Genomic DNA, 121,896 nt, shown 5'->3' with positions numbered 1-121,896 from the left:
TTTGTATGCAGACATGCAATAGTCAATTGAATAATAATGAAAAAATTAGACGCCAACAAAATTATGTTTTAAAAACCCGACATTGCAAACGTGTAGCAAATAGGAGCAAAGTATTTTACAACTTTATTGCAAGAAGAGCTCTCTGCTCATATAGTCATTATATTCTGTTCAAGTTTTTCTAGTATTCATTTTAGAGCTTTATAATGTGCCTGATTGTAGACCTTATTAGTTGATGTAAAGGATATACTTTACCAAATAGTTACCAAATGTTTGTCAGAGTAACTCTATAATCAATTTCAGCTAATTATCGAAAGTCCGCGATGTCTCGGACCTGTATTGGCGCATGGTTCTTCTCTTTTCTGCTATTTGCAGAGTCATTGGAACCAAACATATTAACAGGTATGCTTTATCAGGTACCCTTTAGCAGGTGGACCTTAGCAGGTAAACTTTAGCAGGTAGACTTATCTTATCTTATATAATACTTTAAAAAGATGATGATTACGTCCTACGCGTCATGAATTTAGTCATGCATAAATGGTCTACCAGACTTTAGCAGGTAAACTTTAGCAGGTAAAATTTAGTAGGTAAACTTTAGCAGGTAGACTTTAACGAAAGAAGATGATACCTTGTAAAGACAAGTGAGTTGTTCTGAAGCTATTAAAAAGCTTACATTAACTGACTCTATTAATTTTCCCACACTCATTCTTGAATCAAGTTAAAACTTGGCACAATTGCTCATTGGCCAAGTCAAGACGCAAATCAATATAAATATTATTATTATTATTATTATGTTAGAAACGAACGAGGATTCATTCTCTGGTGCTGCCAGGGCCGAGTTTCGTTAAAGGGAAACAACATTCAACGTAGTCCCTTTATCAGTTTCTGGCGGAGAATTTTCTGGTGATGTGGCAGGTCTGCAGCAGTACCGCCCTCTGACAGGCAACGGGGATGTTCCTAGGAATGTTAAGGGCCTTGAAGGTTTATGTGAGGTCCGTTGTTATTGCTATCCCCTCGGCTGATATAACAATGGGGTATATTGTTGTTTTAGATAACTTCCATGAACGCTTAATCTCCAAGCCTAGGTTCCCATATTTTAGTTGTTTTTCCAACTCAGTTTTTTCTTAAATTATGAGATAGTTGTAATAGTTGTATTATTATTATTATTATTATTATTACTTAAATTTTATTTTATTTTATAAATCGATTATACCTTTGAACTACACAAGTTATCTGATCTAATTTAATATTTGTGGTCAAGCTGGATATAGATCTGAATTAGTTGAACTTATACCTTACATCTTAGAATTGTTATATGTATATATCATCACTGTGGTATTAAGAAGTATTACGAAGGAGTCTGGTGTTCTGAGATATGATGGCTGACAAAATGTAAAGCGTTGTTTCTTGGTGTTCTCTTGCAGTTCTGATTGTCAGAAATTCTCCACTTTTTCCATGGCCCGAGTCTACGGCCGCACGTGAACAATTTTCTGATTCTGTTTTGGTCTTGCCAGAGAATGACCTGTGGACGTTTTATGATGGTTTGTATTCTTAAAAGAACTTAAATCTAGTCACTCTGTCTGTCTGGGTCCAAATAGTTGACATGTTTTGTCTAGCACTTCTCATTCTCCGATCAAGTTTTGACAATACGCCAATCAATACAAAATTTAGCCAGCGTATTGGTTAGTAGTTATTAATTAATTTTGTTTTGTATTGGACAACGTACTAAATCGCTAAGACTGACCATTGAGAATACTCCAAAGAAATAAAGATTAAAAGATTCATTAAACTTATTCCTGTACGTTTTATTGAAGAGCTTAGCTGAAATAGTGGCTCAACAGGTCGGCCCTCCATCATGGAGGCTCCAGTTTGAATTCAGACTCGAACACCTTTTGTTTTAATTTAACCCTCTTTATATCCAAACGGCAATGGCAGTCCTGTCAACATGCAAGATAACAGATGTGTAAACTAGCAAGACCAGGAGAGTAACTTAAGCAATAGTGAACAGTTTTCAGCATACTTATGTCTAAAGTAAAAGTCAACCAAAATTACAAATTAGATTGCTTGATATACATTGACTTGACAAATGGTCACAGAGCCTACAAGTCACACCCTAAATGGTTAATGTCCACTGATAGACCAAACGTTTTTTTCTTATTCGACAACAAATCTAAAGGATAGTTGCAAGTTTTTGGTTACATTTTGAGTTACCAAAGAGGAATGCCTTGATCGATTCAAAATAATTGATACAATTTGAATTACATCAAAATTAGCGATTTTTTATTTGTCTCGGATCAAAATGAAACAATAAACAATAATTGATTATACCTACATGAATCAATGAAAAAATTGACCAATTAGTCATCTAATTATTGGTAATTAATTATTTGTTTTATATTGAATAAAGTAAATAACTTATACATTATTGAGAAATATAGTTGTAAGTGCGGAGTTCTTCCCTTTAGATACGTTTTTTTTTTTAAAAGGATTTTTAAAAATATTTTTGTTTATTTTATTATTCAACACGCTTTCGAAAAATTCCACATTCAAGCCCCCCATTCACTCCGAAAAAAACAAACATCAACAACTAAGATGACATTCTAATCCAACGTGACATTCTATTCCAAAGTGACATTCTAATCCAAAGTGACATTCTAATCCAAAGTGACATTCTAATTCAAAGTGATATTATAATCCAAAGGCACATTTGTTCATTTCTATTTGGCAATCTAGAGAGAAACAAATTTCCTTCAGTTTAAATCAGTGTACTTTATCCAAGTAGCAATGTTTATAAGTGTGTTGTGTGGGAGAGGCCATTTCAGTATAACATCTGGTTTAATTAATACATCTGTTCATTTTAAATCGCTAATTAACTCCTGTCCACTGTATCCCCTACTTAGTGTACAATCAAACTGAGTCTCTGGTAGTCTACGTTGACCTGCGTTTTGAAACATGTCCACTCCAACTTTATGAACGCAACCTCCTGGCTTACGTCACATTGTCCACACGACCCTGTCCAGACTTTAACGACGATGAGTTGGATTCAGCCTTGGTCAGGCTGCACACAGGCCACCTTGACCTAATGATGTTTGCTTCGGATTTTTTAAATTCCTGGGAGGCGCCCCCCAATGTCACGGCGTCCTTCGCATTGCTGTTTGATGAATCAGGAGAAGGTAAGCAATCATCAGAGAAGCTAGAAATGTATATCATAGAATTTTAGACATGTAATAGTTAGATGTTTGAAGTTGAAAACATAAAATGTACAAGTTCACAATTTTAAATCTAAACGCTTAGAGGATGTTTAGATCTTTAGAGGTTTAGAAAATTTAGAAGCTCGAAATTTGACGTTTAGAAGTTTGGAAGCTCAATATTTAGAGAGTTCCTAGTTTTTTGAAGCCTAGGAAATTAAAAGTTAAAAAGTTTTTAGAAGTTTAAAGAATAGACTTCTATATTATATCTAGACTGGAAACCGGAAATAAATTCTTATCCGCGACTGATCGATTCACAGACCTATACAGATATAGATTTTTATGTACGTAAACTCTTTTTTCAAGCTCTAAGGGGAGTCGCCCCAATCAATCTTTTCTGTCTTAGAAAAAGTAATGATCTTTAGTTTTTAAAGTTTAGAAATAATGCAAAATCATTTCTCGGATATTCAGGTAAATATATGAAACAAAGCCATTTCCTGTTTGTTTCCATTGAGATAATGTTTCGAAAATCCTATGGAAATAATTCATGTTGATTTAAATCATCTTATGAACGTTTAAATAGATTGGTTACCTAGATCTTTCTAGATTATGTATCTAAAAATTGCAAAATAATAATTATGAGACGAGAGTACTCTTATTTTTGTCGTTCAATAGGGTTTGTTGGACTAGTCCGTTTCGTTTCTTTGATTAAAAAGTATTGGGCCGGAAGTCGCTTTTTTCCCTACATATCTTTGTATTTTTCAGTTCTCTTTTTAAATTAAACTGACATTATTATGCTATAATTTTAAGTGTACCTGATAGAGAAAAAAATTCTGCACAAAAATACGGGTAGTTGGGATATAACCCGATAGAGGCTATAAAAAGAAAAGACCTGAAACTAGCGCGTGAAACTACACATTTACAGTACTTTATTTGATGAGTATTTTACCCAAAATCTGTGTTGTTTTTTTTAGGACTAGCTTATTTCATGTACCCGGCATTTTCCGATACACAATTTCATACACAAAATAATTGTTGAAAAAAATTGTAGTGATTTTAAACTTTATATGATTACTTAAAAAGGTGTTACTCTAAACAATTTTGAATATTATTTTGTTTTGAATGTCACTGTTTATTTTGTGTCTGTTCTAGTTTCATAAATTTTTCTTGAGTAAAGGGGTCGTGTTTTCTCCTAATGGGTATACCTGATTTCTCCAAGCAGCCTTTGTAAAATATTGGTCCTAAATAGTGCTATGTTTATAAACGAAAAATCGCATGGCTGCATTATGATGAATGTACGTGTTAGTTCAATATATTTTATATTACTAGGTAACTATAAAAAACCGCATAAATAGACGTAAGTTTATTTTTTTTTCTATTAACTAAAGTCATATGGCAAATTTTTGTTTATATCCTAATTCTAAAAAGGAATAATAATAGAATTATACAGTAAAAATAATCACTAAGTTTTTCTTTTAATAGCTTTGAAAGTCTAAATGAGTTTGTGTTTTTGCAGATGTACACAAGCTACACTATGAGTCAGTCCATCTCTTCTAATTTTTAAGAAATGAGTGTAAAAATGTAGGCTTCGATATTTTTAGCCTGAATTTAAGAAGTTAAAAACTTCAAACAACTCTTCCATAAAACTTTGTACTTATAAAATAAATTTATCCAATGCTCGAAATCCTGCTTGTATACTTAGGCCCTATTTAAATCAATCCGGTATCAATGTATTAAGTAGCAATAACCCCGCAAAAAAAAATTAAATGAAAGAAGATTGAGATATACATATATTTTTGAGACGGTACGCACCGGTAGGGGTACCGGCACCTTTTTTCAATGTCGGGAAAAATGATTACTTTTCTTGTAATTCAACGTTAATTGTTAATTTATTATTAGTTGAAAGTTAGGCAATCTACCACTGGGTACCAGAGCCACTTTTTTATTTTTTACCAAAGAAAAAAATCACTTTATTTACTTTCAGCCGACATGCCGTATTATTAAAAACACATCTATGTGAACTTCTCAATCATCTAGAATCTTAGACAGTCATTATTTTAGACTAGATTTAATTGAGTCTAGACCTAGATTTAGTAGGCCTAATAAAAATTTAAAAAAAATCAGTCATTATAGACATCATTCGCAATTTTATTATTAGGTCTAGGCATTGAAAAGTAAATCTATTAATAAACTATAATAGATCTAAGTCTAAGTACTAACTTATTAAATAAGTCATTATAAGTAGAAGTATTATATTGAATATTGTATAGATCTAGATTGACTAGATTATAGATAGATCTATAGATAGATCTCTAGTTTAGTAGATTAAGTATAGAGTATATTAAACGTATTACAGTATTATTAGATCTATGTCTTATGTCTATATCTAATTATCTAATAATTAAAAAGCTTTAGTCTTTATTAATATCTAGACTTTTTTCTAATAAAAACTGACTATAGGCATAGCATAGGCTAGACTCGGAAATCTAGTCTCAAGATAGAATCTATACTATTACTAGATCTATTCGATTTATATATATAGATCTAGACTAGAATTAGATTATAGATCCAAATATACTAATGGAGATATGATATGAGGTGTTAGCTAATAGCGTTGCACAAAAACAAACCTGGGTTTTTCTAAACTCTAATACTTGGTATGTAATAGTAAAACAGCAACTACCTAAATAAATCGTAACTAGCGATCAAAAACCTATATTTATTGTAGTATATATAGGTCTGTGGTTGAATTTTATATAGCCTTCGTAACTTCTTCTATAGAGAAATGACTTTTGTAATTTCTTTTACTGAAAATTGGGCCATTCGCGTCTGACACATATATAATTTTTATGTTCAGCAACAAACCCTATTACTAGATCTAGATCTAAAAATTAAATTATATGTTATATAGGTTAGAGTTGAAAAAAAGAAATCATTACTTCTTTTAACTACTTTACAAAACAATGCCTTGATCCAACTTTCAAAAACTTTGTATACGACATTTTTTGTAGTGTTAAAGAGTCTCCATTTCCAGTCTAGATATAGTATATATGTCTATGGTTTAAAGGTTCCACATCTACATTTTTAGCGGCCCCCGAAAGGGGAAAAGACGCTATTAGTTTTGTGTGGCCTGTCTGTCAGTCCGTCCGTCCCGTTTAGATCTCAGAAACTAGAAGAGAAAATAAAAATCGGACATCATGATATTTTCGATCATTCAAACTTCTGATGCAACGGCTACTTTTTTATTTTCCGAAAGTAAACCATCTAATTTGTTAAATTATATAGCAGATTTTTCAAAAATTACACAACTTTTCAATGAAAAACTTCAGGGGAGGTAAATATTTTTAAAAGGTCATGGACTTCTTCATTTATAAATCAAGTTCATTCATAGATTCGCGCATTGGTACAAAACATTTGCATCTAAGGTCACAATGGTAAAAGTGTCAATGGATCATTATAAAATATATTTTCCATTTATTAATTAACTCATTGAATAGAATACTGATTTAAATGATGTTTTAAAAAAAGAATTTTGATACGAACTTTGTTTTAGTTATAAGTTTAAAAAATAACGAACTACTTTTTATAGCACGCATTTTTGACATATCCTCATTATAGGGGCGGGCTAAACATATAAATGAAATCATTTGTATCATCTTTCACTTTGTAACCTGAAGTTACATTTTACTTGCTAAAAAAAGTTATAATGAACTTGTAATCTTTATAGTAACGCATGGTTAATATATGATTCGTGCCTACAATAGTTTTAATTCAGACAGAGTCGGTCTTACTATTCGTTGGAGCCCAAATCTCTTGTGATGAAATCCTAACTGATTACTCTAAGAATCTACACCATAATGTGTGTGTGTGTGTTTGTGACAGGTTAGCGAAAGTGATGTGTGTTTGGCTGGTTTAATGTCTAGGGGACGATTATTTTTGAAAGTATCACACACCAACCTATCAGCATATAAATCGGGAGCAGGCAAGCAACGAAACAAGCAATGAAAGAGAGATACAACGTTAAAAATTGAAGAATATTTATTTACATAAATATTTACATAGAAGAATAAAAAGGGGGAGGGTTTGCATCTACCTCCAATCAATACTATATTTAATCATCACTCTTGCACTTAATAAGAGAGTATGTCACTTTGTCTTCTGAACTTAGCTGGTTGTCCTGCTTGGATCGCAGCTGGCTGTGTCCTGGCTTGAGGTTCTGCAGCTGGAGGTGGCGCTCTAGCGGGTAGAGGGACGCCGGTGATACAGTTCTTGTGGAATCTCAATCCAAAGTTCTGATATCTGTAGTGGGCACAGTAGGGCGGGTGGCCAGCTACCTTCGGAACAAGGTTACTGCGGGCAGAGCTGATCTGCCGTGGGCAGCGTCGTTAGCAGGATAAGTCCGGTGATTTGCAGAGGGTTTGGCGTAGCTATGACATCTCGCACAGACTCTGGGTCTATAGGGACGTCGTACCTAATACGTTGACAGGTGGGCTGTCGAATAGGCAGGCAAGTAGAGCCGATAGCGCCAAGTAGTAGAGTTGAGTAGATCCAAGTAGGCAGGAGATGATACTCAATAGCAAATAGGCCAGTGTGCAGTGCTGAATAGCACTAAGTACAAAGGCAATAGGCAATGGCAAATAGTTGAGTAGTGTCGAGTAGACACTGAACAGCAAATAGGCAGTTGACTAGACAGACAATGCCAAATAAATAGTTGAGTATTGTCGAGTAGACACTGAACAGCAAATAGACAGACACCTAAGGGAGGCTGCGGATAAATAAAGACTAGTTAGGACATGTCTCTCATGCATCTTATCGATGCCCTCGACTGAGGTGCATTCGTCAGATTGGTAAAATTGCTTTAGAGCACAATGGGGAGATGATGACAAATGGGATTTGGAAAATAGATGGCTGATAGTAGCAATATAAAAATGTACATAAAAGGGGAAGTAATAAACTCAACGAACAACACAAGTTGGAAGAGAAAAAAAGGGGGGGGGGCGGAGAAATGGGCGGTGTCAGCGACCATGACGGTTTGTTTACATACGCCAATGGAGTGCGCTTGAAAGGAGAGTGTCCGTTCAAGGGGCGCAACTCTCGTCACATTAGAATGACTACAGGGGAGATAACTCATATCTCTTTTCTAAGCGCAGTATTAGTGCGATAGTAAAATTATCAAGGCGGTCAGCCGAGATAAAGGACATAAAATAAGATGTACAAATATATACACGGTTGCATCAACGATCAATTGAGCAACGTAGCATTAATAGATTAATGCAATACATAAATATATACATATGCCGTGTTTATGTTTTCTGCTTACGACAGTGAGAAATACACAGTGCACTAATTAAATATAAATGAAATAAGCGAAATACACATGATAAAATCCAGTGAGAAATATGCACAAAGTAATTAAGATGGAACTTGTGTTTAAGTTCGGCTTACCACCAGGTATTTCTCTAAGAGTAAGAATAAATGAAATAGTCCAAACTCGATTGCTCAGCTAGAATGAGAAATATGAGAGAGTCTGGCTTGATTTAATCTATTTAATAAAGGCCTGGGAGAGACGGGCGGAAACAGAAAATGTCATAGGCTAAGAATTATCTTACACGTGGGTGAATCCGACAAGAGTCGCACCTTGAAGTGTCACGAGGCGTGTTGACCCAAGTAATCTCTTTGATCAAAGAGAGACGTGGGAGAGAGGGGGGAGGGAAGAAGAATTGGTTTGCATTCCACCCAAGGTGGTGTCAACTGCGGCCGTCAGACATCCGGCGGGTAAGATCAAAGAGACCGTGTGTTTATCTTTACCCCGGTCAAGGGAAGATAAGTGAAAAGGAGCCAAGGTGGTGGACTCAGTCTAGTGAAACGAGGAAAAGATGGGGTGGGTGAAGAAATTAGGGATAGGACGGGGAAATAACTAAAATAAAATAAATAAATAATTATAAATCATAATTAATGCTGTGATAAGTTTGAGTGACTCTGACAGCAAGCTTTTGACTTGTCACAGTGTTTCTAGTTAATTCTTTGATGATTAACGAGGAACCCTGAAGCTAACACATCTTCCTTGTTTCCAGAGTTTGTCTACATGTCCAACCTGCAATATGATAAGGACCTGGTCTACCACATCTCTGTGCCTCTGGTCAGTTGCAACTCTTCCCTGAACGTAACCTCTCTAGCGGCCAACACCAACATCCAAGACATATTTGTCATCGCCAGCAGCCAATGCATTACGTCTCTGCTTATTGCGGTCAGTGCATGGCGTCTAATTAGTTTGATTCGATTGGTCTAGAAAGATAAACTCGTGTTTTTTTTTCTTAATTTGTTTGGGTGTCAGATCCAATTACACTTACAATTTAATCATGTGTTTTGTTAACAGCTAAAAAGTTGGACTACGCAGAGTGTGTCTCTTATTAAAATAAAAGTAGAGCCAATTTAAAGGTTTGAAAAGTAAAGTAAAGAAACTATTATAATAATATTTCATACTTTTAAAAAAAGGAAACAGCTCCCAAATAAATTCAAAAAAATGAACTTCAATTTTTACAAAGCTTTAAATCAACTCACCCCGTCTGGCAGGAATAGTTTACATGGTTTTCCTCCCATTCCCCATTCTCATATCAAGTTTAAACTTTACAAAATTATTCATTATCGATGACAACATTAGAAACAATGAAAACGTGTACCAATTAATTAATTAATTTTGGTTTATACAGAAAAAGAGAAATAAATGTTGCAGTTTTGACAGAAATGACAGTAATTGGGCGGTCCTTCCTCTTATATAAGTTTTGTTTAAAAAAGAATTGCATATTTAAAGTCACGTAATGTTTTGAATAAAGTCCCTACGTTTGATGAAAGTTGTTTTTGTCAAGATTTTGATGAGTGTATAAGACTGGTGCAAAATGGCCGAGGTCGGTAAAACAGTAGATGACATTAAGATCTTTTTATTAAAGATAAGGTCCTAGAAAGCGTGTTAAGTGACGTATACAGGCAGTTGGTGTTAAACAAACTCAGCACAGTAGAAAATATGTTGGAGGTGATTGAAGGTTTCAAGGTTGCTGGTTCTGATGTGTCGATTAGTAAGGAAGATAGTGTGTATGTGGCACAGCATGTTGTGAGCCTGTGTTAAAAAGTCCAGTGGTTAAAGGAAGGTAATTGTTTGTTTTCATTGTGGCGAGCGAGGTCATAAAGCAGCTGAGTGCCCTAATGAACTCAGTTCTACAAATAATGAGAGTGATGTTTGGAATGTGAATCCCAATATTATCAATGACCAAGACCAGCGATCTAGACATAGATGACTAGAGGGTCGTCGCGATTCGGTAGGTCGCCGTGGGTATAAGCTGATGCCGGATCGCTAAACTGTTTGTCATGGTTGGGATGGTTGCCTGGACCTTTGGTTTGCGCTCTGGACTGTCATCCTGCCCGCAGCCATCTGCCATCCGCTTCCTTCCGGCTGAAGGTTTGGCAGGATGTAATACTTTTTAACAGGACCATCCCGAACAATGTCAAAGTAAATAGATAAGAGTGATGAGCTTGTAACATTGTGTTCAAAGTGCTAGATCCAGATTGTACATATATATATCAGTGAAAACAAATCGCTTCCCAGTTTAGAAGACATGAAATGGGGATCTATGTCATCAGACGCTCTGATTCTGTGTGCGTCTTCTGCAAAGACAAGTAGATTTACCCACCGGCCAGGCCCGCTGAAATATTCCCTGATTTATCACAATATTCTTTTGTTTGAAAATCACAAGTTGTAAAAAAAATGTCTTTTAAAATTGTAACCTGAACCCACCTCTCTCAAGGTCGGTCTAATTAAAGCCTCGTTTTCATCACTTGCCTATACATACTTTTGTAAATGTTTCGTATTTTACGAAGACTTTGATACACTTTTTATTATAACCCATTTTCATTGTTTTATTTTTAGTTTTCCAAACTTGACCTACCGAGCAGCAGGTTTCGTTGGCTCGTCTACCCAACCAGCATGGATCAAATCCATAACCTTTGTGTCCTGTACCCTGACATCTGCGACAAGATTCAACCGGTGTTGATGTTTCAGAAGAACCCAACGAAAGTAGGCTAAATCCCTGCAGAGTAGTTTAAAACAGTTGAAATACATTAAACACAAATACATTTAGAAATTATTAGATACCACTAGGAACACACGGTGTTTACAGTAGACAATGAAACAAAAAGTAAGTGATGAGTATTTCAAAATTTTAAGAAAAAGCAGAAGTAGCCTAAATTGCACACATATTATTCTATCCTCGCCATAGCAATTTTAAATTACGTTTTGTCAAATAGCATTTATCTCTATAAGGATCTGCAGCAAAAGTATACAGTGAACTCAGGAGAATAAATATAGTTAAATATACCTCTATCTTTACGTGCTATATACTCTTTAAGAGCTACCTCTAGTTTTACATGCTGCATACTCTACAACAGATTCCATTTCGTTCCATGCGAGAGAAGATCTCAGGTTTTGTCACCAATGCTGTCATGTACTTTACATCTTTCTATGAAAATGATGACATAAAACGGTCACGTGATACCAACACCACCACATCTGAACCAGACGTTATGACATGTTCACAAAATTGTTCCTATCTCTGCAAGGCTTGTCAGGACTTGTTTCAAATGGCCATAAGAAAGGTAAGAAATTTGTTTGGTTACCAGAAAAGTGTTTAAGTTTAGACCAGTGGTCTTCAACAGGGGGGCGCTATCGCCCCTTAGGGGAGGCGTTTTCGAGATTTTGGGGGGGGGGAGGCTGGGCACAATTTAACATTTTTTAAAACAAAAAACATTGATAAAATGTTGCTAAGAAATCTCACGAGTATGTTATGGAATATTACTAAGAGTTTTAGTGAATTGCCACTAGATAAAAAGTATGTTCTACTTTAAATGATAGCATTTTCAGATGAGGTTATGAAACCAAGTCGGCTTTACGAACATATAGCAATATCCAAAAATAATTTTAAAATATTCACAAACAATCATAGTGATCTCCTATTAAAACAATATTAAAGAAAAACAAGATTACAAAGAGAGTTTGTGTTACACAAACTCAGAGGCGGCCCCCGTCGAAGTCGGATCCCTGTCGGATCTGCATATTCGCAAATAATATTCAAGAGGTGATTTAATTTTGATGTAAAATGTTTTACACGTTTCGAATGTTCCTTCAGAGTTGAAGATAATTACTTCCTAGTCCAAACCTCCCGCAGGACGACGGGGGATGGGAGCGGGCAGGGTTTGAACCCTGGGCCATCCATAAATCTGAACGACAGTCCAGCGCGCAAACCGCACGACCAGGCAGCCATCCGATGGTCAAAAGTAATAATGTTTCAAAGATTCATTTGCCGTAAATTTAAATTTAAATTTAATAAAAAAATAGTAGATTAGTTTTAGTATATTAAAACATTACAATATTGATCAAAACGTTTGGAAATGAAAATCTACACTTTTTTTTTACACTTTAAGTTTAGAAATTGAAATTCTACATCTTAATCTAGTCTATTTTAGTCTAAACTAGATCTAGAAATTCTAGATCTAGACTCTAAAATAATTTTAATTAGAATATAAATCCAGATCTAGATATACTGTAATAAAAATCTAGATCTAGTTTAAAAAATCTAGATTAGATCTAAATCAAGATATCATTCCTTTTTTAAACGCGAGTCACATAACGAGGCTTAATAAACATTACTATACCGAGTTCTTTTTTTTCATTTCATTTGAAGAATTAATTCCATATAACGTCAGAGGGAAAAAAAAAACACTACGTCACACGGCCTAGCTAGACTAAAAATCGCCTTCATCTATAAGAGCCATTTATCGAGTGTTCATAGACTTTGGTGCACCGAGTGCGTTCTTTAAGCATTTCATTTAAAGAATTCATTCCATATGACGTCAAAGGAAAAAAAAACACTACGTCACACGGCCTAGCTAGAATAAAAATCGCCTTCATCATTACGAGCCTTTTATCGAGTGTTCATAGACATTGGTGCACCGAGTGCGTTCTTTTAGCATTTCATTTAAAGAATTCATTCCATATGACGTCAAAGGAAAAAAAACACTACGTCACAAGGCCTAGCTAGACTAAAGATCACCTTTATCAACACGAGCCATTTCTCGAGTGTTCATAGACATTGGTGCACCGAGTGCGTTCTTTTAGCATTTCACTTAAAGAATTCATTCCATGTGACGTCAAAGGGAAAAAAAACACTACGTCACACGGCTTAGTTAGACTAAAATATGTTTTCATTAATACAAGCAATTTTTTCGAGGGTTAATAGACATTGGTGCACCGAGTGCGTTCTTTTAACATTACATTTAAAGAGTCCATTCATATGACGTCAAAGAAAAAAAATTCCATTACCTCACAATAGGCTAGTACCGGTACCATAAAAAAAAATGTCTTTATTTACACGAGATATTTAACGAGGGTTCATAGACATTGGTGCACTGAGTTCTAATAGATATTATTTAATAAAAAGGATCAAAGCCACATTGTTTTTGCGTTTTGTCTGTCAGTCGGTCTGTCCGTTATCTTGATATAAAAAAAACAACTAAAAGTTATTAAAAATTGATTAACCTTTATTTTACGTTTCAAAACATCGCAATAATTTTTAGGTATGAACACAATTGAAAAGTTTATATAATAGATTGTTCCGGATGTTTGTATAAATAGTAAAAGAAAAAGAGAATTTCAGATAAATGTAATACCGTTAATTAAATTTTTTGGATGGTTTCGTATAAAAATTAGATGTACTACAGCCACGTGGAGAGATTTTCATACCTTACTTTGGTGTTTGGATTCTGTTTTCCTTAAAAATCGGAACATAATATTAACGATAATTAGATTTTTTAATGTTTTAGGTAGAAAGTTAAATGTACTGTAAGAGAGTAGTGAGTTAAAATATTTTTCATAAAAATCAGTAAAAACATTATTTTGTAAATGAGAAGATTATTTGTTTATTAATTAGAAGAGGGAGTTCAAACAATTATTTGGCGTTAGTAGATTTTTAAATAAATTCGGAACTTTCTGGCGACGATTTGTAAGAAACAAAATCCGGAACTTTCTTTATCGATTACAAAACTTCTATGTTATGTTTTACAAGAAAATTAAATGTCTAAAAAGTAATTTTCAGTAATCAATTCTAGTAAATTACTTTTTTTTAAAGCTGTCAAGAGCGTGGGCGTGTAAGATGTGAGATTGTGTGTGTGTTTGTTTATTTTATTAGTTGGTGTGTGAATTGTTTTTATCACGGGATTTTCAAGGGGGGACAATTAGGTTTCTAGCGGTCAGTCTAGCAGTTGGAGAGCTGACCTGGTCTGAGTAGGGTGCTGGTGTTTTGTGTATTTCATAAGAGTGATATAATTGTGTGCCTTATTAAGTATTAAAGTATTATCGATATTCATGAATACAAGGAGTTAGAGTTGATGTATACTAAGTGTTCGTATTTGAGTTAAGCAAGTATTGACAAGTGTAATTGAGAATCATACCCTAGATTATCGAGCCATATGTAAGTGGTAAAGATCTCACCCGAGTTCCCTTACAGTTGGGGGCTCTTGTGAAAGAAAACCAGGACCTCTCGTCGCAGAAATTGTATAAGTATAGCAGTTATAAATTGTTATTGATGTACTTAAACTTCAAATATTGTTCTTCATGTTATATTGTTGTTAACTTGACACTCATTCTATTTTAAAACATTTTCCTCATGTAATTGATGTTCTTAAACTTACAAATATTGTTCTACATGTTATATTATTGTTAATTTGACACTCATTCTATTTTAAAACATTTTTCCTCATGTGTTATGCCCCTTGATTTGGCCTGAGGAACGGCGGTGGTTTGAAGTACCAGTACAGAGAGGACAGCGACAGCCCGAAGTTGCATCACGAGGACAGGTTGGATCACGTGCAGGGAGTGGAAGTTAAGTGATTTGTGTTACCTCTCGTGTAGCTGAACCCTCTACTCTCTAGCCTCTATTTTCTTGCCTCTATTATAATTTGTTTCAATTTGACTATCATATATTTTCCTTTTTTTTTCTGTGCTGTCATACTAGCCTCTCAATTTAAGGCTTCAGTAATTTCATTCTGATTTTATTGTTGCCAATTTAAAAAAAGGCAAGAGTCTTTAAATCAACGTATTCTAACTTCCTATCTGAATCTAATAATCTGATCATTATTTCAATTTGTATTTTTCTGTCTTGATCATTTACTTGCCTAATCTATTGTATAACTAAAAATATTCTTCAAAATTAGGATTGATTTTATTTTCTTATTGTATAGTATAGAGCACTATAATTATTCTTGAGGTAGTAATTTAAGGTAAAAGAAATACTAGGACTGTTATTTTAAAATTTTCTGTAAAACTTAGTGTAGCAAACGTACTGAGTGCTGTGTATTATAAGGAATAGAAAGTAAAACATGGAAAAGGAGAGTGAGGCAGAGAAACAGAGAAGAGAAAGATCTGAGAGGGTGGAGGAAAGAGAAATGTCCAAGCTGCAACAGATGATAAGATTAAAGGAACTGGAATTGGAGGAAAAAGAGAAAGATAGACAGGAGAAAGAGAAAGAAAGACAGGAGAAAGAGAAAGAAAGGGAACACGAAAGAGAAATGAAGAAACTTGATTTACTAATTGCCCAGGAAAAAAATAAAACACAATCAAGCGCGACAACCGGAGTCACGGCCCAGAGACCAAGACTGAGTAAAGGTTTCCCTGCCATGACAACCGAAGATCTACCCTGTTACCTCGACATGTTCGAGATGGCAGCTAGGAGAGACAAGGTTCTAGAAGAAGACTGGGTGGCACAGCTGCAGGAGAAAATAACACCTAAACTAAGGCAATTCCTAACACAGAGAAGATTAGTGGACTGCACTAACTACGAGAAGATAAAAAAAGAGCTCTTAGACTATGTGGGAATGACGGAGGAAGCCTGCAGGAAAAGATGGCATGAGACTGTCCCAATTGAAGATGGCCCAAGAGAATTTTTTGTGGCATTACAAAAGAACTTCCGACAATGGTGCGAGGCGGCGAAAATAGAACGAAACTTTGAACAGCTGGAGGAGTTAATATTGAAAGACTCTATACTCAGTGCCCTAAACGAGGAGGTAAGAGAAGAGATCCTAGATAAAGAACCTGAGTCGTTGGAAAAGCTAGTTGATTTGTTGGAGAACAGAAAGATAATCTTCGCCAGTAAAAGCATTTTCAAGAAATCGAGAATTTATCAGGCCAACGCAGTGAGTGACAGAAGAGATTTGAATAGGCAAAATTACCGCTACCAAACCAGCCCTAGCAGCGCAAACTACATCAGGCCAAACATTGAATACCATGAGCCCAGAAGAAATTTCGTCAGACCCCGCTATAGCAATTCTTACAACAGAGCAAGAGGGCGAGGGAATAGGCCAAATTACACATTCAGCAACCAAGTTAACAACAGAAGAAACAACTATGGAAATGGAATGTACCAGAATAACCAAGGAAGGTATAGGAATGAGACTAGAAGGAACTACTCCAATCAAGCCGAATGTGCCGTGGTGCAATTGCCTGATAGACAAGGGACTTGCAATCTGATCTACCATAATCCAGAAAGTGTGGCTAACTTCATTATAAACGACAAGTCTATTGGATCACTAAACATAGAAGAAGGAAAGCTGAATGGAAGAAAGGCGTCGATCCTGAGAGACAGCGGCTGTAGCGTTATCGCCGTAAGAGAGACACTTGTCAATGAAAAAGATATTTTGCCAGAGAAATGCTCCTTGTGCTTAGCAGACGGACAAGTATTTATATACAAAACCGCAAAGGCAATGCTTGACACACCTTACCTGAAAGGAGAATTCATCGTCGTGCTATTTCCGGAGCCGGTCGCTGATGTGTTAATAGGCAATGTGAAAGGTCTGTTTGTGTCAGCCGTAGAGACGAGAGGAATGAAGGACAAAGAAAGGGAAGAAACTCAAGTAAAGACGCCAATCATAGGAACAAGTATAGAAGGGAGTCTAGAGAAGGAACAACAAGAAGATGAAACTCTGGCACCACTATGGAGAAAATGCAACCTGCAAACAACACAAGTGACTAAAGAAGCAAGTATTATGTTTGTCAGAAAGAAGAGCTTGCTTTACAAGAGAGTTACGTCCCTTACAGAACCTCAAGTAGTTAAAGATCTTTTAGTTGTTCCTAAGTGCAGACGTAAATTAATACTGGAAAACGCCCACAGCTCACCACTGGCAGGGCATATGTCTGTAAAGAAAACAAAACTTCGTATCTACTCTGAATTTTATTGGCCAGGGGTCGACAAAGATGTAAAGCAGTTGGTAAGGTGCTGCGACCCATGTCAGAGAGCAAAAGTTCCAGGGAGAGCTGGTAAAGCAGTGCTGGGGAAGATGGACAGACAAGGTGTACCCTTTAAGAAAATCGCAATAGACCTGGTTGGACCTCTTCCTATGACAGAAAGTAAACATAGATACATCCTAACTATAATAGACACATTCTCCAGATGGCCTGAAGCTGTACCGTTGAGAAACATAGAGACAACTACTGTGATAGAAGCTTTATATTCGGTCTGCACTAGGATTGGTTTTCCAGAGGCCATTCTCTCTGACAATGGTTCTCAATATGGTTCAGATTTATACACAGAAGTCTGCAAATTCTTCAATGTGAAGATAATCAAGTCCTCGCTATACCACCCGGCCTCGAATGGATGCGTAGAACGCCTACATGGTTCACTTAAGAGCATATTAAGAAAGCTGTGTTCTGAACGATCTAAAGATTGGGACAAATACTTAGCCTCGGCATTATTCGCTATAAGAGAATTGCCCAACGATACAACAGGATTTGCACCCTACGAACTTGTATTTGGAAGAAAAATTAGAGGGCCGATGGCAATTTTGAAGAAACTTATGACCAAAGAAAAAGAAGTTGACACTAATTATACTAACTTGTTTGAATATCTTGAGGAATTAAAAGAAAGACTACAAAGTACAGCTAAGATTGCATGTGATAATGAAGACACAGCGAGGCAAGAACAAAAACGACTATATGATAGAAACACTGTAAAAAAAAGTTTTGATACAGGAGAAATGGTATTAGTGTTGAAACCAAAAAAGGGAGATAAGCTCAAATTATATTGGGAAGGCCCGTACAAGATAGAAAAGAGGTTATCAGACTTAAATTACATAGTAAAGAAAGGAAACAAATCAAAGATATTTCATGTAAACAGATTAATCAAATATTACACCCCAGTTGAAGTAACAAGTACTGTTGCCAACAGTAGCTGTAAGAGTAACATTTTGTCTGCTGCATTTATTGGAGTCGTGGATGAATATGACCATGATGAAACAGGGCAAATCATTGATAATGAAATAGAAGAATTAAAACTACCGGAAATGATCCATGGAAATGGAGAAATAAACCAAAGGGCAATAACCATTAATAAAGACTTAAACCAAACTCAGAAAAATGAAGTTGAAAAACTCCTTGAAGACTTTGCACACGTAATATCAGATGTACCAGGAAAAGCGAAAGTGGAGCCCTTTAAAATAACTCTAACATCGGATAAGCCTGTCAATTTAAAACCTTATAATGTACCAATGGCATTGAGACAAAGGCTACAAGAAGAAATTGAGTCGATGATTAACATGAATATTATTGAAGAGAGTGAATCGCCTTATGCATCTCCTATGATCTTAATCAAAAAGAAAGATGGAACCTTGAGACCAGTTGTTGATTATAGGCAAGTAAATTCCATAACAAAATTTGATGCAGAAGTCATACCAGATCAAGAAGAACTATTTATCACACTAAGGAAAGCTAAATATTTTAGTAAATTAGACCTAACAAAAGGTTACTGGCAGGTGCCATTAGAAGAGAGTAGTAAGCAGTACACAGCGTTCAAAGTACCCAATGCACACTATCAATTCAAATATCTCCCATTTGGTTTAAAAAACAGTCCTAGTTTCTTTAACAGAACAATGCGTAGAGTGCTAAAAGGTTTAGAACAAGTAGTTTGTTATTTTGATGATCTTTGTGTGTACAACACTGATTGGCAGAGTCACATGCTCTCGTTGAGACAGGTGCTTGAGAGGTTAGGAGAATTCAATCTTACTGTTAAGCCTAACAAGTTACTCATTGGGTTCCAAACTATTACATTCCTAGGCCATAAGATTGGCCAAGGCTTTCTTCAGCCTGAAAATTCCAATGTCAATAAGATGCTGCAGCTACGGTACCCTAAAACAAAGAAGGAAACCCGATCATTATTAGGTCTGCTCAATTATTATCGCTCCTTCATTCCAAACTTTTCAAGCTTGTTGTCTCCCTTTACTGAAATTCTTAAAAAAGGGCACCCTTCTAAAGTTGCTAAGACTGTGGAGGGGGAGGTTGCATTGGAGCGTATACAAAGATACTTGACTTCTCACCCCATTTTAATGTTGCCTGATCCGGATAAATGTTTTTATCTACAGTGTGATGCTTCGGACAAGGCTGTTGCAGTTGCTGCTCTACAGTACGTGGGAAACAAATTGCATCCTGTCAGTTTCCTCAGCAGAAAATTACTCCCTCGTGAATGTAAATACAGCATAATGGAGCGTGAGTTGTTAGCATTAACATGGGGAATTAAGAAGTTGGAACACTTCTTGTATTCACGTAAGTTCATTGTTTGGACTGATCACCTGAATCTCAAGTATCTCAAGTCTGCAACCACCAATGCTCGCATTGCTAGATGGATATTATACCTTATGGACTTTGACTTTGAAATTCAGCACATTAAAGGTACAGACAACTTTTGGGCTGACCCATTGTCTAGGCTGACAGTTTGAACTCACATTATTGTCTCTGTCAGAAGCATACCTGGTATTGTAACGCTTTCAGACTGTGCACGTCTCAGCAATCCAGTATGTACGTTGAACTTTTTCAACTATGATCGTCTCGTCAGAGAAGTTACTACTATTACTACTACTACTATTATTATTATTGCTCAATTAAATTGACTGAACTGTTCATCTCTTTGTGTTTTAATTGTACTTTGCACAACACGCGTCGTCTCATCCAGTATTGAGAAGCATCGGAAGTCAAGTCTTAAGCTCTATATTCATAAACAATAAACAGTAGCCTACATTGTAACCTGACGTCACAAGAGAAGGAACGGGACAAGTGGAACAGATGAAGATTAGTTTAGTTATATTATTAGTTTTATTATTACATATGCATTATTATTGATGAACTTGTTTTGTTTGGAAATGGAAAGATAATTCATGTATTTTATTAATGTTGATGCTTAGAAACAAAGTATTCATTATTTCATAATTAAACTCATGGGTGTAGTTTGTTGAATTGAAACAAATTACTTGTGTAAACATAGTAAGATGTACTGTGTATTTTTGAGTAGTATTTCTTTTAACCATGTTGTACTTCAACAATGTCATTAATAATTTTTTTTAGTGTACATAATATAGACTTAGATTTTCAGGGAAAATCTAGGGGAAGTAAGGGGGAGATGTCAAGAGCGTGGGCGTGTAAGATGTGAGATTGTGTGTGTGTTTGTTTATTTTATTAGTTGGTGTGTGAATTGTTTTTATCACGGGATTTTCAAGGGGGGACAATTAGGTTTCTAGCGGTCAGTCTAGCAGTTGGAGAGCTGACCTGGTCTGAGTAGGGTGCTGGTGTTTTGTGTATTTCATAAGAGTGATATAATTGTGTGCCTTATTAAGTATTAAAGTATTATCGATATTCATGAATACAAGGAGTTAGAGTTGATGTATACTAAGTGTTCGTATTTGAGTTAAGCAAGTATTGACAAGTGTAATTGAGAATCATACCCTAGATTATCGAGCCATATGTAAGTGGTAAAGATCTCACCCGAGTTCCCTTACAAAAGCCTTATGCGATTTCAAACAATCATTAGGCATAATTCATGTTTTATAAAACAATATCCGGAACATTTTTACACTTAATGAAATATAAGTCAGTATAGAGATTTTGATTTAGCATTAATATGCTATTTACATAAAAAACGGAACAACATATTATTGATAATGTGTTTTTGCAACGTTTAAGCATGGAAATTGAATGTAATATAAGTTAGAAGAGCAAACAAACATTTGTTGGCGTTGATTAGTTTTGCACAAAAAAATCCGGAACAATCAATTTTAGATACTTAAAACTATTGAGATGTTATGGGAGGAACATTAAAGGGTAAATCAGATTTTCAATAGCTTTTAGAGTTCTAGTTTTTTAAATCTAATCGTGACGGACAGACCGACCAACAGACAAAACGCACAAAAATAAGCTTCTTTTATTCGGATGGGGGCACTAAACAAAAAATAAATAAAATCTGATTTTTAAAAAAAGTTTAAGGAATTGGTTTAGCACCTGATCATGTTGCGACGTTACGCTACTGCACGAAAATCGCTGCATAAAAAGTCCATTTAAAAAAATGTGCGTGATATTTACATACAAAGTGCATTATTAGCCTTTATAAACAAACAGAAATGTTTTCTTTTAATTTTAGCAGCTAGTTGACCAGAAAAAACGTCTTTAACTATTATTTGTATTTGTTGTAAACATTTCCTGTACATTTTAAAAATATATTTGACTTAGTGATACTGAAAATACACAAAAATTGTCCATCTTTGTTAGCATATTGTAACATTGCCTCCCTTACATTTACGTAATTGTTTTAGAATTGGTGTATTTTTATGAAAAAATCGCTTGCATAATTAATTTTATAAATTAAACGGTTTGCTTTTAGAAAACCAAAAGTAGCCGTTGCACCTAAACTTTTCAAGCCGGATTTAATGATGAAATAATATTTTTCATATCTCTTCTAGTTTTCGATATCTGAGTGTGACAGACGGACAGACGGACAGACGGACAGACGGACAGACGGACAGACGGACATTTTGCACAAACCTAATAGCGGCTTTTTCCCCTTACGGGGGCCGCTAAAAACGACAAAGCAGGTTATATTTTAGTGGCCTCTTAGAAAAATGCATAGCTTTTTTAAAAAAAGTCTTATGATATTGTTTCAAAATTGATTAAAACTACATTATTTTTTTTTAAACAAATGTTAAACAAAAAGACTTTTTTTCTGTTAGGGATAAAATATGATTTCAAAATGGTTTAGTTGTGTAGCTTATGACGACATATATGGTACCATCAGTGGTTGGACGCTACAATGGCTTCATGAGTAATATAGAATAAAGAACAGATCTATTCACTATTCACCTTGTGAGTTATGATACACAAGAAAAGTTTAGCACGCAATTTCATTTCTATTTGAATCTTTATATAAAAATTGTAAATAAAATACAAACCCATACAGAAAATAATCTCATCTTTTAACATTTTTCTGAAACAAATGCTGAAAAAGAGATTAGACTATTAGACTCTTGTTGTAAACTGAAGGTCGCTGGATGGGATTTGGTATTGCTCGTTTTGTTACGCTCTTAAATACAATTTTGATTTTTATTATTCAACGGTTGGCGATGACTTAAAGCAGGCTAAAAAAATGTTTTACATGGAGGCATCTAACGCAAACGAATGAAACAAACCTCCAACTGCTAGGAAAGAAATATACTTTTATTGATTACATCATTTTTTTAATCGAGATATTAAATCTATTTTAAAGAGTACAATCTCACATAACTTGTTTGTTGACAAATGAATTACTGCCTAAGGACACCGATATCTATGCAATTCACATAACAATGCTCTATAAAGAAAATACGATTCGCTTCTAAAATAAAATAAAAAAATATAAATGACAATTATTAAACATCTGTTACTGATGTTCAAATTGAGTTGCAGAAAAAAAAATAGATTTATAAAAATGTATATGTCTTCAATAAAAAGAATGTAAACATAGGAGGCACACAGTGGCGTAGCTAGAATGAGGTAAGGAGGGGGGGAGAATTTGAACACCCCCGGGCCCCCACTCGAGAGGGGGCCCAAATGAGTTTTTTTAATTAATTAAATTAAATATTACGCAAAATGCAGAATACCCCCAAGAGATCAAGCAACCCTGGACCGCAATCGATGAAAAATTCCTAGCAACGCCCCTAGAGACACAACAGAGATGTGGCTGCATTTAAATGTTTCTGTAAAATTCCAACACTGTGGACGAAAATGGAATTCTGTTTTAGCGTTTCCATCAACTTACACGGTTAACCTTAGATTTAGTGCGTAACAAACTGAATAGCCAAAGAAATAGACTGGATGTAGCCACTAGAGGAGACCTTCGCCTTGCTTTGGCTAATTTAGACGCTTGAAATTTCTAATATTGTCAGACTGCAGGATGCACAATGTTCCCATTAGCTTAATATATTTTAGTAGCGAATTCAGCAATAATTATGTTTATATTAAAAATAAAACTAAATTTACAATTAAACTTAAAAACAGTAGGCACTAATATTCAAAAAATGTAAAAGAGGACTATTCTTAGGATTTGAAAGAAAGTTATGACAATGATATTAATTTTTGTGTGTAAGCACTGCAAATTATTTGAATTTTTGTATAATGATAATATGATTCCGAAGATTACGGCTGATTGCAGTGTTTCACATAACTCGCAAACCTAGTTGCGACCGGCATATATTCCCAAAATAGTATGCAGACAAAGCCGTTATGTGCTGGCGGTCTATTTAAGTTTTCTTTCCGTCTTTTGCGCATGTCTTCAATAAAGTTTTTCTTTGAGTCTCAAATGTTTGTCCCGCAGCTTTTGTGAGAGCTCTTCAACTGTCTCTCTCAGAGGCCATCTGCTGCCAGAGAATGGTGCAAGGTACTTTCCTCTATGCCAGTGAGGGCGAAATGGCGCCTGAATGGATCTTTATAGCGCTTACGGGGGGGGGGGGGGCACCTCTAACTCCGTCCTACTCTAAGCTCACCAAAGAAGATCGCATTTGGCATGCTGTCGTCTCCCATGCGGGATAAAAATTAATAAATAGATGATATTTTGTTCCAATTCGCTTTCTCACGCTTCTTTATAAGTGTTTTTCTTAGTGCGCTGGCAGATTTTTTTAAAGAAAAAATACGAGAAAGGGGGGTAGGCCAAAAAAGGTTGAAGACCACTGGTATATTATGGCCATATTACAAGGTCCTCGGGGTTCGCAAAGAGCTTCCTTCAGGGAACAGTACCAGGAAAAAGAAGAAGAGGCAGACAGAGAAAGCAATGGAAAGACAACATAAAAGAATGGACGGGCCTGCCATTAAAAGAGGTTCTAATTAAGTCAAAAGGCAGAGAAGAATGGAGAAAGACGGTCGACAAATCTTGCTTGGTGCCCCAACGGTCCAACATACTAAGGGATAGGTAAAGGTAAAGTCATTAAGACAAAGTAGGAAATTATCATACAGTATGTCATAACAAATTCTGTTTCCTACATAGATCACGCTCAACAGCAAGAATTACCAAATGTTTCAATTTATCTACGAGAATTTTTGACCTCAAGTAATTCTTTATTAGTTTGAAGCGCGAGAAGCTTCTTTCACCAGATTCCACAATTACGAGTAATGACCGTGACGGCGTTTCCGGGAGATAGACACCGATAATGTAACACATGACTAGGGCTGTGTGCCATATTATTTTTGAGTATCTTTTGTTTACTTTTTGTTGTGTCGGCCTGTGAGTTGATGGCCATTTATTTCTCTCATGTAAATAAACTTTGTAAATATGTTTACCTGCGACTTTGTAAAGTCTTTTGTTGCATACATTAGTTGAATTGTATACCTGGAGGTTATACTTAATAACCTAGGCAGTACAAGAAGGGACAAGCGCACCTCTGGTCGAACGTGCCAGCACACTTAACACTGACCTTTTGATCTAAATACCTAAATCTACCTATAATTCTAATTGAATATTTTTAGCTATACCCGCTACTAGGTAATGTGAACTCATATTGGTTCATGAATCCTCTTTAGGTCACATGGGGGCCCGTCACTTTTCAACATGAATCCTCATTAGGTCACATGGGGGCTCGTCCGGGATACAATAGTTATTTCCCCATTATGTCACACAGAGCTAAGCTGCGTCTACCAATCAGTTAAGCCAGTGACGAGTCTGTGGCTAGCGTTGTTACTTGGACTCTTGAAGGATGAGTAGGACTGATGTCTTCAGATCTGGTGCCAACAAATCTGGTATCAGCTTTAGGTTGCTAAGATTTCAGGCGGATGTTGCCTTTAGATAAAAGCTGCAATGATATGATGTATGCGTTGGTTTAGCCATAATGACAACACTGGGAGATAGATGTCCGTGGAGGACATTTTCAGACTGATGTAGAGAAACTATAAGCTAGTTTCATAAATATCAAAGGGAACTAACAAATGAATATAGTGTCCCATCAAGGGAAATAACAGTAATAATGGGGACTCCCATAAAGGGAAATAACAAGCAGTAATAAGTGATACATGATAAGTAATACAAGTGCTGTTCACCAATCACGGTGAATAGCAAGTAGATACACCGCTTAGATAAATGAGATGAAAAGGGGAAGGGGAGATCAACGACTGATACTCGCCCATGCTCTCAAATAAGTAAACACAGAGCATAAGTAAATACATACATAAGACATGTTTACAGAAATGTTTTGATAATTCCCTGCCAATGAATTAAACAATGATAATATATTGAAGGCTCGTGCTGAGTTAAATTAATAATAGTTAAAGAGCTAAATACATCTGGTATGAATTGTTAATAAATTCTAGTCCAGATGGCTTGAACATTTAGCGACATAGTCATGATATAAAATATAAGTATACAGTAATCTACTTACATTATCCATGACAGGAATGCACAAATATGTACACAAATAATGTAGTAATAAATGCACAAATATATATATATATACATTACTAAGTAAAATGATTCTGAAGCACTTTAGTAAGTTACATACCACCAATCCAAAGTGAAATAAGGGAATGAAAATAGTCTAGAGCTCAAGCAAGAGATAGATGTGCTCCCTGTCAGCTCTCCAGCGAGAATGAGATCGGACGATGAAGTTCTGTCCATATACACATGGAGAGTGGGGTGGGTGGCGGGAGATAAGTGCAAAGGTGGTCTAGACTATCCGGCGTCTTTGACAGAGAGATCCTCGCTTGACCGTGACGGCGTTTCCGGGAGATAGACACCGCGCGAAGGCGCGAGTTGAAAGTCCAGGGAGTTCGCCCAGGTGGTCAGAGGATAGACAAGAGAATATCAGAGCTCGGCCGGATCAAAGGAGATTATACCTTGATAATGTCTAGTGCTAGACGAACAGCGTTGCCCTAGGCGTTGAGTTGAATGGGCACTTTGAAGTGACCAGCCGCTCTCGGAAGAGGGAGGGGGTCAGCGGATGTTTGCCACGATAGATGGAGAGAGTGTACTCTTGTCAAGAGTCTAGTGTGGCACGTGTCAAGGTGGGGATAGCAAAATGTGACATCGATTCCAGAGGAGGTGGGGTTGGATTGGAGGGGTGGTGGCTGTGTTTTAGCTCTAGATCGCTAAAATTAGTAAAATAGCGTGTGAATAAATTAATTAAATGCTTAGACTTGATTGATACCTTGAGTGAGCTAAAACGGTTCGTCACAGAGATTTCCAGGACTTTTTTGTATATTTTGCAATTACAAGAGATTTCCAGGAGCTCATGGTAAATAGGAAATCTGTTATAAGTTATAAAATGGTTTAATTTAATAATTTACATCTAGAATTAGCGCGGGTCCTATGAAAGTGCGGGGCCCACTGCGGTCGCGTAGGTTGCAGTGGCATAACGCCGGCCCTGCAAAATAGCAGCGTATGCTACGCCGAGGGTCGACGTTTCAAATATTTATGAAACAAAATGAACGTTTGTTCAACTCAAATGCCCTGTATCCTGAACGTCAATATCAATCCCATCTTAGTCACACTAATTAAAAAACACTTTCTAGAAATGTTCATTAAGTTTAACGCATTTGTAAGTCTGCCTAAGATTCTTATATTTTACAGGTAGATGCAAAATAAAAATGACGCACAAACTATAAAACTAACAGACGTGAGGAAATTACACATTTATAACCTTTTTTTTTAATTCTACCTTTACAATTTATTGATTCCTTGATATTAACTTTCTAAATGAGATGAAGTATACTCTTTCATTGATCAGGGATGCATATATATTACAAATATTACCATTGTCTATTTAGGTTTTGGACTTTTATATTTGTTATTAGTAAAATACATTTAAAAAAACGAGCTCTTAACTATAAATGGGAATAACTGAATACCAAAGTCCTGCATAAATATTGTATTCACTATATGCAAATACAATACTTCCTTTACAACTAGACTATCGGGAATAGTATAATGAAATAATGTAAACTATTTTTATCAACAAAATATTATAACGCTTCCAGACTCGCATGAATTTCAATAACTTTATTTGGTGAACACCTTTTCTCATGTCCTATGTTGTTTACACCCGGGTGGTGAGCATTTGATAATTGTAATTTCCCTTTAATTAAAGAAAAATCGAAATTGAGACCAATAGATTGGCTAATTATAGGATCGTTTCAATTCATATCTTACACATATCCACATGTGGATCAATGAAGGATTTCAAATGGTTAAATGTCCTCAGGTTCAAACTCAAAGATTCCAGGTCTATCCGTCACGTCACGTGACTCACACTGAAGACACCCACTTTGAACTGTACAGGTTGAATCGTCTTGCCAACACCTTTGTAAGTCTCTCTCTGCACTAGGATACATTTGAGTGGACCGGCGCTAAGAAAGTATTTAGTTCATGTTTTAAAAATAGTCCTCAATGAACAATTATAATATAACCTTAACATTATGTATTAATTATAATAATAATTATTTATTTTTAAAAAAAATATCATAACTCTGTGCTCAGAGTAAGGTCAGCCATTCAAAACATTCGCTTTGTCGACTTTATCCGAGAAAAATCGTTAGAACACTGACCATCAACGTCGCAACGTGTGGGTAGTTTAGACTTTCGACCAATAGCGCGTTGTAACGTCACTGGCCCAACATCAACAGGTTGCGACGTCGCAGGTCAGTGGTCAAGCCTTCTTGAACGATTGGTCTCGCTTGATCTACTTTGGGGATTTTCATATTGGTTTTAACCAGAAATCTGCACTTTCTTTCACTTCTATTTTAAGATCCGGGTTGCGTTTTTGAAACAATAAAAATAACAGAATCATAGAAAAAGAAGAAAAAAAAAAGGAGAAATGTGGTGGCAGCATAAGGTAACAAAAAGAAGCGTAAGAAAATGAAACGATTAAGATTTGGAAAGATTAAGATATAGACAAAATCTAAGCACTATCAAGAACCACACATTGATACATCACTGTTGCCAACTCATAAAATAACATTCAGTCAAGCGAAAACGCTTAGGAATGGGAATTAATCGTGTTTGTTGTTTGTGTTCTAGTTTGTTCCAACAAAGTTTGTAATATAAAACAAAGAAACAAAAGTCTGTCACGTGATGTAGTTTTTTTTTTTTGTTATATTTTTTTCTCCAACTTGTAGCTTGGCAATTGGTCAGAAAGTTTTGGATTGACTTTGACCCAGCAAACTTTTCCAGCGACCTTCACAGACACACATCTTACAGTAACCGTTAATGTTGTAAGTGAGTGTGTGTGTGTGTGTGTGTGTAAAATAGATTACTTAGGAATAAAGTTTGAATTAGATCCATACTAGTTATCGATGTGCCCGGCTTTATCTAGGTTACTTTGGCATTTATAACTAAATGAATAATAACTGCAGAAACTCATAAACAAACATGCTTTAATAAGTTATTCATCGAGACCTGCACGTTATTTAGGCCATTAATATTTTTTAAAATTAATTTATTAACCAAAATATATATTTAAAAAATTATTAAAGATAAAACATTAAATATTTTTTTAGTTCAGAGCTTTTTTTATGAGATCTTTTTTTAATGAACAACACATTTAAAAGATTTCTTCATCGTTTGAGGGAAGGAGGATGATTTCAATGAAAAGAAATAGTAATAGAGCAATTACGACATTGTGACTGAACTGTGAAAGTAGTAATTGATCCTCCCGATGCACGGATTTTTACACCGAAAAGCAACATTTTAAATAAACTGAGTATACTGTCCTACCTTGGACACTTATCATGTGACTAAGGATGCCAATCCTTAGTACACAACAGCGGTCGCGGGTTGGACATCTGTAATCATCAGACGTTGTTGCACCTTTGCCCTTCTTTCTACTTCTGGTGTGTATGCCATCTGCTGTCCAGGACCCTTCCATTAGCCTTGTTCTCCATGTGGATCTATCCAGTGCTTCTCCTAACTGTTAGTGTCAATTTTGAGGAGCTTCATGTTTCGTTTGCATTTATCTGCGACTACAGTTGGCCATCCAATGCCTTCTGCTAAATCACGATACAATATATTTAAAGAACATTCATAACAAATTTGGTCAAACGGTTTTGATTTCTATACATAACTTGTTTACAAAAAGGAACAAAAAACAAACTCCTTGCATTGTGGCTTCTCATGTGTACATATGTACCGTTCATGTTGTTAAAGGTTAATTTAAAAGAAAATATGTTTCATAGTGAGAAGAATGATTTGAAACACATTGAATTTTGTGGCCTCTTTACCGTAAAGAAAGAAATTATTATTGGAAGTAAGGTAAACAATCATGAAATAATAATTTAACCATTAATAATTAATGTTGTTATTCCCCTTACATGATGTTAATAACTGGGTTTTTACTTTTTTTGAAAAATTCAAGCTATACTAACAGAATCCATCTTTGATCTCATTGATGCCCTGAAGCAGAGTATACTACCCTTGTCTTAGATCCATCCATCATGAAATAATAGTCACGTGATAGCAGTGGACAACATAAGCGTTGCTCTAACTAGGGTACGCGATCTTGCTGTGGGACAGTTGGGGGATATCCATGAGCTGGTAGGTTACAAATAAAGAACAAACGAATAAAACAACAACAAGGGACAAAGCTCATTTCCTGGAACGATTAACGTTTACAGTCACGTTGATACCAAGAGTCTTAGCATCGACTATTAAAAAAAAAATTACCCCTTTCAAAGCTGCTGATGTAAAGGTCATCTGTTTCTATGGGCGACGGTTAACGACGGTGTCTTAGCGTTCCCCAACTAATGTCAGGCACCGATTATAGGTGAGTCGACTTAGTAAAGTGTTCCCTTTTCAGACCTTACAATCTTTAGGGCAGATGATGTTAATGTCATCTGTTTCTTTGGCCAGGGTTAGGGTCGACTTAGAAATGTCCTAAAAATTCTGAAATTCAAAATCCCAGGCGCTTGACCACTCAGCCACCAATCAAGGAGTAAGTTAAAACACTGAAGCACTAGAAACACTGAAATAGAGATGCACTCCAAGCAGAGTTTCTGATTGATACTTCTGCCAGAGTTGAGCTAGTTTATGGAACAAGATCCCATTAACGATATGTTTTAATTAACAAGACAGTCTCGTCTAGCTGTTTCATAGATAGATTACAAATTAACCTGTTTAACTTTTTTTGTTTTCTAGTTCAGTGTTTTGCTACTCTGAGTAATGTATTTACCATCACAATCATTTGATCATTACATGTACTTCTAAAGAGTGAGACATTTAATAATAGTTTCAGTGTGTGTGTGTGTGGGGGGGGGGGATAACCCGATTTTTAGCACTGTATTTGTAGTTATTGACCCTTAAAAGACTTCATATCACGCAAACACAATCACTTTCGTAAGCAAATACAAACACACACACACACTTGTATGTATTATAATGATACTGGTCCAATCTTCCATCGTATGTTAAGTGATGACATCATGCAGGGTTCAAACCCACGACTACCACTTCAACCACACCGCAAGACTGTTACACATCCAGACAAGTACAACTCTCATATTAACCTAGGTTTACATGTATTCTACATATACATATATATACAGCTCCACCACATCCAATTATCAAAAAGAAAATTGAGCACAAGGTGGACAAAGAAAGTTTGTCAGGTCCACCCTCAAAGCGACTCTGAAAGTCTTCAACATTGACCCTGCCACCTGGGAGACGAATGCACATGATAGGTCAGGGATTCTCAACGTGTGGGTCGCGACCCCTTTGGGGGTCGATTGACGATTTGCCAGGGGTTGCCTAAGACCATCGAAAAAAAGGAATTGTTTTTATCCATTCTTTTATTGTTGTGTGTGTATGCGGAGTTGGGGGGGGGGTCGCGGCAGAGTGGATTGTTGTAAAAAGGGGTCGCCGAGCCTAAAAGGTTGAGAACCGCTGTAATAGATCATTGAGTTCTGGAAACTGGCAGAAAACAGCGCTGGCAGAAGGAGAAAAAACATCAAGGCAGCTGACACAAGCTCCAGCTGGAATAACCTGCCTAGTGTGCAGCCGAACATTCGGGACTCACCAGCCACACAAGAAGACTCAAAACCACAGTGCAAGGACCATAGCCCCGTGGGTGAAAAGGGTCGTCATGGTTTCTTGATATTTAAAAAAGTACTGATTTATAAGGAGATGTGTAACAAGGACTTCGTTTAAAGAAATTAACGGGCAGATACATGTGCCATGTAACGAAATGTGAGCTTCTATGAATTATAAGTGTTTCTAATAACGTTATACACTTTGTTTTTGGCCGGATTTTTGTAATCCAGAATTATTTTTCATTAATAATTCATGTAAATTAAAGTTCTCAAAAGTCTATGTTCTTAGAATATAAAAAACAAAAACTCTAATAAACTATAAAAATGCAACTGCAACACATGACTCAAAATTTAGCAACATATCATCATATGTTATACTAAAGTATAATAGTATTACGTCCCTTATTTAAAAAAAGAATTTTTTTTTAACAAATACATTTCTTATTGCTTCAGGAGCCTCCGTTTATTTTTCGCAATACCAGTGAGCCTGGCTCCTACTACGGCTACAGTATGGATGTACTCACGGAGATTGCCAGGACAGTTGGATTCACATTTACCGTCAGGGAGTGTGATGAAGGCGGCTATGGGATGCCTGAGAACGGAATCTGGAATGGATGTATTGGAAATATCGTTAACGGGGTAAGGTATGCCATTGTACCGTACAAGTTAGCTATTAATTCCATGTTCCGTGTACGCTATTCAAAGTGGCACTCGGGTGGAAACGATCGCTAGAGGAAGTAAATAGGCTAAATGAATAGCAAAACAAAACTCCTGTGGGAGTGTCCAAGGGAATGTGAGAGCTTTCCCATTGCACGGAGCGGAGTTGAATGAGAGCTTCCACGTCCCTGTCGATAATCCATGCGCCGTTCCTCAAGGGACCGTTACAATAATGGCGAATCCTGCACGGTTAGCTTGGTACAACAAAGGAAAATGGCGGGGGTTCCAGGTGTACTCGGCCTTCGGCCATACCAGAGCCCGGAGTGCCAGATGTATCGGAAATTGCTTTACATAGGCATTGACTTGGATCTCTTCCAGACAGAACGGTTTGTTCAATCAGGCTTACATAGGCATTGACTTGGATCTCTTCTAGACAGTTATGTTCAAGCAGGCTTACACGCCTAGAGCTCAAAGAGCCTTCGGCTCAGCTCTTTTGACAATCACACGGTAATTCCATGTCAATGGTGGCTTGTTATGGATTGTGTGTGTGTGTCTAGTTTCTGACATAATTACTCACTTTTATGGGGGGGGGGGGGAGAGAAAGGAAAAGGGGTTAACTGGAAGAAGATTTTATGGCTGCTTTTTCAAAAGCTATTGAAAATAATAAAAAGTTGCTCTAAGTCTGAATTCGAACTCGGGGTCACGAGAGTCTCGAGTTTGAATTGATTCAAGTGTTGCCACCAACAATGAAGAGTTGTTCAATCCTTTACAAAAGTGGATATAAGGTTCTAGAAAGTCAAGTTGAGTCAAAGTTGAAAACTAAGTAATTCTCCTACAAGAGTTGGTCAGCCGTCTGGAGCAACGAGGCAACGCAAAGCACTATCAACATGGAAGCAGAGTCTATCGTGAAGAAGCTAATTAAAATGTAGCATATTGAGATATTGTTGTTTTTTTTTAAGTCATGGGTTTTAGCCCAATTAGACTAGTTTAGTCTTTCCCTTAATTTAGCCATATTACTTTTCCTTTGTTAGTATGTGCATTAATTTTGTGGTTTCAGTTTCAATATCATCTTCACGCTCAAAATGGGTTCAAAAATATTTATGATCCTCCAAGTAAACGTTGTTTTTTTTTTTTTCGTTTTAATTTTAGGATGTAATATTTTTTTTTATACAATTTGCAAAAGACATCCTGTTACAGCTTTACAAAACTCTAAGCACATACATGAAAACGCTAGAGTATAAAGACTCTATAGTCTATACCATTATTTTCACGACCATTATGTCATTGATAAAAAGTAATTTCTTGAAAGGTTGATTTGTAGTCAGTTTTGTGAATGATATGAGACAAACCAGGATATAAAATAAGTTATTCAGCGAATGAAAAAGAATTATGTACAATAAGTATAGGGAGAGTTTATAATAATGTGATGTTTGTAGAATATGTACAGTGGACTACAGCGTCCCTACTTAATGAAGACATAGGTATCGCCGTTGGGACTAGAGAGTCCCTGTTTAAGATATCACAAAAGTACAAGTCAACAAGAAAATCTGCTTTCTTCGACAAAGCCTGCAAATGATAATGACTATTTATTGATGGTCAAGTCGTGGCCACGTTTGGGTGTGACGTAATGCATAAGTTCATCTGACCTTGATTTGTTTGAAAGCAGCCTTACAATGTAATTATTTTAAGTTCTATCCCACGTGTGGCAGCATATGAAGCAATACAGTTTTGATGAGGTCATAGCCCACAAAGTACTCCAAGCCCTTGTATCGGTTTATAGCTTACGACCACGGTGTAATTAGCATCTATCACCCTGTGTTTTACCTGTCACTCTATCGATCTACAGGAGGCCGACGTGATCCTCGGAGCCCTGACGGTGACAGCCGAACGCGACAGCGTCATAGACTTCACGCTGCCCTATTACGACTTCGCTGGGATCCAGATAATTACACGGCGACAACTGTCCAACATTAATCTCTTCTATTACATCGATGTCTTCTCAACTCAGGTATTCTCACAATGTTAACTGGGTACATATAAGTTCTGCATGAGTGCACAAGTAATGGGGAACAAAACTGTTGGTTGTCAGTGGAGATGGTTCTCAAACACTGGCAGAATGACACTATAATGACGTAGAAAATGAAGAAACAAAATGGAGTACGATGGTTGTGAAATAAATAATTGTCTAGACTTGATTGACTTCTTTTGAGAACACTCTCCCCTAGTGATGTCAAGTGCACCCACTGACGTCATAGGGTGTAAATAATCTACCACTTTGTCATTACACAGGAGTACATTAACCCGAATTGTATTACCACTTCTTAGATGTTTATGAAGTTGTTTTTTTTAAAGAGGTCAAGGAGTTTGTTTTTATTGCTAAGAGTAGAAATTATTTCAATAAATTTGTCATAAATAACTCATACACATACACACACAAACTATAAAAAAGTCTTTAAAAAAACGTTTCGAGAAGTTTAAGTTGGTGCGGCTTTTATATATTACTTAATTAGGCAAAGCAATTACTTTATTCAGGCAAAACATCTATATTACTTTATCAGGTGAAACATCTATATTACTTTATCAGGTGAAACATCTATATTACTTTATCAGGTGAAACATCTATATTACTTTATCAGGAAAAACATCTATATTACTGTCACGTACACTGTATCAGCCAAGGTCTGCCGGCAAGGTCAACTACCTCGGGAAAAACCAGCCTTGTATTAGTTTCATTTTCGAAATGAATTTCATTGGTTTCAAAATATTAATTATTATGTAGATGTTGCATTTATTGGTCAGATCTCAACCAAGCGGCAATGAGATATGAGTCACATGGCAATTCGCCCAAAGCTTTGTATTTTCTTTATATTTTCTAGGCAGTCTTGTACGGAATGTGTTAGTGTAAAGATGTACTAAAGTCGGTTGTATAGATTTGTAGAGATAAGATCTAACTTGTATGTAGTTAAGAATATATATATTTTATTCGTATCAAGACTCAGATATATTATTGAATAGATCAGTTATTCAAGTACATTTGAGCATTGTAACTATTTGTGTATAGTGTTTTCAAGTTATTAATTAAAGTAATTGTTTTTGAACGAAGAGAAGTTTCTTCATTGAATTTAGAACGTACTTAGATCATATTTGTCAAGTAGTAACTCCTAGACCTAGATGATCCTCTTATCAATTGGCAACATTCTGTATGATCGTATTATCAACATAGATCTGTCTACTTCTATACGATCATCTTATCGAAAGATCATTTCAAGATCCTCGGCAATCACGACCATTGATGGTGCAATATAGTTCAAGTCTGATCGTGACAGTAGCACCATCTTAGAGTGTGACATCAACACCATTGATGATCGTGACGATTACTTTATCAGGAAAAACATCTACATTACTTTATAAGGCCAAAAGTTTTTATTCTTTATCAGGAAAAAGTCTATATTACTTATATTAGGCAAAAAGTCTAAATTACTTTATTAGTGAAAAAAAAAACAACAACACAAAAAAAACCCCTATATTACTGGTATTAGTATAAAAGTTCTCTCTTATCTATTTTAATAAAAAAAATGTATATATTACCTGCGTCAATTTAAATGTCATTACTAACTGTATCGATTTCAATATTTATATTACCTGTAATAATTGAACTGTTTATATTAACTTTATCAATTTAAATGCTTACATGAACTGTATCAAGTAAAATGTATCATTGTTTAACAGGCCTGGCTGAGTCTAATCTCTGTCGTACTACTTACAAGTCTTCTGCTCTGGGTTTACGAGAAAGCGTCTTTCCACTGCCTGAAGTCATGCACCAAAAGTGCAGGGGACGTCAAGGCCGATAACTTAGGTCAAACTTTCTACCTTGGCAAGAGCCCCGCCCTGGCCTTCAACAACAACACATTTGTCTCCAAGAAACCAATGCCCCAGGAGAGGGCGCCGGGTGAAGAACATCCGGGCGCGAGGAAATGTCTGGGAGATAATATGTGGTTTGTGGTGGGCGCCGTAACCATGGCAGGTAGGATAACCTTCACATTTATCCTACTAACATAAAGTCATTTTTACTCTCTAAAGCAGTGCGTAGTGCTGATAGCGGACCACATCCGGTGCCTGACTCTATATTTATCGGACCAATACTTGGCTCTAGAAAATCCTTCCTTTCGGGAATAATTATGTTTTTTTCGGTGTCGGAAATGTAGATGTGGATTGAACTTTGTTAATTATATAGTATGTGACTCAACCCTTGTGCAGGAAGACCTTGTGCTGGAAGACCTTGTGCTGGAAGACCTTGTGCTGGAAGACCTTGTGCAGGAAGACCTTGTGCTGGAAGACCTTGTGCTGGAAGACCTTGTGCTGGAAGACCTTGTGCAGGAAGACCTTGTGCTGGAAGACCTTGGGCTAAAGACGAAGTTGAGCCGGTGCTCCCTGAAAGACTTTTAAAAATCATTTTAAAACATTGGGCACCAGATTGCTTTAGAGGAAAACGCCTGGAGGAAAGTGATTTCAAAAAGAGACACTTGGAGATTCTCTTGAAAGGATTGTGGGATACACATTTGAAAGCGGAGAAATACAAATTTGAGATGGGCGAAAAGGGGGTAGAGGCTGTAGTCAGTAAAAGCAGAGTGACAAGCTACAGTTCGAAATCTTTGAGGTTCTGAGTTAGGCGTCGTTTCATTATTGATGGCTTTCATTGCGAACGGCTTCATCCTGCGTACTTTTTAAAAAAAATTAATGTATTTTTTCCCCATGTATATTTTGAATGGAACAAAAAATTATTTAGAAGTTCTGGAGAAAGTTATTTATGAAGAATTGTCTCCACTTGTTTCCGACATTTTTTCGCCACTGTAATCTCCTGAGGGCAATACAATACAAGTCACCTGACGTCTGGAGAACATTGTCAACAGCTAGATCATTGCTAGTCTGACTAGAGGACAACTCTTTCTAGCATGAGATACATCGATTATTTCCCCTTGTCTTGAATTAAATGACTTGTGAGTTTGATAATGACGTCATTGGAGAAAATGTATCGGAACGGAAGTAGTTTGAGTAAGAAGTACACAAGCAAGAAGTACTCCATCGTCTGTTCTGTTCAGTTCAACTCGGAGATTCAAATCATATTTTCTTTTTAAATCTTTCTGAAAAATAAATGTAAAGGAGCTGGGGTCATTTTGGCTGTTGTTTAGTTGTGTTTTCTTTACAATTTAAACTTCCTTTGTTGTAAAGAAAACAAAAGTTCGTTAGAGCAGCACAGTTTGTTGCTACAAGGACAATGCTTATTCCTTGTGCTAGGACTCATTCATACAAGTGCTCCTTCTTCCCTAGTGAAGTTAGAACATGGAATGGGTTGCCTAATTCAGCCAGAAAAACCAACGACGTAATTGAGCTTAAGTCACTGATAAAAAATGCATGACATGTGGACGGTCGTTGACTTGTAGCACCAAACTGCTGGTAGACAACTAAACCGCTGTAGGAGTATTATAGCTTAACTAATAAAACTTGAAATAACTGAAAATAAATTCTTTTATTACACTAAGACTTGAGATGAAATACAATAAAGTAGACTTATATGTAGATATCGATGTTTTATTGCATAAAAGAGCATCCGCTTCTGTGGCCCACGGTTAACTAGGGTGTCATGTGGCTAGCATAACGACCAACTTCCTTTATTTTTCCCTAACTAATGTCAGGTACCCATTAGAGCTGAGTGGACTAGGAGGTCCCCTATGAATACCAAAACTAAAAATCTCAGTCTTCACGAGGACTCGAACCCGCCCCCCCCCCCCCCCCGGTATGGAAGCCAAGCGCTTTTTTACCACTCAGCCTCAGCGCCTGTTAGAAGATGACTGTGATTAACATAATTATGAAATTCCCCCAAAACACGAACAACAAAGTTACAAAGAGTTTGTGTGGAAACACAAACTCAAAATCGGACCCCGAAGTGGTCAACCCAGGCAGGCTTCAATATTTTCAGAAAGAACATCCGAATGAAATAATATCAAAGACAAATGAGAGCTAAGAATGGAGAAAGAAGGTTGACAGATCTTGTGTAGTGCCCCAACGGTCCAGCATATCAAAGGATAGGTGCAAGTGAATGCAAAGCTAGATGTGAACCTGGCCTAACTAGTTCCCCTTTCAGACCTTGTGGCCTATAGGGCAGATGATGTAAAGTTCACTTGTTTTTGTAGCCTACGGTTAACGAGGGTGTCATGTAGCCAGCACAATGACCAACCGCCTTTACTTTTCCCCAACTAATGTCAGGTACTCATTAGAGCTGGGTGGACTCAGAGGCGCCCAAGGATTCCGAAGTTGAAAATCCCAGTCTTCACCAGGATTCGAACTCGGGACCCCCGGTTCGTTAGCTAAGCGCTTTACCTATCAGCTACCGCGCCTCCCCTGGCCTAACTGAAGTGCTATAACTGATGTAATTGTTTTGTTGTTTTGAAAAGGCTTAATCTCTTTGGTGTCATGGATAAGTTTCATTAACAAAATTGCCGCATGCAGCTTACAGGGTTGCTATCCATTTTTAATTAGGTCTAACTTATAATACATACTGAATAGCTTTTTCTCTTTAAAAAACTGCATGCATAAGTGATTTTAAAAATTAGATTTTTCGCTTTCAGAAAAAAAAAAGTAGCCGTTGCGTCAGAACATTGAATGGTCTAAAATATTGTGATGTCGGATTTTCACTATCTTTTATAGTTTACGAGATCTAAACGGGACGGACGGACAGTCGGACAGACATTTCAAACAAAACTAATAGCGTCTTTTCCCCTTTATGGGCCGCTAAAAATGTGATTTACAATCTAATGATTATCGTGAGAACTTTTAATTCAAATTTCGTCAAACAATTTGGTACAATAAAAGGGGGGGGGGATGAGGAAGTAGCTCCTGGTATTTGTATCTTCGATTATAGTATCATTGGATACAAAATGAAACCTATCATTGAATTGTTAGTGTAATAGTTTACAATGTAAATTCCGTTCCTCTTTTCAATGCTGACTTCTGTCCAGGGGGAGGCGATGCTCCACGCTCTGTCGCTGGCAGGGTTCTCGTGGCTGGATTTTGGTTCTTTGCGATCATTATTATGTCCACATTTACAGCCAATTTGGCCGCCTTCTTGACAGTGTCCAGGATGGGAGCGGTCATCTCAAGCCTGGACGACCTGCTGGACCAAACGGATATGAAGTACTCAGTGGTCAACAGGGTAGGCACATTGCTGGATTTTATTTGTTGATTAGTTTATATTTGTAGCACAACAGAGATGTTGTCGTATTCATGCAAGGCTGACAGTTACAAATTGTGAAACCCTCAGCTTAGAGAAACGTAAAAACTGTTTCTTTATATAATGTATATTTGTATTCTATCAATCGTCTGTTATAAAAGGTCACTAGTCACCTATCGTCTGCTATAAAAGGTCACTAGTCACCTATCGTCTGCTATAAAAGGTCACTAGTCACCTATTGTCTGCAAAACTAAACAAGAAAAAAACAAAAAATATTTAAACAAAGTTTATATTAAGTGTAATTGTATCAATGAATTTGGATCAGTTTTTTGTATTGTCCTCCTCAATTGCAGTAGAGATAATAAATCTGTGCGATTAGAAATATTTTTACTAATTATTTTTGCTTAGCTTTTAGCTTTCTCAAATGTGCTGTGATCCTATCACTTTCTAAATGCGCTGTGATCCTATCACTTTCTCAATGCGCTGTGATCCTATCACTTTCTCAATGCGCTGTGATCCTATCACTTTCTCAATTGCGCTGTGATCCTATCACTTTCTCAATGCGCTGTGATCCTATCACTTTCTCAATGCGCTGTGATCCTATCACTTTCTCAAATGTGCTGTGATCCTATCACTTTCTAAATGCGCTGTGATCCTATCACTTTCTCAATGCGCTGTGATCCTATCACTTTCTCAAATGCGCTGTGATCCTATCACTTTCTCAATGCGCTGTGATCCTATCACTTTCTCAAATGTGCTGTGATCCTATCACTTTCTAAATGCGCTGTGATCCTATCACTTTCTCAATGCGCTGTGATCCTATCACTTTCTCAATGCGCTGTGATCCTATCACTTTCTCAAATGTGCTGTGATCCTATCACTTTCTAAATGCGCTGTGATCCTATCACTTTCTCAATGCGCTGTGATCCTATCACTTTCTCAAATGCGCTGTGATCCTATCACTTTCTCAATTGCGCTGTGATCCTATCACTTTCTCAATGCGCTGTGATCCTATCACTTTCTCAAATGTGCTGTTATCCTATCACTTTCTCAATGCGCTGTAATCCTATCACTTGTCTTTGATCGTTTCTTAATGCATAAAAAATTTTCACTAAGGGCTCAAGAGTCCTCAAGGGGACTAATTCAACTTATACCACCACAACTGTCAAGTACAATTTCTTTCCCTTGTTCAAGATACCAAACAAAAAAATTAATTCCAAATAGTAAATCAATTTATTGATTAATTTCTTTTATTGATTCTTGTGTTGTCAGGTAAAAGAAATAATTGTTCAAAATTTCAGCTTGATCCGAGATTAGATGTGGGAGAAATACCGTGTGCAAACCTTTTAAAATACAGACAGACAAGCAGACAGAGTGAGTTGGTATAAGCTTTGTAATACACAAATAAAGCGCTTGTGGTTTCTAATTTCATCCGTATGTTCTACCTGCTCAAATATCAAAATATCAAAATATATCTTACTACCTGCATTGGCCCACAGGGGCTGCTTACGAGTTTATGTGACAACTCTAACTTCATTACTAACTTCATTATCTTGTTTACCAAAGGAATTTTTTTTTAAACTGATAAATCATAATAGATAAAACAAAAAAACTAAACAAACTAATTGACCGTGTTTCTTTGCTTTTGTCCCTATCCTAAGTCTAGCGTCATGGACTACTTCAAAAGAATGGCTCGTATTGAAACTGACTTTTATGAGCGATGGAAGAACATGACTTTAGATAAATCTGACAGCACTAACCAAGACAGTCTGGCTGTGTGGGAATACCCGCTGGGTAAGGCAGGAAGTAGTCAGTAAACGTTCTCACCTAGTGCTCAATACCAATCTCTTATTGACCATTACTATAGGACTTTGTAGACATCCTATACGAGTTAGACATTCAAGAAAGATCCATGTACCAACATTGTAATAGTGTGACCGAAATTGTGACCAAGACTCTGTCAATGAAACATTTTTGGTTTTAAATCATTCAATAATTTATTTATTATTTAAAATAAGATTTGTATGAAATCAGAAAACAAAAAAGAGTTAAATTTGTTAATTATGAAATTTCTTAGTTTGACTGTAAAATAAAATTTCTTGTCATCGGTCACACTAATTAATTTTGTTCAATGGCGCTTTTTTTCTAAATTTAATTCCCAGGGCTAAATTCAAATAAATATTGTTGTTTAATTAAATATTTTTTAAAGTCCCACGAGTATTAAGTAAAGTTAAATTGTGTTCTTGTAAAATACAGCTTCTATAAACGTGACTTGTTAAAAAAAAGGGAGATATTTCCACTAAGTCCAAAAGACCACCAGGTCATGGTCATGGAATGAGTTGCCTGACACAGCCAGGAAAACCAAAGACTCGGCAGAGTTTACGTCATTGATTAACGCGTCTTGCGCTATTTGGTCGGGAAATTTCGCGCTATTTTGTTCGCTCTATTTCGTCGGCGCTTTTTTGTACGCGCTATTTTGTCTGGTACCCTGTAATATATAAGATAAAATAAGATAAGTCTCTCTTGAATGAGAAAATTTAATATGCCTAAATATTTCCTTAAAAACAAAAACTGGAACAAAAAATCAGGCTGTTAAATATAGCATTAGTCTCAATCCAATTGTTTCCCTGACCTGTAGAATAGAAACACTGTCTGACCTTGACCTTGCCAGCGTCAGCTTAAGGAATTCTCATTTAACTCCAACTCATTGGCTTGAGGCAGTACTGCATTTTGAAGCCCTAACGCCCAACTGTTAGTTTATTTTTTCTTAAGGAAGCCTCTTTGTGAAATCATTTCAAGCTCCATTTCACGTTGTTGTATTGACTTGTTTTCTTCTCAGGTAACAAGTACGGAACTATCTGGGCTACTATTCAAGACAATGGACTGGTCAATTCAATAGAGGACGGCTTAGAAAAAGTGCTGAATGAAAATTTTGCCCTCATCACGGAGTCCCCTCTGATACAGTACTACACTGGGCAGAACTGTCTCCTCACCGCCATAGGTGATCAATTCAGTGTTCGGCCCTACGCCATCGGACTCAAGGAGAAGTCGCTTTACACTGCCAAGTTTTCAGAGGCGTAAGTGGTTGGGGGGGGGGTAGAGTTTGAATTCCGTAGTAGACTACACACATTTTTTTTTCCAGATTTGACTTGAGTTGTGCTAACTGGGCTGCCGAAAGGCAGATGTAAAATTCTTCAGACACCTCTCCCCCCCCCCACCCCCCAAAACCTGTCCACAAAAGAGATTACATACAATGAGCATGTTAGAGTAGTGTCTTAGTAAGGACCAGTAAACTAAAGAAACAATTAGTGAGAACTAATAAACTAAAGTACTATTTAGTAAGGACCAGTAAACTAAAGTACCACTTAGAGAGTAAACTAAAGTACCACTTAGTGAGTAAACTAAAGTACCACTTAGTGAGTAAACTAAAGTATCACTTAGAGAGTAAACTAAAGTATCACTTAGTGAGTAAACTAAAGTACCACTTAGTGAGTAAACTAAAGTACCACTTAGTGAGTAAACTAAAGTATCACTTAGAGAGTAAACTAAAGTATCACTTAGTGAGTAAACTAAAGTATCACTTAGAGAGTAAACTAAAGTATCACTTAGTGAGTAAACTAAAGTACCACTTAGTGAGTAAACTAAAGTACCACTTAGTGAGTAGACTAAAGTATCACTTAGAGAGTAAACTAAAGTACCGCTCAGTGAGGACCAGTAAACTGAAGGAGTACTTAGTGAGGACCAATAATCTAAAGTACCTCTTAGTGAGTAAACTAAAGAACAACTGCCAGTGAATCTTTCATTTTCGCCTTTCACCTTGAGAAAACAAAAAATAACGTATTCGAATGATTTAAATAAAGACGTACGCTAGAGCGAATCATGTATCACGGTAGATCCGGCGTTCAAAACTCTGCTCCGTGAGTCTTGTATCTGCGTTGTCACTTTCCAGTTGACAAGCATGTCTTTCTTTAAGGGATTGCAAGCGGTAAAAACGGTTCAAACTCCAGGAAACTTACTAGCTCTTTGAGAGAAACCATGACTTAAATTGAAGAAAGGACTGCCGAGAAGCCTTGTGTGCCACGCCAAACTGTCAAGTGACCGGAAGTACATCAATTCTCGAAATAACTAAAGGGTACAATTAAAAAGTAATAATTAATTATCCAATAAAAAGTAACGTTGATGGGAAAATATAAAAGATTAAGAAAAACAAAACGAGAAAGATAACAACATAGATCCGAATCACAAGAAAGACAAACGTCTATCATAAGCTATATCAACAAGGACCAGCAGAATGAGACAACATAGATCCGAATCACAAGAAAGACAAACGTCTATTATAAGCTATATCAACAAGGACCAGCAGAATGAGACAACATAGATCCGAATCACAAGAAAGACAAACGTCTATTATAAGCTATATCAACAAGGACCAGCAGAATGAGACAACATAGATCCGAATCACAAGAAAGACAAACGTCTATTATAAGCCATATCAACAAGGACCAGCAGAATGAGACAACATAGATCCGAATCACAAGAAAGACAAACGTCTATTATAAGCTATATCAACAAGGACCAGCAGAATGAGACAACATAGATCCGAATCACAAGAAAGACAAACGTCTATTATAAGCTATATCAACAAGGACCAGCAGAATGAGACAACATAGATCCGAATCACAAGAAAGACAAACGTCTATTATAAGCCATATCAACAAGGACCAGCAGAATGAGACAACATAGATCCGAATCACAAGAAAGACAAACGTCTATTATAAGCTATATCAACAAGGACCAGCACATAGATTCCGGCAGCTAAACATTGGAAGTAGCGAAATGTGCTCTTGTGGAGAGTCACCAGAGACTTCAAAACTGCATGAAGAAGCCTAAACAAGACACTGGCTCCATAACGCCCCTTTAGAAAGAAGGCCATATTGAGAGCTTCCTTATTTGATCTGAACGCACCAACATAATGATAAAGATGTAGAATGATAATCCGATGTTACCACTGCTCAATGGGTTATATGGATACCTTATAACTATGTGTTACAATGACTTCAAGCATTATCGGTTGCATGCGTTCCACAGTTCGAGATACACTGCTATAGGAGCGTGCAAGATGTGCTATATAAAGTAAGGATAAAAGATTGTGGAAATCTTGAATGCAAAAAAAAAAATTGCAACATGACAAGATTTTTTGTTTTATTTCCCAAGTCAAACTAAACCTAAACAAAAGCGAGAACATTCTCGTTTCTCTCCCCTGTCTCTATGTAGCAATTAACCAAATGGTCTCCCGTGACAAAGAGCCAATAAGAAAAAAGCTTTAGTAATATGAGCGCCAGCTTTCATTTTTTTAACGACCAGTGCTGAATATTATAACCACAATGATATCCAATAACCCTAGGGGGAAACGGGAGAGCTGATCATAAACCCAGAAACTCCTTTGAATAGTTCTAAAGCAATGATTTTGTTGTATAGATAAGTGCTACATATTTTTGTTTCCCTACACCTCAATGTTCTGCCTACTTTCATTGGACAGAATTCTAAAATTACAGAAGGAAAGGCTTCTAGGGTCAATCCGTTTAAAGTGGTGGTCAACCAATGGAATTACTTGTAACAAGGACACGGGGGACACAGGCCTTGATCTTTATTCACTATCTGGGACATTCTTCGTGGCTGGCGTTGGAGTTGTGTCTGGATCTCTCTGGCTTCTGATCGAGTGCGTGCTGGCCAATCGCTTTCAAGTTGGAGTAAGTCTTTTAGTACAAGTTCTTTGATACCAGACTGCGTTTCGTCCATGTCGAGTAAGTTGTTTTATGTTATTGTCTGATGGTCAGTGACCCTAGTTACGTGTTGGTCAAGAGCCATAAAACAATCAGGTGTTTTGAGAATGTTTTCTAGTCTATTCAATTCGACCTCCTACACATTTATCTGTAACGGTAAGTGTAGCTGATCGTTGTGCTGGCCACACGACACCCTTATTAACATTTGGCTAAAAACAAATGCAATAACTAGCATCTGAGTATGATGAGCTTGCTGCTGATTGTTTCATCTCCTAGGCTATGGAAAAGCGAAAAAAAAAAGGTAAATGTCAAAATTATGAAATTACATTAGCTGACACATTCTTTAGATTCTCTTAAAAGCAGAGTGCAATGTGCATTGAACGATTAAGTCATGTCCACTGAAAGATCTAGTTAATCTGCAGAGAAATATTGAACCAACGTTCAATGAAGAATTTATTTAATATGCACTGAAAGCTCGAGTTAGCCTAATGCGTACTTAAAGATCTAGACAGTGCATAAACTCCTTCTATACAGTGACTTTCAAATCATTTGATCTCTCGACCACTGAAAGCCACTGACACGCTATCAAAAAAGTAACCCGAGATTTCACCTTCACAAAATGTTGGACAAAACATTTCTCGTGTGTCGCGTTGTGTCTAAAGTGGAATTAGATCCTCATAACGAGGTCTCATTTAGTTTCAGCAATCGACGGATGTATCATTAGTGTTCTTGGTGCCTTGCTGGTGTCACTGGCATGCGATTCTATTGGCTAGCATGTCTCACGTGGGCTAAACACGTGACTCGTTTCTGTTGTTTTTTTTTTGTCTTCTTTTCTTTCTCTGAATCTCTAATGCGCGCTAACTCTTATTCTTTCTTTCGACTCCATATTCTCTCTCGCTCTTTAAAACTCTCTCCTCTTCTTCCATTGAAGTTGCTCTAGTTTTGAAACTCGATCTTTCATGACAGCAAATCTTATATGTCCGTAACAGCCAGTCGGAAGTCTGAATGTTAAGGACACGGCGTCAACATGAGAAAATAAAACACTTCTGTTTAGAGAGAAACAAGGAAGTTAGAGCACACAGAGGTTACAGAGAACTTCTAGTTAGTGGGATCGTGGGCTCGAACAATGCATATTTATTATCTGGGATCATGGTGTACAATTTATAGCGACTGTCTATTCTGAAAATATAGGTTTATAATGGACTAATTATAATCCATGCGCAAGTTTTCAAGTATAAAAATTTGGTTTTAAAAGATCACCCTCCTATTCGGGTTGTTATTATTTCGACTGTTTGTGCTAAGTACTTTTATTTTTATGAAATGCATGTTACTATGCTTTAAACAAAGATGTTTGTAAATGAACTCTTTATTTGAACATGAAATGGAAACAAAGAACGATAATTAGAAGATCAATTTCAATTCACGACTTTTAACTTCTAAGCTTTGTAAATTCAATGACAATTATAAAAAGATTGTTTAAAAATATATTTTGCTTTGAGAACATAGCAGACATAAAAATGGAGATAAAACAAGAAAAAGAAAAATATTTAAAAAATGTTTATATTAAGTATACTTTCCTTATTAGTTTGAATCAGTCATGCAATTAAACATTTATTTTAAATCTATGCAATTTTATAATGGTAGCACTACTCACTAGTGTTTATGTAGCACATTTTCTTGCTTTTAATATTATCAATGCTCTACCACTAGTCTGGACCAGTTTGGAAAGGTAGAAAGAATGGGCTATCTGGGTTAATGTTGCCGTGATCACTTTGTAAATGCATTTTATTTAAACAAAAAAAAGGTTCTACGCCTTGAATTGGAAGTTCTTGTCTCCTCAAGCCATTACACTAACCACTTTCAAACTTTAAGCAACGACCTAATTCTCTTCACAAGGTATAAAGGGAACTAATTCAACTAATACCACCACATCTGTCGAGTATAATTACTTTATCTTGCTCAAAAGCCAACAAACTAATTAAATACCAAATAACTAATTGGTTATATTTTTAAAAAAATTTTGTCTTGTCAGGTGCAAGAAATAATTTCGCGAAATTTCAACTTGATCCGAGATTGGGGGTAGGAGAAATAACGTGTACAACAATTATACCAGACAGACAAACAGACAGAGTGACTTGATATACGCTTTGTAGAGACTAATGAACTTAGTCTAAATAATTTTGGAACAAGTAGATCTAAATATTCGCACTTAGTAAACCGGAGTCTTAAAGCTCTCTCTCTCTCTCTCTCTCTCTGTGTCTCTCTCTCTTTCTCTCTCTCTCTCTTTCTCTCTCTGTCTCTGTCTCTCTCTCTCTCTCGTACGCTCATGTTCTCGGTAGTTTATCTTTGTGTCTCTAATGATTGTGCTGAATGTAAGATTGTATGATTTTAAGAAATTAGCATCTAGATCTATTTCGATAAAAACCTTGTTCATGTGACAGTAAATTAACATTTGTCCCTGTGACAGTAAGTTGACATTTGTTCCAGTAAGAGTAAATTGATATTTGTTCCTGTGATAGTAAATTCACATTTGTTCGTGTGATAGTAAATTGACATTTGTTCCTGTGACAGTAAATCGACATTTATTCCTGTGATAATAAATTGACATTTATTCCTGTGACAGTAAATTGACATTTGTTCCTGTGACAGTAAATTGACATTTGTTCCTGTGACAGTAAATCGACATTTATTCCTGTGATAATAAATTGACATTTATTCCTGTGACAGTAAATTGACATTTGTTCCTGTGATAATAAATTGACATTTATTCCTGTGACAGTAAATTGATATTTGTTCCTGTGACAGTAAATTGACATTTGTTCCTGTGACAGTAAATCGACATTTATTCCTGTGATAATAAATTGACATTTATTCCTGTGACAGTAAATTGACATTTGTTCCTGTGACAGTAAATTGACATTTGTTCCTGTGACAGTAAATCGACATTTATTCCTGTGATAATAAATTGACATTTATTCCTGTGACAGTAAATTGACATTTGTTCCTGTGATAATAAATTGACATTTATTCCTGTGACAGTAAATTGACATTTGTTCCTGTGACAGTAAATTGACATTTGTTCCTGTGACAGTAAATCGACATTTATTCCTGTGACAGTAAATTGACATTTGTTCCTGTGACAGTAAATCGACATTTATTCTTGTGACAGTAAATTGACATTTGTTCATGTGACAGTAAATCGACATTTGTTCCTGTGATAATAAATCGACATTTATTCCTGTGATAATAAATGGACATTTGTTCCTGTGACAGTAAATCGACATTTATTCCTGTGATAATAAATTGACATTTATTCCTGTGACAGTAAATTGACAATATTTCCTGTGACAGTAAATTGACATTTCTTCCGGTCTTTCAAACATTAAATTAAGAGCCTTTTTTTACACATACCAACCCCCCCCCCCCCCCCAAAAAAAAAAAACAAAAAAAAACTTTCCGTTGACATACTTTCGTCCTTTAAACAGGCAAAGTCTCCCACCCATCTGTCCAACACATGTCTCTTTATAGCTCATTATGGCATTCAAAGAGCATCGAAGTTGTTTGTTTAGGCGAGAGTTAGAGCAGCAACAGTTTTAGTCGTTTTAGAATATTTTAGAAGCTTTGTAGACCTGTATTAGACCAAGGTCTAAGAGCGAAACAGAAGAGGTTGTGACATACCAGTGCGATAGATAAGCACAAACTGGACAATTCTTGGTTGCAATCTCAATCACAGAAAGTTGTCAAAGAATAGATGAATAAATAAAAGAAAAATGGTTTGGTGCACTTCCAGGTGCCACTACTAGGTCAATCCAATCAATGTATACTATACACTTGAGTATGTTCCGAGTTTTAAACTTCCAGGTGCAACTACTAGGTCAATCCAATCAATGTATACTATACACTTGAGTATGTTCCGTGTTTGAAACTTCCAGGTGCCACTACTAGGTCAATCCAATCAATGTATACTATACACTTGAGTATGTTCCGTGTTTTAAAGTCATTATCGACTTTGTCTTTAACTGGTCATTGCCTGTCGAGTGTATTACATTTCATACTGTCTTAGACTAAATATGTAATAACAATCTTATGATGTAACATTATAGTAACTAAATTAATTTTAATGTACTTTGTTCAGGCGCGTCAATTATGTAACTAGGCCTAACGCTTTTTTTTCGCCTCTGCTTTGCATTTCCAATTCAACCTTTATTTACATTTGACAAACAGAGTAGGTGACATTGACTCCGCAGTCCACTAGGAGGTAACAATCTTAAACAGAACAAATAACGTTTTACGAAAATAAGGGAAGATCTCAATCAAATTATTACTTGGGACAAAAATCGTGTTCAATGTGCATTTTGTGGATGGATTAGCCTCGTTTTCATTTAACACATTTAATGACTTGACCATTACAGGCTCTAAGTGTGAAAACTGATTTGGTAAGTTTAAATCATTCGGAGATTTTCCAAAACTTAAAGCTCTGTTGTTATTTTCAGACTTGATGCCACACCCAAATGTAGTACTCCATTCCAATGGTAGACGAGATCAACACACACACACACACACTATATTTTAACATTGAAACACGTTCGTTAAAATGTGACCTAATATCTGCTAGCATGTCAGTCTTTGCATTAGAATAAATTGAAACCTATTTTTATGTATTGATTGAATGTCATCGAACAAAAAGATTCAATACTTCCTGAGTAGAGAAAAAACATCTCTTATTCTTTGATCGACATTTTAATACACATTTAAATCTAGGCCTTAACTAGAATATTTTAAAAAGTCTTTATGTGTAAAACAAAATAGTTTTTTTTAAAATTAAGATTTTATTGTTATCATACTTATATCCCTCGGCTGATTGTGAACTTATACATTTGACTAGACTTAGTTGAAGACGTGTCTTGCTATACCAATGAGCCGTCTTGTAATGTGTGACAGGAAAGAAATGAAATCGTTTTAAATCGTTAATCTAGCCAATATTTTTCTCTTCATCTCGTCCTCTTAAGAAACATTATCCTAAGATGATAACATTTTTTTAGTCTTGTGCAAGATTCATTCATTTATTATATTTATTTTCCTACAGAAGTCCTGAGCCAGATGTCTGCCTGGCTAGAGATATTGGCTCAACCTGCTGACTGCAGAAGAAATCAATGCTGATATTCTTTGGCCGACATTTCGTCACACGTACAGATCATTGTTGGCGTTCCTGAAAAACTATCTGTTAGCCCAACAGTCTAGAGCTAGATGATCTCATATGCTATTAGCTGTTTCAATAGTTTCAATGAACAAGTTTGAGGCTGTTTAGATTTCGGTTCAAGAGAAGGCAAAACAAAAAGGCAAGAGCGTGACCTAATAAGTGAGATACTAAGATGAGGTAGGAGGATGGTGAGGTAGATAACGAGGCCTTAAATGAAAAGAGAAAGAAAAATCAATGAGATGATTATCACAGAGACACATAGTGATAATCACATTGTAGCAGTCTAATCCATAAGTGAGATTTAAAGCCACAGCTGAGCATTAGTTGTTTCGTTCATAAGCGTCATCATTTTTATCCAACCTAATCCTAATAAAGCCATTTGACCGGAAGACAAAGCATAGTCATTTATAATTAAAGTAAGCAACCAGTTATCAACAGTATGAAATATACTATCAACAGTATGAAATATACTATCAACAGTATGAAATATACTATCAACAGTATGAAATATAATATCAACAGTATGAAATATACGTATTTTAAGTTTTTTTTTAAAGCTGTCCCGAGCGTCTCATTTCAATTGAGACTAATCCAATCATTTCAATTGAGACTAATCCAATCATTTCGAATGAGACTAATCCAATCATATGATGTTTGTTTTTTTAACTCTAGCTAGCTCGTGTCCATTTCTTTACGATTTTTTGTATCTTTCCTGATATGAACGAACTACATTGTACATCAACAATCGTGCACATGATAAGACATGTACAAATATATTTGAATAAACTTCTACTCATGGTCAACCTTGACGTGTTTACTTTAGCCTTCACTTTTTTTTAAACCAGTCGCCAAAATGGACATATAGACGTTGTTGATGTGAAATAAATGACCGAATATTTTTATTGACATTCTTTCTCTCAAAATATCAGGGTGCTAGAGGGAAATGTGTGAACGCTCAATATTTGTTTCCCTAGAAGTTCATTCTTACAAAGCTTAAATCAACACATGTCTGTCTGGTCAAAAGTTTGTACACGTTATTTCTCTGACACCCTATCTCGGATCTACCTAAATTTTGCACAATTATTTCTTTTACCTGAGAACATAAGAATCATTGAAAAAAAGTAACCAATTAGTTCATTAACTATAGGTAATAAATTATTTTATTTGGTATCTCGAATAAGGGAAAGGTATTGTACTTGACTGAAGTGATGGTATAAACTGAATTAGTCGCCTTTATAGGTCGCCGCTTTAAAGTAAGTTTGAAACAAACAATAGATAACTTAACAATCTTCTATTTTCATATTTACTTCACTAGCGGAGTGGTTAGATTGTCGGTTTTGAGGAGGCGTGAGCCACGAGTTCGAATTCTTGTCGTCCCCCCACCCCTACTGTAACATTCACCCAGATATCTCTTTCTTTGTACCCCCCCCCCCCCCTCATTTCCCCAACTGGTCCAGACAAGTGATAGATTCATAGCATATTGAGAAAGCTAAAAGCATGAAATTGCACTAAACAAAAACAATTTTTAAAAATAATGTTTCTAATCTCACAGATTTATTATTGTTTGTCTAGATCTATTACAAATTTAATTACATAACTAATCCAAACTAATTGATACAATTAGGCCTACTTCGTATAAACATTTTAAAAAAATTATTTCTCATGTTTTACATGTTTCCCTGTAATGTCTCACACAGAAGAGAAAGGGTTCAAATCTTGACCATTTGAACTTTGTTTCACGCCCTCTGATAGTAATGCTCTGACATTCTCAGTCACTTGTTGACCAAGTTACCAGTTGTCCTATATCTCAACAACCTCATCAACCCTGGCATAGTAATACATCTTAAGATCTTCGATCAATCGTATACAATAACCATCGCATTGTATTGACCTATATGTTCAGACTTGACCATCTGCTGCTGCCCCCAGACCGTTGACACCCACGTCATATTCTCAACGACAATAACTCATTTGTCACTTGTACCGTTCAGGTCAGCGTGCCATACAAACCACAAACTGACTCAATGTATACTTTACATTAGCCCATAAACAACATAACTGACACCATTTGTGCTTTTCAGTAGCAAGTTTATTTTTTTTAAACTATTTCTTTTTTATTTTTGTAAAAAAATGGTATAAAATATACATGTGGACAGATTGGTTGCGTCTTGTATCTTTCTTTGGTGGACGAATACCACAAATTAGATATGACGTCTCTAGATGTAACATTTCAATGACTATAAAACATATCAACTCTATGGCCGATATGCTATTTAAGAACCTGAAAGGAAAACAATCACAAGATATAGAAAAAAAAATTGTTAACAGTAAATGTCCATAAAGTTCTTTAGAACTACTTTCTAGTAATCAATGTAGCTCCATAATCTCGCCTGCGTGGAAAATTCCATACTTGCATGCGTTATAAACATACGCAATACATATTTCAGTTTTAGTGTCAATGTCAGTAAACAAAAGGAAGTTGAAAACAGTATCAGCACCACACGTGAGGTGTGAAGAAATCTTACAGATCTGACTGATGACAGTGTGTGGGATGTAATAAAACTGTCCTATAAAAACGAATCATATTTCCCTCTTGTGACGTCATAAATGGTGGCATTCTCGAGATATCTTTGTCTTAACGCATACAAACACATTGGACAGAAAATAAAAGACGTGTTAACTTTCAAAGCAAATATTTCACTAACATTAGAAAGCACTCGACATAATTCTCACTCACATGTGCAGCTTCCACAAGCTAGGGGGGGGGGAAGCAGGAGTTCGAATCCGGGGCCCATAGAGACGCTAGTCCAGAGCGCATGCCACACAATCGGACAACCTTTATGGTTTCAATTTGAAATAGCGATGAATAAAAAAAAATACTCGTGTTGTTCTTAGGTCATGTTGACAAATTATAAACATGATTTTATTTACAAATATATTCAAATTTAGAACCCCAAAATGAAATAAAAAAACACACATGTACAAAACATTAGTATTGAACTATTTAGGGTAACCGCAACAATACAGACACATATCGCTTGAATGAAAACGCTTGAACTGCATAGCTTTCAAGTCACGATTGTTTACATTTAATATTGTAATTTCTTTTTTAACAAACTTTTTCCGTGTTACTATATATTTTTTTATAAACTTAAACTAGATTAAGTTATCACTATTGATACATCAAAATTCTAAATAGAAAGTTATGTTAGAGAGAAACTTTAAATTTGGTCAACGATGGATGTTTTTATAGCATGGACAAAATTTAAATTCTTGCGGTGAATGTTTAGTTTTCAGAGTTCGTCTTACACTAAACAAAAAGTAAACACAATTTGATAGAATAAGTTCGAGAATGTCAAATTGATCAACAAACTATAAAATGATCAACACTCCATCCCAAAAACAAAAAGTTTTCTCATGACATTAAATACAAACACATAGAACCGGAGTCAAGTAGTTTCACACTCTACTCGTAGTTGGCACTGTTTTCAAAGTTTGAATGGATTGCAAAACAAAATGAGTTTGTTTTTTTAAGGAACCACAGCACTCCTAGTGGCTGTTACAGTCAAGAAGTGTTAACGCCAAGATGTGAGATGTTTGCACCTGTCAAGAAGTGTTAACGCCAAGATGTGAGATGTTTGCACCTGTCAAGAAGTGTTAACGCCAAGATGTGAGATGTTTGCACCTGAAGCATGATAAGAAGGTTGGTCGGGCGCCCAGGGATTCTGTTCTCGGCTTGTCCTCACACAAACACGGGCACTGGTTCTCTAGAGGCCATTCTCGCAAGCTGTTGTGTCAGGCTGTTGCTTCCCTTTACGTGTTGACGCTCTGTGTCCTCCGTTTGGCGAGCTTTCCTTTCTTCTTGTTGTCTGTAGAAGACGGCATTGACTCTCTCCTCCTTCGTACTGCCGGGCTCAGCTCGTAGCGCACCTTTGACTGCTTCAGGATCTCCTTGAAGATGCCCACGATGTTGACATTGTCTTTGGCGGAGGCCTCCACATAGCCATTGCCCCAGTCCAGGCAGACCAGGCTCTCGGCAGTCTCGGGCAGGATGGCCCTGCGGGACTCCCCGATATCAGTCTTGTTGGCCACAATGACGATAGGAACGTCGTTGTCGGGTCTTTCATCCAGAATCTGTTGTCTGAGGTTGGAGATTTCCTGCCGGAAAATAAAAACAATATCAACACACACAATACTATATGTAAGATTCTATATCATAGTATGCACAAGAGCCGAACCTTTTGTTAGCTCAATTATAAAGCTGCTCTTAAGATTTATTTCAAGGATAAGTCTATTGGTGCTGTCTCACTGTACATTTTTCCCCTCAGTGCAAGACACAACAGAATGAGTCTAAACATGTTCTGAAAAATAAACTAGCGCGACAGGCCCATGTGGAGTGCCTCCAAAGAATGATGGCTCTGTCATTAACAGCTGCTTACTTTTTCAAGAGGTCTACACTGACATCTGGCCTAAGAATACCCATTTCGACTACAAATTGTATTAAGTATGAACATCTTTCTGACCTGGAAACCACTGGTAGTTACAGGACTTCTGTCTAACCCTCCACCCCTTATACCTTCATTAAGAGAATGAAGAAGTAGCTGATGCACCCCAACTCCCATCATTTGAAGTTGCACTTTTTTTTATCACCAATGTCTGTAATGCATGTGTTTTTATCAACTGTTTATTCCTATTAATCTTAGAGCTATTTACTAGAATACATTTCTTCATTGTGCAAGCATACTAAGTGAAAGGACGCGAACTAGTTTGGACGTAATGTACCACCAAGTCCAGTGTTTTCCAGTATTCAATAATATAACGTCTATCGAGGCGTATCGCCTAGCGAGGCTTATCGTCAAGCGAGGCTCCTTACCTGGAATGAGGCCTCGTCATCCACCGAGTACACCAGAACAAAGGCGTCGCCTGTGTCGATGGCTAGCTTTCTCATGGCAGGGAACGAATGAGAGCCAGCCGTGTCCAGAATGTCGAGCGTCAGGTGGACTCCGTTCATGTCATACTCTCCCCTATGGAGCTCCTCAATGGTTGCCCTGGAGATGAAAATAAACAATGCTATACATTAGACGTGTTAGTGTAAGTCCTTAGTTTTAGTCATTAACTCTATCAGTAGTCTGATTTCGACTTACAGAAATTTTTTTATTGTGTTTTAGAATTTTAATTTGATAAAGACAATAGAAAAGAATGATGTGGCTAACCCGACGTCCAGATTATTTCAACAAATATACAACTCGTTTCCATGGGTTGGTTGGTTAGAACGAATATAAGAATAAAATCGTCCGTGACGAGTTCAATGTCTTCAATTTGAAAGCGCAGACGTTTGTAGACGTTACCAGTTCACCCCGAGAATTTGCTATCATTGTAAATTAATAAGTGGATTTTTTCCTTTATTTGTTAAGAAATAGATAAGTATATTAATAATAGTTTTTGTTTGTTTTTTTGGATAGAAAAAGTTTGTATTGCTTAGTTGTAAATGTTTTCTTTTTCTTTTTATCAAGTGGTAAACAAAACACAATTTATAATCTTGAAGTCAACATTTATGATTAGAAATGAGTACAACAATATCAGTTCATACTAGCAGTGTACTAAACTTGTGTACTTTCTCTACACAAACATCTTGTTGACATATGTCTAGTTGTTGACAGTCTAAGAGTTCACAAACAAACTTAGTCATATTGTGTGTGTGTGTGTGTTTAAAGACTAAATCAGGTCAAAAACTCATGACATTATGTAAGAAAGTCGGTTTGAGAAACACAAATGACATAAAGATGACAATAAAAGAAGAAAGAAAGAGCCTTCGGCAATGTCTGGTAGAGAAGAAGTTCAATTATATTCTCACATGTGTTCTTGTGTAGTAACTCTCCAGAGAAAACCAAATAGACAAAATGTCATACAAATTAAAAGTTTTAAGTTTTCTCAGTTTTTTTACTTTGTTTTTTTTTTAAGATTTAGCGTTTGAAATAAATCTTATTGCTCCGACATGCCTTTAGGTGTTTCAACAGACATCAGAAGACAAATCATTTCTGAATCTGTTGCCTCGTGGCCTATTCACAGGCTGCTCAGGTTGTTACACGTAGGCAACGCTCTTTCATAACCATGTTATAAGTAGGCAGCATAGTTCTAGAACTAGGCAACGCTATTGAAGAAGCATATTGCATGTAGTATACACAGCTAGATAATAGCCACTACTACTGTTCCCATGTCTGCCAATGTGAGACTCTCTGACAGTCGGCACATGTTTAGGATGTAACTCCTACTTGCATATGTATATGATCTGTATGAGCTGGTCGCAGGTGTATCAGACACATACACAAACTCACTGACAGTTTGCGGAAGTCGTTAAAACCTTAATAACATTTCTTCACGTTGTTCATGTATGCCTGCAGCAGCTGCCACCCTTAGGCCTAGACAGAAGAGGTGGGTGGAGTCATTTTATTTTCTAACACAACGACTTAACGTTTCACACCACGCTAACTCGAAACTGCGACATGCAACAAAAAGAGAAAGAAATATAAACAAAAAAAGATTACAAAGAGAGTTTGTGTTACACAAACTCAGAGGCGGCCCCCGTCGAAGTCGGATCCCTGTCGGATCTGCATATTCGCAAATAATATTCAAGAGGTGATTTAATTTTGATGTAAAATGTTTTACACGTTTCGGATGTTCCTTCAGAGTTGAAGATAATTACTTCCTAGTCCAAACCTCCCGCAGGACGACGGGGGATGGGAGCGGGCAGGGTTTGAACCCTGGGCCATCCATAAATCTGAACGACAGTCCAGCGCGCAAACCGCACGACCAGGCAGCCATCCGATGGTCAAAAGTAATAATGTTTCAAAGATTCATTTGCCGTAAATTTAAATTTAAATTTAATAAAAAAATAGTAGATTAGTTTTAGTATATTAAAACATTACAATATTGATCAAAACGTTTGGAAATGAAAATCTACACTTTTTTTTTACACTTTAAGTTTAGAAATTGAAATTCTACATCTTAATCTAGTCTATTTTAGTCTAAACTAGATCTAGAAATTCTAGATCTAGACTCTAAAATAATTTTAATTAGAATATAAATCCAGATCTAGATATACTGTAATAAAAATCTAAATCTAGATCTAGTTTAAAAAATCTAGATTAGATCTAAATCAAGATATCATTCCTTTTTTAAACGCGAGTCACATAACGAGGCTTAATAAACATTACTATACCGAGTTCTTTTTTCATTTCATTTGAAGAATTAATTCCATATAACGTCAGAGGGAAAAAAAAACACTACGTCACACGGCCTAGCTAGACTAAAAATCGCCTTCATCTATAAGAGCCATTTATCGAGTTTTCATAGACTTTGGTGCACCGAGTGCGTTCTTGAAGCATTTCATTTAAAGAATTCATTCCATATGACGTCAAAGGAAAAAAAACACTACGTCACACGGCCTAGCTAGAATAAAAATCGCCTTCATCATTACGAGCCTTTTATCGAGTGTTTATAGACATTGGTGCACCGAGTGCGTTCTTTTAGCATTTCATTTAAATAATTCATTCCATATGACGTCAAAGGAAAAAAAAAACACTACGTCACTAGGCCTAGCTAGACTAAAAATCACCTTTATCAACACGAACCATTTCTCGAGTGTTCATAGACATTGGTGCACCGAGTGCGTTCTTTTAGCATTTCATTTAAAGAATTCATTCCATGTGACGTCAAAGGAAAAAAAACACTACGTCACACGGCTTAGTTAGACTAAAATATGTCTTCATTAATACAAGCAATTTTTTCGAGGGTTAATAGACATTGGTGCACCGAGTGCGTTCTTTTAACATTACATTTAAAGAGTCCATTCATATGACGTCAAAGAAAAAAAAATTCCATTACCTCACAATAGGCTAGTACCGGCACCATAAAAAAAAATGTCTTTATTTACACGAGATATTTAACGAGGGTTCATAGACATTGGTGCACTGAGTTCTAATAGATATTATTTAAAAAGGATCAAAGCCACATTGTTTTTGCGTTTTGTCTGTCAGTCGGTCTGTCCGTTATCTTGATATAAAAAAAAACAACTAAAAGTTATTAAAAATTGATTAACCTTTATTTTACGTTTCAAAACATCGCAATAATTTTTAGGTATGAACACAATTGAAAAGTTTATATAATAGATTGTTCCGGATGTTTGTATAAATAGTAAAAGAAAAAGAGAATTTCAGATAAATGTAATACCGTTAATTAAATTTTTTGGATGGTCTCGTATAAAAATTAGATGTACTACAGCCAAGTGGAGAGATTTTCATACCTTACTTTGGTGTTTGGATTCTGTTTTCCTTAAAAATCGGAACATAATATTAACGATAATTAGATTTTTTAATGTTTTAGGTAGAAAGTTAAATGTACTGTAAGAGAGTAGTGAGTTAAAATATTTTTCATAAAAATCCGTAAAAACATTATTTCGTAAATGAGAAGATTATTTGTTTATTAATTAGAAGAGGGAGTTCAAACAATTATTTGGCGTTAGTAGATTTTTAAATAAATTCGGAAATTTCTGGCGACGACTTGTAAGAAACAAAATCCGGAACTTTCTTTATCGATTACAAAACTTCTATGTTATGTTTTACAAGAAAATTAAATGTCTAAAAAGTAATCAATTCTAGTAAATTACCTTTTTTAAAAGCCTTATGCGATTTCAAACAATCATTATTCATAATTCATGTTTTATAAAACAATATCCGGAACATTTTTACACTTAATGAAATATAAGTCAGTATAGAGATTATGATTTAGCATTAATATGTTATTTACATAAAAAACGGAACAACATATTATTGATAATGTGTTTTTGCAACGTTTAAGCATGGAAATTGAATGTAATATAAGTTAGAAGAGCAAACAAACATTTGTTGGCGTTGATTAGTTTTGCACAAAAAAATCCGGAACAATCAATTTTAGATACTTAAAACTATTGAGATGTTATGGGAGGAACATTAAAGGGTAAATCAGATTTTCAATAGCTTTTAGAGTTCTAGTTTTTTAAATCTAATCGTGACGGACAGACCGACCAACAGACAAAACGCACAAAAATAAGCTTCTTTTATTCGGATGGGGGCACTAAACAAAAAATAAATAAAATCTGATTTTTAAAAAAAGTTTAAGGAATTGGTTTAGCACCTGATCATGTTGCGACGTTACGCTACTGCACGAAAATCGCTGCATAAAAAGTCCATTTAAAAAAATGTGCGTGATATTTACATACAAAGTGCATTATTAGCCTTTATAAACAAACAGAAATGTTTTCTTTTAATTTTAGCAGCTAGTTGACCAGAAAAAACGTCTTTAACTATTATTTGTATTTGTTGTAAACATTTCCTGTACATTTTAAAAATATATTTGACTTAGTGATACTGAAAATACACAATTAATTTTATAAATTAAACGGTTTGCTTTTAGAAAACCAAAAGTAGCCGTTGCACCTAAACTTTTCAAGCCGGATTTAATGATGAAATAATATTTTTCATATCTCTTCTAGTTTTCGAGATCTGAGTGTGACAGACGGACAGACGGACATTTTGCACAAACCTAATAGCGGCTTTTTCCCCTTACGGGGGCCGCTAAAAAGATTCAAAAAGAGAAAGGTGGGAAATATAATTTCCGTGACCTTTGAACTTTGAAATCGATTACACATTCATTTTTCTGATTGATGCATTAGACAAAAATTTGAAGACACAGTCATACGAAACAAAACCAAATTTAAAGCAGACGACCCATTGGACAGACCTGTTTATTTTCCAAAAGTTTTAGGACACAAACAAAAAGATTTGAACCTGATTGACCGCTACACTTGGCCATAACTTACTTGTATTCCGTCACAAACTGATCGTATAAGAACTGAGAGATGATGGCAGTCTTGCCAACCTGGGCCGCCCCCATCACCACGAGTCTGACAAAAATAGAATGTGTCGTAGTTGTTAAACAAAGTGATTTATTCAAAACAAATTGAACATCAAGAAAACAAATTGAACATCAAGAAAACAAATTGAACATCAAGAAAACAAATTGAACATCAAGAAAACAAATTGAACATCAAGAAAACAAATTGAACATCAAGAAAACAAATTGAACATCAAGAAAACAAATTGAACATCAAGAAAACAAAATGAACATCAAGAAAACAAAATGAACATCAAGAAAACAAATTGAACATCAAGAAAACAAAATGAACATCAAGAAAACAAAATGAACATCAAGAAAACAAAATGAACATCAAGAAAACAAAATGAACATCAAGAAAACAAATTGAACATCAAGAAAACAAAATGAACATCAAGAAAACAAAATGAACATCAAGAAAACAAAATGAACATCAAGAAAACAAATTGAACATCAAGAAAACAAAATGAACATCAAGAAAACAAATTGAACATCAAGAAAACAAATTGAACATCAAGAAAACAAAATGAACATCAAGAAAACAAAATGAACATCAAGAAAACAAAATGAACATCAAGAAAACAAAATGAACATCAAGAAAACAAATTGAACATCAAGAAAACAAATTGAACATCAAGAAAACAAAATGAACATCAAGAAAACAAAATGAACATCAAGAAAACAAAATGAACATCAAGAAAACAAATTGAACATCAAGAAAACAAATTGAACATCAAGAAAACAAATTGAACATCAAGAAAACAAATTGAACATCAAGAAAACAAATTGAACATCAAGAAAACAAAATGAACATCAAGAAAACAAATTGAACATCAAGAAAACAAAATGAACATCAAGAAAACAAATTGAACATCAAGAAAACAAATTGAACATCAAGAAAACAAATTGAACATCAAGAAAACAAATTGAACATCAAGAAAACAAAATGAACATCAAGAAAACAAAATGAACATCAAGAAAACAAATTGAACATCAAGAAAACAAAATGAACATCAAGAAAACAAATTGAACATCAAGAAAACAAATTGAACATCAAGAAAACAAAATGAACATCAAGAAAACAAAATGAACATCAAGAAAACAAAATGAACATCAAGAAAACAAATTGAACATCAAGAAAACAAAATGAACATCAAGAAAACAAAATGAACATCAAGAAAACAAAATGAACATCAAGAAAACAAAATGAACATCAAGAAAACAAATTGAACATCAAGAAAACAAATTGAACATCAAGAAAACAAATTGAACATCAAGAAAACAAATTGAACATCAAGAAAACAAATTGAACATCAAGAAAACAAATTGAACATCAAGAAAACAAAATGAACATCAAGAAAACAAAATGAGAGTTAAAGAAATGCTGTAGCTAAGAGAGATGACATGAATAGTTCAAAACGTTGTCTGGTAGTCTAGTCTACTCTAGTTTCTGACACACACACACACAGTCTTTCTTAACATTGTATTCAATATATAATATGTCACAGCATTTGAGTATTGTTTTCAAGTTGTTCTTTTTGCCATGTCAATTGCCTTCTTTATTCTAGTTCTATAAGATGAATCAAAATTGTGATCACGTGATCTCCATGTTCTTATGTCTGACATTGAAAAAAAAAAAAAGATCCACGTACTTTGCGTACCTATGGTTTAATCTAATTCATGCTAATAAAAGATGTATTCTCTACAAGGCCTGACTAAACTAACAAGCAGAACTTTACCTGAAGTGACTAGACTAACAGGCAGAACTTTACCTGAAGTGACTAGACTAACAGGCAGAGGTAGATATGAACTTTACCTGAAGTGACTAGACTAACAGGCAGAGGTAGATATGAACTTTACCTGAAGTGACTATACTAACAGGCAGAGGTAGATATGAACTTTACCTGAAGTGACTAGACTAACAGGCAGAGGTAGAAATGAACTTTACCTGAAGTGACTAGACTAACAGGCAGAGGTAGAAATGAACTTTACCTGAAGTGACTAGACTAACAGGCAGAGGTAGATATGAACTTTACCTGAAGTGACTAGACTAACAGGCAGAGGTAGAAATGAACTTTACCTGAAGTGACTAGACTAACAGGCAGAGGTAGAAATGAACTTTACCTGAAGTGAGATTTGGAAATGTTGGAGACAGAAAGTTGGTTTTTATTTGGGCTGGAGGTCATGGTAACTCTGGGCAGAGCTGAAACAAAACAAAGTTTGAAATGATTCATTAGATAGTTATTGATTTGATGACAAAAACTGGTATTTGTTAAGTTTGAACAGAAATAAACACTGCAATCAAATTCCATCATCACCGTGGGGAGGTCAAAGAAAAAAAAAACTAACAACAACGAAAACTTCAAATACAAGTTCAGGGGCGTAGTGAGCAAAACGTGCGACAGGGGCAAGGTATATTATTGGTGCCCCCCCCCCCCATTTCCCATAAACATCACAGAGAAATATAGGCTGCGTGGGGCACCGTGCCCCCCTCACTACTCCTCTGTATAAGTATGAATGCCCATGAGTGGCATAGAGATGACTAGATCTAGTAGCTACTTAATGCTCCAGGAGGAGTGACCAAGTATTAGCTAGCTGTTCAAACCTTCACACAGAGCACTAAAATCGAAGCCTCAAGTGGAACTACCAAAATGTATACGCCGATGCTAGTGTCTTCTGGTGGTGGTGGCTGTGAGAGCACATGATTAACATCAACAACTTTCCCTTCCTTGTTCTCTCGAAGGACAAAGAAACAAGCATGCAGATGTACTGACCGACCAGACATAAGATAAACATAAACATCAAGTATGCAATCAAGCCAGCAAAGAGAAAGACAGAGAGACAGATAGCAAGGTAGAAAACATATATGAAGCTTGAAATAAGAAAGACCAAAAGTTTTTTTTTTATTTCAATCAAGCACTAATCCAATTTTATTTTGTCACTTAATGAAAAACAAATTATAAACGAACCGTAGTCTTATTTTTCTCTATCAGAAAAAAAAAGTCTCAAGAAACAATATTGATAGTCAATGCCAGAAATGACCTTGAAGCCTAACAACGAAGTTTCGGGAGATAACAAAGATTATTAGTTGAGGCTTTGAGACAAGATTTAATGAAATCTAAAAATAGCCAGGAACAGTCGAAACAATCCGAATTCAATGAGCGCATTTTTTTTTTCTTAAATCTCATTAAAAGCTTGGAATCAATTCCTAGTTGAAAATCAAAAGATTTTTTTCAAGTCCTTATAAGGTAACACGGAGAGCGTATTGGAAGTCTGACTCCAGGAGTTCACACTAAAAACTTTGACTCCACTAAGACTCCAGGAGTCCACATGAAAAACTTGGACTCCACTAAGACTCCGGGAATCCACAAGAGAAACTTGGACTCCACTTAAACTCGTGGAGTTTTCAATTCAAATTTTTATAGAAAATCTTATCATCAACCTACGAATAGAAACTATTTCTTAAACTCAAACTGTAAATTATTATTTTTACTCTTGATTTGGTCCGTACAGCATCAGGACTAAAGTATTTCCTAACTCTCACATTTCTTTCTGTTCAGGCCTTCAATATGAATGCACACAATGAGTTAAACATCTGTGTGGTCATTGCTCAATCTACTGCGTCACTAGAAGCCCAATACGCAATCAAGACATAAGCCTTTCTGCTGTCCATAAATTGATTTTGTTTGTTTGTGGGTTTGTCATTAATATCTCGTCACTCATAACAATGAATGTTCTTTTGTCACGTGTTCGTCGTAGATTGTTTATGAAATACTGTTTTAAAAATAGTTTCTCTATAAATAGTCGGATATATTTAGAACTAATCCTTTTCTTTGGAAACAAATATCTGTTTACTTCTCACATACCATGTGGATATAAAACAATGATTTTTAAATATGATATTAATTAATTTAATTAATTTTTTTTAGGTTTCCTTAATTTGATTATACTTAATATTTTGATGGCGACAGATTCAAATATGAATAAGTAAAAAGAACATCTTTTTATTCTGTTTCCTTGACAAGGTAAAAGCGTCATTTCATTATAACAACTAGAAACTATTTCGACTTTCTGTAACACTATTTCACTTCAATGAAATTTAGTCCCTTCAATTAGGACTAGGTAATTGGGTCACAAATATAGGTTTAAGCCAAATTGATAAATACTTTTTTCAGTAATTGAAATAAACGACTATTTAATGCGCTTTTGTTACGTGTATAAAAAACATCCTATAGTCAATGGGGGCCTGTGTCGAAATATGCTCTGACATTATCAAACAATTTGGCTCATAAATTACTGTATGACGAATATTCTGTCTGATGTATATTGGCTAATACCTATCGTCCGAATTTTAATTGGCGGTGGCCTCACCGGCCCAACGGGTGCCTGTCCATTGCGCTTCTTGTCTGTAACAACTTACAATGGGAAAAGGATTCGGTAATTGACGTGCGTCCAAGATTTGAATCCTCGCGTGTGTTGCGCGTGCTTTGTATTGACTCTAGGTCGCTCCTTGTATTGTCACCAAGACAACAAACATTTCACTAAGAAAACATTTGACTGTCAAGACTGGAATATGATTGAACAAGGGGAGATAGCCGTCTGCAATCATAAAAGGGAAGCTACCCAATAGCAATTTATAGTCCACGGGACGTCGAAATGTCCCGGATGTGATACTCGAGAACGGCATCTGCTTTCACTCACCCTAATCTTCAATTAAGGAGAGCTTCACTGAGGAGCGGCCATCGATGTAGAAATGTGGGTCTGGAATTTAGAGGATTTGTGTGGCAGAATATGTGTGTGTGTGTGTGTTGGAGGCGATAGTGGTCTTTAGAAATAAAATCACGTAGAGTTTTTGTTAAGCGCCCCTTCTTGCCAAATCTCTAACCGGAAGACGAATTACTTTGACCAGTTTGTACTGCGGTACTGTTAAAAAGAACTTGATCTATTACATGGCCAAGTGGCTCTCAAATTGTTGAGAATAAATTCCCGCTTGGACATTTTTTGATGGACAGTCACTGTCATTAATGCCATTGGGAGCAGAGGTATGTATTTGAGTAAAGAGAGTAGATGGTTAAATGGTCAGAGACACAGATTGATCATATATGGTGTTATTTTTAGATTGTTGTTAAGATAAGATAATTTTTATTGGTCCAATCAAATGGAAATCTGTTCCTTATCTGATTCTTGGTTCTTTATTCCTCTCTTCTCTCTCTTTACCTCTCTCTTTTTGTCTCTATTATTCTATAGCGTTCTTTTTCTCTTTCTTTTTCACTCCCTCTTTCGTGTCTTTCTCTCAACCCTTGACTTTCTCTTCCCTTCTCCCACACCTATCACACTCAAACTCTACTCGTCCTCTCTCTCCCTTCCTCTGTTTCCCTCTACCTCCCTTTCTGTCTCAATCTCTACTTCCCTCTCTGTCCCTCTCCCTCTTTCCTGCCTCTCTCTATCATTCTCTCTTTCCTCCTATCTCTCTACCTCTCTATCTCCCTCCCCCTCTCTCTCGGAAAATTAATTTCTAAATGCGATACAAAGTCAAGAAACAGATACCTCATTCTGTTTATTACATTAGAATTGTGAATTTCTGAGGTGAAGAATCAGTGTCGTCACACTCAACAATTGTTTTACTTAGCAGAAGTGAGTCTTGCTCCAAGGAATTTATTCTATGCTCGTGTCACTAGGACCTCCTTGGTTTTCTATCAGTTCCCAGTCTAACCAAATATAGTCCAGTCACAAGAAGGAAAGGAGCTGGGGTGGAGGCAGTACAGACAAGAAGAAAAAAAAAAGGGGGGGGTATTAAGAACTAAAGTGCCGCCATGAATATCTGATCAGAGACTAGCCACTCACCATCTGGTGTTTCCACTCTAGGCCGGACCCGAGGTTGGACGATTGGGTCTTTGATTGCTGTTGACATTTCACTTGTTCAGTCCAGTCCGCGGGCCGATGACTTGTTAGTGGTATCGCTCGTCGTGCACAACAATCAAACGCATACCATTGCGGTCACGTGATTGCTAGGTCTAGATTAGTTTCTCGTGGCTCGGAGAACTAAGTTAGACTGACTTTGTTTTGTTGCATAGGTTTCAGATGTCCCTTCCGATTATTGCATCCAAGCCCAAACACCCCGCAGGAAGGGGGCAGGGCTGGAACCTAGGACCATCGAAATGATATTCCACAGCGCATATTACCAGATCTGGCCGCCAACATCTGGCACAAACTTTTTCTGTGCAGGTTGGATATATTAATATGCAATGTAAACAAAAACAAAATGGCGCATCATTCTGTACACCTGGTAGCGATACGTGGTCATCAATAGAAGTCAATATCTGCTGGATACTGAAGAGATGAAGACAAGCCTATCTCTGAAAGTGTGTTGTCAAGTCATCAGTGTAGGTCACACAACTACATCAAGTACAACAAGTACAACACTTTACAATGTTTTTGTTGTTCTCAGTTACCTCATAATGATACTACAATGACCTCTAGAGACATGCACCCTTCAACCGCTTCATGATCTCTAGAGACATGCACCCCTCAACCGCGTCATGACCTCTAGAGACATGCACCCCTCAACCGCTTCATGATCTCTAGAGACATGCACCCCTCAACCGCTTCATGATCTCTAGAGACATGCACCCCTCAACCGCTTCATGATCTCTAGAGACATGCACCCCTCAACCGCTTCATGATCTCTAGAGACATGCACCCCTCAACCGCTTCATGACCTCTAGAGATATGCACCCCTCAACCGCTTCATGATCTCTAGAGACATGCACCCCTCAACCGCTTCATGATCTCTAGAGACATGCACCCCTCAACCGCTTCATGATCTCTAGAGACATGCACCCCTCAACCGCTTCATGATCTCTAGAGACATGCACCCCTCAACCGCTTCATGATCTCTAGAGACATGCACCCCTCAACCGCTTCATGATCTCTAGAGACATGCACCCCTCAACCGCTTCATGATCTCTAGAGACATGCACCCCTCAACCGCTTCATGACCTCTAGAGACATGCACCCCTCAACCGCTTCATGAGCTCTAGAGACATGCACCCCTCAACCGCTTCATGAGCTCTAGAGACATGCACCCCTCAACCGCTTCATGAGCTCTAGAGACATGCACCCCTCAACCGCTTCATGAGCTCTAGAGACATGCACCCCTCAACCGCTTCATGAGCTCTAGAGACATGCACCCCTCAACCGCTTCATGACCTCTAGAGACATGCACCCCTCAACCGCTTCATGACCTCTAGAGACATGCACCCCTCAACCGCTTCATGAGCTCTAGAGACATGCACCCCTCAACCGCTTCATGAGCTCGACATGGATTTAGGGTTAGGAATATATAACAGGCCTCGGCCTACATAACAGGTCTCAGCCTACATAACAGGCCTCAGCCTACATAACAGGCCTCGGCCTACATAACAGGCCTCAGCCTACATAACAGGCCTCGGCCTACATAACAGGTCTCAGCCTACATAACAGGCCTCGGCCTACATAAAAGGTCTCGTTATGACGCTTTAGTTTGTATTAAGGTAAATGCTATTCAAAATTCCACTAGTTCTATTCGAAACTCGAATATTCTACGCTTCATGTCAACAAATTAGAAACATCTAAACTGATGTTGTCTACCCACTATGTCAACAAATTAGAGATTGGAGATTTTGTTATCATCCTATTCATTATCTTCTACGACGAAATTTATAATAAAAATAATATACAAAAAAAAAAACCCATCGCATACAGTAAGAAGATCAATAACTAATTACTGTTATATAGACGATGGTGAATAGAATCAAGTCTGACCTGAGTCTAGTCAGCAACTGGATGTTGTTCAGATCTACATGTTTTTGATCAAACTAGCAAACATGGTTCATGGCTATTTTTTTTAATGCTGTATTTTAGTGGGTTTTTTTTTCTTCATTTTTCTTATCAGTCGTCTATTGTAGTCCACGGAAATGTTTTTCATTGATACACTCACCCCCCCCCCCACACACACACCAGGGGGCCCCTCCTCCAATAAAAAAAGAGCATTCATATGTATCAGTGTATATTGATCTGTCTAGCTAGTTTAAAAGCTTTGGGTGTGCGTGTGTGTGAGAGAGTTGGAGAGAGAGAGAGAGAGAGAGAGAGGGAGAGAGCGAGAGAAAGAAAGAGAGAGATATTAAAAAAAGATGAAAAAAGAAAATGTTGCCTGTCAATTAAATTATTATTTCCCGCAGTGAAAACATAGTCTCGTGTTTCCTGTCAGACTTGTTGAAGTGCACGTGATATGGGTTAGAGACCTGGAAGTCGCTGGACGTCTGAATGGACTGTTGCTGGGCAGCACTCAGCATTAGCGTGACCATATGGACAGTGGGTGGGGAAGTAAACGTTGATTGGACTAAATGTTACTTTGGACTAAATTTTATTTTGGACTAAATGTTACTTTGAATAACTTGAGCTAAATTTGGTTCATATTTGTTTGGAATGGATGATATAAAAAATTTTCCCACGTTAAAGTGTGTGTGTGTGTGTGTGCATACTGAGAGGGACAGGAACAAAGTGTGTGTGTGTGTGTGTCTGTACATATACATCTCAGAACAGAACTACGCTATCTATATTGAATGCAGGTCTTCAATGGCGCGGGGAGATTGTAACTGAAGATAGGATCCTATTGCACCACGCTCTGGCCAAAGACAAATCTTCGGTTCCCAGCTGATCCACGGGGACATCTATTGTAACCATGGTAACTGAATGAAAGTTATCTAATGTTTATCCTGGGTGGGGAGACTTTTGGATGTTGACATTATCTTCGATGAATTCATTGCATTCTAGTCGAAACTGAGTGTCAAGACCTGCATAGTACATAGTCAAACAGAAGATCAAATGCGTTGATCATGTTACATAGTCAAACAGAAGATCAAATGTGTTGATCATGTGATATAGTCAAACAGAAGATCAAATGTGTTGATCATGTTACATAGTCAAACAGAAGATCAAATGTGTTGATCATGTTACATAGTCAAACAGAAGATCAAATGTGTTGATCATGTTATATAGTCAAACAGAAGATCAAATGTGTTGATCATGTTATATAGTCAAACAGAAGATCAAATGTGTTGATCATGTTATATAGTCAAACAGAAGATCAAATGTGTTGATCATGTTATATAGTCAAACAGAAGATCAAATGCTTTGATCATGTTATATAGTCAAACAGAAGATCAAATGTGTTGATCATGTTATATAGTCAAACAGAAGATCAAATGTGTTGATCATGTTATATAGTCAAACAGAAGATCAAATGTGTTGATCATGTTATATAGTCAAACAGAAGATCAAATGTGTTGATCATGTTATATAGTCAAACAGAAGATCAAATGTGTTGATCATGTTATATAGTCAAACAGAAGATCAAATGTGTTGATCATGTTATATAGTCAAACAGAAGATCAAATGTGTTGATCATGTTATATAGTCAAACAGAAGATCAGGCGAATGTTAAAGAAGTGCCTGGAAGCATTAAGGTGCTCAGAACGAGGCACCTTGTGATGGTAATTATAAACCTGTCCACGAATCTGACCACTGCTAGGTCCGCTGCTTTGTCCTCGACTCAGTCCACGGCTACTTCTACTGCTCTATATACCACTCTGTCCAAAGCTATGTCCACTTTTCTGTCCACGGCTTTAACAAGAGAAACTGTTGGAACGTCATCAGCACAACTCGCACGCGATAAGCTACACACACACACATTATATTTTACTCACCTTTTCGGTTACACTCGCACACATATACAGTGTGAAACACACGCGCTGGCGAGTGCTGACACGCTCTCAGAATGATTGATGTTAATGTCTGTAAGCAGAGCCCAGGGGACACAAGTCAGCCCTAAAGTTCCGAAGAAGGAAAAACATCTGAAGAGTTTCTACGTAGATTCCAAAGCAAGATAGTAGGGGGAAGGGGAGGCTTCAAGCAAATCTTTTAATGCAACAGCTTCCACAGACTCTAATGACATAATCGAGGTCAAAGACAGAAATACTGGAAACAAGTGGAGGCCACTTACTATTGGTCTGGGTGGGGAAGATGGTGTTAAATCTGTTATTATTTAACAGTTTAGCAATTTAACATCCAGTTCGCAGAATAGTGTAGAAAGTCCCAAATCCTTTTTTGAGAGATGTGTTTTTTTTTTATTAATTTTTTTTTTCGAGATTGATTACACATGGTATTAGGACAGCATCACAATGTGTTTGAGAGAATTCATTCTATGTCCCTGTAAGGATTCAAATACAGAACTAGTAGTTCGACTTCCACGCACTTGAGCTGTAGATCACTTGACCGCTTGACAACTGGATCCCTAGATTACTTGACCACTAGATTACTTGACCACTAGGTCACTATACTACTTGACCACTAGATCACTATACCACTTGACTAATAGATCTCTAGACCACTTGACCCCTAGTTCACTATACCACTTGACTAATAGATCTCTAGACCATTTGACCCCTAGTTCACTATACCACTTGTTCACTTGAACACTAGATCTTTTGACCACTTAACCACTAAATCACTATTAACCAGAATTGTAATATATAATGATACTTTTTGTCTGTTCCACTTCAGCCTATGACGCAATGGAAGACTGTATTACATCACTTCTCCAACTACAACAGAAACGTATTCACATAGAGCTTAACAAAACTTGACTATGTATCAACTCTGCCTGATAAGACTACACAGTTTGAATTTCCTTCGACAGTCAATAAAGTTTGTTAATGTGTGCTAGTTTTGTTTTGTAACATTGGTAATAGTTATTTTCTTTGAGAAACTGTCTGAGAGCCAATTTACTATTGACTTCTTTCGAGTACATTGTTTCCTCATCAGTATTTTAATAACACAGTTTTATTAGAAACCCTCATTTTATAAATGGACATTTTGAGAACTACTAGTTCTGCTACTCTTTAAAGACCCCTGTAGGAAAATATTCTTCTAAATTGTATATTTTTTTTAGAAAAAAAAAAAGCTGCATGTCACGTGACTAAGTTTCCTATCAAGTTGTCGGGCTCAACAGACAACCACAAGATAATCCCACGGATCGATAGAGATAACACGACCAGGTCGTTTGAGTGTTAATGCACAGATTTACCGTAGTGATAACTGGGGCTAAGGGGCAGAACAGATGGTCCTCAGCACTCGGGGGGGGGGGGGGCTCTCAGCTCAATAGAAAATACTAGCACAGGAACTAGAGAGTATCATTGAATTCTAATAATATCAGAGTTCAATTGATAAATAAACAGATGATTAGGCAGAGTTGAGGAAGTGTGCGAGGAGGACGGGTCAGGCTAGTACACGTCCTAGACTCTTCAACATCAACTACTCACACTTTGTTAAGGACCAAAATCTAATACGCTCCATGTCCACTGACTCGACTCTATCATGGCAAATTAATCATGAAAATCATCATCACATGGTTACATAGACAGTTTGTGTGGAAACACAAACACAAAATCGGCCCCCGAAGTAGTCCCCTCAGGCAGATAAAAATAGCCGGTTTCAATTCAATATTTTCAGAAAGAATATCAGAATGAAATTTTATCAAAGGCAAATGACAGAGAAGAATGGAGAAAGAAGGTTGACAAGTCTTGTGTACTTCAACGGTCCAGCAGACCAAGGGATAGAAAGTGAAGGTCAAGTTAGATGTGAACCTGACCTAACTGATGTCATATAATGATTATATATATATAAAAAAAGCAAAAATTTGTTTTTTGTGTAAATGTAGTAGTTAGTATGACAGTACTTACTTAAATTAATAATACTTTTATGAAAATTTTTGTTTTACAAAAAATCTTAAACCGTTTGCATAAATGTGTTAAATTTATGGTGAATGGTTATCTCCCCTACTATAAAGCTTCCCGTGTTTGTTAATATTAATAGTGAATAGTTGTAAAAATGGAGTATATTTATGAAAAAAAATGCTTGCATAGTTGATTTTAAAATTAGAAATTTAGAATCAAAATTTAAAATTAAAATTTTTCGCTTTCAGAACTTTAAAAGGTCTAAAATTTCATGATGTCAGATTTTCAAAATCTTTTTTAGTTTACGAGATCTAAACGGGACGGACGGACGGACGGAGAGACAGACCACACAAAACTAATAGCATCTATTCCGCTTTCGGGGGCCGCTTAAAAAAAAAACACATAATATATATGTCCGTGATTTCAACACACATTAGCCAGACCTTGGTACGCCGAGCCCAAGGATTTCCCAATACAAGCTGATGCATAAATGATGTGCCTACATTACACAACCAAATGCATAAAAAAAAACAACAGGAAACATTGGAACTTTATAACGTAGAGGCAACAGTGTACACAATCACGTTTCAGACTGCTCGATTATTCTGATTACTCGTTCATTATCTTATAATAAGAACGTGTCTAGTATCTCACACTGATAACAATACATTGTGCCCCTGAATTTTATGTAAATGTTTTTGAAAAATATTTAAGTCCATTACTAGACCATTACAAATACTATGCAGTCTAGGATTAAAATGAAAGAAAAAAAAATAGCTTTAAATTACGAAAAACAAATAAACAATGGAATAAGACAATAAAATAATCATTGTATAAATTTGAAAATATTTTTTTAAAGGAAAAGATTATAAGATTATGAAGAAGAAAAAAAGGAACAATCATTTAAAATAGAAAACCAGAGATTCTAGAGGATAGAGAGATGTCACTAGAGGGGAGGGTATTGATGTTTATTAAGCCCAACTTTATATATAAATTTGATTATAGAAAAAAAGACTACAATATATATAACATCTCGAAATAAATTGTTTGGTTTAGCTGTTTTGGGTGTTCTTTCAGAATTTGAAGATAAGACCAAACCTCCCACAGGACGGACAGGCTTCAAACACGAGACCATTGAGAAGATAGTCCAAAGCGCATTCTACACGACTAGCGTGTCAGATGTCCAAGGTTTTGCTAGACTTATACAGAAACATAGGATAGGTAGAATAGAAAAGAACATTAAAAATGATAGACAGACAGACAGACAGTTAGATATATATATATATATATATATATATATATATATATATATATATAGATAGATAGATAGATAGATAGATACATAGATAGATGGATAGATCTATGCAAACAAAAAAACAACAACATTAGATCTACTTTCAAAGCTTACCTGTCTACTATAAGTAAAGATCAAATGAAATGTGAGCCCTAAACTATTGATCTTTCAACGACTTCCGTTCACAGTTGTCAAATGTTCACTACAGGAATGTATTAGCAAATGAACACTGTACTTGTATCAAGCATCTCACCATCTGCTGACTCGTATTGTTTTGATTGTAGATCTCGCTGCTACACTGAATGAACGTTTTTATGTCAGTCTGAAAGGATGTGTGTCTGTCTGCCACGTTTGAAGAGTCAAGGAATAGCAACACCAGAAAGTCCTGAATGGTCAGAAGTGTCGGCCGGTGCATACACTGTAGAGAAATTAATCGTAAGTGCAATTTGAGTATGCGCGCTGGATTTGAATCTGCTTCTGGTGACATTGATATTTATACATAGTATGTCTACTACGGGAGCAGACGAGAGAGAGAGGGGGGAGGGCGGGAAGTATGGAACAGAGGCCGGTGGATTGTGCGCGCGCGGAGTGAGCAGACGTCAGACGCGAGTCAAAGCGAGAATCTTGCAGCGTCTCATTATGATGTCATCAATCTCCGCTATGACTTTTTGTTTATAGGTCAATGCGAGTTGAAAAGAGGTTAGAGTTAGGTTCTACAATATAAAGAGAGAAAAGAGGTTAGAGTTAGGTTCTACAATATAAAGAGAGAAAAGAGGTTAGAGTTAGGTTCTACAATATAAAGAGAGAAAAGAGGTTAGAGTTAGGTTCTACAATATAAAGAGAGAAAAGAGGTTAGAGTTAGGTTCTACAATATAAAGAGAGAAAAGAGGTTAGAGTTAGGTTCTACAATATAAAGAGAGAAAACCGACAGACATAGAGAGAGAGAGAGAGAAAAGAGGTTAGAGTTAGGTTCTACAATATAAAGAGAGAAAACCGACAGACATAGAGAGAGAGAGAGAGAAAAGAGAAGGAGAGAGAGAGTGTAAAAAGGAGTAATTAGAGAGACATCGAAATGTCCAGGAAGTTGGACGGAAGTAACATTCGCTGTCAGAAGTGTTTCTGCTAGATCTAGTCGACATTCGGTTTCTGCTTCGTCTACCAGATGTTTGCTGCTTGGCTGTAGGCAGCAGTCGATCTAACAATTACGATGTTCTGTATGTAGTACCACTGAAGATGTTATATGCTGTCAGTCTTGTCTATAGTGGCATCAAATTTTAACTACTATAGTTCTAGGCACTTATTTGTTTGAATATTAAAAAAAACAACAACATGTTTGTAAAATGTTTTACATGTTTCGGATGTGCCTTCAGAGTTGAAGATAATTTACTTACTAGTCCAAACCTCCCGCAGGACGACGGGGGATGACAGCGGGCAGGGTATGAACCCGGGACCATCGACAAGTCCAAACGACAGTCCATCGCGCATACCGCACGACCAGACACTCATATATCACAAGAACCAGTTTAATGTATAACTTTCCATTCGACACTTAAACAGATGAACACCAATTTCTATTTCATGTTTTGTTTTGGGGGAAATGAATTTTACACCCCCCCCCCTGTCTGTTATTTCTCGCTTAATGGCGCCCCTGTCTGTTACCTCTTGCTAAATGAAGCTCTTGCCTGTGACCTCTCGCTAAATGACGCCCCTGTTTGTTAAATCTCGCTAAATGACGCCCCTGTCTGTTGCCTCTCGCTATGTGACGCCCCTGTCTTGTATTAAGCCTTGAGATACTTGTGAATACGAATTGAGTTTATTGGAGTGTACAGAAAGATTCCAAAATTTTATTCCAAAGTTTCTGTCAATTCAAATTCTGCTTAGGTCGCTAAGGGTGATTGTAGCTACAGCACTAGATACCGAACCCAATACAAATCAATAGCTTCATGATAACAGTCTTACTCTTGTTAACTGAAGTCAATATGAGTCTCTTGATCTAAAAAAAAATCATTTGGCTTTGTTTTTAAGGTATAACAGAACCTAATAGTACATTTGTTTGAGAGTGTCAAAACTAAACACACTTCTTATTCAGGTGTCATTTTAAAGTAACGGCCAAAGGGACTTTAAGGAGCTTATGAGTTAAATCAGAATTGAAACAGTCGTGGAGCATCAAATGAGTTGTCTGGACTAGCCTTGAGAACTTATGACACTAAACAGACAAATCTTTTCTTTAATTAAGATAATTAGAAAAACATCGAAGAAAACACTTCTGACTTTGTGTGTCATCTTACAGCATCTCTGATATGACTTGGTTTGAGCTTACTGTCAACAAGTGTAGCAGCAATAGCATTAGAATGGATTGTTGGATAGCAGTGTTTCTCAAACTGAATAGGTGTTCCACGAACTACTGTACTATGTAACTAGTGGACAGCCAAGTGAAAGAATCTCTCTTACAAATAAGCAAAAGGTTCCGCTAAATATTTAGAATGTGCGAAATGTTCAGTTAAGAACAATGTTTGGGAAACATTGTTTAAAGAGACGCCGCCTTGTAGAAATCCCAACTCCAAGATTCGCCACTGACCAACACATCCTCGCACACTTGTCAGGTGGGTTTACAGATGTATCTAGGCCCTAGGGTATGACAGCGGGCTCCCCATGGATGTAAGGACCATACCCTAACAAATCAGGTTCGACTCCAACAGAGTCCCAAGCCTGCGTCCCATCACTGGGGAAGAAAAGAACAACAGAGCGACTGCCAACCAGCAAAAACAAATAGAGCAACGACATCAACATAGCGCGTCCTTAGGAACTAGCGCACAAACAATTATGGTGCATAAAAGAAAACATCAAGCAAAAAGGAACTCAAGATGCGCACGACCTCCCCCCCCCCCCAATCCAGGTCACCTTGGTATGTTGCACCTACAGCTGGCCCGAGATAAAAATTTTATCTTGTCAAGGTCGTCCCATTTGCTTTATTCAAGGCGCCAATTGTTTGTCGTTGTCATTAATTAGCCAGTGGCATTGTTCTTATACAAACATGTTTACTCAATTTTATTTTTTTATATTAACTAATTTATATTTTTCATTAATTTTGTTGACGTTCTGAGCTTAAAAGCCAGCTGGCATTAAGCGCTTTAATTTGTCAATAATCTCCATAACAGCCCAGACGTCTGAACAACAACAAATCTTGGTTATAAAAAAAAACAAAAAATTATTTTAATTTGTTGTTATTTGAAAAAAAAACAAACAAGATAAGCAGACGTCTAGAGAAGCTGGAATCGATACTGAACTTTGTTTCATCCACCTTGCACACCAGGCGAGGAGAACAATCAACAAAACTATTTTTTTTATATATTGAAGAAAGATGTGCTTTTAAATTTAAATTCAACTAAAGACTATATTCGATTACAATTTAAAAACAACTTTTTGGTGTCCCCGATTCCAAGGTCTAGAATATCTCGGAAGTGTTGGTCGTCTATGTATTTAAAAAAGGTTTACGATTAGTTTTTGTTTCTTTTTTTTTTAGCGTTGGAAATTTTTTTTTTTCAATGCTTCTGTTGTAGAACAAATTAATTTTAATATTTAGTAGTGTTCATTTCACGTCGTAGAGGCCTGTGACGTGGGAACGAGCTATTGGCCTAAACTGCCCACAGGTTCTGACGTTGTAGTTCAGTGTTCAGGCCTTCTGTGACTACTGGTTTCGGTCTATACATGTGTTTTGAAATGTATACGTGTGATAGTAACTACAAAGCTCGTGCCTTTGCGTTTCGTGAATTTGAAAGTCAAGAAAAAAACACGAGACTGAAGAATTCGTTTTTTTAAAACATTTTGGTAGGTGATGAAAGATAAGGACAACGTTTTAAAGACAAAGTTCCATCCCGGGCAACACGTGACAGATTGAACTCAGATAGGTTCCTACTAGATCTACGAGATATCATTTGTTTGACCCTTAAATGTTTCCAACCACGTATCCCCGGTCAGTGAAAAAGAGTACACGGTCTAGATCGATAAATTATTTGTTTAACCTGGTAGTAATGAATGCAGGACAAGTATTAGAAGGTCATCTGCTACTACATCTTGCAGTACTAAAAGTGCCAGCAGAAATAAAATTCATCTTCAAAAGAAATAGGAGATCGTCTTAAGAATATAAGTGACATATACACCATCCTTCTAATATAAGTGACATATACACCATCATTCTAATATAAGTGACATATACACCATCATTCTACTATAAGTGACATATACACCATCATTCTAATATAGGTGACATATACACCATCATTCTAATATAAGTGACATATACACCATCATTCTACTATAAGTGACATATACACCATCATTCTAATATACGTGACATATACACCATCATTCTAATATAAGTGACATATACACCATCATTCTAATATACGTGACATATACACCATCATTCTAATATAAGTGACATATACACCATCATTCTAATATAAGTGACATATACACCATCATTCTAATATAAGTGACATATACACCATACTTCTAATATAAGTGACATATACACCATACTTCTAATATAAGAAGTTCAACAATAAATTACATTATATGTTGATCTAGTTTTACTACCCATTACGGAGGTTCTTAAACTTTATTTTTGGCCCTTTATGTAGTCAAAACTTGCTCATGGACCTCTAAGTGAAAGAAAAAATACATAAATCAGAAGTATATGAATTACAGGTGTAAAATTCAAAACATCTGGTTGAAGGAGTGTTTGTAAATCGCAACCGCAAAATCTCAATAAGCACAAATTTCTAGTTGGTTTCTTTTATTTGTCGAGACTCATGACGTCACTGAATGCACGCTCTACCCTATACGAAGACGGGACAGCAGTCAACTACTTCTGTATACTGCAGGTTCTAAAATTGGAATGTATTTGTGAAACCAGAATGTGTGGTTTTCTTAATTCAAACATTGGTTTTTAAGTTTCTAGTTTGTAGATGTTTAATAAGCTGATCCTGTATTAGAAGGAATTAATCTAAGATTGGGATCTGACTTAGTCTACGCGTAAAAGGGTTCATTACCCAATCGGATCTTTTGTTCAGGTCGTCATAGAATAGTTCGTAATAAAGATATTACACAAAATGGAATGTGAAGCTCATTATTATTCAAATTATCCTGTCAGATAAACAGACTTTTAACAAGAAAATTTTTAAAATTCTATACAATTTTCCCCTTTCTTCGGACCCCTTAAGGTTCGCCTACAATAGTTTGAGAACCATTGGCCCGATTAGACATCTGTTGACTTGGTCCAATTAAGTCTCGGACTAAATTAATGCAAATATTAATGTGTCTTTTTTAAAAAAAGAAAACAGAAAAAAAAATTTAACTCGATTTTAAAATTAGACGTCACATCCGGTGTAGAGACAGAAGTACTTGTAGCAGTACACCCAATGTCGTGATAGGTGTGGTGCAATCTATTTATATCTTGCAATAGACCTGTCTCGTATAGACAATATGACTTGATCAGCTGACGAGGGCAATGATGTGAGTCATATATATTTTAGATGTATATAGTGAGAAACGCTTTGAACACCGAATAGCTAATGGACATTCTAATGTATTCAGTGGTGATCAGATCGTAGATCAAAGTGCTCCAGCAAGAAACTCCTCAGAGACCTCATCAGGTTCACATAACTCAAGATCTCAAAGGAAGTCACTAATATTAATCGCTCTTATCTACATGATTGTTGTGGTCTGACATTGTTCGTCTGCGTACAAGGGAGATTTACACGTTAATTATAATCAATATTTATCTCAGACTTATTAATTATGTGAATCTAGATTCTTTTTTAGCCAATACACTGTTCTGTTCAACAACTCTATTGTCTTAAATAAAATAAAAACCACATAAAGCTAAAATGCATTATATAAATGTACTTAGTTTCCCAGAACAGTTGGATTTTTATTATGTTTTCATATTAGAAATAGATCTTTTGTTTGAAGCAGAACTATAGCCGATTTCCACAAAACAGGTCCGTAGCGCCCGTGCCTTTATCCAGGTATTGGGGGCCATTGAAAGTAGAAATAAACAACAAATAGTATATTATGATTTAAAGTCTTGAAATATATTCATGTCTGTTTTGTAATACTTGGAAGAAGTCATTACTGAACTGAGTCATTACTGAACTGAGTCATTACTTGTCAACAGAGGCGGAATCAGCAGTACGCAGGGCCCGGGGGTTAATGTCATACGCGGGATCCCGGACAAGTGCTATACGCAGACCGTGACCTCCGTGTGTCGAAGGCGCCGCGCAGACCCGTGAGCCGTAAGCGTGGACAATACATACCGTACTACATCGCATTGCTGTATGGCTTAGTATAGTTACACAATTTGTACCTTAAGTACTTTAAGCCGTTTTATTGTTAAATACAATACAAATCTGCTGCTCTGCAGATTACGACAGCATAAAGATTATCCTTTTAAAATGTAAGACTTTAATCTCACCGATAGTAACAGCAATAGGCTGTAAACAAAACGGTATGTAACCAAAAAGAGGAATGAATCCCGAAAAAGAGGCGTAAGCCCATAAAAGAGACATAAGCCCATAAAAGAGACATAAGCCCATCAAAGAGACATAAGCCAAACAAAAAAAAAAATGAGTTTGTTCTAAGTCCTCTAATATTAATTAAGTGACATTTAATCAACGTAACTAATGATTTAGAAACATTTTGCAGCAAAAATCAACAAACTAAATAAAAATATCAAAGCTCGTACCTGCACGGCAATCTTAATTTGTTGATGTCCAAAATACGCGGCGAGTGTGACAAAACCCATCTTCAGTCATCAATTGTTTCGTGTCGGAGCCTCATTCCAATTGACGTCCTACTTTTTACTAGTATTGACCTTCCGTGAAGTAAGTCATTCTTACAAGTTACACATCATTTAAATAGGAGAATTTTGATTCTTAATTACCTTAAAGTCAAAAAGGGTTTTTTCTTTCTTTATTTTATTTAAGATCTCATGTGCCCCCCCCTCCCACGGTGATGGACAGAATGTTATGAGCCCCTTCGCGACATGGTTGTCATGGGGAATTAACACACAGCTGCGCTGACTTCTTTTGGAAAATTTCAATCAGATGTAAAGCATTTCTTGTTTAGTCAATCATAGATAGATAGATTGATAGATTGATAGATAGATAGATAGATAGATAGATAGATAGATTGATAGATTGATAGATAGATAGATAGATAGAGAGACAGATAGATAGATAGATAGATAGATAGATTGATAGATTGATAGATAGATAGATATATTGATAGATAGATAGATAGATAGATAGATTGATAGATTGATAGATAGATAGATAGATAGAGAGACAGATAGATAGATAGATAGATAGATAGATAGATTGATAGATTGATAGATAGATAGATATATTGATAGATAGATAGATAGATAGATAGATAGATAGATTGATAGATTGATAGATAGATAGATATATTGATAGATAGATAGATAGATAGATAGATAGATAGATAGGGTCTAAGGTCACTAGGTCAGTAAGTAGATAACTTTCAAGTTGACAGTTCCGGAAGATGTCCGTCTAAAGGTATGACCTGTTAACTGGGCGACTGATTTACTAACTGGTATCCAATACTTCAGTACTATCAGTTCTTTCCTATTATATCAAATACACTGCGCAGATTTTCTCCAGGTGAATCAAACAAAAGATCTTACAGAAACTTTATGGACTTGGAATTTCGCCATTTCATTTTGTTCTTTTGGTACGGTTGAGTCTTTGAATCAGGAAAGTCGAAGAGTTACATCTTTTTTTTTTTATTTGAAAGTTACGCAACGGTTAGTAAGACTTCGTCGTCAGGGGCAGAGACACGCTTAAAACAAGATTCTGAAAGTATTTCTTAGGGGAGGTAATGTCTGTAAGGAAAAACAACTCTTATCTACACACGCACATAGGACCCAAGACAAAAACATACACATACTGGACCCAAAACACACACACACTAGACCCAAAAAAACACACACACATATGACCCAAAACACACACACACACAGGACCCAAAACACACACATACTGGCCCAAAACACACACACTTGACCCAAAACCCACACCGAGGAACAACTTTGTAAGCATATCTTTGCTCAGAGGTTGACCAGTTTGTATGAAGCCCGCTTTTCCACCTTTACGCCATGTTTTTTGTTGTTAATGAGACTTTGACTAAGAGATTGACCCTATACAAAACAATTAGATCAATAAGACAATCATTATATGAAAGTTAGGCCAGGGTCGCATTTAACTTCACCTTTACTTTCACTGTCACTTGGTCTGCTGGACCGTTGAGGCACTACACAAGATCTGTCAATCTTCTTTCTCTATTCTTCTCTATCATTTGCCTTTGATAGAATTTCCTTCTGATATTCTTTCTGATAATATTGAAACCTGCCTTTTTACCTGCCTGGATAGATCACTTCGGGGGCCAATTTGGAGTTTGTGTCTACACACAAACTGTCTTTGTAACCTTGTTTTTTTTAAATAAAATCTTTTGTATATTATCTGTTAGAGCTTTGTATAATATTTCATTAAGAAAAAGAATAAATTAAAGAGAGATTTCATTGGAAGATTTTATTTTGGGAAAGGGTGTTGGGTAGAAACACTTCTTGTTCATGTTGGGTAGAAACACTTCTTGTTCTTGTTGGGTAGAAACACTTCTTGTTCATCATATGAACCTTAGCTTAACAACCTTTTTTCTTTCCCCCCAGATTTATCTCCCCTAAAACTAGTCCCAGCTTGATAAGTCCTATCAATGTCATGAGAATGAAATTCTGTTGACACACCACTCCTGACACAACAACAGTTAGGACATAAACATCACTAGGACATCACTGGAACAGCGTCACTGTCATAAAGCAACACATTGTACAGCGCCTGTCAATTTGTCCTGTCCATGTTACTGGACATTTACAAGACAGCTCCAGCAACACAAATCTGGTCGCAACAAACATGAGGCACTCACGAGGCACTCAGCAATGAGTCTTGTAAACATTTATCGCCACCAAAATTCTTTTTTCGCTGAGCATTCTCTAGTGTTTTTAGCGCCCCCTAAAAGGTGAAAAGACGTTATTGGTTTTGTGCGTTCTGTCTGTCCGTCCATCCGTCCGTCCCCTTTAGATCTCGTAAACTAGAAAAGATATTGAAAATAAGACATCATGATATTTTAGACCATTCAAAGTTCTGATGCAACGGCTACTTTTTTCTTTTCTGAAAGCGAAAATTTAAATTTTTAAAATCAACTATGCAAGCAGTTTTTTTCATAAAAAATACACCATTTTTACAAGCATTCACTTATAATAGTAAAAAACCACGAGGAGATATTTAGTTAGGGTTCTGCCTATTTACGATATTTGTAACACTTTTATGTAAACTGTTTTAGATTTTTTAAAGCAGTTTTTTGTCTGGAAATTTTCTAAGAAATTAAACCACATGTTTTTTTTAATTGCTCGCTTACTAGGCAAAAATGCGGTGTAGTAAAGTCTAAGTAACAAAATGTAATCCTCCTAAGTATAACAATCTGGCCAGCACAACGACCAACCGCCTTTAATTCCTCAACTAAAGTCATCTACCCATTAAATTTGAGTAAACTCAGGAGGGTCTCAAAAATCACGAAACTCCAAAGCCAAGTTTTCACCGAGATTCAAGCTGAGACTCTTGGCTCGAAAGCCAAGCGCTTAACTACTCTGCCATCAGGCCCCCTTTATGGCTATGTATTTAAATATATTTTTATTATTTAATCACAGCAAGAATTCCATATCAGCTTGTGGAAGAAGAGAGAGGATCAAGTGGGACGATGCAGTATTAACAATATACTTAGTACTATTTAACTTATTTATTAGTCAGAAATATCCTACTAGACTACTAGAGGAGTGTATGGCCCTAGCAGCTCTAGTAGTGTTGATAGGTTGACCAACAATTCAGAAACCAATGAAGATCTCTTCCTTTTATTTATCTTATATAATACAGACGTTACTTTTAAAAATGGAGATGATTACGTCTTACGCGTCATTCTTTTAGCCATGCATATTAACAAATGCCTTAAATTCTGCCAATCACTGGTTTTCCTGGCTAGCTCAGGCAACCCATTACATGCTCCAATAGCGCTAGGGAAGAAGGAGCATTTGTATAAATTTGTCCTAGGACATGGAATGTGAAATGTACTTTCATCTTTGTGTCTTTCTGAGTATTTTATTATACTCTGTTTTTATATTTGAAGATTATGGTTCAGTGTTATATGTATAATTGCTACTTTACTTTTGAGTCTTCTATCCTGGAGGCTTTCTAAATTTAGTGATTTTACTAAAGGTGTTACTCTAGTCAAATGCAAATAGTCGTTTGTTATGAATCTCACTGCTCTATTTTGTGTCAGTTCCAGTTTCTTAATGTTTTCTTGAGTTGAGGGGCCCCAAACAGAGGATGCATATTCAAATATTGGCCGAACCAAGGTTAAATAACATTTCAGTTTTGTGTTCTTATTTCATTTATAGAAATTTCTTTTAATAAACCCTAAATCTTTGTTTGATTATTTTATGGTTTCATCAATATGGGGATTCCACGACAGTTTTTCGTATATTATATATAACACCTAGGTATTTTGCGTTTTTAGTCTGTGTTACTGGTTTACCATGGATAAGAAGAAGATTCTTCTATCCCTAAGGCCTCCTAAATTTAGTGATTCCATTGTGATTATAGCTTTAATTCAAAAGTTGTGCAATCTTCTTGTTTTGAATCTCATTGCTTTACCAATATCGGTTTCCTATGAATAGCCATCATGGTTTAAATAGCAAAAACTAACATAATAAAGCGAACAAAAATTTTTCAATATTTTAGTACAAATAATATTTTTCATTTACAAATAATTTCCATATGAAATTAATTCTGCTAAACATTGATCTGTAACTAGCCTAATTTCCCATGAAGCCGAATTCATTGAGTCTAAGTTTATCTCCCCTCATACATAACCTTAACAATAGGCATTTTAAACGTAAGCTCTGGTTGATGTGAACTACTAGAAAGGATGGAAGGAGCAGTCCCCTGATGCGATCCAGAAATAATCTGACACTCGGAGTATACATTTGGTTAGAAATCGTTTAAAACTTGGGCTTCAAACTAAGAACAGTGTTTCTTTAAAACTTCTGTAAAATCAAAATTTCAATTGAGATGGCAGAGTACCATAAGATTGTGTGATTCAAAGTGTGTTGTCGACCTTCTTTTAGATACACAAGCTGAATGAAAGATAATATTGGTTCGTAGTACATTAAGACTGTCACATCTGAGTTTGAATGTTGTATTGTTTTTGTTTTTTTGTCATTTTCTCAATCTTTCAGAGTTTCTCAACTAACTAAAGTAGGAGGTTGGGGGTGGTGAGGTGAAAGCGGTCATTTGTTTTCAAGTGAAGACATTTTGTTGTGTGTGCTTTATAGATTCATACATGATTATCGACAATGTCAAAGAACAACGTTACCTAAACACATAATACTTAATTAAACTGAGAAGTTTGTTCTATAGAGTATGGATTCGTCTTCGCGAAAGTCTTGCGAAATAATACCTGCTTAAAAACCTTTTCTTACGGAAGGGAGACATTTGTATTAAAAGCCAACGCGATTCCACCACGTCAAATCGTCTTGCTGCTTCAAACAAAACTGATCCAAAGGAAGATCAATGACGACGTACCTGGAGTGACCTGATCGTATCACACACACTTCAGTATCGGTCTGTCGCTTTCTTTTATTGACCCTGCCTCCTTTTTGTTAGATTGAAATGTGAACCGCAAACTTCATTTCTTTAGAACAGAATGCAGAATTGACTTCCACGCCCCGGACCCAGTTAGGGAGCTTATATGGCTCACCGAGACCACCTTTAGGTCGATTCCATAATGTAGACTTAATACTATTGTAAATTTTGTAATTGTGCCTACACAATTCTATCAGAGGAATTCAATTCTCTAATGTAAAATATTGTTATAAACCTGGTTGTGGCACAGATGGGGGTAGTGGTGTGAGTGTAGTCAACCGACGCAAATCGCCCCAGGCCAGCGCTAGACGAGCGGTCATCCGTGAGGAGTTACGACGGTCAGCCGAGACGAGTGTCAACACGGCGGTTAGGGAAGGATCGACGGCGGTCCGGGAAGGATCGCCGTCGTGAACAGAGCTCAGGAGCGTCACGAGAGTTGTAGTCATCTGACCACCTAGAAACGTCGAGCGGCGTTCTGTCCGGTTCGAGAAGGCCAGTAGATACCCTATAAGAGCGGAGGTGTCGCAGTCAAGACGTTTTCACGGCAGGGGTTCAGAGCCCGGTTCACTACAGTCCGGTCGACTACAGCACAGTTCAGCGGTGTGGTTCTGTACGGAGCATTACGACGGTTCAGTGTGGAGTACTGTCAAGTACAGTTGAGACGACTGGCGTCTTGATCTTGGTCTGCGATCGAGTCCGACACAACGAGCCTAGTGTGTGAAGTCAGTCCTGAATTGTTGAACCCAGTGCAAGCCCGGAACGAGACGGAGTGCAAGAGTTGATACGGCGGAACGGTGTTATCGGAGAGATATTTGTACAGTGTACGTGTTTCCAATTGTACAGTATTGGCTGTTATTTATCAACTATTAAAGTGTTACGTTACTTTGGAGCCCTGAGTTGTCAAGTTCTTTAAGTTGGTGGTGTATGGTGCAGTTTACAGAGAGCCTGGATAGTGAGATTCGTAACAATATTTTAGACCCCCCTCCCCCTTAGTACTCCTCCCCCCAACGTCATTTCTCTTTTTTTTTTAATCTCTATGCAACTACATTGTTTCATTGGCGTATCTTCCCTGATAGCCTCACATAAGATCTAGAGTCCCTACACAGTTCATACCATGTGTTATTGTGTGTGTGTGTCTGTGTTTCTATGGTGATGGTGGGAAGAGGGAACAGTTATTTTTTTATCTCAATTTAACTTTATTTGTTTTTATATTATTATTAAAGTTTGATTTAGTTTTGTTCACAAAAGAAAGTTATTCAAGTTATTTGATGTCTTATTAGTTACGATACATTACGCCTACGACGGTAGTTATGGATGGCTGCCTGGTCGTGCGGTTTGCTCGCTGGACTGTCGTTCGGATTTATCGACGGTCGAGGGTTCAAACCCTGCCCGCTCCCATCCCCCGTCGTCCTGCGGGAGGTTTGGACTAGGAAGTAAACTATCTTCAACTCTGAAGGAACATCCGAATTATGTAAAACAAACAAAGTTTAGATTGTCTACCAGCAGCTTGGTGCTACATGACAACGACCGGTTACAACACCATGGGATAGTATTTTTTGGAGGAGACGAGATGTCATAGACTTCAGTCCAATTCACTTATGTGTAGATCCAGCCCTGTTTTAGTCTTCTTAATGTGTGTCTTTGTCAGTGGGACCATTCTCTCTAAACAAACACACGTTAAACAAATTGTTTACCAGATTTCAACACACACACCTTAAACAAATTGTTTACCAGATTTCAACACACACACACCTCTACAAATTGTATACCAGATTTGTACTTTAATTTTTTTTTCTTTTGAAAAAAAAGTTTCTTTTATCTTTTAAGCTCAAGATACAATGATAGATCGTTGATTGAACTGAATGAGAAGATTACCGAGAGACAGATTGGACAGATGTAGCTGTTGAATTGACTACTAGATATTATCGTTGAGAAAAGGATTATGTTGGGGTGGGGACAGCTGGGGTCTGATGTGTTGTTTTAAGCTGTGCGGTTATTGACATCTTGTGCCTCAGGCTGAATGTCAGGAGTTCGACCTGGCCTAATAACAAAAGAAAATATAATTAACGAAATATAACATTGTTTTCTCCTGAATTTGATGTCTAGTAAAAAAAATAATTGAAGAATTAAACAAATGATTCAATTGATTCTGTTAGTTACAAAACTTATGCGACATTTACAAGATCTGTAAATCATAGGCAAATGGGAAATTACAAAGGAAATAGAGTGTTGTTTTATTTACAATACCTCTATTGAAATCATAAATTCATGGAACCTGGAACCAGCCTGAACCCATCCTGGACGCTGATGTCAAAAACGGCTCTAACGATTTTCCTAGAATTTAACAGTTGATGAATTACTAGATCGATAGCCCTAAAGGGAAAACTCTATTTTGACCGTTATAATTTGTTCAAAGTAAAAAACAAAATAATTAAATTAGGCTAGAGACTAAATCTAGGTCTAGATCCAACATCTATTTTGATGGGAGTATCGGGTTCTTGAAAGGTATACACCATGTTCAGAAATTTCCGAAAGTAACTTATTTAAGGCATTATTGATTCAAGTAATATTCCGTACAATGTTGCGCATCGTCTTTTAAGTCTGGTTGAAAAGACCTAGATCTATAGCATTGGAATTATTTATTAAAAACAACAATTCTTTATGAAATATAAAGCTTCGTTAATTTTATTGATAGATTATCTTAGCTTTGCTTATATTTTTATGTAAATCTAATATAGATTACGTTTCATGCGCGTAGCCAGGTATTTTTTTCTGGAGGAGGGGGGGGGTTTAACCTCAAAATCACCCTTGGCTTGTTTACGCTCATATAATTTTGACTGCGTAATTCGCTTTTTTTATATTGAAGAGGAATTTTTTTTAGCTTCAAACCCCGCTGAAAGGGGGTTTAAACTAAGAATCCCTTTAGCAACGCTCAAAGCATTTTGAGTGCTTAATTTGCTTTTTTTTTAAATATTGAAGATGTTTTTTTTTTAGCTTCAAACCACGCTGAAGAGGGTTAAAACTAAATAATCTATTTGGCTATGCTCATAGAATTTTGAGTGTGTAATTTGCTTTTTTTATATAGAAGAGGTAGTTTTTAGCTGCAAACCCGCTGGGGGGGGGGGTTAAACACAAAACTCCTTTTGGCTAGAATCTGGTGACTGATGTATGGATAGTCTTATATTGAAGAGGGGATTTTATCGTAGATTTCGGAGGGGGTTTTAAAATCATAATCTTCCTTAACTATGTTCTTGGCATTTGGGGATTGTCGTTTGCATTTTTTTTTTGTTTTGTTTTATAGAAGAAGGGGTTTTGACTGCAAAACTCTCTGGTAGGGTTTTTTAAAACTCATAAACCCCTTGGCTGCGCTGTGGCAAGTGATGGTTTAATATTAAAATATCAATTAAAATAAACGAAATCATAGCAAAAAATCAGTCACTAAATTTCGATCCGGGGGAGATTTCATTTGGGAAGAGGGGGGGGGGGTTGAACCCCCAACCCATCCCTGGCTACGCCCATGTTACGTCTAGAATCTAGCTCAGAAGATCTAGATCTAGACTAGAGTTCTACGTGTAATAAAAGTACAACTAAATAATAGATATCTTATCCAATGCCCGCTGGCCTAATTAGTGGAATCGTTCGATCAAGAAGCTGACGGTGTTAACATCACGAGTTTAATACCCAATTTAAGCTAAAAAATATAATTTAAATATTTCATTTTATTTTAAGTTGTACAATGTAGATATTGTCTATTTTAAAACGTTTTTTTTCTTGTTTACTCAGTCTTTATTTAAATATATAGCGGTTACGTTACTGCAACTTCAGGTATTATAACTAGTACCTCAATTTCCAATTGAAGCCGGACTTAACATGAAGCTTTAAACTTATTCATTAAAAAAAAACTGATGTTTGAACATTTAAGAAGTTTCAACCCGAAACTGCTGGAAACTTAATTGAAACTTAAAAAAATCATTTCTTTGCATTCAATGTAAAATCTTCTAGAAAGCAGTGTGCAGATAGACTTCCTGTTAACACATCTCGTGACACCTCCTAGTGTACACCACGTGATAATAATTAATATTTGTTGTATTATTGTTTCGTAGTGTGTCTGTGTGTGTGTGCTATCTCTATAAGCAGGTCCGTTGCTACCTGTTGTGCAATGTGTGCAGTGCACGCAGGCGGCCGAATGTAAGGGGAGACCAAATCATTATTCCAAGGTTTCTGTAAAAAAAAAATTGAGGTTTAAGAATAAAAAAAATACTTAAATATTTTATTTAAATTCTAATGATTTCATTATTCTTTGAAAATTAGGGGGGCGGGGGGGGAGGAACGATATTTGTACAATAAAAAGTTATTTTTGAAACTTTAAAAAAAAATTAAAATAAAATAAAAGCGGCGCACGAGGGATCCCATGGGTTTTTCCCATAGGCGTCGACTCTTTCTGGTCATGAATTTTCGAGGATTGTTTGTAATATTTGTTTCGAGTCGAATGGCCCGCCCTGTTATTAGATCTAGTACCTTAAAAAGTCAATTTTAAAATATTTTCACTTTTATTTGAAATGGTTGTTAGTTGAGAGTAGAATATTTTTGGCCGATTATATTATAAATGTCTAATATTAGAACTACTTTTTATTCAATTATATATAAGGGCCTCTAGTTTCTTTTTAGCGGCCCCCGAAAGGAGAAAAGACGCTATTACTTTTCTGTGAAATATCCTGAGCTGAGCGGTAAGCGTTTGGCTTCCGAACCGGGGGTCCCGGGTTCGAATCCTGGTGAAGACTGGGATTTTTAACTTCGGAATCCTTAGGCGCCTCTGAGTCCACCCAGCTCCAATGGGTACCTGATATTAGTTGGGGAAAAGTAAAGGCGGTTGGTCGTTGTGCTGGCTACATGACACCCTCGTTAACCGTAGGCCACTAAAACATGAACTTTACATCATCTGCCCTATAGACCACAATGTCTGAAAGAGGAACTAGTTAGGCCAGGTTCACATCTAACTTTGCATTCACTTGCACCTATCCTTTGATCTGCTGGACCGTTGGGGCACTACACAAAATCTGTCAACCTTCTTTCTTCATTCTTATCTCATTTGTCTTTGATATAATTTCATTCGGATGTTCTTTCTGAAAATATTGAAGCCTGCCTGTGTGGACCACTTCGGGGCCCGATTTTGAGTTTGTGTTTCCACACAAACTGTCTTTGTAACCTTGTTAGTGTTTTATTTTTAATAATTGTGCAAGTATTCCATATTGGATTATTATTAGGCCTACTATGATTCTGTTTTGCCTATTGATCTTCTGTATTTTTAATGCAGCGTTTCTCAAACTTTTGAGGGGAGGGGGGGGGCGAGTACGTATAATGACAAAACGTCTCCGCTAATGTGATTCTTCTGGATTTTTGTATTAGAATGGTCGAATTTCTTTTACTATTGCACTTCATTATAGTGAAGACTTTTGTGTGAAAAAAACGTCCACGACAGAGACGTCTTAACTGGAAGAATATTTTTAAAAAGATCACGCCCATTGCAGACGTCCGTGCGCAATATGTAGGCCTACCTAGAATGTACCTCGTATAATACTATTGGCCAGGGCTGCCTCTTTATTATTTAGAATTAATATGGCCCTCGACTTTTTTAAAAATTAGGATAAATAGTTCATTCTGAAAGATAAACACGTCAACATTGGCCATTGTATATTCTCTCTTCTTACTGCGAGACAAAGGAGCTGTAGACGCCAGGAGAAAGAATTTCTGAAGTTGAAAACGCAAGATACGCTCAGCGCCGAGACCCGAGACCATCTCAACCCCCTCCGGAATCAAACACTTTGCCGGCTTGAGCGAAAACCTGCCGCATCTTCAATTTTATCTCAAGGAAGAAACTTTAACAACGCTTAAATTGTATGTAGCCAACACTATTTAAGGAAAAAAACGACTCGTTCTAGTGAAATTTCATGACCTAAATGTGGATTCTATACATAATATTAAAATAAAAATGAAAATAAAAGCTAAAATAAATATGAGCAAGTTTCTTTTCTTTTTCATTAGAATCTGAACAAAACATGCAAAGTTCAACTGGAAAATAAAGCAACTTAGAGGGAATGGCCATACGACAACGATACGAATATGAAAGGAAAAAAAGTTAGGGTCTACAAAAATAGATTGAAGTCAAAGAGCGCTTTAGGTCACAGTGTCCAGCTCAGTCTTCATGAGTTTTTGTTTTTCTAAAAAAAAAAAGGGGAGGGGGGGTGCATTTTTTTTTATTTCGAACGCAGGCGTCCACAACTCTCGCGGCGGCCCTGTCTATATGTATGTGCGTGTGTATGTTTCTGTGCCTCTTGCATATGAACTTAGATATATTTATGTGTGTTATTATCTTTGTACTTTTGTAATATTTGTCATATTATGTATGTCTGCTAATGCTATGTATATATGTATGCGTGGGTATGTGTTTCGTGTGAGCTAAATGTGATATGTTTAGTTCTACCTTTCAGAAGTTCTTTAACGATGTATTATCAAGTCCTCCTGGCAGTGACTAAAATCAATATAAATCACACAAAGAAATGGTTCGACTTTGTTTTTAAGACTGCAAGAGTTCATCTGTCCAGAGCCTCGCGGTGATGTGGACCAGGATCCCAACTTATCACTGTCCAGCGACCAACCCTTGTCCTATTAACCAGCTGACTCAAAGATATTCACCTAGCCCCTGGAGTTTTTCATAATTGTCTTGTGTCCTTAAATGACCTCTGCCACAACCCAATTTCTGGTGGTTATTGACCATTTCACCGCACTTATAGATCAGCGGTCACCCAACTTTTGGAAGAATGTAGCCCTTCAGCTATTTATTTGCCTCTAAGGCTCTCGCTTAAGAAATGTGCGTGTTATTTTGTATATTTTTAGTTCTATTCGAAGGTACATTTTAAAATAGTTGAACTTACTATGTTCGCTATTCTATCAATCGTCAAACTGGCTCATTACTTCTCCCACACTTTGGGACAATGAAAAAAATATGAAATTTAACCCAATTATTTCTTACCTTGTACATGATACACTTTTATATTTGAAATGACCAGCGGTCAATTTTCCTATAAACCAGCTCCAGTTGTCGTCACAATAAACTTTGATCAAAACTTAATGCAAATGTTTAGTAGTATCGAATATTCCGTTTGTTTTTTTTAAAGAAAGCATTTAACAGCACTATTAGAGGCGCGCAAAGTCGCAGTTGTAGACACTTTATAAAAACAAATCATTTCCTTTTTCCCCAGAAATACGAAGTAGTTGTATGTGTTTGTGAGTACTAGTACTTTGTACTCAAGTGTAGAAGGCAATGGTTTGTGAGTACTAGTACTTTGTACTCAAGAGTAGAAGGCAATGGTTTGTGAGTACTAGTACTTTGTACTCAAGAGTAGAAGGCAATGTTAGAATGGGGTTCATATATATCAAATTAGTAAACTGTGTGGAAGAATGTAGGATAATATTGCCGGAGAAAGGAAGTAAAGGATACTAGAATTCATGGACCAATGATACACTGCGAAGCACGAGTATCTGCTTGTATATATTTATACATACATAATAAATTGCTATTGTGGTGAACAGAACTATTCACATGCCTCAATCTCCAAAGGACAGTATTCTACAGAAGCCTCTGTCTCTGTAGAACACAGTTTGAGGACATTTGACACATGTTTTTATCGTGTACTAGATCAGAAAGTTAGACAAAAAAAAAGTCATCAATAGAACAGCATCTTCTAGCCACTTGTCTATCATTAGTATTCATCGACTCACTAAGCTGTGATGGGGATATATACATTGAATGAATGACAGCTCATCCGCTTGACCTAGTTGAAAAGTTTTCATAAATTCCGACCATGACATAATGATATGGATCTGGGGCTCACATTGGATCTTGAGATAGAGAGACGAATTCTAGCCCAGGGGCTACATATTATGTATTTGGGTCACAGACCAGAAATGTTTCATGGTTGCTTAAATGTTAACAATCAACTAAAGGGAGTCAACAACCACCACAAATGGAAGAAGGACATAATTATTTTTTAAAGAAACATTTGCAAAACAAGTTTTTTGGCTTCTAGGTTATTACAGTTTGGGATAAAGAAAATTTCATACAAATATTAGCAGAGGCAGCACATCTTAAGTTGCCACTGGGGTCTGGGGATCTCTAAACTCCTAAAATTTGAGACCTTGTTGGAATAAAACTAACATAATAGTTGCAGTTATTTACAAAGCTTATATCCTTCTCTGTCTGTCCAATGCTAATTCTAAATACTCCATTTCTCCCACTTCCCAGTCTCGGATCAAATGAAAACGTTTCAAAATTATTTACTGTCCCTTAAAAACAAATTAATTGTTAAAAAATTAATTAGTGCTAATTATTAATTTTGTTTGATATAGAAATATGGATGTAAATGTGGAGTTCTTTCCCTTTTATATGCTTTGGTATTGTGGTTAGGTATTTTGATATTTTGCTTGTTTTATTTGTACAAAGCTTATATCAACTCTGTCTGTCTGTCTGTCTGGTAAAATGTTTGTACACCTCATTTCTCTCCCACCCACTCACAGATCACGTTTAAATTTTGCTAAATTATTTCTTGTACCTGAGAAAACAAAAATCGAAAAAAAAAAAAAGCCAATTAGGTTTGCTAATTAATTATATGCTTGGTATCGAAAAAGGAAAAGAAATTGTCCTTGACAGCTGTGGTGGTATACGTTGATTTAATGCCCTTGATTAGGCTTGATCTCTCGAGTTCAGATCGTACAACTTTTTTTTTTAAATGCAGTTGTCAGTTGTTGTTTTTTTTAAATTTATTTTAATTGTAAATACGTTGTATTAGACTTATTGTCTAAACTATTTGTTTTAGTGTATTTGTAATAGACCAGTCGTTAGAAGACACGGGCGCTTTGGGAGAACTACTTCAAGCTACATTTGACCTAGTTTACATTTAATAAAGAAGATTCGTTTTAGCGGCCCCCGAAAGGGGAAAAGACGCTATTAGTTTTGTGTAGCCTGTCTGTCCGTCCGTCCCGTTTACATCTCAGAAACTATAAGAGAAAATGAAAATCGGACATCATGATATTTTAGATCATTCAAAGTTCTGACGCAACGGCTACTTTTTTCTTTTCTTTTAAATCAACTTTGCAAGCATTTTTTCATAAAAATACACCATTTTTAAAACTATTCACTATTATTAGTAACAAACACGGGAGGCTTTTTTTTAGTAAAGGACCCGACAATTTACTATTTTTTTTAACACATTTATGCAAATGGTTTTAGATTTTTTATCAAAATTTATTTTTATACAATTGTATTGCTAAATTAATATAAGTTCTGGCATACTAAATACTACACTAACAAAAAAAAAAGTTAACTTATTTTTAAAGAGAAAAAATCTATTTACTATGCAAATACGTTGGACATAATTTTAAAATCAGTTAATACGTAGTTTTTTATATTATCGCGTGAACTACGGTTTATGTGTACCATCTTGGGACACAATACTAAAGGAATTTTTACGAAAAGTTTTTTTTCTTGAGGCTTTGAATAAGAGATTGACTCTTTACAAAACAATTAGATCAATTTGATAATCATTATAAGACATCAGTTAAGTCAGGTTCACATCTAACTTCACTTTCACTTTCACCTATCCCTTGGACTGCTGGACCGTTGGGGCACCACACAAGATCTGTCAACCTTCTTTCTCCATCCTTCTCTGTCATTTGCCTTTGATAGAATTTCATTATGATATTCTTTCTGAAAATATTAAAACCTGCCTTTTTTCCTGCTTAGGTAGACCACTTCGGGGGCCGATTTTGAGTTTGTGTTTCCACACAAACTGTCCTTGTAACCTTGTTTTGTTCCCATGACAACTGTACGTGCTCTTCGTTCTTCTTTTGTTTTCCTTTCTAAGCTCGACTCGAAGTCAACTTCTGAAATGTACCTCATGGGAAATAAAACGTGGAAGGTCACGAGTCTACGAGTCTACGAGTTCGAATTTTCATTCTCAAACATCAATGGACGAGATCATAAAGGTTTTGGGTAACGTAGCTGTTGATTTGAATTTGAAAATCTGGTCCTGGCATCTTGCTGTAACAAGTAGGCTAATTGATTAGATAGCAGATCAGGATGTAAGTCTCTTGACAAGAAGCAAAATTTATAAAGCAGTGGTTCCTTCCACACATGTCTCTGGGAACTGGGTACTATATAGAAGGCATTTAAGGTTCCTCGAACGCTTCCATCAAAGGTGCCTTTGTTCCATAATGGGCGTACGCTGGTAAGACTCCCTTACAGATAACCATGTTCTGGTGGAGGGGATGTTGACAGTATAGAAGCACTATTTACTTACTTATTCCGCATCTTTTTTTTTTGGCAAGCTTACAGGAGGGTGGCGAAGCCCCGGGCGCGCTATATAGATCAACTTAGGCGCCTTTTTGCCTTCAATGGCATAGAGGAATGTAGATGACAGTTGATGGTCTCTGAAAGACAGAGTGCTTTCACGAAGGTCGAGGGACACACATTTGAGACCCAAAAGAAAAGCTCTTATTGAAGACAGGCGCAGAGGACGAAAAGAAAACTTAAATAGACCCTGGCGAGAAACGGATTTGTCTGAATTAGTTCTGGAAAAATATGTAGGTTACAACCGGGTTTGCGTGTCCATGTGAAACACTGCACTCATCCTTAATCTTCGGATTCAAAGACATTGCAATCGCCCTTCAAGTATAGTATTAAGGAAGAGAACAATATTTTATTTATCTACGTAGACCCAGCAGTGACCTACATATCTTATACAAACTAACTCAGACAAAACCGTTTTCTATAGAGAGTCTTTCATAATTTCATTTTTCTTTTCATGATCTGTGACTCACTTCGGTGCTAGGTTTTCATGTAGATGCAAACAAAAATTGTGACTGTGCGCATTAGATTTAAAGCTTCATCGGGTGTTGGAAAAAAGAATAGATTGCCCCTGGCTTCATAGAAAAGAAATCTCTGCTTATTTTTAAAACCCTTTGTTATTTTTAGTCCTATTGGAAGGTTACCTTTTTTTTTATCAAAATGTAAAATAATCTTGACACTTATTACTAGATAAATGCGTATTCATGATCTAAAAAGGTTGTACTCAAGCGCGGCGAAGTTTCTGCAAGTGATAATGAAAGATACCAGATTCATGAATTTTTCTTCACTTTGAGGTCTAGATTGTAACATGGCTATGCGAAGAACTTGATATTTAGTATTTATAAGATAAGAATAAAATAAGATAAGAAGACGATCCCTAAAATCGAGGTGTTAACAGTTTAAAAATTCATTCGCTAGAAGCAGACTCATGGGCGTAGAATAAAAATCCCCCCCCGAACCCCCCCCCCCCCCCCCCCCGGCGCGAAAAAAATTTATATGTATTTATGTGTGTGTGTGTGTGTACATAATCTTTATTGCATTTTGACCCTTCATTCTTTCGGAAGACGTTTATTGCGCCCTAGAATAGGTTCTTCCATGAGTTAGTGGGAAAATTGTAGATTCTATGCCATTACTAGCAAGGGGGTCTGGGAGAGCGCTAGGAGCCCCGCCGCCAAGCACTATTTCTGATATTGAAAGCCAACAAAATGCATATTCTGAGGTATCTACACTACATTTACCAGCTATTAAAAAGTTTTATTTCAAAAACCTAATGTGCTATTCTTACTGACTTAGACCCTCCCGCGCCGTTCTGCGCATTTGCCGTCAAGCTGTTTCCATAAAGTTGTAGATCTCCCGCCATTACTAGCAAGGGGGTCTGGGAGAGCGCTAGGAGCCCCGCCGCTAAGCACTATTTCTGATATTGGAAGCCAACAAAATGCATATTCTGAGGTAACTACACTACATTTACCAGCTATTAAAAAGTTTTATTTCAAAAACCTAATGTGCTATTCTTACTGACTTAGACCCTCCCGCGCCGTTCTGCGCATTTGCCGTCAAGCTGTTTCCATAAAGTTGTAGATCTCCCGCCATTACTAGCAAGGGGGTCTGGGAGAGCGCTAGGAGCCCCGCCGCCAAGCACTATTTCTGATATTGGAAGCCAACAAAATGCATATTCTGAGGTATCTACACTACATTTACCAGCTATTAAAAAGTTTTATTTCAAAAACCTAATGTGCTATTCTTACTGACTTAGACCCTCCCGCGCCGTTCTGCGCATTTGCCGTCAAGCTGTTTCCATAAAGTTGTAGATCTCCCGCCATTACTAGCAAGGAGGTCTGGGAGAGCGCTAGGAGCCCCGCCGCTAAGCACTATTTCTGATATTGGAAGCCAACAAAATGCATATTCTGAGGTATCTACACTACATTTACCAGCTATTAAAAAGTTTTATTTCAAAAACCTAATGTGCTATTCTTACTGACTTAGACCCTCCCGCGCCGTTCTGCGCATTTGCCGTCAAGCTGTTTCCATAAAGTTGTAGATCTCCCGCCATTACTAGCAAGGGGGTCTGGGAGAGCGCTAGGAGCCCCGCCGCTAAGCACTATTTCTGATATTGGAAGCCAACAAAATGCATATTCTGAGGTAACTACACTACATTTACCAGCTATTAAAAAGTTTTATTTCAAAAACCTAATGTGCTATTCTTACTGACTTAGACCCTCCCGCGCCGTTCTGCGCATTTGCCGTCAAGCTGTTTCCATAAAGTTGTAGATCTCCCGCCATTACTAGCAAGGGGGTCTGGGAGAGCGCTAGGAGCCCCGCCGCCAAGCACTATTTCTGATATTGGAAGCCAACAAAATGCATATTCTGAGGTATCTACACTACATTTACCAGCTATTAAAAAGTTTTATTTCAAAAACCTAATGTGCTATTCTTACTGACTTAGACCCTCCCGCGCCGTTCTGCGCATTTGCCGTCAAGCTGTTTCCATAAAGTTGTAGATCTCCCGCCATTACTAGCAAGGGGGTCTGGGAGAGCGCTAGGAGCCCCGCCGCCAAGCACTATTTCTGATATTGGAAGCCAACAAAATGCATATTCTGAGGTATCTACACTACATTTACCAGCTATTAAAAAGTTTTATTTCAAAAACCTAATGTGCTATTCTTACTGACTTAGACCCTCCCGCGCCGTTCTGCGCATTTGCCGTCAAGCTGTTTCCATAAAGTTGTAGATCTCCCGCCATTACTAGCAAGGGGGTCTGGGAGAGCGCTAGGAGCCCCGCCGCCAAGCACTATTTCTGATATTGGAAGCCAACAAAATGCATATTCTGAGGTATCTACACTACATTTACCAGCTATTAAAAAGTTTTATTTCAAAAACCTAATGTGCTATTCTTACTGACTTAGACCCTCCCGCGCCGTTCTGCGCATTTGCCGTCAAGCTGTTTCCATAAAGTTGTAGATCTCCCGCCATTACTAGCAAGGGGGTCTGGGAGAGCGCTTGGAGCCCCGCCGCCAAGCACTATTTCTGATATTGGAAGCCAACAAAATGCATATTCTGAGGTATCTACACTACATTTACCAGCTATTAAAAAGTTTTATTTCAAAAACCTTATGTGCTATTCTTACTGACTTAGACCCTCCCGCGCCGTTCTGCGCATTTTCCGTCAAGCTGTTTCCATAAAGTTGTAGATCTCCCGCCATTACTAGCAAGGGGGTCTGGGAGAGCGCTAGGAGCCCCGCCGCCAAGCACTATTTCTGATATTGGAAGCCAACAAAATGCATATTCTGAGGTATCTACACTACATTTACCAGCTATTAAAAAGTTTTATTTCAAAAACCTAATGTGCTATTCTTACTGACTTAGACCCTCCCGCGCCGTTCTGCGCATTTGCCGTCAAGCTGTTTCCATAAAGTTGTAGATCTCCCGCCATTACTAGCAAGGAGGTCTGGGAGAGCGCTAGGAGCCCCGCCGCTAAGCACTATTTCTGATATTGGAAGCCAACAAAATGCATATTCTGAGGTATCTACACTACATTTACCAGCTATTAAAAAGTTTTATTTCAAAAACCTAATGTGCTATTCTTACTGACTTAGACCCTCCCGCGCCGTTCTGCGCATTTGCCGTCAAGCTGTTTCCATAAAGTTGTAGATCTCCCGCCATTACTAGCAAGGGGGTCTGGGAGAGCGCTAGGAGCCCCGCCGCCAAGCACTATTTCTGATATTGGAAGCCAACAAAATGCATATTCTGAGGTATCTACACTACATTTACCAGCTATTAAAAAGTTTTATTTCAAAAACCTAATGTGCTATTCTTACTGACTTAGACCCTCCCGCGCCGTTCTGCGCATTTGCCGTCAAGCTGTTTCCATAAAGTTGTAGATCTCCCGCCATTACTAGCAAGGGGGTCTGGGAGAGCGCTAGGAGCCCCGCCGCCAAGCACTATTTCTGATATTGGAAGCCAACAAAATGCATATTCTGAGGTATCTACACTACATTTACCAGCTATTAAAAAGTTTTATTTCAAAAACCTTATGTGCTATTCTTACTGACTTAGACCCTCCCGCGCCGTTCTGCGCATTTTCCGTCAAGCTGTTTCCATAAAGTTGTAGATCTCCCGCCATTACTAGCAAGGGGGTCTGGGAGAGCGCTAGGAGCCCCGCCGCCAAGCACTATTTCTGATATTGGAAGCCAACAAAATGCATATTCTGAGGTATCTACACTACATTTACCAGCTATTAAAAAGTTTTATTTCAAAAACCTAATGTGCTATTCTTACTGACTTAGACCCTCCCGCGCCGTTCTGCGCATTTGCCGTCAAGCTGTTTCCATAAAGTTGTAGATCTCCCGCCATTACTAGCAAGGAGGTCTGGGAGAGCGCTAGGAGCCCCGCCGCTAAGCACTATTTCTGATATTGGAAGCCAACAAAATGCATATTCTGAGGTATCTACACTACATTTACCAGCTATTAAAAAGTTTTATTTCAAAAACCTAATGTGCTATTCTTACTGACTTAGACCCTCCCGCGCCGTTCTGCGCATTTGCCGTCAAGCTGTTTCCATAAAGTTGTAGATCTCCCGCCATTACTAGCAAGGGGGTCTGGGAGAGCGCTAGGAGCCCCGCCGCCAAGCACTATTTCTGATATTGGAAGCCAACAAAATGCATATTCTGAGGTATCTACACTACATTTACCAGCTATTAAAAAGTTTTATTTCAAAAACCTAATGTGCTATTCTTACTGACTTAGACCCTCCCGCGCCGTTCTGCGCATTTGCCGTCAAGCTGTTTCCATAAAGTTGTAGATCTCCCGCCATTACTAGCAAGGGGGTCTGGGAGAGCGCTAGGAGCCCCGCCGCCAAGCACTATTTCTGATATTGGAAGCCAACAAAATGCATATTCTGAGGTATCTACACTACATTTACCAGCTATTAAAAAGTTTTATTTCAAAAACCTAATGTGCTATTCTTACTGACTTAGACCCTCCCGCGCCGTTCTGCGCATTTGCCGTCAAGCTGTTTCCATAAAGTTGTAGATCTCCCGCCATTACTAGCAAGGGGGTCTGGGAGAGCGCTAGGAGCCCCGCCGCTAAGCACTATTTCTGATATTGGAAGCCAACAAAATGCATATTCTGAGGTATCTACACTACATTTACCAGCTATTAAAAAGTTTTATTTCAAAAACCTAATGTGCTATTCTTACTGACTTAGACCCTCCCGCGCCGTTCGGAGCATTTGCCGTCAAGCTGTTTCCATAAAAATCTGTCACTGGTAATGTCTGAAGCCTCTTCCCACCTGCCATGAGGACCTCCATGAATGAGTGGCGTCATGTTGTACTAGGATATCATTGCAACTCTTCTTATGCGTAATTCTTTTTGTCGGAGAACATGTCCCGCAAACCTCATGCGACGCTCTGTCACAATCTTACTTAGGGGTCGACTCCCAGTTCGGCATAGGATTTTCTTGATTTGGACCCGATCCCTATAACTGACTCCTAAAATCTGCCATCTTTATTAAGCGACATTTAGTGTTTTTCAATTTCGGCAGATGACTATTCACTGATGGAACCCCGCCACTGGTAAAAATGTGTAGTCTCTCTTGAATACGCTCTTGGAATTAAGTGACTGTAGTTTGCTTTAGATTTTATATCGAAAAGGGAAGTTTTATCGTCAAAATCATCTGTTGGGGGTTTTCCAACTCCAAATGCTCTGTAGGGGGATCTTAAACTCAAAATCATCTGGAGGGGTATTTTAAACTTTAAAAAAAGCCGTCTGTAGGAGAGGGGTTTAAACTCAAAACCCCCCATTGGATTGGCTACGCTCAAATAATTTTAGTGTGTAATATGCTTTTTTTTATATTGAAGAGGGGGTTTAAACTCAAAACCCCTTACGGCAAAGCTCATAGCATTTTGAGTGCGTAATTTGCTTTTTTCTGACACTGAAGATGTATTTTTTAGCTTCAAACCCCCTGGCGGGGGGGGGGGGGGGGGTTAAACTCAAAACCCCTTTGGCTACGCACATAGATTTTAGAGTGAGTAATTAGCTTTAATTTATATTGAAGAGGTACTTTTTAGCTTCAAACTCCACTGGAGGGGAGTTTAATTCAAAACCCCTTTGACTACACTCATAACATTTTGAGTGTATATTGTGCATTGTTTTTATTATTAAAGAGGTATTTTTTACCTTCAGACCCGCTGAAGTGGGGTTTAAACTCAAAACTAAGTCATAACCCATTTAGCGACGGTCATAGAATATTGAGTGCGTACTTTGCTTTTTTTTGTGCTCTTGGACTTTGGGGATTTTCGTTTGCATTTTTTTTTAGATTTAACTGCAAAAACCCCTGTTAGGGGTTTTAAACTCGACCCCCCCTGGTAGGGGTTTTTAAACTCGAACCCCCCTGGTAGGGGGTTTTAAACTCAAAAACCCCTGGTAGGGGGTTTTAAACTTAAAACACCCTTGGTTGTGCTGGGGAAAGTGATGGTTTTGTATTAAAATCTCACCTAAAATAAACAAAATCAAAGTAAAAAATCAGTCACTAAATACCGATCCCCCCCTGCGGGGGGGGATTTCATTTCGGGGGGGGGGTAAACCCCAAAACCCTTCCCTGGCTACGCCCATGAGCAGACTTCATACGCCTTGGGGGGGGGGGCGACCAAAGCGCTCCGAAAATAGGAATTGTGATCAATGATTAGAGTAATATCTTGAAAACTTTTATGCTATTAAATTCTCTGTCTGTCTGTCTCTCTCTATGATTTTATTTGCCCCTCAGCTTACATTACCGTTTCTCTCTTTCCTTATTTCTGTTTCTTTTGACTCATACTTTATCGCCCTCTTATCTCTGTATTACTCTTTCTCTCTCTCTCTGTCTCTCTCTCTCTCTCTCTCTCTCTGTGTGTCCAACGAAGCGCCATTGCGTAGAGATGTGACAGGTGGGTAAATGTGACGGGTGTTTGGCGCGTTTAATGTCTAGGGGATAATTATTTTTAAAGCTATCACACACCAACCTATCAGCATATGAATCGGGAGCAGACACGCAACGAGACAAAGCAATGAAAGATAGATACAAAAGTTAAAAATGAAGAATATTTATTTACATAAAATACATATAAGAATAAAAAGGGGGAGGGTTTGCTTCTATCTCTAAATAATACTAGATTTAATCATCACTCTAGCATTTAATAAGAGAGTATGTCACTGTGTCCTCTGACTTAGCTGGTTGTCCTGTTGATGTCGCAGATGGCTGTGTCCTGGCTTGAGGTTCTGCAGCTGGAGGTGGCGCTCTAGCGGATAGAGGGACGCCGGTGATATAGTTCTTGTGGAGTTTCAATCCCAAAATCTAATATCTGTAGTGGGCACAGTAGGGCAGGTGGCCGGCTACCGTGGGCACAAGTGTACTGCGGGCAGAGCAGATCTGCCTGGGCAGTGTAGTGAACAGTGAGTTGCAGAGGGTTGGCGTAGCTATGACGTCTCGCACAGATCTGAATCTATAGGGACGTCGCACCTAATAGCTCGGCAGGTGGGCTGTCGAATAGGCGGGCAATGCCGATAGCGCCAAGTAATAGAGTTGAGTAGATCTCAGTAGGCAAAGGCGGTGCTGAATAGCACTAAGCACATACATAGGCAGGTCAGTGAGCCAGTGCAGTGCTGAATAGCACTAAGCACAAAGATAGTAGGTGATTCTTGATATCAAACAAATAGGTGATTAATCCAATAGATAAATAGGCAGGTAAATAGATCGTTGATCCAATAAATAGGCAGACACCTGAGGGAGGCTGCGGATAAATAAAGACAAGTTAGGACATGTCTCTCATGCATCTTATCGATGCCCTCGACTGAGGTGCATTCGTCAGATTGGTAAAATTGCTTTAGAGCACAATGGGGAGATGATGACAAATGGGATTTGGAAAATAGATGGCTGATAGTAGCAATATAAAAAGGTACATAAAAGGGGAAAGTAATAATATAAAATGTACATAGAAGGGGAAATAATGATCTCAAATAACCAACACAGGTGGATAGAGAAAGAAGGGGGGGGGGTGAAATGGGCGGTGGTCAGCGACCAAGACGGTTTGTTTACATATGACTGTCGATCGAGAACAATGGAGCGCGCTTGAATGGAGAGGGTGTCCGTTCAAGCGGCGCAACTCTCGTTAGAGTGAAATTAATGAACGGGAGATAATTCATATCTCCTTTCTAAGCGCAGTATTAGTGCGCCAGTAAAATTATCTAGGCGGTCAACCGAGATAAAGGAAATAAAATAAGATGTACAAATATATACATGGTTGCATCAACGATCAATTGAGCAACGTAGCATTAATAGAGTAATGCAGTACACAAATAAATACATAGGACATGTTTATGTTTTCTTACTTACGCCAGTGAGAAATACACAATGCACTAGTTAAATATAAATGAACTAAGCAAAATACACATGATAATATTCAATGGGAATAGCACCAAAGTAATTAAGATGGAACTTGTGATTAAGTTCGGCTTACCACCAGGTATTCCTCTAGGAGAGAGAATAAATGAGATAGTCCAGACTCGAATGCTCAGATAGAATGAGAAATGAAAGAGAGTCTGGCTTGAGTTGATTTACTTTATATATGCCTGGAAAATGCGGGCGGAAACAGGAAATGTCCCAGGCTTAAAATTAATTTACACGTGGGTGAAGTCCGACAAGAGTCGCACCTTGGCGTATCACGCGGTGTGTTGACCCTAGTAATCTCTTAGATCAAAGAGAGACTTAGGAGAAGGGGGGGAGAGGAGTGACTTGCATTCCACACAAGGTGGTGTCCACTGCGGCTGTCAGACATCCTGCCGATAAGATCAAAGAGTCTGTGCGTATCTTTGCCCCGGTCAAGGGAAGATAAATGAAAGGACTGGCCTAGTTTTCTCCAATGTGGTGGACTAAGGTCTAGCCTGGAGAGAAAAAGGTGGGGCGGGTGGAGAATTCCGGGGTAGGATGGGGAAATAATTAAAATATAATAAATAAATAATGAAAAATAATAATTAATGCTGTGATAAATTTGAGTGACTCTGACAGCGAGTTTTTGACTTGTCACAAGAGATACAACCGTCTTGCTCAGGCCAACAGTGTTTTTGGTCGCCACCAGTTGAGAAACATGGCGGAATAGGTCTCTTCACAGGAAGCAACGTTTATAAAGCAATGGTTCTCACCACATTTGTGCATGGCTCTGGCAACTGGGTACTATATAGGTAACCCTGTTCTGTTGGAGGCGGATGTGGACAGTTATAGAAACACTATTTACTGACATAGTTGGCATGGGGGACCACCGAATGCCAAAGGAGATTTTATTTTAGCCATGACATTTCAGTGTGGGTTATCTTATCTTACCTTATCTTACCTTATATACTGCAGACGTTACTGCAAAAAAGAAGATGATTACGTCCTACGCGTCATGCATTTAGTCATGCATATTAACCAATGAATTAAACTCTGCCTGGTCACTGGTTTTCCTGGCTAGCTCAGGCAACCAATTCCATGCTGTAGTAGCACTAGGGAAGTAGGAGTATTTGTACACATTTGTCCTAGCATATTGGTCGAGGAATATGCCTTTATCTTTGTGTCTTTCAGAGTATTTTATTAAATTTTGTTTTTGTATTTGAAGATTATGGTTCAGTGTTTTATGTATAATTGTTACTTTACTTTCGAGTTTTCTGTCTTGAAGGCTTTCTAAATTTAGTGATTTCACTAAGGGTGTTACTCTAGTCAAATGTAAATATTCATTTGTTATGAATCTCACTGCTCTGTGTCTGTTCCAGTTTCTTAATGTTTTCTTGAGTTGAGGGGTCCCAAACAGAGGATGCATATTCAAATATTGGCCTAACCAAGGTTAAATAACATTTTAGTTTTATGTTCTTATTTCATTTATAGAAATTTCTTTTAATAAATGCTAAATCTTTGTTTGATTATTTTATGGTTTCATCAATATGGGGATTCCATGACAGTTTTTCATTTAATATAACACCTAAGTATTTTGCGTTTTTTAGTCTGTGTTACTGGTTTGCCATGAATAAGATAAGTGGAATTAATTTGTTTTAGTTTTTTGTTACTCTTAATAACTGACACTTTTCCTTGTTGGAAAGACATGCTCCAATTTGATTTTCCATTTCTGTAATTCATCTAATTCTCTTTGTAAAATTTCTGTATCTTGTGTTGTTTTTATTGTTCTATATATTGTGCAATCGTCTGAAAATAATCTGACTTTTGTTCCTGAAGTAATGCAATTTGGTAAATCCTTTATGTAAATTAAAAATAGTAGTGGACCCAAGACTGTTCCTTGAGGTACGCCTGAGTTTACTGTTATCGGTGTTGATTTAGAGCCATTTATTATTACAGTTTGTTCTCTCCCTATCAGAAGATCCTAAATCCACGATACAATTGACTATCAATGCCAAAATATTTTAATTTTTAAAGAAAACTATGGTGGTGAATCTAGTAAGATAGCATCTATTAGCTTACTATTATTTAAACCTTTTGAAAAAAACATCAATTAGTCCTATTAGTTGTGTTTCGCGTGATCTATATTTCCTAAAGCCATGTTGGTATGGAGTAAGGACATTATGTTTGTTTAAGTGGTTTATAATGCTATTACATATTAAGTGTTCTAAGATTTTAAATGTGATGCTGGTAAGTGATACTGGTCTGTAGTTTCCTAGGTCAGATTTTTCTCCTTTTTTAAATAGGGGGGTGACATTAGCTTCTTTCCAGTTTCTTGGTACTCTGCCCTGTTTGGGGGTGCCTCGAAAACGTATTTTGAACACTGGTGCTAGCTCATTGCTTAGTTCTTTGAGTAATCTAGCAGGAATACCATCAGGTCCAAATGCTTTGTTAGGTTTGATGTTGGCTAATAGTTTTTGAATCCCCTTTTCTTGTGCTTCTATATCTCCTATGTTGTCTACTTGGTTCAAATTAAGTAATATGTCTTTGTCTCCTGGGACTGAGAATGCTGATGCAAAGTATTTATTTAGGATGTTAGCTTTACTTTCACTATCATTGTGTTAAGAGGTTGCAGGGCTTTGTTTCACGAGCCTATCTGTTGCTCTTGTGGTGACACCTCTCCTGTGCTGCACTATGAGTATCACTAAGGTAAAACAAGTTTACAATAATTTAATAATTAATATTTATTTTACATTTACTAGCATGTAGTCTGGATCACAGATATTCATCGGTAATTCAAAGTTATTTCAGTGCCCACTTACAAGATTACGATAACAATCTTGAAGGTGGGGAGCTGGTCATATTTATGACTGAAATGAACAGGAAGTACTTTAATTATTTTTTTATTTTTGGTTGGGCCTCGGCGTTTAGTGACTTTCCAGTTTACAGTGGATCAAATATTGAGGCATGCTTTACTTTTAAAAAGTAATTTAAATTAATCAGCAATTAGGCCTACATATAGAATATTGATTACAGATTACACATCAACATCTTTTAATATATTAATTTCAGATTACACATTAACTACAGACTGAACATTAATTACAGATTACACATTGATTACATATTAATTACATATTAATTACATATTAATTACATATTAATTACGTATTATACATCAAGTACATATTAATTACCTATTACACATTAACTGCACATTGAATATTGATTACAGATAGTAATTACAGATTAAAGTAGAACAGCTTCATTTATTTATCCTGTGTGTAATCTCTTTTTCAGTTGTGGGTCAGAAATGATGTTTCCCTGTGGATCAACCCGCCGTTGATTATCTATCCACAATTATTGAGCTAATCAATCAAGTGGCGTTATGTTTCAGCTTAAAACAATGTTTGCGACTCATGGATTCGTCCTTAGTGTCTCTCTCTCTAATGTGTTTGTAATGTTAACCTCAATTTCTCCTTCGTTGACCTACTCTGGAACAAAGTATTGCCTACTCTGGAGCAGCTAATTGACCTAGTTTGACCTCATGGCTAGTGGAGTGCTGGGGTCTTTGAACAGCGGGGTATATAATGTCAGTTGTAACTAACGTTAATTTTATTGGTGACCTGGTCTAGTGTGTATACAGGGACTTCGTGTCGATTGTTTGGTGAATTGAGATGAATAGTTAAACTTTAAACTAATGGTGAGACTACTCTGTCACGTTTCCGCTAATTGTTTACAGTTTTATTTTCCTTAGCCAGATTTATTTATTTTTTGTGATAAATACAACATTACAGGCGGTCGCTTTTTAAGGTTAATAAACGTAACTAATGATTCAGAAACATTTTGCATGAAAAAATCAACAAACTAGATCAGTGATGCTTAACATTTTTCGGCCAGCGCGCCATTTTAATTTCCGACACTCGTGTCGCGGGCCACATCAACATAAGGATAAAAAGAAAGGAAATAGAAAATAAACCATTTTTATTAGAAACCCGAGAATCTAGTACTTATATTAATTCTTAAGAGGCTTATCCTAAACCAACTTATAAAATATCCAGCTGCATAGATGAGATAGAATGTCAGACCACTGAATCTAGAATTCTAGATGTCCGTGAGACGATGACGTCATATGGGTTTCGCCCAATTCATCACGGAAAAGGTTTGTTTTCATAAATAAGTGAATGTAATTATTGTGATAACCCTTAACGCTTATTGAAACGTTTCTTCAACCAATGGTCTGCATCAATTGAAATTTGTCAAGCAGATACGTGGCTTTGTAAGTCAATCAATTATACTTACAGCTCAGGCTGGGCACTTGACACATTGGCTGCAGATGGACTTTCGAAGCTATGAACATTATTCAATCTGAACACAATCATAATCACATGGTCCAGACTGAACACAATCATCATCACATGGTCCATACTGAACACAATCATCATCACATGGTCCAGACTGAACACAATCATCATCACATGGTCCATACTGAACACAATCATCATCACATGGTACATGCTGAACACAATCATCATCACATGGTCCAGACTGAACACAATCAGCATCAAAAGGTACAGATTAAATACAATCATCATGACATGGTCCATACTGAACACAATCATCATGACATGGTCCAAATGAACACAATCATCATAACATGGAACAGACTGAACACAATTATCATCACATCATACAGACTGAACACAATCATCATCACATGGTACAGACTGAACACAATCATCATCACATGATACAGACTGAACACAATCATCATCACATGATACAGACTGAACACAATCAACTCATCACATGGTCCATTTTGAACACAATAATCATCATATGGTCCATACTGAACACAATGATCATCATATTGTCCAGACTGAACACAAGCATCTCATCACACGGTCCAGACTGAATACAATCAACTCGTCACATGGTCCAGACTGAACACAATTATCATCACATGGTACAGAATGAACACAATCATCATCACATGGTACAGACTGAACACAATCATTATCACATGGTACAGACTTAATACAATTATCATCACATGATACAGACTGAACACAATCATCATCACATGATACAGACTGAACACAATCATCATCACATGATACAGACTAAACACAATAATCATCACATGATACAGACTGAACACAATCATCATCACATGATACAGACTGAACACAATCATCATCACATGATACAGACTGAACACAATCAACTCATCACATGGTCCATTTTGAACACAATAATCATCATATGGTCCATACTGAACACAATGATCATCATATTGTCCAGACTGAACACAAGCATCTCATCACACGGTCCAGACTGAATACAATCAACTCGTCACATGGTCCAGACTGAACACAATTATCATCACATGGTACAGAATGAACACAATCATCATCACATGGTACAGACTGAACACAATCATTATCACATGGTACAGACTTAATACAATTATCATCACATGATACAGACTGAACACAATCATCATTACATGGTACAGACTGAACACAATCATGATAACATGGTCCAGACTAAACACAATCATCATCACATGGTCCATACTGAACACAATAATCATCATATTGTCCAGACTGAACACAAGCATCTCATCACATGGTCCAGACTGAATACAATCAACTCATCACATGGTACAGACTGAACACAATCATCATGACATGGTCCAAATGAGCACGATCATCATCACAAGATACAGACTGAACACAATCATCATCACATGGTACAGACTGAACACAATCATCATAACATGGAACAGACTCAACACAATCATCATCTCATAATACAGACTGAACACAATCATTATAACATGGAACAGACTCAACACAATCATCATCACATGATACAGACTGAACACAATCATCATCACATGGTACAGACTTAATACAATCATCATCACATGATACAGACTGAACACAATCATCATCACATGATATAGACTGAACACAATCATCATCGCATGATACAGACTGAACACAATCATCATCACATGGAACAGACTGAACACAATCATCATCACATGATACAGACTGAACACAATCATCATCACATGATTCAGACTGAACACAATTATCATCACATGGTACAGACTGAACACAATCATCATCACATGATACAGACTGAACACAATCAACTCATCACATGGTCCATTTTGAACACAATAATCATCATATGGTCCAGACTGAACACAATCATCATTACATGGTCCATACTGAACATAATAAACATTATATTGTCCAGACTGAATACAATCAACTCATCACATGGTACAGACTAAACACAATAATAATATTGCTATAACCCTAGTGGCGGACTGAAAGGGTTAATGTTTGTGCGGCCTACTGACACACATGATTCAGGCCAATCACACAGGTCAAGGGCTGGTGAACAAGGGACATTACTACTAATGCACGCAATATGACCAATGTTATGGTCATGTGACCACAAACCTTTACAGACGAGAGACAGTGTGTTAGAAAGGACAGTAGAGTCCAGGACAGCAAGCAGAAAGGACTGTGTGCTACGAAGTGAGTCTTCGAAAATGTAGCTGTACGAGCTAGAGAGACTTGTGATTAGTTAGGCAGTTCTGTAGTGTAGCAAAGCATTTGAAGTTACCGTAGCCAATTGTGTTTATTGGCTGTTGTTGATGTAATTGTAAATAAACCGCCACTTTGTTTATTGAAGCTCTTGTTGTCAAGTTGATGTTTTAGACGTGTTGTGCTGTTGGGCAGTGTTTGCAGAAGGCCTGATAGAGAAGATCGTAAAACTGGTGTCAGAAGTGTGATTTCTTATGGCTTCTGTGAAACTGCTTGCTGAACTTGATCTAAAAGAATTGAAACAAGAGTTTCGATGTCGTGGACTGAAATGCTTTGAAAGAAACCATGAAACTCTTAAAGAACGCCTTCGACAAGCCTTGCTGGACGATGGTGAAGATCCGGGCACCTACCTGTTCGAGTTATAACCCGATGTTGTAGAGCTCATGATCACCTTTCAAGAAGGTGATCAACGGTGACATTTAGAAAGAGACCTGTGCCAAAGTAACAATATGGTCCATACTGAACACAATCAACTCATCACATGGTAGAGACTAAACACAATCATCATCACATGGTAAAGACTGAACACAATCATCATCACATGGTCCATACTGAAACAATCAACTCATCACATTTTTCAGACTGAACACAATCATCAATTCAATGGTCCATACTGAACACAATAATAATATGGTACATACTGAAAAACAACTCATCACATGGTCCAGACTGAACACAATCAGCATTACATGGTACATACTAAACACAATCATCGTCACATGGTCCATACTGAATACAATCATCATCACATGGTAAACAATGAAAACAATCATCATCACATGGTCCATACTGAATACAATCATCTTCACATGGTCCATACTGAACACAATCATCATCACATGGTCCAGACTGAACACAATCATCATCACATGGTCCATACTAAACACAATCATCATCACATGGTCCATACTGAACACAATCATCATCACATGGTCCATACTGAATACAATCATCTTCACATGGTCAATACTGAACACAATCATCATCACATGGTCCATACTAAACACAATCATCATCACATGGTTCATACTAAACACAATCATCATCACATGGTCCATACTGAATACAATCATCTTCACATGGTCAATACTGAACACAATCATCATCACATGGTCCATACTAAACACAATCATCATCACATGGTTCATACTAAACACAATCATCATCACATGGTCCATACTGAACACAATCATCATCACATGGTACAGACTGAACAGCTTGCCATATACATTTTTTGGTAAATAATTCAATAAAACCACAGAACCTCGATTCCATTGGACTCAACAACTTTTCTACTAAATGTTGGTGTTTAGCCATATTTGTAGCACCATCAGTAGTCACTCCCATTATTTTTTCCGTTGATGTGTGAAACTTCTTCGACAGGACTTCGCTAATAGTGGTCCCTTGACAGCTTTAACACAATTCTTTTGTTAGAATACATTTTTATATCATTGCTAGCAAGAACTCTTTTATGCATTCGCAATTCGGAAAGGGGTTGATAGTGTCAATGGGTACAAGTCATTAGCTAGCCTTATAGCTGACTCATTTTCTTGTCTCTTTTTGGTAAATATTTTCATCTATTTTCCACTCTATCGGTAATATGACAATCGCTCCCCAATCCAAGAATGTTGCCTTATTTATTGGTGTGTTTGGTTTCATAAGGATGTCTAATGCTACATATGTACTAGCTACCTTTTCTTTATAAAACAATTTTTGTTGGCTTATAATCGGTACCAATGGATTTATCCTAACAAAAGTTTTGAGTGGATTTCTCCATTTTGTGCTGACGTATCGGTGGGCCGGATTGAATCACGTCGCAGGCTGGATGTGGCCGCCGGGCCGTAATTTGGGCTTGACTGAACTAGATAATAGTTATAATTTCTGCTAAGCACGCTGGAGTTAAAGTACGGAGGAGAATCAGAAAACTTGAAGTAACCAAATAGTTACTTAGACGGTCACAGACAGAACTTGATTGGCTTGTCGCTTTGCACTAATAATACTATGCATCTTCTCTCGCGATCCGCGGTCCGAATGCCGAAACCAAATTGAAGTTATTTCAGAAAAATGTGTGCGGTAGGAGCTACAGTTGTCCCTTGATGTTTGCAGATCTGACTTTCGCAGCAGAACTACAGCGCGGGTTTTGAAAATAAAAATAACTCATGAAAGTTTTTTTGTTGTTTTCTTTTTAACACGAGTTTTCCCTCGGCCACCATCTGTATATCGATATTAATTGTTATAGAAGGCCTGAACACTTACCCGCAACGTCACAACCTGTGGGCAGTTTTGACCAATACCTCGCTCGTTGCCACGTCGCACAAACCTACTACCGCACGTATTACCCCCAAGGGCCACTATGATATGTCTAAGTTTGTGTAAGTGTTTGCTAGTTTTGTAAAATAGTGCTACTTTAAATTGTGTCACCTTACAGCGCTGCAAGCCACAAGTGTAAGGAGACTGATGCCTCACAAGAAGAGTTGTCGAACGTCTTATTGCAATTACAATGTCTTGAAGGAAGGGTAGGAGGTAAGCCATGGCTCAACATGACCTCGACCACTGGTTCTCAGACTGTGGTTCGCAGACCTCAAGGGTAGGAGGTAAGCCATGGCTCAACATGACCTCGACCACTGGTTCTCAGACTGTGGTTCGCAGACCTCAAGGGTAGGAGGTAAGCCATGGCTCAACATGACCTCGACCACTGGTTCTCAGACTGTGGTTCGCAGACCTCAAGGGTAGGAGGTAAGCCATGGCTCAACATGACCTCGACCACTGCTTCTCAGACTGTGGTTCGCAGACCTCAAGGGTAGGAGGTAAGCCATGGCTCAACATGACCTCGACCACTGGTTCTCAGACTGTGGTTCGCAGACCTCAAGGGTAGGAAGTAAGCCATGGCTCAACATGACCTCAAGCACTGGTTCTCAGACTGTGGTTCGCAGACCTCAAGGGTAGGAGGTAAGCCATGGCTCAACATGACCTCGACCACTGGTTCTCAGACTGTGGTTCGCAGACCTCAGGAGTAGGAGGTAAGCCATGGCTCAACATGACCTCGACCACTGGTTCTCAGACTGTGGTTCGCAGACCTCAAGAGTAGGAGGTAAGCCATGGCTCAACATGACCTCGACCACTGGTTCTCAGACTGTGGTTCGCAGACCTCAAGGGTAGGAGGTAAGCCATGGCTCAACATGACCTCGACCACTGGTTCTCAGACTGTGGTTCGCAGACCTCAAGGGTAGGACGTAAGCCATGGCTCAACATGACCTCGAGCACTGGTTCTCAGACTGTGGTTCGCAGACCTCAAGGGTAGGAGGTAAGCCATGGCTCAACATGACCTCGACCACTGGTTCTCAGACTGTGGTTCGCAGACCTCAAGGGTAGGACGTAAGCCATGGCTCAACATGACCTCAAGCACTGGTTCTCAGACTGTGGTTCGCAGACCTCAAGGGTAGGAGGTAAGCCATGGCTCAACATGACCTCGAGCACTGGTTCTCTTACTGTGGTCCGCAGACCTCAAGGGTAGCAGGTAAGCCATGGCTCAACATGACCTCGAGCACTGGTTCTCAGACATTGGTCCGCGGACTCCCATGGTTGGGGTCCTCAGATAGATGAAAATTTTATAAAATTAAAAAACTTCTTTGCTTGAAGTGAGTATATCCGATTGGATAATTTTAAAAATAATGAACGCGCCACTAAATACTGTTTATTATGTGTGATTATTACGTATTATTCTAAGACGACCTAAACCAAAATTTGGAAGACTTCTTCACTGGGATATTCCCGCACTCTTTTGTGTGGACAAAGATTTCAAACACATATGAATCCACACCAACACAAGAGCAGCCTACTGAAATATCCACACACGAGGAACATAAAGCAACGTTCAAACAAGGATAGAACAAATGCTACAATCTGATATTCTGCATTGAGTGGTGTGGCAAACATTGCGCTGACGTCTTCGTATTTGGTAGGATGAGCATTCGGTGCCGTTATGAACTTCATAGATAAAAGGAACGAGAAATTGCTCAAACATTGAACTTGACTACACTTATACAAATCTCAGCAACCTCTTCCAAGTCATTAATTTTTATTTTTAACATAAGCTATAATTTCAATAAAAATAGTCAACGAGGGTGTCGTTTTTTTTACATTGCAATTAATATAATATACATTTATTTCATTTATGTAGCCTTTTCACTTAGTCTCTTAGAGTCACTTAAAGCTTTTACTATATTAAGGGGTCCCCCGTGAAAAAATTTGAGAACAACTGACCTAGAAGATTCCTTGTCTATATTATAGACCTTCTGATTCTACTTTGGTTAACACTGTGCTAGGATTGCTAGCATATGGTATCCCAAGAGAGGATTCTGTGTCTCCGTGTGCTCTTGGTTTGGTAATAGAATGCTGATTTACATAAACATAATAGGCCAAGATCAAGGCTTACTTTGGCTTCTACCCTAATAAGTTAATGGGTCAGACCTGGTGTATAATTGCAATTTTAGGACATTTTTTTTCTTGGTCATCTTTTTATAGTTCCGTTTAGTTGTTTTTTCCCCAGTGAGCTAATTCTTTGAACAGTTATTTCTTTAACCTGACAACACAAGAATCAATTAAAAAAAAATTAACCAACTAGTTGGTAATAAATTATTTTGTTTGGTAATTATTGAGAAAGGGAAAGAAATAGTAGTTGACTGAAGTGATGGTATAAGACCATAGAAACAATAGATAACTATACAATCTTTCAAGTTCATAAGCTCTCCACTAGCAGAGTGGTTACTGTGTTGGCTTAAGAAACCAGAGAAGGATTGAGCCATGAGTCTGTATTCACCTCGTTCCCTTTTATATATATATATATATATATATATATATATATATATATATATATATATATATATATATATATATATATATATATATATCCCTTTTATTACAAATTGAATCACTTGTATGATCCCAAAATAATTGATACAAGTAAGCTTTGTCTTTTAAAAATGTATTTTTTTATATTTTCTTGTTACTCCTCTATTTATAACCTGAACTATATGCTTCCCTCATGGTTTCATTAGAATCTATTGAGTTAATAGAAAAACAATATATCGGCAATATTATTGAGTCTTATGGTGGCGTCTTTACTCCCCATATCAATTTGATTTATATATGGATAGTATATATATATATGGTTTACATATCGGAATTATGCTGCTGTAAGTGTTATGAAAAATGTAATTAACATTTTAAATACAAGGCTTGAAAAAATACACATATAATATTAAGTCATTTTACAATTTTAAATGTTCTAAATTTCTAAAAAAAAAAAAAAAAAAAACATTATTAAGTACTTCACACTAAAACAAACAAATACAACTAAAATAACTTAAAGGAAAGTACATTAAGCAGATTTATATCGAGTAAAACCTAGGTCAGTCATAACCAAGTATCTTCAATAGAAGAAAACAAAAAATATTGCTGCCACATTTATCTAATGTCATCTTCTTCCGGTCACTAGTCGCGCAGCATTCCGGGAATGAACGTCCACCAGGCGTCGCATTAATTCCTAGGAATCTTTGTTTCACTTTCAGGAGTCTAGAATGTTCTGATGGGGGTTACAAACAAATTATGAAATCGATAAGAACATTCACATCTCTATTTTCTATTCATATATCTCCACGCTCATAAAAAGAAGAAAGACCAAAAAAAAATATAAAAAAAAATACAAAGAATATGTTAGCTTTTTTGTGTGTGCTTTTGCTTTATTTTTGTTATTTTGTAGGTATGTGTGTGTGTATTTTCTAAAATATCTTTTTTTTTCGGTTATAAAAGAGATTAATCTAGAGTCTAGATCATAATATGTGGGGAAGCTTTTATGGCTTTGAACAGTGGTTCTCAAGTCTCTGCGAGTGACTTTATCTTGGGGAGAACATTTTAGGGCTTCTAAGCTAATGTAGCTAATACCAAACTATTCCCAGATAAATCCGGTGAAAACCTATAAGGTTTGATTGGAAATGAAGTAAGATGATAGGATAGTAGGAATATTATTGTATTATGTTTTCAATGCGTGGGTGAAACTCTCTCAATTTGAGAGAAGGGAGACAATTTAAGAAGAAAATAATGGTGAGACATAGTCTAGATTGGCTCAAAGGAAATGTGTTTTCACTCCAGTCAAACTTACCTACTTCATTACAGTGTGTATCAGTCAACACTTTGATTCAAAGCAAAGCTAAGAGATATATAACGATAGCATGGTTGCAGACGTTAGAACCAAATGCTGAACTACTGGCTACATTTGGACAGTCCTCAGTATCACTTACAAGACTCTATATACAACATAGAAAGACAAAGGCAGAGTCCTCAGCACTTCAGACTAATGGGCTCCTCAGTCATGGCCACATTTTGTATACGTATCTTGGACACTAACTGCAGAACTAGAGAGAACGTTCTTAGCGAGGAATGGCTGGAGCAGGGGGTCGGCAACCTGAGTCTCGCGAGCAACATGCGGCTCTTTAGATATGAAGCTGCAGCTCTTTAGTTCCACATTCAAATATTATTTATTTAATCGAAAAAAAATATTTGAATCGATTAACTAAGATTAGGCACCGATTCTATCTCTCAGACACTTGTACTCGCTTTTCACCACACCCACTCCCCATGTCTTGAAATGTAACATATTTGCAGGTGGAAGATATTCAACTTTCTTCTGTCTTAACACTTGATATAGATAAGTCTTGCGACATAAAAGACACGGCACAAGTTAGCTTCTCAAAGATTACTAGCGCTCTCGTGACAAACTAGAGGAGACAATTTAGCGAATGCCGTGCAAAAATACCTTGAAGACAATAAAATCGATTTAAATAAACACGTTTCAATAGCAACTGATGGAGCCAGAATTATGACAGGAAAATAAAGGTGTAAATGTATATTTGTTAATATGTATGTGTATATTTGTGTAGATGTATGTGTATAATTGTGTATATGCATGTGTATATTTGTGTATATGTATGTGTCATGGGCGTAGCCAGGGGGGGGGGTATTGGGGGTTCAACCCCCCCCCCCCCGAAATGAAATCCCCCCCCCCGCAGCAATGTTAAGTGACTGATCTTTTGCTTTTATTTTGTTTATTTTAGGTGAAATTTTAATACTAAACAATCACTTGCCCTAGCACAGCCAAGGAGGTTTTGAGTTTAAAACCCCCTACCAGGGGTTTTGAGTTTAAAAGCCCCTACCAGGGGGGTTTGCATTAAAATCCCCCTCTTCTATAAAACAAAAGAAAATGCAAACGATAATCCCTAAATTCCAAGAGCACATTTAAGGAAGATTTTGATTTAAACCCCTCTCCAAAATTTACGATAAACCCCCCTCTTCAATATAAAAAAGCAAATTACACACTCAAAATTGTATGAGCGTAGCCAAAGGGGTTTTGAGTTTAAACCCCTCTTCGGGTTATGAGTTTGAAAACCCCTGCCAGGGAGTTTTGAGTTTGAAACCCCAAACCAAGGGGTTTTGAGTTTGAAATCCCATACCAGTAAGTTTTGAGTTTAAATCCTACTACCACGGGTTTTGAGTTTAAAACCCCCTACCAGGGTGTTTTTGAGTTTGAAAACCCCTACCAGAGGGTTTTAAGTTTAAAACCCCCTATCAGGGGTTTTGAGTTTAAAAGCCCCTACCAGGGGGGTTTGCATTAAAATCCCCCTCTTCTATAAAACAAAAGAAAATGCAAACGATAATCCCTAAATTCCAAGAGCACATTTAAGGAAGATTTTGATTTAAACCCCTTTCCAAAATTTACGATAAACCCCCCTCTTCAATATAAAAAAGCAAATTACACACTCAAAATTGTATGAGCGTAGCTAAAGGGGTTTTGAGTTTAAACCCCTCTTCGGCTGGGTTTGAAGCTAAAAATCAAAATGCTATGAGCTTAGCCAAGCCTATTGGATGATTCGAGGTTAAATTTCCCTTCAGAGGGGTTTAATGTAAAAAAAAATACCTCTTCAATATAAAAAACTTTTAAAAAGTTTAAAAATCCAAGATAGTTTTGAGTTTAAAATCCCCATACATAGTGTTTTAAGTTTGAAAACCTCTCTCTTCAATATTATTTCTAAAGCAAACTACAGTCACCAAATTCTTTGACCGTAGATAAATGTGGTTTTGAACAAAAAAAACAACAACTCCAGATATATTTTAGTTTAAACCCCCCCCCCCCCAACAGATGATTTTGACGATAAAACTTCCCTTTTCGATATAAAATCTAAAGCAAACTACAGTCACCTAATTCCAAGAGCGTATTCAAGAGAGGTTACACATTTCTACCAGTGGCGGGACTCCATAAATAGAGAGTAAAGAGTCATCTGCCGAAATTGAAAAACACTAAATGTGGCTCAACAAAGATGGCTAAGACAGATTTTAGGAGTCAGTTATTGAGATCGGGTCTAAATCAAGGAAATCCGATGCCGAAGTGGGATTCGACCCCTTAGTAAGGTTGTGACAGAGCGTCGCATGAGGTTTGCGGGACATGTTCTCCGACAAAATGAATTACGCATAAAAAGAGTTGCGATGACATCCTAGTACAACATGGAGGTCCTCATAGTAGGTGGGAAGAGGCTTCAGACATTACCAGTGACAGATTTTTGTGGAAACAGCTTGCCAGCAAATGCGCCGAACGGCGCGGGAGGGTCTAAGTCAGTAAGAAAAGCACATTAGGTTTTTGAAATAAATTTTTTTAATAGCAAAATAATGCACTGTAGGTACCTCAGAATATGCATTTAGTTGGCTTTCAATACCAGAAATAGTGCTTGGCGGCGGGGCTCTGCTCCGCGCTGGGGGAGCTAACAGAGCTCCCCAAACCACCCACGAAAAAAAATCCTGGCTACGCCCATGGTAAGTGTATATTTGTGTATGTGTATGTGCATATTTGGGTTTATGTATGTGTATATTTGTGTATATGTATGTGTATATTTGTGTATGTGTTTGTGTATAAGTATGTGTATATCTGTGTGTGTGTGTGTATTTGATTTTAGTAAACTGAACATGTACACCAATGATTTTCTATCCGATAGTTCTTGTTGCTCCTTCACAAAATTCGCTGATGATGCAGCTCTTCTTGCCCTGCTCTCAGAGAGCTCAGACGTAAATGAGTATTTCAGAGAAATAGAACACATTGAAAAATACTGTAAAGATAATTTTTTATTATTAAATGTAAAAAAAAACAAAGAAATGATAATCGATTTTCGTAGGGAAAAGAAGGAAAATGATATTGTTTCTGTAGCTGGAGAGACTATTGAAATTGTGCAAACCTTTAAATACCTGGGTACTATCCTAGACAATAAACTAAATTTTACTGCAAATACTGATTATATCAGCAAAAAAGGGCAGCAAAGATTACGATTAATAAGAAAACTGTCCTCGTTTAATGTTAGCGAAAAGGCCTTGGCTATGTTTTATCACGCTCACATCTGCAATATTTTAAGTTTAAGTATCACTGCCTGGTATGGCAATCTGAGCATTAAAAAATAAAAATAAACTTTATAGAATCCTAAATGCTGCTGGCAAAATCATTGGCAAAAAACAAACCCTATTTGGGAAGTTATTTGAGACAAACATCTCTAAAAAAGCTAACAAGATCCTCGAAATAAAGAATCACCCTTTGTGTCAGGATTTTGTGATTTTACCATCACAAAAGAGATACAAAACACCGATAGCAAAGACAAACAGACACAAACACTCTTTTGTTCCCCTGGCAATCAAATTATTAAATAAGAACAATCTGGTATAAACTTTGTCACATGTAAATTATGAGTGAGTCTGGTGTGAATGTACACTTTGGTTTCTTATAGTTATAATGTTTTTTGTTTGGTGTAATGCACAAATTGTAATACAAATTTCCTTACGGATAATAAAGATTATTATTATTATTCTTATTATGTTCTCAATATCTACTATTAGCTTGCACTTCTTCCTAATCATAGTAAGAGAGTCTCAAGTCGAAATAATAATGCGAATCGTTGAACATACAAATAGGACTGGATAGCTGAGTTGATCGATCGACCATCCCCCAAAACTGTCATTATTAGTATCCCACGAAAGTAGAAAAGCGCTATAAGTTTTTTTGTTGTGTGTCAGTCCGTCCCATTTAGATCGCAGAAAATCTGTAAAGCTAACCGCATAAATTTCAAAATTAAATATTTGTATATTTTTTTTTGTAAAGCAACACATTTTATATAAAACTTCAGAGGAATCTTTTTGAAAAGGTCAAAGGTTTTTGAACCGATAACTTTTGCTTTCTTTAATGATTTGCCAAATTTATTATCTTTTTAATTTTTTTTTCATTATTATTATTATTTGAACATTAAAAAGTAGAATTTAAAACTACACAATGCTATACCTCGTTGAAATGTTCATTGTCTTTCCATCCTTCTGACTCCTACGATTCTTCTTGTAATATTTTTTTTTTGATTCTTAAAGAAATGTAATTTTCTTTATTTCATTTTTTCACATTATTATATATATTTTTCAAAGTTAATCTTTTTTTTTCTTCAAAATACATTTTTCTCAAAGACTTTATTGCTTTGCAAGATTTCTTTGATTCCATATTTTATGACATAGTTTTATGGTCTTTTTTATGTAGTTAAAATTATGTAGATTATTTTATTCCATCAGACCATTTCTTACCAGGTTATACAACGTGAAGATGAAATATCAGGATGTCTAAATGAAATGCAAACAAAAAATATTTGAAGATAAATTTTCAATCTCGACATTTACGTTTTTTTTTATTCTTAAGCAGGAAAACACACACACACACACACACACAAAGCTTGTGATTTTGTACAAAATTTTAACTTATTCAACATCTCATCTAAAGAAAAATATAATTAAACATTCTTTTGAAATATTTTTTGTAGGTATATACAAGCGTTTACTTAAAAGGAAATGAACCTAAATGGTTTCAGATCGTTCGTATCAAAAATATCTTTACATGATCTAAAACTAGACAGTCAAACTGACATTCCATTACTTGGACAGTGTATTTCTCTCAAACCTCCACACAAAGTAGTGTCCTGACTAAGCTCCCAATTTTTTTCTTGACATCTGATGGAAAACAGGAGTGAGACTGATCTAGCAATTAAGTTTTCTGGGTGCTCGGATGGCATGATTGCCCTTATACAAGAGCATATAACGCTGCGCTAAATGACCTGAAGTCTTTTTATTATACTCACTGGAGGTAGACAAGATGCTGCTGCATGTGAGCTGCGATCCAAAAGTCTTTGTCT

The 121,896-nt window shown here is 36.9% G+C and overlaps 3 protein-coding genes across 3 annotated transcripts; 2 read left to right on the top strand and 1 right to left on the bottom strand.

Annotated features, from left to right (window-relative positions):
- Nucleotides 1-534: 534 nt before the first annotated feature.
- Nucleotides 535-19,991, top strand: LOC129924684 (uncharacterized). The gene is made up of 8 exons (XM_056021171.1): nt 535-556; nt 1,422-1,538; nt 2,898-3,170; nt 9,260-9,432; nt 11,107-11,253; nt 11,625-11,831; nt 15,828-18,196; nt 18,398-19,991. Exons 1-8 carry the CDS (start codon nt 535-537, stop codon nt 19,989-19,991), a joined length of 4,902 nt encoding a protein of 1,633 aa, XP_055877146.1.
- Nucleotides 19,992-27,713: 7,722 nt separating this feature from the next.
- LOC106069730 (ionotropic receptor 25a-like) lies at nt 27,714-51,238 on the top strand. Its single transcript, XM_056021170.1, has 10 exons — nt 27,714-27,857; nt 28,669-28,764; nt 32,026-32,211; nt 34,076-34,237; nt 35,959-36,253; nt 39,246-39,439; nt 41,119-41,251; nt 42,297-42,534; nt 44,997-45,261; nt 50,327-51,238. Exons 1-9 carry the CDS (start codon nt 27,714-27,716, stop codon nt 45,232-45,234), a joined length of 1,686 nt encoding a protein of 561 aa, XP_055877145.1. The 3' UTR covers nt 45,235-45,261; nt 50,327-51,238.
- Nucleotides 51,239-52,532: 1,294 nt separating this feature from the next.
- LOC106069736 (GTP-binding protein Rhes-like) lies at nt 52,533-73,950 on the bottom strand. Its single transcript, XM_056020176.1, has 5 exons — nt 73,553-73,950; nt 62,495-62,573; nt 60,297-60,380; nt 55,314-55,488; nt 52,533-54,598 (listed from the first exon to the last, which is right to left on the bottom strand). The coding sequence occupies exons 2-5, from the start codon at nt 62,554-62,556 to the stop codon at nt 54,254-54,256; spliced, it is 666 nt and encodes a 221-aa protein (XP_055876151.1). The 5' UTR covers nt 62,557-62,573; nt 73,553-73,950; the 3' UTR covers nt 52,533-54,253.
- Between the last annotated feature and the right edge of the window lie 47,946 nt (nt 73,951-121,896).

This window comes from Biomphalaria glabrata, chromosome 2 (genome assembly GCF_947242115.1).
Source record: "Biomphalaria glabrata chromosome 2, xgBioGlab47.1, whole genome shotgun sequence".
Classification (NCBI taxonomy): domain Eukaryota; kingdom Metazoa; phylum Mollusca; class Gastropoda; family Planorbidae; genus Biomphalaria; species Biomphalaria glabrata.
This window is presented reverse-complemented; position numbering and strand designations above follow the sequence as displayed.

Excerpts from the sequence above, each read along its gene's own strand:
- LOC129924684 (XM_056021171.1), top strand. The coding sequence starts at position 535 with ATGGTCTACCAGACTTTAGCAG. Across the intron at positions 1,539-2,897 it reads CCTGTGGACGTTTTATGATG|TGTACAATCAAACTGAGTCT; the intron begins GTTTGTATTCTT and ends TCCCCTACTTAG. Across the intron at positions 11,832-15,827 it reads TTCAAATGGCCATAAGAAAG|GAAAAAAATAAAACACAATC; the intron begins GTAAGAAATTTG and ends CTAATTGCCCAG.
- LOC106069736 (XM_056020176.1), bottom strand. The coding sequence starts at position 62,556 with ATGACCTCCAGCCCAAATAAAAACCAACTTTCTGTCTCCAACATTTCC. Across the intron at positions 55,489-60,296 it reads CAGTTTGTGACGGAATACAA|GGCAACCATTGAGGAGCTCC; the intron begins GTAAGTTATGGC and ends TTTCATCTCCAG. Across the intron at positions 54,599-55,313 it reads ATGACGAGGCCTCATTCCAG|GAAATCTCCAACCTCAGACA; the intron begins GTAAGGAGCCTC and ends ATTTTCCGGCAG.
- LOC106069730 (XM_056021170.1), top strand. The coding sequence starts at position 27,714 with ATGTGGATCAATGAAGGATTTCAAATGGTTAAATGTCCTCAGGTTCAA. Across the intron at positions 36,254-39,245 it reads GGGCGCCGTAACCATGGCAG|GGGGAGGCGATGCTCCACGC; the intron begins GTAGGATAACCT and ends ACTTCTGTCCAG. Across the intron at positions 42,535-44,996 it reads ACTGCCAAGTTTTCAGAGGC|AATTCTAAAATTACAGAAGG; the intron begins GTAAGTGGTTGG and ends TTCATTGGACAG.